At 48.5% G+C, this 143153-nt stretch overlaps 4 protein-coding genes across 6 annotated transcripts; 2 read left to right on the top strand and 2 right to left on the bottom strand.

Annotated features, from left to right (window-relative positions):
* Positions 1-19081: 19081 nt before the first annotated feature.
* CCR9 (C-C motif chemokine receptor 9) lies at positions 19082-32194 on the top strand. The gene is made up of 2 exons (XM_033132673.1): positions 19082-19120; positions 27532-32194. Exons 1-2 carry the CDS (start codon positions 19100-19102, stop codon positions 28615-28617), a joined length of 1107 nt encoding a protein of 368 aa, XP_032988564.1. The 5' UTR covers positions 19082-19099; the 3' UTR covers positions 28618-32194.
* Positions 32195-41754: 9560 nt separating this feature from the next.
* On the bottom strand, positions 41755-115732 carry FYCO1 (FYVE and coiled-coil domain autophagy adaptor 1). Of its 2 annotated transcripts, XM_033131495.1 has the most exons (19): positions 115359-115732; positions 112947-113075; positions 104248-104420; positions 100882-100988; positions 98135-98260; positions 94283-94389; positions 92657-92800; positions 89474-89564; positions 86147-88534; positions 85028-85120; positions 84169-84287; positions 81707-81874; positions 78960-79109; positions 78080-78291; positions 75377-75521; positions 53043-53138; positions 49301-49511; positions 43825-43934; positions 41755-41924 (listed from the first exon to the last, which is right to left on the bottom strand). In XM_033131495.1, exons 3-19 carry the CDS (start codon positions 104300-104302, stop codon positions 41849-41851), a joined length of 4398 nt encoding a protein of 1465 aa, XP_032987386.1. In that variant the 5' UTR covers positions 104303-104420; positions 112947-113075; positions 115359-115732; the 3' UTR covers positions 41755-41848. The 2 variants fall into 2 exon arrangements, with proteins under 2 accessions (XP_032987386.1, XP_032987385.1); XM_033131494.1 differs by lacking the exons at positions 41755-41924; positions 43825-43934; positions 49301-49511; ... (1 more) ...; positions 112947-113075; positions 115359-115732 and adding an exon at positions 104910-105101 and having other exon boundaries at positions 75335-75521.
* Positions 63191-70094, top strand: CXCR6 (C-X-C motif chemokine receptor 6). 2 transcript variants are annotated; one of them, XM_033131496.1, is made up of 2 exons: positions 63191-64699; positions 67430-70094. In XM_033131496.1, exon 2 carries the CDS (start codon positions 67432-67434, stop codon positions 68476-68478), a length of 1047 nt encoding a protein of 348 aa, XP_032987387.1. In that variant the 5' UTR covers positions 63191-64699; positions 67430-67431; the 3' UTR covers positions 68479-70094. The 2 variants fall into 2 exon arrangements, with proteins under 2 accessions (XP_032987387.1, XP_032987388.1); XM_033131497.1 differs by having other exon boundaries at positions 63191-64723.
* A 5529-nt stretch (positions 115733-121261) lies between the features above and the next one.
* On the bottom strand, positions 121262-127518 carry XCR1 (X-C motif chemokine receptor 1). Its single transcript, XM_033131653.1, has 2 exons — positions 127393-127518; positions 121262-125672 (listed from the first exon to the last, which is right to left on the bottom strand). The coding sequence occupies exon 2, from the start codon at positions 125653-125655 to the stop codon at positions 124648-124650; it is 1008 nt and encodes a 335-aa protein (XP_032987544.1). The 5' UTR covers positions 125656-125672; positions 127393-127518; the 3' UTR covers positions 121262-124647.
* Between the last annotated feature and the right edge of the window lie 15635 nt (positions 127519-143153).

Raw genomic sequence — 143153 nt, 5'->3', positions numbered from 1 at the left:
ATTAAACTCACATATTTGCCTGTTTGCGGGGTGAAAATGTTGTTGTTGCTTTTCAATGTGCATTCCCAATTACTACTTAAGAGCGTCTTTTCAGATGTTTTTCTTCCCTCGTCTTGGAACTGCCTCTTCATACGTTCAGACGTTTTAAAATTGGGGTTGTTTTTCTCCTTTTGAGTTTGTAGGAGCAGAACGTCTTTTCTAAGAGAAATTGCAAGCAGCAAGTAGTAACAGTTTTCTTTATTTCAGAAAGTCATAAAAGCATCGGCTTGCATAGAAATGGAGAACAAAAAGCCTGTGATGTGTGTATTATGGGCATGTTTTTTTTTTCCATAGCGTGATTCTAACACCCACACACCTTTAGAAAACGGAGTGAAGCCCCTAAAAGTGCAACGGCAAAGATGAAAAACAAAGACAAGTTAGGTGGTTCTACCAGATGCCTAATAACAAGAAGGGCCATTTCCAGTCAACCGCTGAAATCTGGCTCTCACGTCTGCAGAAGTCTCGGTTTACAATCCCAGGGCCAACTCTTCCCCGTAGAAATCTTTTCTCCCCCAGGAGTTCAGGATTTAGGCTCGTGCTTGTCAGTTGCCCATCTAAGGAAGTGATGTATGTCTGTGGACCTCGTCTGGGGTTATCTTATGGGCTCATCGCTCCTGGTAGTGATAGAGACAGAGGAGCAAGCAGGTGGCAGGCTCAGGCTCATTACTCACCCCCAACCACAGGGCAACTTATCTGCACAGGGCATCTTCCTGGGTGAAACCTGAAGTCTGGGGGTCTTGAGAGAATGGGGCACTTATGGGGCACAGAGGGGCTGAGGAGGAAGGGGGCAGGAGATCCATCTTCTCTAGTTGGTTCCGACGTGTGTGGATGAGGTCATACCGTGTTTCCCCAAAAATAAGACCAGGCCTTATATTAAGTTTTGCTTCAAAAGACACATTAGGGCTTATGTTCAGGGGATGTCATCCTGAAAAATCATGCCAGGGCTTATTTTCTGGTTAGGTCTTATTTTGGGGGCACGGTACACATACCCAAGGATAAAATCCAAAGATGGGATGTGGTGTGGAGTAAGGAGCTGGATGTGTGTGACATAATCCCTTTCACCCTCTGTTTTAAAATATCATTTAAAAAGATTCAGTATGGAGAGGCTCCAGCCATTTTTAGAAAACAGGCTCGGAGAGGTTTTCATCCTTTGTAAAAGTGGTTAGGAAGCTGAAGCTCACTGAGGAAGGGGAGCCCAGGGGAGATTTGTGACAAACAAAACCAGCAACAGAACAGGGGGTGGTCTGGACCCCCGGGAGGGCTTGTTAAAGCAGATTGCTGGGCCCATCCCCAGGGTTTCTCATTCAGGGGGTGCTGAGGCGCCCCACACCTCTAACAAGTGTCCAGGAGCTGCTACTGGTCTGGGAAGCACACTTAGAACCAGTGGGCTACAGACACATTGTCAGAAAAACCTTTAACTGGGGAGAAAACAGATGCTGGGAGATTTCGTAGACGGTTTGTGGCTGCGGTCTCTTCTTAGGCTGCTGGGGAGGGGAGTGCAGAGAGTCAGAGAAAACTCAGAAATGCTTTTATGGCAAATTCTGCAGGCGAAGGCTCACGTCTGCCCCGGGAACTTCTAAGGCAAGTTCTGAGGTGCAGTCCTGGGTGGTACGAGACATGGGGCAGTGAGGTCTTAGAAACGTCGCCCTAGTCAAAGCTGAGGGTCAGGGCCAGGCTGAGATTAAACTGTGATGGAGAATAAATGCTAGTGAGAAAGGAACCAGATTCTACCCAGGTATTTTTCTTTTAACCATTAAAAACTTATACAATTAAATTAATTAATGACAAGCACATGTCTAAATAAAGGTCGTATATTACTTCAAAAGCTTAAGGCAAAAAACTCCTATTCCTTATTCTTTATTTGCCCCACTAGTCCTATTCCCCAAAACAACTTTTTTGGCACCTGTCAAACTATACTGAGCACTCGAATCCCCTGGGGACCTTGTTAAATGCAGATTTGGCTCAGTGAGTCTGGGGCAGGGCCCAGGTTCTAAATTTCTACCAAGCTCCCAGGTGATGCAATGCCGGGCTGTGGGTCACACTTTGTACTGGAAGGTTTTATTTAAATCATTTTTTTAGCTGTGTGCTTTGGTAATCACTTTTGGATGTTCTGCATTTACGTCCTGCTATTATAGATGCGGATTTCATTCCCACACCAGCTTCAGTTACCTTCCTATTTTTACAATATCATTTTATTTAGTATTTGTATCACTATTTAAAAACTGCCTTTATGTTATAGTGACCATGTAAAGTTGTTCACTGCAGAGCCGAGTAGTGACCTGTTATCACATTTCGTCTCTTATACAGCCTTTTGTTTTTCCTGGAGTTTTTTTTCCTTCTTCTTCTTCTTTTTTTTTTTTTGGGGTCCCCTCCGATATCCTGGAGTTTTGAACTGTCTTTGTTTCTTACCACGTCTTGCTCATCACAATCCTGTTTCTCTTCCAGAAGCTCACCATAAGATATATCTGACCCAATTCAAACAGAAACAAACGCGTCCTGCCTCTGAGCGGTCCCCAAGCCATTCCTTCCTCCTAGAATACCATCCCCTTCCCGCTACAGTTTCCTCCCCTCAGGCTAATAGGCAACTCGTTGAAGTATTACTCATTGCTCCAATCATAACACAACCTTCTGAAGCCATTTAGCTTCTCTGCTCCCCTAAGTGGAGAGGTCTCCCTCTGCTCCTTTTTACCTTCCTTATTCCTCCATCGTACATGTATGTATGTGTGCACGCACACGCCTAGGCATGGAATGTATGTATGCATATTCAGCTCATGATGTTTTCTTATCCTGTCTTACATTAATTATTTGATATTTGCTTTATCTCATGCAATAGATAGCGACCGTGTCCATCATGGATTCTACAAGTTTTATCAAGGGGTTACCACATACTAGAGATTTTTCTACCCTTCTCTTTCCCTTCCCTCCCTCTTTCTTGTTATCATTCTCTCCTGTCTTCATTCTTCATTATTCCTTTTGCTTCTTCCTCTCTCCTGTGTCTCTATTTTAGGAGGCACTTTTCTCTAAGGAACCAAAACTATTTCATGAAAATAACAGCCACTGAAGAAACCGTCAGGTTTTCAGCAGCCATTTTGGGATGGAGGGAGAAGAAGGGATGAGCATTTTGATGCCGTGTTTATGCTGTGTTGCCCTCCTATGTGCCTGCTGTTAAGTCCTTCATCCAATAGCTCTGTGTGCAGGATGTGGACATTTTGCTACAGGGATTGTTCCTTTTATAATACCTTCTTAGGGGAGGCTCTTTCCTGTGTCTTGAAATGGCTCTTCCTTTTCATATTTCAGCTCTGAGCATAAATGTCACCTCCTCAAAGAGGCCTTTCCTGTCCCTGCATCTGAAGTCAGCCTCACCTCTCCTTTTCCCACCACCTAGCCCCCCTCTATCCCATCACACTGTGTGGTACATTGATTTCACTGACGTCCTCCATCAATAGGGTTCTCTGCTCATACCCTTTGAAATCCAAGAGGTGGAGTCTATTTCCCTACCCTTTGATTCTGGGCTGTCACCTTGTCACTTGCATTGACCAATAGAATGTGACAGAAGTGATGGTGTGCCAGTTCTGAGCCCAGGCTTTTAGAGGCCTTGTGCTTCTTTACTTTCTCTCTCGGAGCCTTACCATGAGCATTTGTACAAGCCCAGGCTAGCCAGCTGGAGGATGGGAGAGCTCAGGCCATCCTAGACAGCCAGCCTCTTTGCTGACACAAACACATGAGCAGGCCCAGCTGAGGTCAGCTGAGGTCAGCTGAGGTTGGCTGAGACCAGAAACACTGCCCCGCTGAGCCCGGCTTAAAGTGCAATTTATAGAATCATGAGCTAAACAATAATCATTGTTTTAAACCAATAAATTGTGGACTGGTTTGTTACGCGGAAATAGCCACTTGATACACTTTGCTTATTCATTTAGCGTACTTCTCAGGAAATTCAGTTAGCTGCTCAAAGATTCATCTTCCTTATCTTTAAAAAGGACACACTCTATGTCTTATAAAATCATTATGACATTTAAATGAGGTGGTGTTTGTAAAGCTCCTGGCACAAACTAGGTGCTCAGGACATTTATTTATGTTCTCTTTCCCTGGAGAAGAGTGGGGATTACAGTCAAGAGGAAGCCCACACTGTTCTTTCCCAGGAACAGGAGAGAAAGCCCCGGAAAAGCTCTGAGAGGCTCTGGAAGCATTAAGAAGAAAGGCTGTTAGAAAGGGGATCCCAGAGTGTGATTGGAAAACAATCCTGTTAATTTGGTTGAATTTGAATGAAGTTTCTGCATTGGTCATGTATTGGATCTGTGTCATATTTAGAAATAAAATATAATTTAAAAAGGACCAGTATGGTTGCTTTGGCACCTCCTGAATGCCAAACTCTCAGACAGCAACCCTGACAGTGATCCTAGGGAATAGATATTGATGTCTTATTAATATAAGGGAAGAGGAAACTGAGGCTCTCAGGTAATGGCCCCCCTGTAAGTAAGCACAGAACTGGACAGATCCCAGGTATAACCATTACATCATGACGACACACTTCAATAGAAAGTACTGCTCATTGAGCATGTGCTAAGGGCCAGGCCTCGGCTTAGCTCTTCCCTGCATTAGCCATTTTGCCCGCACTGCAACCCTTTGAGGTAGGTGCATTTTTACAGGTAAGGAAATCTCTTGCCCAGGGTCACACAGTAAATGGCAGTCATCCCAGCCCTGTTCTGCTGAGTGTGGACCTTTCAACTCTCTTCCTTGACTTCCCAGCAGTGGGGTGGGATGCGGGAAAGTTGAAGAAATTGGGTAGATAGTAGGAGCCTTATAACAGAGAGAGAAATGAGCTAAAACTTTGAGGCCAACAGAAAGGAAGGACAGGTCATCTCAGAGGTGGCAGGAGGGAGGAGAGGAAAGGGGACTACTCCCCAGCCTCTGCTCAGAGCCCCCTGGATACAAGAGAGCCCAGGTGGAAGCCCAGACAGCAGTTGTCTCCCCCTTATGTAATCTCGACTATAGTGGGGGAAAAGGCGTCATCGATACATGTCAGAGAAAGGGAAAACATGGGAGCCCCAACTCCTACAGCCTGAGATATATTGACTCTCTCTGGGCCACAGGACTCAGTTTGGGAAGGCTGCTATATGTTGTTTTGGGGTGTTTTTTTCCAAATGTGGTTAATATTGAAAACTGAACAGTTATTTCTCAGATGGAACCCTGTTGAGTAATCTGAAGACTGCGACAGGGTCTGAATCTGTGTTTCCCCAGGTAGAAGCTCAAGAAGCCCCTGTGTACTCAGCAGGTATGTGACGATCAGGAGGAAACAGGAGCCTAGAGGCCTTAGGCCAGCTGTTCCCCACCAGAAAGCGCTTCTCTGAGCCTCCACTGTAGGGACCAGACCCTTTGATGTGGGTGTTCTGATGTGGCCATTTTGAAACTGAGGACATTTTGACACAGCTATTTTAATGCTGTGGAAAATTTCTGTTTCAAAACACCAGCCATTGAACTTTTAGCTTTTGAAAAAGTTATCAAGTATCAAAGCAGCATGGGGTCAGGGACAAAACTGGAAACAAGATAAGGCTCTGGGATGGGGGTCCATTTTTAATTTATATTCCTTATAGGAAGAGTTAAACGTTTAGTGGTCTGATTTTTAGGGTCACAAATAAACCCCAAGTTAAAAAATAAAAAGCCTGCCGGTAATCAAGACAGTATAGTATTGGTAAAAGAACATACAAATAGATCAATGGAACAGGCTGGAGAGCCCGGAAATAGATTCCCATCAATAAGGTCAACCGATATTTGACAAAAGAACAAAGGCAACACAATGGAGCTAAGACAGTCTCTTCAACAAATGGTGCTGGAACAAATGGACAGCCACATGCAACAAAATGATGTAGACACAGACCTCACAGCTTTTACAAAAATTAACTCAAAATGGATCACAGATCTAAATGTAAAATATAAAACTCCTAGAAGACAACATAGGAGAAAACCTAGATGACCTTAGGTATGGCGATGGCTTTTTCAATACATACCAAAGGTACAGTCCATGAAGGAAAGAATGGAAAAACTGGACTTCATTAAAATTAAAAACTTTTGCTCTGCAAAAAACAAGAGACTGAGAAGACAAGCCACAGACCGGGAGAAAATATTTGCAGAAGACACATTTGATAAAGGACTGTTATCCAATATATACAAAGAACTCTTAAAACTGCCAATAAGAAAACAAACAACCTGATTAAAAAATGGGCCAAAGGTCTTAAGAGATAACTCACCAAAAAAAGATATACAAATTGCAAATAATAATATGAAAATATGCTCCACATCATGTCATCAGGGAAACGCAAATTAAAACAACAATGAGATGCCACTACACACCTATCAGAATGGCCAAAACCCAGAACACTGCCAACACAAAATTCTGGAGAGGATGCAGAGCAACAGGAACTCTCATTCGTTGCTGGTGGCAATGTAAAACGGTGTAGACACCTTGGAAGGCAGTTTGGCAGTTTCTTACCATATGACCCAACAATCGCACTCCTTGGTATTTCCCCAAAGGAGTCAAAAACTTATGCCCACACAAAAACATGCTCATAGATGTTTTTTGCCACTTTATTCCTAATTGCCAAGACCTGGAAGCAACCTAGATGTCCTTCAGTAGGTGAATGGATAAACAATGGTACATCCAGACACTGGAATATTATTCAGCACTGAAAAGCAATGAGCTATTAAGCCATGACAAGACATGGAGGAACCTTAAATGTGTATTACTAAGTGAAAGAAGCCAATCTGAAAAGGCTGCATTCTGTATGATTCCAACTATGCAACATGCTGGAAGAGGCAAATCTATGAGGCTTGACGGTTAAGTTCTTGAACTTGCCACCACGCGCTTACTTGGCAGCATTGTAAAAACAGCTCGGTAAGGTTTCATAACCTCGGTATATCAGAGTCTCACAGCTGTGTTCATGTCAACGTGTGGCTGTGTCTTTCGGAGAGGCAAGACAACATTTTGGGCCATGTTATCACTGGTGATGAATCATGGGTGTACAAATACGACCCTGAAATAAAGCGTCAAAGTACACATTGGAAGTCAGCTAATTCTCCACGACCAAAAAATTTCCGTCAGTCCAAACCAAAAGTCAAAATGATGTTTTCAACCTTTTTTGATATGAGAGGGATTATTCATTATGAATTTCTACCAACTGGACAAACAGTTAACCAAGTTTACTATTTAGAAGTGCTGAAAAGGCTGCATGCAAAAGTTAGACAAAAATGACCTGAACTTTTTGCCAACAATTCGTGGCTCTTACAGCACAACAATGCAGCAGCTCACACAGCACTCTCTGTGAAGGAGTTTTCAGCCAGTAAACAAATAACTGTATTGGAACACCCTCCCTACTCACCTGATCTGGCCCCCAATGACTTCTTTCTTTACCCAAAGATCAAGGAAATATTGAAAGGAAGACATTTTGATGATATTCAGGACATCAAGGGTAATATGACGACAGTTCTGACGGCCATTCCAGAAGAAGAGTTCCCAAATTGCTTTGAAGGGTGGACTAGGCACTGGTGTCGGTGCATAGTTTCCCAAGGGGAGTATTTTCAAGGTGACCGTAGTGATACTCAGTAATGAGGGAGGCAGCACTTTTTCTAGGATGAGCTCACAAACTTCATTGTCAGCCCTTGTATGGCGACAGTAAAAAGATTAGTGGCTTCCAGGGGTTGGGGAGAAGAAGGAATGAATAGGAAGAGCACAGAGGACTTTTAGGGCGGTGAAGCTACTCTGTGTGATACCGTCACGGTGGACGCTCTTCATTACATATCTTTCCAAAGCCATGGACTGTACAATATAAAGAGAGAACCCTCACGTAAACTGTGGACTTGGGGTGATTATAATGTGTCCATGTGGTTTCATCATTTCTAACAAATGTGCCACTCTCGGGCTGGATGTTGATACTGGGGGAGGTTGCGTGTGTGTGGCAACAAAGGATACGTGGGAACTTTCTGTACTTTCTGCTCAAATTTGCTGTGAAGCTAACACTGCTCTGAGAAATAAAGTCTATTAAAAAAGAAAGAAAGAAAAACCCGTCAGCACATCTGGCTGTATAGCTGTCATCATCTGCAAAGGTTAAGTGCAGTTAGCATGGTGCCCTCCCTCAGTCGGGGGTGTCGGGACACGGGGAGGGATCTGAGCGCTGTGGATTCGCTCTGATGCCTCCTTAGAGGCAGAAGTGGGAGAAGGAACAGTGGCAGGCAGAGCACAGGGTCCTGGGTCCTGCGGTGGCCCAGCTAAAAGGAAGTTCTCATCCCATCAGCAGGTGCTGGCTGGCGGGCCTCCCGCTGAGAAACCATGAGCTTTTGCTGTTTGCCCTGAAGTTTCCGTACAGCGGCCCATGAGTTAATCAGGCATGCAAGTCAGCTCACGTCATTGCCTACGTAAATCTCTTCAGTGGCTTTCCATCACACCTGGCATCAGATCAAACCTATGGACCCTAGTCTCCAGCCCCCGCCCAGTCGGGCCCCCCTGGTTATCTGGCTGTCCCTCACACCTGTCTGTCTGCAGCACCGTGGTCTTCTCATCCTTGGACATATCAAGCTCTTCCTGCTACCTGTTCCCTCTGCTGGGAATGGTCTCCCCCGTCTTCACCTTTAAGGGGCCTTCTTGTGTTTCAGGTCCTAAATGTCACCTCTTTAGTGAGCCCTACCTTTCTCTCATGTCACCCCGTCATCTCTCTGCTTTAATTCTTTCATTTAATTTAATACTAGCTGTCTCCTTTACCGCCAGACCCTTACCTCTTAGATCAGTGCTGGCACATCCCAGGAACTGGACACATTTATGTTGAATGAAAGATGCAAGCGAGATCTTCCAATGAGATAAAGCGTGTCAAGGCAGAAGGGAGGTTTTCTGTCATTAAGACGTGAGGCAAATAAAATCACGAGTCCTGCAACTGCTCTCACGATTCACGTGCTGTGAGCACACAACCTCAGGAGGTGTGGATGACATTTACTTCCCTTACCAATAGCTCATGGCACGTTCTGCAAGAGCTTGGCGGCTGCACGGTGAACTCTTGACCTCCCTCTGAGGTTCAGAAACCTTCATTTCAGTATCTTCACATATCACATCCAATGCTAAATGCATCACTGTCTGCTAAAACCAACATTCCCTCCCACATCCCCTCTCTGTGAAAGGCACCCAAATCTTTCCAGAGCTTCCAAGTGGTCTTCTTCTCCCCCTCCTGCAACACCCCATCATTTGCCAGCTCCTGTGGGCCATGTGGCCATGTTTCTCCCACCCCTTTCATTCTTCCTGCTGCTGCAAGGTATAGACATTCATTCATTCATGCACGCATGCATGCATTCATTCACTCATATTCTCTCTCTCTCTGCCTCTGACAATGGCCTCCTAACTGGCCTCCTCACTTCCAGTGGCTCCACGGTAACTAAATTTAGCAAAAGGGAAGGGAGGAGCTCCCCTTCAAGCCCAGGAGAGTAGTTTGGCCATTGGCCACGGCCCTCGGCTTGCGTCATACACTGAGCCATCCTAAGGGTCCTACTGAAAGGTGGGTCAGTTCAGACCTGCACTGTCCACTATGGTGGCCACCAGCCATTATGTAGCTATTTACATTTCAATTGAAACCAATTGCAATTAAACAAAATTTAAGAAAAATCAGTTTCTCAGTCACCTAACCACCATTTAAGTGTACATTAAGTGTTCACATATGGTTGGTGGCTGCACATTTGAAAATGCAGACAGAGACCATTTCTACCATTGTAGAAAGCTCTATTGGGTGGCTCTACTCTAGATTCCCAGGACTTGTAAGAGCTTCATGCTAACGAGTAATATAATCAGAAGATGATTGCTATGCGGCTAGAATGTGCTGCTGGGCTGCAACCACAGCCAAGATCCCTGGCCCCTGTCCTCATGCAGCCAGTGGGCAAAGAAGAGGCTTTAGGAATTTTCTTCTTGGAAGTTTGCCCCTGGGAACCCTCGTTCCTGCACCGATCAGACCCTCACCACCAGACTACTGTTAACCCCTTCCAGACACTTTGGGCTTCCCAACTTAAGATAAGACCTTAGTCGACGAAGAGTAAAAATCTAGCATTGTCCTGTTCCAGAGAGCCCACTGTGCTTTTGGAATATGATGCTCCCAACATGTAGGGAAAGCTCAGGAAGGACGAGAACAAGATTACGGATTGAATGTTAAATATGGAGAACCTGGAAAGCAGAGGATTGGAGCAAAACTGTGTCAGACACTCTGAATGTGGGAATGAACGAGAGGGAACCCAGACCTGACACTCCCACTGGCCCTCCTACAAAGCTGACTTGAGTCTTCTCTCTGTTAAGAGAAAGAGGTTGTGAACTGCAGCCTCCATTACACAATTTTTCCCTACACACCTGTCAACTGCAGGCATTGCCCCTGGCCGCGGGGCTGAGGGGAGGCACACACCGCCCTGCCGTCTGGAGCTCACCTTCGGCAGGGTGAGAATACAAAGGGAGAAACACCCTCCACAAAAGGGAACCTGCGACCTCTTAGGACCACTCCTCTCTGAATTCTACCTGCAAAGAGAGAAACGCAGCAATGAAAACAAAAGAATGGGGCTTTCTTTCCAAGGAATGAACCTAAACTGGACGACAGCAAAAGGAATCACATTTGTCGCAGGCTCCTCTGAGAAATGAGAAGTTCTCTCTACCGCTTCCTGGCGTCTTCCTGCCACCCCAGCCTTGTGCCTCCTCTCTGTGTCCCAGTGGAGGGGACCAGGGAGTCCTGAAGCAGCTCTTCCAGGCCTGGAGGCTACCTGAGTGCTCCTGCCTCTCCTGGACCACAGGGATCACACAGGAGCGAATCTTCCCACAATGTCACATTTACTCCTTCTCTTTTTCCCTGACCTCCTCCTCCACTTCCCTTCCTCCCACTGCCTCACCCAAACATTCAGTGGGCAAGCAATGTCTGCTGGGGATGCCCTTACCTGGGGAAGAAACAGCCTGAACCAACAGGAGGTAGAAAGCACATCTTCCTTACCCACAGTGTGTGCGTGTCTCAGTCTCCTGAAAGCCGTCCCATGTCCCGGCCAAACACAGGGGAGAAGCAGATTCGTTGCTCACGACCAAAGACAACCAGAAAATCAGGAGCTTTTTCTTGCCTCTTTTGCCCCTCCCTTTTCTCTCAACAATTGCCAGTGTAGAGGGAGAAGTGAAAAGCCAGTGAGTCTGATTGATTCTGTCAGGCACTGTTTTAGACACGACGTGCAACAAATGTGGGACAAGGGACGGGAACGCACGGCTCCCTCACGGCTGCAGAATCAACCATCACTTTCATTCTTACTGCTCACAGTCTGTACCTGTCATAGGGGCTAATCATTGGCCTTTCCTATTTAGGTGATCAATCCAGCTTCACCTTACACGTCCTTTTGTCCAAACTGATGGTGACTGATGGGTCCCGTATCTGGGGAGGCCCACTCTGCCGGAGGTCACCCCTGAGTCCCCAGGATGAGAAAAATACCGGAAAGAGGAACTCAGTCTCCATGGGATTGTGATTGTTGATTTTCCCCCAGAACAAATATAAAAAAGGGGGTTATCTGTTACAATCACAACAAGGAATCAACTTGGATCTTTTCTCTGTGTTGTGATCCAAGGACCCACCATAGCTATAGCTGGGAAGACTTCATGTGTGAGCCTCATTAAAAGTATAACATTCTATGTGTTTAGCCTTTTGCAAAATTTCATCTAAACACCTGTAATTAACCAAATGAAACATATTATCAGTGTTAATATACCTGAAGAATAGTGGACATGTCAAAATAAAATCTTACCGTATTTGACCCCAATTTTAAGGTGTTTGTAGGCCTCCAACACTCCCTGTTCCTAGATAGGCGTCACATGCATGACTTTCTAAAGTAGTACCTTTCGATAGAACGTACAGAGATCAGAGGCAGGGTCTACATGTGCGCCGTCTCCTACGGTAGCCACGAGCCACATGTGGCTACCTCACACTTGAGATGTGGCCACTGTGACTAAGGAACAAGTTACATTTGAATGAATTTCCATTTAAATAGTCATACGTGGCTAACAGCTACTGTATTGGACGGCACAGCTCTATGGGTTTGGGTACATCTCTCAAGGCCAAACAGGGTTCCACGGTGACGGACAGCACTGAGGGTGACGATCCCACACGGGCCTGTTCAGACACCACCACCCAAACAAACCTCATAAATGTGCAGCTTTGGCAAGCCTGACAAGGCTGACCTCTCTCACTGGAACTCTCTACTTCCCCATTCCCTGTGAGTAGCTGTGCTGTCTAGCAAACGACATTGTTCTTAGATAATCAGCCTGTTTACGCGTCTTCAAAGAAGATGGTTTTCCCTTAGCCCAGCAGTTCTAGGCTTTTCATTTCTGGTTACAAATCATAGACTCTGCTGATTGCTGAAAGCTGCAGCTGGTGACTCCCCACTCCCCACCCTCCTGGGCCACCCCACCAGTGACAACACAGACAGGGGTGGCCTGGCTTCCTTTCTGGTGTGTATACCAGGTTGCTGCCTGCTCAGAGCTCATAGAAGACGTGGCCCTCATCCCAGGCAGAGAGCTGGTGGGGTCGCCTTCTCCTGGAGCCTGTGAGTATCGCCCTGCTTCCTCCTCTGTCCCAGTGTCACCTGTGTCTTCAGCTGGGCACTGCTACGGTGACTCCTAGAACCCAGGCTTTCACTCATATGTTCAGTAGACATGGCACCAGAAACTTAGCTAGTAGTTGCCAGGGAGGCAAAGATGAAGCAGGTGGTGCCTGCCCAGGCTTCTAGGGTGAGTAATAAGACACCCTGCCACCCACACACATGAAGTACAGGTTCAGGGCAGTCTGTTCTGTGATTGGTACCTTAAAGGAGGGAGAAGCAGGTGCTGGGGACAAGTGACAAGAAGGTGGCCGAGGGCTGGGGAAGTGAAGCCCACATGAGGTCCTTGGGTCTGAGAGACTGACCCATTTGAAGGATGTTGGGTAGCAGTCTCTGTGGCAGTGAACAATTGGAAACAAATAAAGTATGCACTGACAGGTGATGGGTTAAATCAATTGTAACCTATCCGGGCCATGGAATACTCAGCAGTCATCCAATCGGATGACAGGGCTTCACATGGACTTGGTGTTAAAAGCCGTCCCGGAGTGACTGTTAACTAAAAAGCAAGATAGAACATTATGTAGTCTGGTTTTCTTACCCCTGAATGTGCGTGTGTATGTGTGTGTGTGTGTTTGTGTGTGTGTGTGTGTGTGTTACAGACAAAAATCTAGAAGGAGGTATCTCAGAAAGTTAACAATGGCTGAACTAGGAAAGAGATGTTTAGAAATTTTTATTAGGTTGGCGCAAAAGTAATTGCAGTTTTTGCAATTATTTTTAACCTTTTAAACTGCAATATTTTCTTCGTAATATTTTCTGCATTATGTATGTCTGCTTTGGGGGGATTTTCTTTGTACATTGTGAAAATACTCCTTTAGAATCAGAAAAAAAGCCAAGCTACTTTGTTTTAAATGACCCACCAGTGAATGCCGATTTGTCCTTTCAAACAAGCAGCCCTGGCTCATCCAGGTGACACGGCAGGCAGGTGAGCTGTACTGAGAGCGTCCTGGGATATGAAGCAGCAGACAGCCTGTGAGAGCCCCTCTCCGCCCTCCCTCGGCTGAACAGACAAAAGCCAATCTGCCATTTCAGAGTCTGACAGCCTTTCTTCCAATATCTCTCTGCTCTGAAGCCCCCTCAAGTGCACCCCACTCATAGGCTGGCACTGGGAGCCCCGGGGCCCAGGGCAGTGCCTATGAGGGTGGGGCTGGGTGGGCACCTGACCCTGTAGCAAACTGGACAGAGGTCAAAGTGAGACCTGCATTCCTGACTCACATTAGTGTCCAGTTCACTGGGCTACTATGAGCGGCCGAGCCTATGGATGTGGGGAGTTGCTGCGTCCACAGCAGCTCCCTGCTGATTTTCATGTTGCTTAATTCAGGACAGTAGAGGATAGAAAAATAATGGTAGGATAGTAACGGATTCCAGGGTAACGTTTCTAATAGACACTTTCCACTTCTGCAGAATGAGCAGCTCTGTTCCTTTACCTCCAAGACCCCTGCGGACACCTCCCGCTTTCTGGCTTTCATGCCTTTGTTGATATGTTTCCCGACCCTGGAGCAATGTTCTCTCCCCTCATTGCATGTCCCCATGCTCTCCAGCCTTCAAGGGCCAGCAAAAACATCACCTCCTCAATGCAGCCCTCCTGGGTTTTCCCCAGCCCTGGAGAACATGACTTCCTTCTCCCAATTCCCAAAGCGTCTCCTAGCATTTACCATCGTAGTATTTGCAGCCATGACGTATCCTTTTCATTTGAATCTGAACTTCTGAGGACACAGATCGCGTCTTATACACTGTTTAAGCTAAGCAAGTAGCTCAGGTGTCAAGTCACATGAAATAAGTGAGCTGTGGGACGAAGAACATTCCCTTATTCTCACAGCTTTCTGCGTTCCGCAGAGAGCATTCATGCACAGCACAGCTCTTGATTCTCCCTACAAGCCCTTGGAGGAGCCTGGGCTACCATCTCCATCTGGGGGCATGTTACTCGGTGCCAAATTCCCACAGGCAGAAAGGGACAGGCCAAAGGGCAGATGGGGCCTTCACGTCTGGTCCATTGTGCTTTCCCCCACCTCACTCATCCGTGCTGCAAAACAGGAGGGTGCAGCCCTGTAATGAGGCCACACTGAGCAGCGAGGGAGAGGTTGGGGGCAGCGCTGAGTCAAACGCCAGTGCTCTCCCAAAAGACCGTTGAGAGGTTCCTCGCTTTCAGTATGTTTTGTCATCTTTGGGTTTTTCCCACCCTGTTGTTCCATCCATCTCAGGGGCAAGAAGAAAATGAAAGCAAGCTTTGAGACTGCAGTCTGTGGAATGAAATATTCAAAAAAGTATTCTGACAAGGAGTGGAGAGGAATAGATAGAAAGGCCACGGGCAGGTGTCTTTAGATGGTGGGTTTAGGTTCGTTTGTACTCTTTGGCTCACTCCAAATTTTCTATGAGCCAGAAACACATTTATCATGGAAGGAAGACAAACCTTTATAAAACCTTTATAACAAGGTAGTGTAGGATTTCAAAGTCAGAAAGAGTAGCCTCGTGGAGTTTAATTACTAGACTTGCTTTTTCATGCTAGCTGCTCTCCCGGCCAGCTGGATTGGTTTACCGGTTCCTTCTTTGGACGAGTTTTGCAAACAGGTGTATGGAACGGAAGATCGCTGGGCTTCTTCTTCTTTTTTTAAAAAAAAGCTGACAAGTTATTTTTATGATAGCTCTTAAAATAAAATTTCACGGGCAAAGTAAAACATTTAAATAGCTTACAAAACCTACAAAAAAATGAAAGTCTCACTTTCCACTGGCCCTCATCGTGCAATCTCCTTCCAGAATATGTTTCAGTACTAATCAGCAGGGAGGTGCACAACCTTTGATATATTTTAGAAAAGATCATGCAACATAGTTTTCTACACCTTGCATTGTTACCCAATAACCTTGGTGACCTCCTTGCATCAGTGTGAAGTCTATTTTATTCTATTTATTGGCTACAGGTGGTTTATTGAATAGATGTACCAGAATATTATTAATTCCCGGATATTTAGGTTGTTTCTAGTTTTTTGTTCTGGGAAAGAAAAAAAAAAAAAGCTGTAACATATATCCCTGTATCTGTATCTTTATGTTCTTTTGTGAGAATATCAGTAGGGTGTGTTCCCAGCAGATGAAGTGCTTGCTGAGTCAGAGCTGTTGTGCTTTGTAAATTTTGACAGATATGGCTTAACCCTCCAAAAAGACCACACAGATTTACACTGTCCACAGCAGCGTGGAGGTCTTTCCCCCAAACTCTTTTACCAACTTATTATCATCAATCCCTAGACTTAACCTAAAACTATGCATTTCTAACCATAAGCAAAGGCATTCCTTCTTCTTTATGCAGCTTCTTTCTTTGGCAATTTCTTTTCTCAGATATGATCTGATTAATATTCAGTCACTTCATGCAAATACAGAAGAGGTGACAAGCCACGGGTACCAGACATATATGCAGTGTTTTCTAACAAATGTTCCCCAAACCAATCTCCCTGTTCCCCAAACTGTAATAAAGTTAAATTAGCTGAGTTGGGAATCTTCCAAACTTAACTGGGCATTTAAAAAAAGATTTTATTTTTTTAGAGCATGATTCAGGAAAAAAATAGAGAGAACGATAAAGTCAATGGGCAACATGTATATAATTTTCTCTGAGACCCTTTGAGATGAGGTAAATATCCTATTCCTCATGAAATGTTCCGCCACTAATTTGAACATCCATTTTTTGGGGGAAGGGGAACAGGACTTTATTGGGGAACAGTGTGTACTTCCAGGACTTTTTTCCAAGTCAAGTTGTTGTCCTTTCAATTTTTGTTGTGGAGGGTGCCGTTCAGCTTGAAGTTGTTGTCCTTTCAGTCTTAGTTGTGGAGGGCGCAGCTCAGCTCCAGGGCCAGTTGCCGTTGCTAGTTGCAGGGGGCGCAGCCCACCATCCCTTGCGGGAGTCGAACCGGCAACCTCGTGGTTGAGAGGACACGCTCCAACCAACTGAGCCATCCGGGAGCTCAGTGGCAGCTCAGCTCAAGGTGCCCTGTTCAATCTTTAGTTTCAGGGGGCAGAGCCCACCATCCCTTGCGGGACTCAAGGAATTGAACTGGCAACCTTGTGGTTGAGAACCCACTAGCCCATGTGGGAATCGAACCGGCAGCCTTCGGAGTTAGGAGCATGGAGCTCTAACCGCCTGAGCCACCCAGCCGGCCCCCATTGATGCTTTTCTAATTCCACAATTCTTTCTATGTTTATTAGTTGGCATCATAAGAACTTTCTCTTATTTATTTTCATCGGTTTGGATTCATGGATCCTCATTTAATTGAATATGTTCTAGTTATTGCTATCATTAATTAATTAGATGCTCAAATTATCTCAGACTTGGCTAGTGGGGTCCCAATCAAATTGGCTCCTATGTCCCTTTGACAACTCCTCAAGGCCCTTTGAACACTTCTTTGCTTTCTGGTGCAAAAAGCAGTTCCAGGTTTATCTTGTAGTTTTCCTGCCCTAGCTCTGGAATCACACATTTCTCCAAGGAGTCCTGGTTCCTTTTGGTGTAGAAAGGTAATTAGAAACCAAGATCTGGGCACTGCGTGCTCATTCCACTGTGTGTCATTGTTTTCAGGTCCTTTCAGCAAAAAGAGACAGGAAATATGTAGGTGAAACACAAATACATACATACTCAAATTATCTAACATCTAATCTTAAAATCATGAGTTCATACTGAGCCCTCAATACCCATAGAACAGCACACGGCACCGCAAGGTACTTGCGGAGACGCTGCTGGGAGGAAGGTTGCAAGAGAAAGTTCTGGCTGCTTTTCTCCTTGCCGGCTAATGGCCACATATGACTGAGGAGTGAAGAAAACTGAAAAGTTTTCATCAGATCTTGCTTTTTTCCCTTTCTTCAGTTTAACCACTCCATTGCAGTCCAACTACAGTCAACTGCAAGTATTTAGAGGACAGAATATAAGTTTCGACATATGTATACACTTGTGAAACCATCACACAGTCAATAGAGGGAACATACTTATCACCTCCGAGGCTTCCTTAGACGCCTTTGCACCCCTCCTGCCCTTTCCTCCTTCTCTCTCTCACCAGGAAATCACCGATTGGCTTTCTGTCACTACAGGTTAGTCTGCATTTTCTAGAATTTTATAGAAGTGGAATCACATTGTATGTACCTTTTGTGGTCTACTTAGCGTAATCATTGTGAGATCCATCCATGCTGCTGTGCATATCAGTCACTCATTCCGACTCCAGTGTATGGATCGTTCACGTTTTCCTGATCCTATCACTATACTCGATGGACATTTGGGCTGCTCCAATTGTTGGCTATTATAAATAAAGCTGCTATTCGTAGGTCAATCTTTGTGTGGACACCTGCTTGCATTTTTCTTAGGTAAATACTCAGGAGTGGGACGGTTAGATCGCATGGTGAACTTTTCAATAAACTGACAAGTGGTTTCCAAAGTGGTTGTATCACACATTATGTGTTGAAAACCACTGGACTTTCAGAAAAGCAGAGTGAGTCAGGATGTCGTGTTATGGAAAGGAAACCAACAGGTTAGGGTTGGATTTATGAAGGAGAATGTTTTTTTCTAGAACCTGGGGGTGAAGCGCTGGACATGTTTCTTTGATATATACTCACTAAAAGTATAAACGGAAACACCCAGCTCAGGCACAGACTCCTTCTTTGAAGGGAGTTGAACTGTTGTTCCCCTGGTCCTTTCAGGGGTGTGGGTTTTACAGAGATTCAAAACACATGAAAACAACAGCCGAGATTGATTTTAGTCAGCTCGGAGGCCCTGTACATTAAGGAACTCCATTTTCCTTGGTAAACAAACCTAGGACTTCCTTTTTCTGCTAGAGCCAGCGAAAACAAGGCCTATTATCCTTCCGTGAGCTTGTAAACGGAGCATGCAGGTAGGTGCTGGGGCTCCTGGCCCCTCTGGGACAGGGACCTGGAAACTAACAGATATCAGCCCACCTTTGTGTTCTTGCCACCTCGTTACCCAGAGGCCCTTCCCCTGTGGAGTCTGGACCAGAACATCCCCAAGTCACACACTGTCCTGTCATCTTTAAGAGTCTCTTGGTTGATAAAAAAGTGCGTGTGTGTGTGTGCGTGTGTGTGTGTGTGTGTGTGTGTGTTGGGAGGTGGCATTTCAGCATTTCAGCAAAACAGACCCTGACAGAGAAGTTGAGTCAAGAGAAAACAAGCTAATGGATAAAGGACATGCTGAGAAAATGTTAAAACCCCAAAAGGCCCTCAGAGGAGAGGTTTCTCTCGTTTCTATGTGAACAACCAAGATGAGTTTGCAAGCTAGAGCACTTGACTTCCGCATAACATGGACTCCAACTCTTGGTGGCAATTTTTCTCCCCACGAGAACAGACAGATTGAACATGTAATCTCCGCCTTGAGGTGTTTCTTACTGTTCATTTACAAGTCCTCTTTTTGATTTTGCTGTCTTTCTAGGAGGAAGTTTGCGTCAGACCCACCATGACACCCACGGAATTCACAGTGAGTAGCCACGCACCTCATGCTCCTCAAAATGCTCTCATCTTCCCTTTTTTGGGGTGTAGGAGGGAATCCGTTGAGGGGGGGGGAAGGATTTCTCTGAGAGATTTCCAGGGGTGAGCTCTCTGCTGAGCAGCGCCCCGTACAGGAGGTCGATGTCTAGCAGAGGGCTTTGCAAACACGAAGAGCCAGAAGCGCTTTGGGGTACGTTGTGAAGACAGAGGAAAATGCTATTTTAGATTTTATTAATAGGTAAGGGGTTTTCTGATCTTTAACTAGGATGAGCTTTCCTGGGCTGAGGAAGCCACAGGCGACCTGTGGTGCTCCACACTGTGTCGAGGAGGTGGAGGTGGGGGACCTGACAGCCACACTGCCTGGGCCCCCTGACTATGGGACTCGTTTGTCTTGGTCAGGTGGACAACATCAGAACGTGGAGGGCAAGGCTTTGGGTCATGAGGGATTAAAAGGGCCCCCGCTTGGGGAGAAGGGAAAGGGATTAGAAAGTACAAATTAGTAGCCACAATATTGCCACGGGGATATGAAAGACAGTTTGGGGAATACAATCAATGTTGTAAAGATTCGGTAGGGTGTCAGATAGGCACTTATCTCATTAGGGAGACCACTTCATGGACGGTGTAGATGCCTGACCACTGCAGTGTACACCTGAAGCTGAAGCTGAATAATATTGAATGTTAACTATAACTAAATATATATGTATAGTCACGGGATGTAAAGTACAGCATAGGGAATAGAGTCAATGGAATTGTAACAGCTATATATGATGTCAGAGGGGTAGCAGATTGGGGGCGGGGGGTTATCAATTTGCGAGGGCTGTGAATATCTAACTATTACATTGTTTCGTACACCTGAAACTGAAAAAAAGAAAAAGTGTCCCAGCTTGGGACTGAGGGGGGTGGAGGGCTGTCTCTGGCCTTGACCCTCCCCCAGTGGCCGAGGGCTTTGGGTAGTACACGCCAATCCCCAGGTCTGTCTCCTCCTCTCTAAGATGAAGACGTTGAACCCAGCGGTCTCTAAGATCATAAAATCATTCTAAAACCTGCTGAGGTTTCAAAAACAGAATAGAAACAAAAACCTACGTGACAAGAAGGCAGCCCACATTGCTGAATTCTGGGCTGGCCACTGGCCATACTGTTACATTTTCTCATTTACTTAGATGCATGATGATAATTCACTTTTTTCTTGATCAAAATGCTAAAAATCATCCAAAATAAATGATATAAATGCCTAAATTAAGCAGCCCCTTGGGAGTGACACAGCTCTCCCACAATGCCACCCTGGAAAGGACATCTCTGAGCTGTGAAGCTGCCATCAGGGCCCTCTGTGCACACAGGCAAACCACATGCCCACTCATGTCACCCTGTCCAATCGGCTGGCCTGACTTAGGAGCTGTGGACCTTTCTAATGTCTTGCTCCATTTCTATTTCCATTAGTGACTTAAATGGTGTCCTTTGGAAATGGTTTACTTGCCTGGCATGTAGACGGTGCTCAGGACATATTTATTGAATGAATGAACAAATTATATTGTTTATTGCCCAGAAGAGACATAAAGAGCTAATGGTTCTCAGGCGTGGGATGAGCATGCCCCTCTCTCAGTGTGGGCACGGCATGAGGTGGCCGTATTTTCACAAAAGCACCATCCATGTCTGGGCCCCTCCCCACCCTCACAAATCACCACCCCTCACAGCGGAAGAAGAATTGAGAACTAGCTCAGACTCCAGCTAGTCAGGAGGACAGTTTGCAAACAGTGGTCTAGATTTGGTAAATACCTAATTTTTTTCCAAGGGGGTCTGAGAACAACATAGTTTGCTAAGAAATACAGGAAGAGAAACCTTTGGTAAGAGTATTTCTAGACATTTTAATAAGACAGGAAAGAGAACTGGTCAGCTCCTTCAGACAGCAGGGCTTGGGCATATTCTGTCAACAGTGGCGCCCTTTCAATCTCTGCCAGCCTCACATTCCATAACATACTGGAAACACTTTACGAAGATATAAACAACAGACTAGGAGGAAAAAGAACACAAATTAAAACAAGGTTAGAGGAAGTAGAATAGGTAGAAAATATCAAGAGGAGTTAGAACTTGGGTTTTAAGCCTAAAGCGGTGCTGACCACGAGCTGTGCGAAGCTGTTGAGCACTTGAAATGTGGCTGATTCAACTGAGATGTCCTGTGAGTGCAAAACACACTCAGTCTGAAAACAGTACTTACTCCAAAGCAGGATGCACAATATCTCAATATTATACTGCTTACATAATGAAATAACAATATTTTAGATATATCAGGTTTACATAAAATACCTTAGTAAATGAATTCCACCTGTTTCTTTTTCCTTCTTTAATGTGGCTGTTAGAAAATACAGGCTTCACCTGTGGTTTGCCTTATATTTTTATTGGATAGTGCTAGTCTAAAGGGTCTTGTTTGGTTACTAAAATTGGGCTACGAGTTTGGCTGAGTCTCCCAATTAAAAAGGGAATCTTGAGAAAGAGAGAGATCCAAGATGGCAAAGAGATCCACAGATGGTAAACACTGTGCCTGCTTCCTTCCATGAACACATTAAAATTACAACTAAATTATAGACCATGCAACTTGGAGAACCATCTGAAGTGTCATGCAAGGTGTCATGTGGGGTCTCAGCTCCCGCTCCCCACATAAGAACGCAGGACATGGTGAGGCCAAAAAGGAACACCCACAGAGCCATAGATAGGGGAGTCATACCACCATATTCTCGCTAGCAGCTGGGTTAGAGACACAGGAAGCAGGAGCCACATGATCCGCAACCTGCCGTCCACTTCTCTGCCAACCAACCAACCCCACTTGCTGGCTGCAACCCGCCGTGCTAACTGCAATCTGCTCTTGCTATCTCATCCACCATCTTCTTGCTAGCCCCCATTTTCTGCTAGCCTAGCCACAGCAGTTATATTAGTGGCCAATGGCTCACTGGTTACAGCTGACGGCCAACTAGCCACAGCTGATGGCCATCCAATCACAGTTGATGGCCATTTACTACCTGAGCCAGCACCTTTCCACGTGAGGCCGAGAGCCTGGAAACTGCACTCCTGGCTCTGTCCCCACAGAAGACTAGCGGAACAAAGTTTTATAACTAACAATATAAAGAAGAAGCCACATCAAGACTGGTAGGAGGGGTGGACACGCAAAACAGGCTGGGCCCAAACCTTCATGTGGTGGTTGAGAATTAGGAGAGATATCTCGGCCAAGGAGGTTCCCCCCAGAGGAGGGAGGGGTCCTAGCCCCAGATTGGCCTCCCCAGCCTGGAGTACTGGTGCCGGGAAGAGGAGTCCCCACAATCTCTGGCTGTGAAAAACAGTGGGGATTCCGACCATCCGGGTGGGACAGAAGGCGGCGGGAAACCCAGGCGTCCTCTTACACAGCCCTCGCACAGACTCTCTCATTCCCAGGCACTCACCTTGAGCTCCAGCGAAGGGATGGTAACGCGGGGGGTGTGGGAGACAAATGGGGGCAGACTGAGTTGTGTTGCTATGGGTTGAGGGCTGGAGGACAGTGGTCATTTTCCCTGTGAGGAGGTCCTTCTCCCCTGCAGCCAGCAGGTGGGCGCCATCTTTCCTGTGTTGAGCCCGCCCCCACATGGCCAAATCTGAATCTGATTGGCCTGGTGAGCTCCGCCATGTTGACTCCCTGGGACCCTGCCCCACCCAACTTCCCCAATGCCAGAGGCACTTTGTGAGCAGACAGCCCCGCCCACCTTGCACTCTAGGAAAACTGTCAGAGTCTGACAGACCCCAGGCAGGTGGCGACTGGCCTCAGTGTGCTCTGAGACTTTTGCTGAGTAGCTCCAGGCTCAGCACTGGCACCAAACCAGAGTCTACATTAACCTGCTGACCACAACTCTTCCCACTCTGGTGACTCCCTGAGACCTTGCCTCACCCAACTTGCATGAGACTTTATCAATGGCTGAAACTCAAGGGAGCTGGCAGGTGGCAGTAGGCCTCGGGGCATCCTGGTTTTTTGTTCTGGCAGCTACCCCAGACCCAGTACTGGTGGCAGACGTCCTCGGTTCGCAGCATCTCCCAGGTGCCTACAACTTTAGCACAGGCAGTGAACAACTACAGATCGCTTTGTAGCTCCTACCAGGTAGTACCTGGCTGGTCAGAGGCAGTGGGTGACCTGGGCCTGTAGCAAAGCCCCTCCTAAAAGGCCCCAGAACCAACATACTTGGAGGTTGGCTCTGGACCACAGCAGAACACTGCCCAATTAGCCACTCGGTGGGGTAAGCCCCCCACACAGCAGCCTATAAGCTGTGGATGTGGCCAAACCCCATAGCCAACCAGCCTGAGGATTAATCCTACCCACTGATGTGACAATAGCAATTAAGGCTCAAATATAACAGGAGGGCACATGCAACCCCCACAAGGGACACTCCAGGAGCACCCTGAGCAGGTGACTAGGTAGATTGTGCCAGGGCCCCACAGGGCACCTACTCCATAAAGCCTCCCAGCCAAGACTGGGAGACACAGCAGAACTACCTACTACATAGAAACAAACACAGAGAGGCAGCCAAAATGAGGAAACAAAGAAATGTGTCCCAAATAAAAGAACAGGAGAAAACTCCAGAAAAGGAACCGAAAACGAACTGGAGGCAAACAACCTACCAGAGACAGTGTTCAAAACACTGGTAATAAAGATGCTCAAGGAACTTAGAATTATATATGGAATCTGAAGAACAAAACAGTGAATCTTGATCAGTCATAAAATTCACGTTTCATGAGAATAAAACCCCGTAGTTATCCTTCAGAGATATGAAGCTTTTCTTCACATCTCTTTTGTATTTAAATACCAAAGAAATGTCTAGGGTAGATCTTAGTGAGGAGGACACAGCAGTATGAAGAAGGCCTTTGAGGACCTGCTCTCTACGTGGGAGACCATGGGCTTCCCCGGGGAGCTCCTCGGATCCCACCTCAATGCACATCCCGGGAATAAAGCCAGGGCAGCTGGTGGGAAGTCAATCTACAGCGTTCAAACCAGAAGGCTCCACTGTGTGCTCTTGGATGGAACATGGAGTAAAAATCTGTGGATTTCAGACTCTTCCACTAATCTTCTCTCAAGATCCTTTTCGGAGTGACCCAGCCTCTGTAAGTAACTTCTTCAGCACAAGCAGTGTCTCTGGGACACAGCTCAGAAGACGGAAGATGGAATAATGGCTTTGCAACCTCAGAACTCCTCATGGAAGCCTGGAGCCCCTCATCCGAAAGAGGGACCTGCCCCTATCTGGAAGCTCAGGGATTAAACCTATGCACGTACTGTGCTCAGTACTGGGTCTGACATGTACTAGGTACTCCAACAGTAGTGAATAAATATATTGGTGAATATTGACATGAGTTTTGCTGGGAGATTTTCAAAGAATCCTGTGTCTACGATCCAAAGGCTATTTACCCACCAGGCATGTACAAAGCTATAAGCATAGTCCTGACAGGGGCGGGACACCTTTGTCCAGGATTCCCCGGCCTGGGATGCTAACTCTTGCTCTGTTATGCTCATAAAGATGACCAAAGCTTTGAACTTGTAACGATGACATAGGCTTATATTGGTCTCCACATTGAATGTGGTCTTGACAAAATTTATACAAATCCAGGGTTTCTTGTGTGTGAATCGAATGGCTTTTAAAATGTGCCCGGGAAGTCTCTAACTAAATATAATTCTATGCTGAAGAGTCGGTCCCACCAACCCTCACCCCACAAGGAAACACACTTCCTGTGCTTCAAGCGGGACATGTGTCCTTGTTTTGGGACTCCTCTTGGGGAATGGCGGTCCTGAGCCCACTCACCAGGCAGTGGAGAAAGTGGGGTCCCCTGGGATACTGGGACTGCTTGGGGCCCCCTCTGTGAGACCCTCTGGGCTGCACCTGTGGATGGGGACGCTGTTTGCCTCCCTACCTCACAGCACTGGGCCCAGGTTCACGTGAGAGTCTGTTCAAGTTATTTGACCCAAAAATGTAAAAACCAAACAAACAAAATAAACCTCTATGAAAGCAGTTTCATGCTTACTCATTGGGTGGATTCACAGTCGACACCTGCTGGTCTGCATGGTTTTACTGACTTTCCTCCAAAATGTCACCCTTCCCAAATCTTCACTAAAATATGTCACCCGTGAGATCTGTCCTCCCAAGAGACTGGCTTTCCAGACAATGCCCAAAGCTAGGAGGGAAATCTGTAAATGTAAACTGAGAATGCATCAAGCAGGCCTAGGGATGAAGCACCTAAACAATGTCGCGAGTTTTCCTCAGCCCTTCCCGGCAGGAGGCCGTAACTAGCTGCCTGGTTCTGAAGAACCATCTCTTGGATCCCGTCCTCTGCAGTCCCGCTCTTTGCAATAGGACTTTCTCTTGGTCACACACTAGATAGAGCTGGAGTCAGGACTGGATTCCAGAGTTTTCTAGTCGTAGTCCAACTGACCTTGGGTGTCCTCCCTGGGGTCCTGCTGGTATTTTCTGCCAACGCAGGAGATGGATGCATCTCTTTAGCTCTTGGTGTGAGCTTCAGACTTCAGGAGATAATAGCCTCCTGACACCTACTGCCCTTCTTCAGCCAACTCACTGTGTCCTAGTATCTTACCAAGCACTCTGCAAACACATACAATGGGTTCCACGCTCAAATAAGTTTAGGAAACATTGCTGAACAAAATTCAACAGATTTGAAGGACTCAGCAGAAACTTTATTGTTCTCATGTGCAGTTAAAATAAAACCAGTTCTGCAGGACTTTCAGAGCCTTTAATATGACTCATGAGTAATGTGAATTTCAAAGAAGGTGATATAGTATGCAGAGATTCCAACTATTTTATCAGTAGAGTTCCACTCAAACATGGTTTGAGAAATGCTTGTTGAAGCTATTAGAAATAGACGGAAATTACAATGTGTATAGAGGGGGAGAACCCAGCTAACAGAAGTCTGGTAGAGGATGTTTTGTTATTTCAATAGGACTGGCTAAATATGTAAACTAAATATTTCCATGTAAATATTTACTATTTAAAACAAAATAAAAACCTATTGTGGATTTGAGATTACTTCTACTCCAAATGCATCCCAATGAATTGAACAACTGTTTCATTTACCTGAGGAGAAATAAAGGTAGACATGAGATTTGGCAAGGAATATGCCTCAGGGCAAGGGAGCAAGAACTGGTGGTCTCTGGTGGAATTTGGGAGCCCCGCTGGAAGCCCTGGGAGGGGACTGATGGGAAGTGAGAGTGTTTGAAGATATGTGAGTGGAGCCTTTGCAACGTGGCAGGTGTGGGACTACATCCCTCCTCCATCCCGGCAGCCCTCTCCTCCCTCCCTCCTGTCCCAGGTTTGACTCAAGGGCTCATGTCTCAGGGTTCTGATTGCCAGCCCTTATTTCTTCTTCCTCTAGAGGTTCTAGGATGGCTTCTGAGCTTCTGAGCCGGGAAGCCACCGAAACTTTAATGAGGGGTGTGTGTTTGGGGGGGGCACATGTGTGTGTGTAAATATGTGTGCATACATATGTGCACGTGAGCCTGAGTGTAGGCATGTTTGTGCATATGTGTGTGTGCAAATCTATGCATGAATTGTGTGCTTGTATGTGTGTGTGCTTGTGAGGGGCAGCTTCATAGGCGTGTTCCCCATACAGTTGCCCAAGGCCCTGTACTGAGAAGTGCTACTTGCTTGATTTAATGCTCTGCTATCTTGAAATTCTTAACAAATTTCGAACAAGGAATCCTGAAAATTATGTAGCCCATCCTGGGGCTTGTGCATGTGCTTGTATGTGAGAGTGTATGTATGTGTGTGTGCACGTGTGAGTGTTTGTGTGTGTTGGTGCTTCTGGAGCAGAGGACCCATAGCTTCCAGAAAGCTCAGAGGGATCTGTACCCAGAAACGTTTTAGAACCGCTGAGGACCTTTCTGGGAGGGTAAAACAGAGAGAAGGGATGGTCAGAATCATTCAGAGTCTGATAAAAGTTTGTGCCCATCCGAGATCCTGCCCTACCTGCCATGTGTCCTGTAACTATTCACTCCCTTGTATGTATCCTCCATGGATGTGCCCTCCATGTATGTGTCCTTCCATGTATGTGCCCTCCATGGATGTGCCCTCCATGTATGTGCCCTCCATGGATGTGCCCTCCATGTATAGGCAAGTTCCATGAGAGCAGGAACCATGTCTGACTTATTCACCACTGCGCACAGTACCTGACATGAATTGTAGATGTTCAATAAGCTTTTGCTGGATAAATAAATGTATTATGATCCAAGCAGATACTCTCAGAATTCCTACTTTCCACACATACATTTCTTTTGTTTTATCATAGATTTGGGAAATTGGAAGGGTCCAGTGGTCTACGCCTCTGCCATCAGACAGGACCCTCCAAAAGATTGTCCTTGACTTAATGCTGTGTCGTGTCTCCTTGCAGAGTTTTGTCCCTAACCTGTCTGACGAGTACGGCTACGACTCCTCATCTTCCATAGACGACTACGTGAACTTCAACTTCACGGACTTCTTCTGCAAGAAAAGCAACGTCAGGCAGTTTGCGAGCCACTTCCTCCCGCCGCTGTACTGGCTGGTGTTCATTGTGGGCACCGTGGGCAACAGCCTGGTCGTCCTCGTCTACTGGTACTGCACTCGAGTGAAGACCATGACCGACACGTTCCTGCTGAACCTGGCGATCGCTGACCTCCTCTTCCTCTTCACTCTTCCCTTCTGGGCCATCGCCTCTGCTGACCAGTGGAAATTCCAGACCTTCATGTGCAAGGTGGTGAACAGCATGTACAAGATGAACTTCTACAGCTGTGTGCTGCTAATCATGTGTATCAGCGTGGACAGGTACATCGCCGTCGCCCAGGCCATGAAGGCGCAGACCTGGAGGCAGAAAAGGCTTCTGTACAGCAAAATGGTTTGTGTGACTGTCTGGCTCGTGGCGGCCATGCTCTGCATCCCGGAAATCCTGTACAGCCAAACCAAGGAGGAATCTGATGTTACCGTCTGCACCATGGTTTACCCTCATGACGAGAGCACCAAACTGAAGTCGACTGTCTTGACCCTGAAGGTGATCCTGGGCTTCTTCCTTCCCTTTGTGGTCATGGCTTGCTGCTACACCATCATCATTCACACTCTCACCCAAGCCAAGAAGTCGTCCAAGCACAAGGCCCTCAGGGTGACCATCACTGTCCTTACTGTCTTCGTCCTGTCTCAGTTCCCCTACAACTGCGTTCTGTTGGTGCAGACCGTCGATGCCTATGTCACGTTCGTCTCCAACTGTGCCATTTCCACCAACATTGACATCTGCCTCCAGGTCACTCAAACCATTGCCTTTTTCCACAGTTGCCTGAACCCTGTTCTCTACGTCTTTGTGGGGGAGCGATTCCGCCGGGATCTGGTGAAAACCCTGAAGAACCTGGGTTGCATCAGCCAGGCTCAGTGGGTCTCCTTCACAAGGAGAGAGGGGAGCTTGAAGCTGTCATCTATGCTGGAGACAACCTCGGGAGCTCTCTCCCTCTGAGGGATCTTCTCTCTGAGATGGATGGTCCTTTCGGAAGTAACAAGAAAGACAGACAGAGTTTCCCAACCAATGGGACCGAAGGGAAAACAAAGAAAGAAAAGGAAGAGAGGAAGAGAAAAAGAAAAACTCAGAAAGGAATGAATTTAAACATCACTTTGAGTCAGAATTTGCCAAGCCAGAGTTTTCAAACTGACGGGCTAAGCCAGGAGGTTGTTGGCTGGCCCTGCAATGCCTGGAATTTTCAGAGGACTAATGGCAGACCACCCTAGTGCCACCTGCCCGGGCATCAATGCAGCTGACCTCTGGAGGAGGAGTCTCAGCTTCTCAGTGCATTGCGAATTGCTGTGGTTTCAGTTCTGTGCCACCCCTTCCAAAAGGAAATACAGAAGCATTAGCCACTCTATATAGTCCACAAAAGGACAAGGTTTCATGAAAACTTCCATCTCTGGGGGATTTCTATCCTGGTTTGGAGGCGGATACGCATGCCAGGTCTTATAGGTTCTTGACCTAGAATCTTTCCAAACAACCTCAGATCTAATTCCCCTTTGGTCTCCTTGATACTTTCTGGGCCAGGAAGGATCCTTGTTCCTGTTTTGAGACTCTCTGCAGGACTTAGTCAGTGAGCCCCTGCACAAGAGACCATATCAGCAGTCATCCGGATCCTGGTGGTTTCCAACCCGTTTTGGTGTCCTGTGACTCCACGTTTGGCTGCCGGGTTGCCCTGGGCAAGGATTCAGATTGTCTGCTGGTGTCGTGGAGGTGATCCTCTCAGCCGGCGCAGGGACACCGAGAACCCAACCTGGAGGAACCAGCCCTGGAGCCCTGACACTGGGGTGGGCTCCCTCTGCCGAGCGGCTTTTGTGATGATCCATTTTGCTACCTATAAAATGGGTTGGTCCTATTGACCCTCTTATTTCTGGGGCTGCTGGAAGGATACTTGCCTCCATGCTTCTCCTTTCTTACTGTACAGTGTTAGCATGTTTAAAAGCTTTCAACGTAGAGATTAGGCTGAAAAGAAGTAATAGAATTCTTTTGTTTTGTTTTGTGTCTTTCTTTTAGCTACTTGGCAAATTCATCACATTTGAAAATACTTCTTATTAGAAAAGTGCTTTTTAATGTACATTTAAAAATATCTATTACCGGCCACTTTCTTCCCCCTCTCTATTTTAAATATGTATACAATTACAGATCAAATAGCCATATGAAGAGTAAGAGACTGGGAGAAGGAAATAAACTTGCCAAAATACCTTGAAAGCATCTTGGCTGACCAGTTTTTACCTCTCCTTTGGTCAAAGTGACTTCCAAGTTTTCCCAGTTAGCCCAGTGGAATTTCCACGGAGGACTATTAGAGCAGCACCGTAAACCAGCAGCTCTAGAGAAAGCATCTGCTTTTCCCAGTGTGCTGTGAATGACTATATTTTCACATCCCAGGCTTTCCCTTCCAAAGGAGACACAAAAGCATTGGACTACGCCACATTCTCCTCCTTCTGCCGCCCACTTCCGAACTATGTGTTAGTGAGACAGGGAGCAGAAAATGGGCAGCATGACAGAGAGCAAGAGGATGATGCAAAGGCCTCACTACCCCATCCCGGGACTGGGCAGTTGGTGGCAAATAAGCATCAGCCTGGGACCAGCATGTCAACATGGGCTCCAGTACCACAAGCACCGCCTACTACAGTCAAGGGGAGCATGTCTTCGTCAAGGTCAGAAAATGGACAGAGCCGTCCGTATGGCCACCAGAAGACACAGATAGCGTTTGGGGAACTTGGAAGGATGAGTAATAGGCATGAGCCAAACCTACAAACACTGTACAGTTAGGTGGAAAAACCACCACTGACTTTGGCTTTTCCATTCTATGCCCTCTTGATACTGTGGTTCTAGTACCATGTGTCATGGGGGGCCCAGTGGAGATGAGGCTGGGGGGAGGGATGGAAAGAGGAAGCTGAGCCATGATTGTGTCTGTAGCGTCTACTCGCAGTCTAGAGTTACTTAAGTAACACGATGATGGAATCTTAGTGGGAATTTAGAGGTAAATACGACTTAGGCCAATGTACGTTAGTTGGAAAAAAGGGCCAGGAGCTCCACCTTTCCCCCTCTGATTTTTAAGAAAGGAGACGTGGGACCATCACAAGAACTACCGACCATGCATTGCACCCTGATGCACGTGACCATGTGTAGTTTCAAGGGCTTCCTTTAGACCCGACTGTCAGTGTTGGCCTGTCCCAGCCCCAACACGGTTTCGATGCCGGGTGAAAGGCATGCTGTAACTGTATCATATTTTAAAGATTTTAGGCATCCTTTGTTGGCAAATTGTCTTCGGTTTTAAGTGAGTGCATAAATAGGACCATTTTACATTCAAAGCAAAGTAGGTTTCAGTAACATATTGAGCTAAAAATGTTGGAAGAGTCAATATGGGGAAATCCATGAGGAAGTTGGGAGCCATTCAACATTTCTAGAGCAGATATACACTGTGTGAGTACTTTTTGAAATAAAGATAAAAGGGGATATTAAATATAATTACATTTTACTAGAACTCTATAAATCAGAAAAATGAAGAAACTGAATGAAATTCGATGTGTTTTCATTATCAAAAAGGAAACTGGCTTTTTTTTTTAACCAAAAAAATTTTCACTAATTTTAAGTCAACACATCACAACATGCATATTCAAGTGGGGATTGCTGTTTTCAAGTAGTCAGCTTGGATGGCTAGAAATTTGGTCTTTTGCAATTGCCTCTCAGGCCTACAGAATACTCATTCATTCATTCATTCATTCATTCATTCAGCAAACATTTGTACCATGAACGTTTCTATTCACCGAGGTTACAATTGTCCTTTCTGTCAAGGTGCTTACATTCTAGCAAAGAGGAAAAGCCAAGTGCCACGTGGACCCAGACATCGGCGGGAGAGATGCAAGGTTCTGTCAGGCGATCCCCCTTGGCTGAGAATCATGAGGCTGGTGTCCTTGTGGCTTATCAAGTGGTTTGTAGACTGTTCCAAGGACAAGCCACTCACGTGGCAGCCTCTTTGGGGAAGCTCTTGGACAAGTAGCTTTGCGTGTGTTCCTGATCTGGTGTACGTGCCAAACACACTCACCCCCCACACAATGCCTTGTATATGGTAGACACAATATGTTGAACTAATAAATTTGTTAAAATCTAAAGTTAGTCATTTCTCAAGTTTGTACTTCGCGTATCAGAAGTCAGCTGCAAGAAAACTTTGAAAAATGAAGACTGACAATCTTAAGCAGTGGGACATCATGTCCTTCGGGTAGTAATGCCACCCTGTTACCTATAGGCAGCCTGAGAGGAGCTGGTTGTCCAGCAGAACTGGACATCAGTGTCTTCCGTGGCCTGGTGAGTGGCTCAGACTGCTGCCTGCCGACTCTGGAGAGAGGTTTGTGGTTATAATTTCTCCCACTTGCCCATAGTAGTTGTTACAAATAGTCCTGCACGAGGAAGCCACCAGCCCCAGTGAGCGCCTTCCATGGTGATCTGGTCGCCCTTCCCTGGAGGCCGTTGCCATCACAGTGTGGTGGTTACACATGGTGTTTCCATGATGGGCTGACAGCGAAGGCTTCCATGAAGGATGAGACCTTTGCACGCGTCCGCTGACTCTCCGCTTCAATAAACGGAAAGCTGTCACATGTACTTTGTGTCTGTCATCTTTGAGCGGGTGTGCTTGGTTTTTCAGTTCTGAGTTGGCCTCATAAGCTGGAGGTTCGCATGGTGTCTAGGTCAGAGCTCCGGCTAAGACATCCCCCTGCCCTGTCCCACCCTGGCCCTCGCGTCCGAGGACCTCTGGCTCCCGATGGATTGGGCCTCTCTCCACTGCAGCTGCACGTCTCCCTCCTACACCCTGGCCAGCTCCTCTCAAAGAAAGGTCTGCTCAAGGGGCTCTAAGTAACTTTACAAAGGGGAACTAATCAGGGCCGCCAGCACCCACCCACACCTTACACATTTTAGACGCTCAAAAGAAATCTCTCTTCATTCAACAAGTTGTTTGCTATGTGTGATTAATAGATACCATGGCTTTAGAATTGTCATCATACCCAAGATGCTACAGTGCTGTACAATCTCTTTCTCCTCATCCCACATGCCCCTCCTGTTACAGTTGAGGTCTGCACCCAGAATGCTCTTGGGACAAGTGTCCCTCTAATCATTTCTATATTATTGGTACAGACAACCCAAATAGCTAATGTCCCTTTCAATGTCTTTCTTTGACTTTTATATGATAAAAACCCATGAAAGATATGCAAATGTGTGTCTCCAACATGGGTCTCTTTAGGAGTTCCTCTCCACTCTTGATACACTTATTTGTCACAGTCAATTTGGGTACCACAGGCTAAGTAAAAAATGTCTGTGGTAAAATGGAGATGCAACCACCAGATTTCCATTCATGAAGTAAGTTGTCGGGAATGTGGTCGGCATATATCTCTAGCTGCCAGTTCCTTCGGGGTCGGCCTATGCTGCAGAGAGCCGCCCTGGCCAGAGCCATGTCCCCCAATGCCACCTGCATCCAGTGCCTGAGAAGCAGGGGACAGAGCATGCCCACCTGACGGGGGCGCTTTGATGGGCAGCGTCTGCTCCAGTTTCCTGCCGGCTGAGGTCTGTTGGGCCTGCATCTCAGTTTGACTTCTCCTGTTGCCCAATCCTGCTGCCTCCCACTTCCCTTCATAGGTGCTGATCTCTGGTGAACATCTGATACCCCAAACTCCAGCTCTGAGTCAGCTTCTAGAGAAGCAAGCCTGCAACCATCTTTTCACCAGGGGCCACCAATTGCAAAAGCCCATGAAGACTCAACATAAAGAGCACAGGTGTCCAGGAGCTGTGCAGGGCGCTGAGCACCAGCCACAGAACTCATCTCTGAAGGCTGTGAGCACAGCCCCTTTGATCTTACTTCAACCACCAGGGATCTTCCTGCACACCAAGGGCAGGGCCCGGGGTGTACAGGACAGAGTCCCCTTAGGACCTTTCAGACGTCCTCCTCTGCTTGTTTACTTGGTGCCAGGTAGATACTGTAATTAACCCCGTTTTATAGCTGAAGGTGCCGAGCCTCAGAGATGGTAAGGAACTCACCCAAAGTTGTGCAGTTAGCAATTGGAGAGGCGAGGACAGGAACCTGGGGTGTGTTTGGCCCTCAAGCCGCGGCTTTTACCCACAGTGCCACCTTGCCTTTCCTGACACAGACAGACAAACCAGCCATTGCTCTGGAGGGTCCAACAACAACCTGCCAAGTACCAGGCTGAGTCCCAGAGGGTGAGAAATGGATGGGCACAGCCTTGTCCAGCAGCCTTTCAGATACCGCTGCATGGGAACTCTAAACAATGACATGTGACAGCCGAGGCCCTGCTGACCCCTCCTTCAAAAGTGGGCCGTGAGGAGGACCAGCAAGGGACGATGGCATCATCCTCACCATAACAAGGTTCCTACCTGCTCCCTCTCCTGGGCTCCTCCCCAAACACACACAGGTGTGTGCGTGCAGGTCCAAGGACACTGCACCCAAGCCTAGGCAATCTTCTGGCCACAGGACACCGGGTGGTGGCTTTCCTCCTCACCCCACCCTTGTCCAGAGGAGGCCAGACAAGGTGACAAACAGTTCACCCTGCAGTTCTCTAGGCAGCTCTGTCTGGATCTCCTCCAGCCCTTGCTTCCTCCCCACCTCTTGGGGTCTTTGCTGCAACAGCTGGCTGACGTATGGAAAGAGCCTATTGAATTATTTACGCTACTGTTGTTATTAGAAACAGAGCTGTAGTGGGCTGCTCTCTCTCTCGTCTTCTTTCCCATAAAAACCTGCCAGATCCAATGGTCCTTTTTGCCTCTTGCAGCCCTTAGGCAACCTGACAAAGCCTCCTTCTCAGGATGTTTTAAAATGAATAAAATATGTAAGATTCAAAAGGAAACCAATTATATTGAAATATAATTCTCTCGATATTAAAACAGATTTATGGACTAGTATACATGTGTCTGTTTGTTAAGGCATTAAATAAATAAAATCTACCAGCGGGTCTACGGACAGTCTTCATGTCAGAGTGGAGATGAGCATAAGTGATATTTATTTTGAGTCTGCAAGAGCCGTCACGTAATAAGAAAACATCTGCCATTCCCACTAGTGACAAAGCCACAGGTCTTGCGAATACACACTAGTGTGGTATATTGTCTATATTCTTAACTGAGGGAGGACCGAAATTTTAGTTGGAAGTTAGAAGAAAGAGGCTATTTCACCCCCATCCAAGGTCATTCTCCTGATTTCTGTGTACGGACCAACCTAGGAAGTCATGTTTAACCTGAGCTCCCCCAACCCACATCCACTGGTACCAAACTCAGATTTCTCTAATTCTTACATTTTGGACATGCACGGAACTGCTTTGTATTCGGAAAAGGGGATGTCTTCCCACTTATAAATGACTTGCCAGGTAACAACATGCCCCTTGAATACAAATACAAGCCATTAAAAAACTGTGGTTGTAAGAAGACTTTACCTCTAGAATAGTTTTATACTGGGGGATCGTTTAGAAATGTCTTCCTCTCGGAGAATGAAATTTCCATCATTGCATCCCAGGGGTTGGGCCGACGGATTGAGGGAGAAGTCCACGTTCCAAGACCTAAGGGTCGCTGGTAGAGTTAAATTAGGAGAAAGATCCATTAGCACGTTTTACCCTATCCTCAAGTTGTAACCAATGTGGGGGGCACAGCAGCCAGCATCAATGACCTCGGCAGGGTCCACAGACCCCCTCCACCAGAACCATCTGGCAGGCTTGTGAATGAACCGGATCTGATCAACCGGAGCTGACACGGGTGGTGCCCATGTATCTGCCTTTTACTAGGCCACCAGGTAACCGAAATAAGAGTTTATTCTAAGAAACTCTTTGGGACTTGCCGTATGTGAACTGACACTTAATGCCTCTGACTTAATGAGTTTGTCTCTGGGGCAAAACCGAGCCTGGGGTCAGTCTTTGGATTTTCCGGTCTTGGGATTCAGCCTGATGTCTGAAGCCTTGGTAACTGATGAGGCTCTAGGACTGGCTCCGTCCCTCTTCCCCTGGTCATCTCAGGGCATAGACATGGGGTCCTCTTTCTGAAAACACCCAACCATGCCATGGGGGTCCTTGCTGGTGGAGAAGGGCTGTTTTTACGAAGACTTTTGGGTCCACACACGGGCCCCCCCGTCTTGTGCAAAGGTGTCTTGGGAGGACTGATGGTGCCGGCACTGCCCAGGCCCTGTGGGTGAAAGCACGCAGGCCTTGAGTCAGGAAGGAACGGGATCATCTTTTCTATGTCTGCAGTCACTGCTTTGGTGTGTTTAGTGCACAGGCCCCATGTTGCTTCCCCTATAATGTTGCCTCCGCTGGATGTGGTAACTGGCGTTGGCCACTAACGCTGCCTTGTCCCCCTGCTCCTTTCTTCCAATGAGAAAGGTGACCTCTGCTGACCTGGCCTCCAGCCCAGTCCTCCTCGAACCCTCTGAGAAGGCCCTTCCTGCTTCCCCTCTTTTCTCACCCCTTCTTTGCTCTCCCATCCTTACACTCCCTCACTCGCTTTCCTTTCTAATGCCAGGGAGAAGACAGCACCTGTCCCACTGACCTGGCAGGCAGGGGTCTGGGCCTCCCAGGAATGTTTTCCTTCCCTTTCAGAGGCTCCTTGGGAGCAGAAAGCTGGGGAGGCCCTCCTGAAATCCCTTTCTCTTTAATGATTCCATGAAGCCACCAGCCCAAAGCGAAACCTGGCCAGGAAGTGAGGTCTTCTCTTCTGTAAGGACACTCACGCGTCTCAGGTCTCGTGAGGCCTGTCTCACTCTGTTCACTTTTGAGCTGAGAAGACTTCATTCATTCCGGGCGTCAGATGGGGCTGCCAACGCTGAGATAAGCTCAGTACATTCAGGCCAGAGGTGTGAGGAAACCACACAGAGCTGGGGGAGGGAAGAGACACACATCAAAGGTGCGAGTCGGCCATCACGCATCTGCTCAGCTTCACCATTTTTTTTTCAGAACCCAGCGGGTGTGGGAAAAGTAAAAGACTGACCTTTCTTTCAACCCTAACCCACTTTGAATGGTTTTCATAATAGCTATGTGTTCCCCCTGGCTTCTCATGGCTTCAGCTTCACTTGCTCCCTCAAAAAAAGTCCGTTTTCTCATCTCGGGTGACAGTTTTCACCCTCTATTTGCTTTTCAGATGTCTGTGGGCGGTAGGCTCCTCTCACCAGATTTTTCCCACGCATCTTCAAACCGAAAGGGCTGACCTTTGCTCAGAGTGTCCTTTTGAGTCACCTGGGGGGGGGGGGAGGTCACAAGATGCTCCAGCACCACGGGGCACCATGTCCGGAAGAGACGTGGCCCCTCCAAGGGCCAGGGTGCCTGCAGCACTGAGTTGGGCCAGGGTGCTGGGATTGAGGGTGGGGCTTAGGAGAACCTGGAGCAGGCTTCGGGCATCTTGGGCCGCGTGGAGGTTTAGCACGTGGGGGGCGGTGCGGTGGGGACCTGACACAGAGGACCCCAGATCCCCACCCCGGATGCACATCTACGTGTCTTTGTAGGTTCTCTCTCATTCCAGCCCCAGTCCAAGGGACACCAAGCCTCTGAGGGGCTGTTCTGTGAACAAAGAAATCCTTCTGCTGTGCTGTTTTGGGCACTTGGATGAACCAACCTCCCGTTACTTCACGCTGGTCACTGGACAGAATGAGACTTGGCTTGAGGGCACCATTAATACAAGAGGGGGTGCAGGAGGAAGGATCGAGTGACTGCTCCGCTCACCTCCATCCTCCCCCAACCTCCCCTTGTAGGCTTGCCCTTGGCCCTCCTCTACCATGGAGGTCCGGGAGCTTCTGTCCCTGGCCGAGTTGGCCAGCGGGACTGTTGATGGCAGTTCCTTACGGATTCAGTAACTGTTGGTCACGCTCTTGTCTAGCAGAGGGCTCAGTGCTGTGGGGGTAAAGGATGGAGATGAACGAAGCCCGGTCCTTGCATTCCAGGGAGAACATGGATGCAGAAAAGGTAACTTATTCCTGAATGACCGATGAAAGGAGAGACCACACGAGGATCTGGGGACAGGAGAGGAATGAAGGGAACGGGGTTGGGAGGCGTTCTGTGAGGTGCAGGGCACTAGACAAGAAGCTCAGTCACCCCCGGATGTGGGCTGAGGTGAGCGCGGATGGACTGCTCAGCCTGAGCTCAATCCGACCGGTGCAGGAGTGATTGGGACATGCCCCTCCAGACCTGACCCAGCAACAACCGTGTCAGCTGCCGTGGGAACGTGGATTCCTCCCTCTGCCCACTGCCTTGGCCGGGTAGCCTTACCCAGCTTTGTACCACAGATTGGACTAACTGTGCTTTCAGGCCATCCATGACCTTCTCCCCCACCCCACTATTCTGGTCAACCAGAAGTTTGCTCTTGGCTCACAGTGCTGAGTGCCAGGAAAAGTCTGGGGACGTGTGAGCTGAGGGCAGAGGGCTTGGCAGCCTCAGAGGACACTGGCAAGCATCCAGGTGTCAGGTGGTGTGGTGACCTCCCAGAACATCTGCCTTTTTGAAAAGCCTCAGTCCAAGATGATGGTCTATCTCCCGGCAGGGCAGCTCCACTCCGACCCTGGTCCGGTAACTTCATCATGCACCTGATGTCCTAATGAATGACAGATGCCAGTACTCTCAATGTCAGTGTTTATTTAAATCCTGAGGTGAAAAGTATTTCCAAATGGTGCAGCAGACGCTATAAAGGGATATGTTGTGGGATACAAAAATTTCTCACCTCCACTGTGCAGGTGGGGCGTTGGCATTTGATGTGCTTCTGGGTAATTCTTTGGCAGGTAAGAATGAACTTGGTTCCCAGACCCACTGCATCGTAAGGCCGCGAGAATTGAGGATTAGTCAGCTAACGCGCAATTCCGATCGGGAGCCGTCCCACCTGAGGCCTGGGTGTTCTGCAGCCACCAGAGGCACAGCGTCTCTGGATAACACTCATCATAGGTTCTATGGAAGCCTTTTTAGCAGAAATGCCTCCCGAAACTTAAAGATATACTTCATTATTTTTAAAAAGTGTTCAAGAGGGAAAAATTATTAATTCAGTCTTTCCCGTTTCCTTGGAAGAATCACAATGAAATGAGAAAAACTTAGCCAAGTTTCCACCAGGAAGTGTCTTTTGGGTGTTTTGCCAACATGGGCGGCTGGCTGCCTCGTCTCTGTAGGGCGACCCCTGGCGCTAAGCACATGTCTTCTCTGTGCTTTAATTCTCAACACCTCTGAGCCAAGGGTGGCCTCCCCACATGGAGTTACCCATGCGAACTTTTACAAATGAGACTCCTGTAAAACTCTATTAGTGGACATCTAACCAGTACCAAAAGACAGACTAAGATTTTGTCCCCAAGTGGGGATGTCCTTTCATGTGATCTGGAATGGCTTTGCCACTTCGGGTGGTGACAACTGAAAAAGTTCAGAAAAACTATCCCGATTTTCGAGTTATGGTACAGGCTTTTCACTTCTACTTTCCAAACCCTGTGGGCTTTTTCGGTTCTAGATTCCTCTTGTGGATTTCTTTGCCTGCTCTTAGTCCAGTGGGCTCCAGCCTGTGCTCCGTAGAGGCCACTTTACCCCAAATGTGCTTCCTGCTGTGGGTGTGTCCCTGACACAGCTGCCTGCTCGGTGAGGTTGATGAGTGGCTCCCGAGGCCAGTGCGAACTAGGTAGCTGGTATCAGGACTAAAAAATAAGTGTTATTCACAGAGCTAGGCCATCAAGAGGCTGCTGACTTTTTGGTTTTTGGTTTTTAAATGATGATCTGTATCCCAAGGCTGTTTCCTTCTTGATTTCTGGGGTAATTCTGTCTATTGGCTGGGCTGCCACCTTCAATAGTCGTACTTCATTGTCATTTGCCTTTTTTTCAAAGTACACCAACCCCCAAACCTCAGTAAAGCTGGGAACCTTTTAAAATAATAAAGCTGTTTATACCAGCCACACTTACATAGGCCAAGATATTCTCTAGCTGCAGAGTACACGGTACACTCAAGCCTGCACAGCAAAGTAACAAAGGAGAGGAGTCCATCCAGCACAAATAATAAATACACTAGAGGCAAGATGTGACCGCCGGGGAGCAGGTGGCCTTCTGAACACAGCGAAGGGTTTTTTTTTGCACAACTGTAGTCAGCGTGCGAGGGGTACACACCACAAGGGGCCCCTGCTTCCTTGGAGGAGTGGCTCTGGGTTGAAGAGCCAAGTGGTTTTTAGAGCTGCAGCAGGTCCCCTACTGGGCTGAGTGACAGAGGTTCAGAACCGGTCTCAGATGGAATGTCCCAGGCCTTTCGCTGGAAACATATCAGCTGCTCACTAGATTTTGGTTCTAGCTGCAGATGGTGGTGATGACACCGGCAGGCTACAGCTAGGCCAGTCTCCACAGTAACCTGGGAAAGCTAAGCACTCCAAACAAGAATCCAGACTGCTCTGGGTTCTCTTTTAACTGTTAGTTTCTTTCACGTGGTGAACCAGCTACTTCTGATCTTTTCCTAGGGGGCGGGTATCAAAGGCAGGGTAGTTGGCTCAGGACCAATCCTCAGGCTGTGGCACGCCTGTGAGGACACGCAGGGGCTAGGAAGTCTCTGGGGGCTTGGCCGTCTTCTGCTTTGGCGCTGAGCACCATCAAAGCCTTGGCCAGGAGGAGATGCTAGAGACCCTGATGGCTTTCTGCCAGAGGAGGCTGCTCCAAGGAAAGAGAGCAAAAGAGGCCCAACTTTTCTCTGGAAGGTTCCGTTCGCCAATCCCCATACCCCACTTAAACTGACTGGGCGTGCCCAAGTCTCCTGTTTAAATGTCAAAAGTCATTTCCTCTTATCCCTGCCCCACTAGCGTCCTCTGCTGGTGAAGGTGAAGTTGGGGTCTGCACTGGACTTAGCCTGGGATCCCTGACCCATTCTGCAGCTCTCAAAACCAGTCAGAACAGGCTGGTGGATGACCAAATGAAGCCTGAGGTGGTGTGACTTGACTGGGTCAGCAGGCCAGCTGGAGGACGACACCCTGCCCAGGGCTCTCCTCCTTATCCCTGGTCAAAGTGGGCCACTTCGCCGGATGCTCTGCTCACCTGTGCAAGTACAGGGGCCCTGGCTACAGGCGGCTGGCCTCTGTGAACAAGGCACAGAGAGGCCACCAAAGGTGATCTCTCTGTGGTGGCAGAAGAAAGGGCTACAGAGAACAGGACCGTTATCTCCTTGTCCAGGAAAAGGAAACAGGATCCATCTGCCTTCAGGGGGATGGCTCCTGGGTGTCAAGTACAGGCTGAGCAGCAGGAAGTGGGCAAATGGGGTGCCGGGAAACGTGGCAGGTGCGGAGTAGGGACCAGAAAGTGAACAAAGAGCAGATTCACGAATTATGTCTGTTTGCACTTGTTACCAAAGACTTGTTAAGAAGTCCTCAATGTCTGAAAGTGGTTCTTATGCTATGACCATTAGTGAGCGTATCTGCAGGTGAGGCAGGAGCTCTTACCTATGCAAACAGACGGGCCAGCAGATGAGGGGTGGGACCTAAGGCCAGTGCACAATCCCCTTAGGGTGATGTTCTGAGTAGGTGGGAGGCCTGGCTGCAAAGGGCTCTGCTTGAGGACAGAGCTGCCCAGACAGAAGGGCCAGGAGGAGAGTGCAGTTAGAGGCCCCCCTGCAAGTGCCGAGTTCTGGAGCAGCCCCCCCAACTCGGGCAGCAACATGACGAGAAGAGGCTGGTCGAGACCTCGGGGGTCCCGCCCTGACCCTCATGATGGCCCTGAGGCCCCCTTTTCCTGGGAGGACCCAAGGGCCTCAGGGTCTGGCAGGGGATCCCGGCCCATGGTCACTTGGGATGCCTGGGTCCGGGCTGGGCAGAACAGGGCGACTCTCTCGATGGGCAGCACTTGGCATCACCTCCGGCCTGTGAAACTTCACAGGAGGTTTGGAACCAACTGTGCCCTCGGGAGAGGCCGATGATCTGAGAGTTCAGCCCTTTGGATGTGGAGGCAGCTGGGCCCCTAAGCACTGGAAACGCTGCCTGAGCCCTTAGAAGCCTCGGGGGCCAAGAGTGCCCGTGCACGGTGCTCCCGAACAACGCAGCTCTGAGGGGCAGCCGAGGGCCCGGCGCCCAGACTTGCATAGTTATAGTTAGTTGATCAGCTTCAGAGCGGCTGCCTTTTTTTGGTTTTGTTTTGTTTTTAGTGTTTTATGTGACAGGTGAGGGAGAGTAGTGTTTCCTGTGGATAAAGTGAAACTAGGCAAGTCCAGGTGCTTGAGGCTACGGGAAATCACTTCCATCGTAGATCACAGGCCGGTCAACTGTCAAGTGATAAAATACTTTCTTGGAGACAAACCTGAGGAAACAGAAATGGGAAAGGAGGGTGTTACTCCAAGAGCCGCAAGGAGGTCAGAGGCTGCTGTTGGGGCCTCTGCGGTGGCTGCAGTGACCTTGTGGGTGTGGCGGCTGGCACGGGGGACAGTGGGGAGAGCTCTGCTCGCAGGCCAGGACCTCTGAGTGCGTGGACTCTTCCAGGCCCATCCCCCCATTTCCTGTCTGCCCAGCAGAGTTCCCTCCCCGCAAAGAATCGGGGGATCCTGGGACATCACCACGGACTTTCCTGGGGCTTGGGTGCAGAAACGCCCACTCGGTCCGATGCTGTAAACCGCTCCCTTTCTTTGCTGCTCTGAAAAGGCCTGGGGGTCTCAGGGGCCTGGGTGGTCTGTCCTGCACGGGGATAAGTGGACAGAGCAGGCGTTGAGAGGCCATAGCTGGTGGAGGTGAGTATGGATTTCATTCTGACTGGACACCTAAACCTGCTTTGCCATCCACCTTTGGACTAGGGCCTCAAAGGGCTAAGGCCTCAATGGGCTAAGGCCAGAGTTTATCACAGCACCATGGCCACCTCTAGTGACAACTGGGACCCGGCTTGGGACTACGATCTGTCCTCAACATGACTCTCCTGAGCCTCTTTGTCAAGCCGCAGTGAGGCTCAGTGAGTAATGACAATGATCGCTGCCACTCAGAGGGAACTGGGGCTTAAACAGGACCCACAGAGAGAGGAGCGGAGCCTGAGCCTGGCTGCCCCACGCATCCTAGGGAGGTCTCTGAGGCAGCTCTCGGGACATGCTGGGCCTGCGCCCACGAGTCCTGCTAATTCAAGGGGTGTCATATTCGTGGGGTGTGTAGGGCAGGGGCAGGAGAGGGCCAAGGTGGGAAGCTCCTTCTCAGCCCTCTCTGGGAGATGCCTTTGGCCATAAGCCCTGGGAGTTCAAGGCCTGGAGCTGGTGAGGGGTTGGCACCGTCTTCCCCGAGAGTGTTCTGTGAAGTTATTCTGCTAAAAGCCAAGTGAATTGGGAAAGCTGCCCATATATGGGGACGTGGCCATTAGCTTGGGGCCCCTACTCAGAGAGGATGCGTCTCGTAAAAAGCCTGATCAGGCAGCCCCAAGTGAGGTCTTATGCTGCAGGGACAGGTGCCAGCAACCTTAAGCTCCCCTGTCTCTTGTCTCCACGAGCCCCGGCTCAGGGTAGATGCTCAACCAACGTTGGTCCTCTCCCACTTGCTCCCCTGGCAGCCCCTCCAGCCTGACCTCCCTGTAGCTCAGCCTCCCCCCACCCCCAGCTCTGCATCCTGGACCTGTGTCAGGTGCTTTGACACAGTGCTTCCCAGAGATGCCACACAATGCTCCTGCCCCCACGACAAGAAGGCCCAGGGCCTCTGCCTCACAGTTCCAGTCCTGTTCATCTCATGTCATCCATCCATCCGTCCAACCTTCCCACTGTATTTCCTGAGCCTTCTTTGGGCTGGGCAGTGGGAACCTGAACATCAGAGAGAGGCAGGAGAGCATGCCCGTTGAGTCCAAAGTCTGGAACTGGGCCACTCTGTTCAAATCTGGCTCCATCACTAGCGGTGTGACTTGGGAGTGTCACTCTTTTACCCCTCTGGTCCTCAGTCCCTCAGCAGTAACATGAGGACAAAGATGGCCCCTACCACTTGAGGACTGGTGGGGCTTCAGTGAGTCAGGAAGAGTAGAGGGCCGAAAACACGCCCGACGTGGGGTCAGACTGTAAGGATCAGCTTGTGTGTTATACAATCGGTCACACACATCAGAACACTGTAGTACAGGGGTCTAACATCAAAGAACGATTAGTAATAAATTACTGACAGTTAGATCGTCTACTTTCACTGTCCACGTCTTTCTTGAGGTCAGGTGGCAGGTAGTAGATTTGGCTGCTGATGGATCAGGGCCCTACCTGGAGAAGGTGTTGTCGAAGATGAGCATGTAGATGCCTGGTGTGCGGGCCTTGAGCTGGCCCTGGATGTTCTCCTTGTGGGAATTGCACCGGGTGGTGGGAATGAGTACCTGGGAGGAAAGCGGATATGAAAGTGCATCAGAGGCTGAAAGGGCCCCAGGGATCCTCTGGGCAGACCCTTTATTTTGGGGGAGGAAAACGAGGCCCAGGGAGGCTGGATGTCCTGTCTGAAGTTCAAGTTGCGCTGGGTTGGGGGCTGGGATCAGCCCCTGGGAGTGGTGGAACGCCTTCCACATGCCCTGGGATTTGCTGATACTCGTGGTAGGGGACAAGCTGTAGGTGTGAATCCCATCCAGAATTCACAGGAACTGGTGAGCAGCCCAAAGGAACACGGCCCCAGCCTCCTATGACCATGGCCAGTGCCAGAACGCCCACCATCTGGAGAAGCAGTCCCTTTCCGGCTTCAGGTGAAATCCATCTGTCTGGCCGTCTCCCGTTGGCCCTAGTTTTATACAAAACAACAGTTTTCAAGACACTGGACATCAGGCCGTGAAGGACAGTGATTGCTGAGAAAACAGGTGAGCCTTACAACTGCCCTAGCTCACTGCTTTGAGAGGAAAAGGGAACCACCACCAGATGGGACAAATAAAAACCAAATAGTGAGATGATATACTCAAACTTAACCTTATTAATAGTCACATTAAATGTAAATGGTCTAAGCATCCCAATTAAAAGGCAGAGATTATCAGGTTGGATAAAAGCAAGACCCAGCCCCATCATGCCTACAAGAAATGCAACTGAACTATACAGATACAAATAGGTTAAAAGTACAAGGAGGTAAAGAGACATACCATGAAACACTAGTCAAAACAAAGCTGGATTGACTATATGAATGTCAAAGTAGATTTTATATCAGAGAAAATAACCACGGATAATTTTCATAATGATAAAGATGACATAATAATCCTACACATTTATGCTCTTGATGACAGAGTTTCAAAACACATGAAGCAAAAAAGTACTAGAATTACAGGAGGAACAGAATAAATTCAATTATTATAGTTGGATATTTCGATGTCTCTCAATAATTGAGGGAATAAGTAGACAGGAACTCAATAAGGAAACAGAAGACTTGAACAACACTAGCGACTAACTTGATCTAATTGATATTTACAGAACATTTAACCCAATGGCAGCAGAACACACGTTCTTTTCAAGTGCACTTGGAACATTCATCAGGTACGTCATACTCTAAGCTGTTAAAAAAAACAAAACAAAACTACTACTTACATTTAATAGGATTCATGTCATACAAAGTGTGTTTTCTGACAATGGAATTAAGTTAGAATAAATAGCAGATCTCTGGAAAACCCCCCAATGTTTGGAAATAAAATCACTTCTAAATAACACATGGGTCTAAGAGAAATCAAAAGGGAGATACCAACGGCATGGGAGGAAAGGCGCACACACTGTGTTCCAGACACTGCAGTACATTTGCTCTGGCTGGAAGCTGGTGGTGGGGAGGGAGTAGGACGGGCCCAAGGTAAGCCTGGAGGGGACAAAGATGCATAAGACCCTTCTGTGTGGGGGCTCTGTGGCAGCCACTCTGCACGTTATCTCATTAAGTTGCATTACTGATCTATAATATTCTAATTCCACCAGGGACTGAGGATAGGGGGAGGCCGAATGGTTGGGTCTGTTTCTGTGGTCCATGACCTAAAACTTGTGAGCCCGGCCTAACACTCTCCAGCAAGCACAGGCAGGAAGCGCTGCTGGGAGGAAGGCTTGCTGTTTACACACAGACACCTGTGCGCCCTGCACCTCCTACCTTCACAGTCACTGCCTTGATTACAAAGCAACAACCAAGAGCTCATTAAGGCAGGTCCTTGGAAGAGGCTACATTTAAAACAATACTCTTCATTTCTTTCAAACATCCTACTCTAGTTTTCATGCATTCCAACTGCTGTTTTTCTACCATGGTCAAAATCTGTAAAATTCTCTCGTTATTTTTAAATAAATAAACGAATCTCTAGTGGAGATTAATACAGGCTCTGGTGTGAAAGCTCACGCAGCTGACGTGATAGGAAGATGACTGGCATAAACCGAGAGACAGGACTCCACTGTATGAACTCTGGGGACGTCTCCCATTGGCCTCCAGTGACCACGCCCTCCCTGATTTACAAGATGTCTCTGCAAAAAGGCCAAGCTTGTTTAAGTGCTCTCTCTCTTCGGGCTCTAGTGGCTTCAGGCCCTGGTATTATACTAAACAAGGGCTCTATGCTAAGTGGAAGAAGCCCGTGACAAAGGCCACATATTGTATGATTCCATGGACATGAAATGTGCAGAATAGGTAAGTCCATAAACACAGAAAGCAGGTTGGTGGTTGCTGGGCTGCAGGTTGGGGAGTAACTGCTAATGGGTCCAGAGTTCTCTTTGGGATGATACAAGTGATCTAAAAGTAGATAATGGTGACAGTTGCACAACTTTGTGGATATACTAAAAAAAAAAAAAAAAAAAAAAAAAATCCAATGAATTGTACATTTTAAATGCGTGAATTATATGGTATGTGAATTGTATCTCAATAAAGCGGTTTAAAAAATAAAAAGTCAAAGGTCCTTGCTCCCAGCCCTGGCTCCTCCTTATGCCCTCTGTGGCCGCGAGTTTCTCTGGCCAAACGTGGGTCCTCTGCCCAGACAGAGAGCAGGGTCCGTGTCCCGTTCTGATTGTCCCCAGCAGTTTGCACACAGGTAGCTCAAGTCGTTGATTTACTGTCTCTCTTATCAAGTGCCTTCCCAAATTCACAATCTCTCACGTCAGTGTCAAGGCATGTCCTTCATGGAAGACGTCACTCTGGAGACGGTGGGGGGCCCAGGGTGGGGGGGCCCAGGGTGGGGGGTGTCTACCAAGTGCCACCAGAGATGGGGCTGGCCTTCTGCCATGCTGCTCCTTCTGCCTAGATGCTGCTCGAACCCAGGTCTCCCCCCACCCACCCAGGACTCTCCTGGTTTGGCCCAGGGACCACCTGCCCTGATCGCTGGTCCCAGGCTGGGTTAGCTGCCCTTCTTGGTACCCGACAGTGCCCACCCACCGATCACGACACTCACCACCAGAAATCCCAGCAGTCTATTTCCTAGGGGCTCGCTCTGATCACACCGCGAGCTCCTCAAGGACAGATTCCCTCTCTCTCTACCCCTCTGTGGGCCCCACAGAGCCCAGTTTACACTACAGCACAAGCTCAGTGAGTGGCCGCGAGCAGACGGCGAGTGCCCAGCACAGCCCCACCTTTGCACCTCCAGCCTCACGAAGCTTAAGTGCCACAAAGTGCACTGCATCCCGGTGTTTCCTGTAAGACTCAGGCTGCTCAGGGGTCCCCTGGGGCGTCTCCGGGACAGATGCTGGGGACGTGTGCCTGCAAACAGGTGCCCTGTTTGGAGGACCTCACGCAGAAACAACCACCACTGCTCACAGTGGGCTGGTGACAGAGGAACACCTGGGCACCAGGCTGGCTCGCCCTACAGATGGGCTGCTCCTGCCCCCTGGCGTCCACTGTGGGAAAGACAACGGGAGTCAGAGCCCCCAGAAAGCTACCTGGAAGCCAGACATGAGGACTGCTGCTCCAGGAACCACACGGTCTCCCGAGCCATACGGATTTGGCGGGTGAGTGACCGAGGTGGGGAGAGGCCCACAGCCCAGCCTCGTGTGGGCAGGTGGAATGGCAAAGGCCTGGATGCCTGGCTTCGTCACCTCCCTCCTTCCTGCCAAACGCCACTAATCTGGGCAGACGCAGCGCTAGGCGCCTGGTAGGCCTTGGGAACATGAGGGCAAACAGCAAAGGGGCTGGTGGGCGTCCTTGGCCGCGCAGCGGTTTGTCAGCGCAGAGCTGACAAGCACACAGGCACGTCACTCTGCATCTGTTTTCTCACCCGTAACGGGGACAGAGACCTGCCCCCAAGTGAGATGCCACCCTCCCCACTCTCCTGCCATCCCTGAGGCCACTCTCAGGCCTGCCAGGACCCCCAGGCTGGAGGTTGGCAACCTCTCAGGGAGAAAGGGCTCCAGAGCTACGCAGGGGGTGCAGCTGTCAGCTCCTGAGAGGAGAGGGCAGAGGCTTGTTCAAAGGAGAACGAACATGAGACTCAGGCCACCTCAGGGGGATAGACTGACATTTAAGGAGCGAATCTGAAGAGGACGGAAATAGCAAAGCAATCCCTACGATGAGCAGGTCCCCATAGGGCAGGGAAGGCCGGAGAGCAAACCGCAGTGGACAGACAGACGTGCCTCCGCGGGGACGCGGCAGCAGGAGCAGCAGACTGTCCCACCGGGCCCAGCCTGGCTCTCCTGCAGCTCTGGGTCGTCCCACCCCGAGCCCCTCAGGGCACCCAGTGGGCCACATGCATGAGGGACGAATGGGAATTATCACAAAGACGCCACAGAAGTCTTGTTATACGTGGCTTCAAATTGCTCTTCTCCGTCGCGATTCTTGTCATTCTTGAAAAGTGGCGACTGTCGCAACTGTATTTACAGCGTAGGACCCACCCTAAGCTCCTGTCCAGCATGTCTGTCCTCACCATTCCTTCCACCACTCAGAGGGATCGAATGGAACGCGTGTTTCCACCCCGACCAGCTCTCCCTCCGCTGCCCCTGCAGCCTCTCCCTGCGATGCAGGAATAGGGCCCCGCCCCCACCCCCTCGCCCCACACTCATCAGCCTCCTCGGCCTGCGCACCATCCTGGCTCCGGATTCCACCCACCCTCTCCTCTGACTTTCCACCCTCAATCTAGCCCCGTCGTCCTCAGCCTCAGCTGCTCACGGGCACCTTATTATGTGCCTGGCATGAATCCTAGAGATTCTGATTTAGTGTCTGGGACCTGGCCTTGGGAGTGGGGGGAGGGGGTCCAACAAACTCCCCAGGTGTTTCTGATGTGCAGCCCAGGCTGAGAACTATGATCAACATTTCAAATTCACAATGTCTTAGGGGTTTATGAATTGGTATCTGCCACCAAGATTTCAAGCCCAATAACCCAAGTGACACAACAGCTATGTGTCTCTTTTTGACGTTTTTGAGGTGAGAGCCTGAACATCTGAAGCAAATAGCCAGAAGCAGAGATCTCGGTCACCACCTCCCACAGTGACCCATTCTTGCTCTGCACAGCTCTGTTAAAAATGACCCTTACACTGAGTTATACTTCTGTGTTCCTCTAACTTTCAGCCACTGATCTATCCCAAGGTCAGACTACAGCTGCCTGACAAAGGAGCGACCTTCAGACATTTACAGACAGCTCTCCTGGACTTCCGGTCTCGCCTTCCCCAAGCTGGACAAGGCCAGGTGCTCTACCTGCTCTGTGACACACAGCCCAGAGGCTCTCCCACCCTGGCTTCTCTCCGCGCCCCTCACAGCTGGGGCCTAGAACATTCCTGGGAAGGCCTGCCCAGGCCTGACGTGGAGGCAGGGCCCGCTGGCAGGGCCCAGCCTTACCTTACACTGCTCCAGCGGTGTGTCCTCCGCCTCCTGGAAGACCACACTGAAGGAGATACTCTTGGGGTCAGAGGAGAAGGCCCAGCTGATGGTGAGGCCGGCCTCGGCCACGGTGATGGTGATGAGGCTGTAGGTGCCGGACCTCACGAACAGCTCCCTGCCGCCCTCTCCGAAGTTGGTGATCTCTTCCACTGTGAGGGGTAATCTGATCCTGAAAACCAAGTGCAGAGACGACCTGATCAAAGTGGGCTAAGTGTTGGCAGTTTGCTGGTCACATTGTGTGTGGCTTAGAGGTGGCCAGAGACCCCGGAGGCTCTCGGGATGATAAGACCTGGGTAACCTCGCCCAACACGCTTCATTATGGGAAAAAACCTGATGTGCAGCTCACGTCAACAGACGTTTCCTGAGCACCTTACTACGGCCTGGCATGGTTCTAGGGACATGGGTGAAAGATACAGACGACAGTCCTTGCCTGCATGGAGCTGCTGTGGTAGCTGCAAGTCCGCTGGAACTGGGAGAACATCCAGAGTAGGGTTTCCGGGCGAGAATTCCCGCCCATTCTCGGGAATTTTTTCCAATTTTCTGTTCCCAAATCCTGAGAAAAGTTGGTCGGAAAATTGGGAAAATCAGCTCCTTGAACCCAGGTAGTTGTTAGTATCGGCCTTCACTTTGTAGAAACGATTCATCGTGGATAGCAGAAAACAGTTTGTATCTCGGGATTCGGGAACGGGAAAGCGAAAAAACTTCCTGAGAACGTGCGGGAATTCCCGCCTGGAAACCCTAATCCTGAGCTGCTCCATGCCCTTCAGGGCCAGGGAGCGAGTGCAGAGGCCACAGCTGTCTGTAGCTCTCCCTGCCCGAGGCTCAGTTGACCCTTCTCGTTCTAATTCCCTGCCCCTCACCCAGCAGAATTATGTAATTAGCACCAGCAGAAAGCATAACCATTATTAGAAACCTCCTGCCTTTTTGGTGGTCCCTCTTCTCAGTAAAATCTGGGGGCCTGTTGCAAGATTCCAAGTGGGCACCCTGACTTTTCCTAAATGCAACACACCAGATTCTTTTTAAGGCAGGGCTGGTACGATGGCCTCGGGGAGAAAGGCTTCTGGGGGCTGTGTCCCTGGTTCTAACTCTCACTAAGTATGTCAGAGCTTCTCCCATCAGGTCAAAGGGGTTAGTGATTCCTCTGCTGCGGGGCCTTCTGTAGGACCCAGATGTGGAGCATGAGATGTGGAGCCACAGGGACCTGGGTTCTGGTACCTGCCTCCCTGCTTACCTGCCGCAGGGCTTCCCTTCTCTTAGGCCTCACTCTCCTCATCTGCAAACAGGGCCAGCCATGCCTGCCTCCTGACTGGTGTGAATATTACATGAGAGGATGAACTTGACCCGAACAGGGAAGTCTCCCTGACACTGCCCTTCTCGCCCGAGTGGCACTCCCTCCGGCACGTGCAACTACACAGGCAGCATGATAGCTCGGGGCTACAACGTAGCAGTGCTGTGGCCTTGGGCCAGTCTCATCTCCCCAGCTATGAAACGGGACAGTGGCGGCCACCATGTGCCAAGCCCCTCTGCTCACCGGCGTCATGTGTTATCACAACAGCTACATGAGGAAACATCATGCTTGCATTTTGTGCGGGAAGAAGTTCACGTGGAAAAGATTAAGAAACTTGATCCATGTCCACACAGATCTGATCCAAAGCCATTCATTACCTTTCTACTACACCAAACTGCCTTTCATGGAGAAAACATATTACTGTCCGCTTTAACACAGGGGTGGAAACCAAAGCTCAGAGAGGTTAGCTAACTTGTCCAAGACAGCACAGCAAGTAAGTGGTGGTGCTGTGCATTCTGTCTGCCTCCAAAGCTGTGGGGAGGGATGGAAATACTACCCAAAGCTATGGTAACGAGACTAATCCATGATGAAAAGATCCAAATGCTCTGAAGAAGGACTCTAAGTCATCCACCTTGGGGAAAATTTAATTCCATGCAACATTATTCTGTGTGTTGTGCTTTATTTCTAATATGGTACAAAAGGTCTTGTCCAGTATTTACAGTTTTTAAGACTCTGCGAGTAGACGGAGGGGTTTGCTGAGGAAAAGAGGTGTTTGTTGTAACATGAAATGTTACCACATACGCAGTCACTCACTCTGGCAGAACGGCCCGTCACTGCTGGGTCATGTTATAATTTTATGTTCCAGAATCCTCCCCTTGCATCATTATTTGGGTTGTGTCTTTACTCTTTTTACCATTTCCTGACACTATCTGGTCAGTCAGAGGACACACTCAGTCTCCTTGGAGGAGATACTAATAAAAACAAATCAAGGGTTTGCCCTCTCTGCTCAAATATAATCTTAAATGAAAGAAGCCTACAGTCTACAAGACTCACACCGTACGTGTGAATTCTACTGGCCTTCCTGCTTCTGCCCTTGTCCCTCCATAGACACTCTCCACAGGCAACCAGAGCAATCAGGTGTAAATTAAAGTCACTCTTCTATTCCAAACCTCGTTTTGGGGCTCCCATTTCCCTTAGATTAAAAACCAAAGTCCTCACAATGGCCAGCGAGGTCTGGTGCGACGTGGACCCCATTCCCTCTCTGACAAGGTCTCCCTTGCTCTCTCTGCTTCAGCCACCCTGGCCCTTTCCTGGTTCCTTGGACATGCCAGGCACCATCCTGCCCCAGGGACTTTGCACTGACTGTTCCCTCGGCCTAAATGCTGTTCCCTTATATATCTACATGGCAACTACTTCAAGCCTTACCTTCTTAGTGTCACTATTTAAAATTGCGAATTCCCCTCCCTTCTTATTCTTATTCTTTGTTTCTTTTCCATAGCAAGTACCACCTTGTAAAATACGATATAATTTACTGATTTATTCATGTTTATTGTTTGTCAGCCCCTACTGGACTATAAACTGAACATGAGGGCAGGGACCTTTTTCCATTTTCTTCACCGATGTACTCAAAGAACTTAGAACAGTACCTGTGCTGAGTAAGTACCTGTGATGAGTGATGGAATCTATTCAATGACTATAATGCAGCCGCTGGACAGAACACTGGAGAAAAAGGATGTATGGGAAAACACCCGTGCACTATGAAGTTTAAAAAGACTGCACAATAAGATGTTTATGTTAAAAAATTAGGTATATATGTATTAAAAGACCGGAAGGCTATATACCAATGAGATTTGCTTCTCTCTACTTTCCTCATTTTCTACAATGAAAATGTATTGTTTTTACGGTACATTTTCGTAATAAAACGGAGTTATTTTCAAAAAAGAAAATCAGGTATAGGGCTGAGAGCAGGATGACTATAAAGGGGCACGGGGAACTTTTGGGGGTGATGGAACTGGTCTGTATCGGCAGCATGAATGGTCACATGGGAGCAAATCATTTTTCTTTTCTGGGCCTACGTTTCCCCTGCGGCAGAACTGGGGGTGCTAGTTGGGCTTTGAGGTCCTTGAGACTGTATATGCTGCTGGCTGAGCTGGGTGTGGGGCCCAGCAGGACGACTAGTGCTTACACTGTATTATTTGTCAAAGTCCAAGCATTATACACTAAAAAGGGGGAATTTTACTGTATATAAGTTATATCTAAAAAAAAAAAAAAAAAGCCCCTACCGGTGCCAAGTCTGAGCCACCCCTGGGGTGCTTTCCGGCTCTGGCACTGGGCAGGCCAGGCCCCGCTCCTCCTTGGCTCCTGCGCCCCAAATCCACCCTGGGAAGTCCCACTCAGGGACCTGGCACTTACATCAGTTCTCCGGACTTCAGCAAGCAGATTTCAGCATCCTGCCCCAGGGGCATATCTTCAGTGTCCTCAGGGGTTAGCGAGTTTGACGTGGAGTCCCTGAAATGTCACAGACAAGAGAACATCCATTTAGCTATCAGCACATAGGGTCCCGTGTACTGAAGTCATGTAACCTCAGAACGCATGGGAAATCCTGCAATCCCAGCAGCCATGACCGAGGCCTGGCAGCTCTCTGGGCAGCGGGACATAGGACGGGGAGAAGACAACAGGGCTGCAGTGATTTCCCTGCCGTCTTCCCAGGGGTGGGGAGGGGTGACCATGACGCCAATGCACCACCCCACACCCCCCACCAGCAGAGGGCTACAGCCACAGGGCAAGCTGGCGGCCCCACGGAGCCCGCCTTCTCAGTGCCAGTCCACGACCAAAGGAGCCCGCTGTGGACCATCTCTGGGGAACAAGAACAGGCCCCCGGAGCTGATGGGGCAGACTACAGTGTAGGCCGCGAGGGAAGCCATGGGACAGAGCCATGGGCAGAGGGGGCCGATCTGGGCCACCTCTCCTCTTTCTCTCACGACCCACTGTCAGCTGTGCAGAGAATCAGCAATGAGAGCTACCTGGCAGCACAGACGTACTATGGTTCCCAAAATGTGATCTGTGGGACACCAATGCTGGGGTGGGGGAGGGAGTTTGATGTGGGAGTATCACATAATCTCAGAAAGTCACAGCAGACGTAAGCAGTAAATTCAAGGCTCTGAGAAGCCCTGCAGCAAAGACATCTAATAAATTTTAACTCCAGCACTCCTACATTTATTTGACCATGGAACATTTTTAGCTCCTACTGAACACATTGCTAGACTGCAGTCCCCCCACTTCACTGATGGGGACACAGAGGCCCAGGAAGTTCCTGAGAGGCAGGGCGAGAATCAGACACCTTGACTCGAGATCAGGGCTCATACTGCTGGGCCCCACACCCAGCTGGGCCAATGGCGTATATGAACTCAAGGACCTCAAGCCCAACCAGCTCTGCTCCTCAATTCTGCCAGGGGAAACCTAGGTCCAGAAAATAAAAATGATTCCTCCCCCCCTCTCCACAGAAGGTGTTCATGATGCTCCCACCCAGCAGGGCTTCTTCCCAGAAATGGTGCAGGAACCACCCCCTTCTCAGAGAGCTCTCCCCAAATGTCTCTGGGGTGAGGCCAATATGCCCCAAACTGCCCCCACGCACCCCAGGGCACACTCACCCGCCCTGCCCTCTGAGGCGCTGCGGGGACTCAGTCCTGCCCTCCCCGCACTCTGCCTACTGTTGAATGTGTCCCGAGGTCAGCCCAGGCCCAGGCCGGTTAGGCTGCACAGGACACAGGAAGCGGACATCGGCCCCACCCCACCAACTCTCCATCTGAGGCAAGAACACACAGCTGGGGTCTTGCTGGTGTCAACCTCAAAAACAAGCTAGTCACTTATTTTATAACCGGCAAAAGGAGTTTATTCGGGAAGAGCAGAGAATTGCCATCTGGGACAAAGCAAGCTATGGTGAACAAGAGGCCAGTCCGAAGAGACAAAAGCAAGGACAGCTCTTATTAGGTTCTAGGAGGAAATTGCGGAGGGTTGTGTTGAACAAAAGCTCACTGGCGGAGAACAAGAGGTGGAGGTTGTGGTGGGTTCTCTGGTTGTGATCGGTGGTTACCACATTGTTGCTGGAGCAGGGAGCGATCTTCCTTCCTTTTTAAAAAGCAGATGGAATTGTTATACGAAAAATGCCCTCCCTTGTCGAAATATTCTCGTCTTCCTTCTTCCTGCAATGAGTGCTTCATGTGAGAGCGCCCCCTTCAGGGCTTCCAGAGTCCATTTTAAGTGAGGCTTCCTTTATTTTCACATTTCCCCCTTTTGATCAAGGTCATTCCTCGAAAGCATCACTGATGAAGAGTCAGGCTTTTCCGCTTTGAGTGGTTTTGTCCTTTGATGGCAGGGAGACCTTTCCAGATTGCATGCCCCACGTCGGAGGGAAAGTGCACAGCAACCGACCCCGGTTGAGTAACACAGAGGGTAGGAGGGAGAACTCTCAGGCATTTCCCAACGTATCAAGGTCACACGCGTTGGAGCTTGTATCACCCTGTTTGGTATACTGTTTCTACAAAGCTTTGACAGGCAACAGGTACAGAGCTTAAAAATAATTATGCAAAGCAGAGTTAAAAGTGTTTTGACAAGTCCTGTTTGTATGATGGTTCTAAACCAGGAGCCCAAACCTGAAGGTAGCCAGCGAAATAGATCAAAAGACCATGGAGTGTCAAGAGAAATTTGTTACTACCAGTGTACTTGTCCATGTTGTAACCGGTGTGTAACTGAACTTCTACCTCTCTCGAGGTATTTATCAATGTACAACAGGTAGTATCTGCACCTCTCTGTTCAGCAAGAAGATAAATCAAGGGCCGTGTGATTGTCTAAAACTACTTTAGCCAATAAGTCAATGGATCGTTCTTGGACTGCTATTACTTTGCCTGTGGAATCGGCTCGCTCTCCCATGTTAGGAAGAGGTTTCTGATCGTGCATTTATTGGCACTTACTTTGACCCAAGGGAGAAAAGCTCTCCCTGTGGAAGGAAACCACGAGTCATGTATGCCATTTACGTTTCAGGTGGTACAGAAACCTAATGCAGCGGACCAATGGGAGGCCTCTGATTGTTTATGGATGTTAACAGGGATACTTAAATGTCCCAATAAACAATGACCCCCAAGTTGCCAGACATCTAAAGTATTCATATGTCTACGGGAAATGCTGTCCACCACAAACAAAAATGAAACCAGGTGGAGTACAGAGGACTCCAGCTAAGGCCTGGTTATTAATAGATTCATTCGCTGGAAATTCCTGATTGACCCTTTCAAGCTATGGGTTGGAGGAATCAACATGACATTCTTTGAGAGGCCATCGCTTCCTAAAGGGGATTTTTATAAAAACCTTGCAGAGGTATAAACCAGTTTGAAAACCCTTGGGTGACACAAACTCCTTTGGGTGGTCTCCTAGGGAGACACATCACACCGAGATAAGAAAAAGAACGTATGGGAGTGAAGACTATACAATTGGCAAAGATGGAGGATTTACCTGAGCTAGAATGGTGACACCAGGGAAAGGCTGAAACAAGGTATGGAACAGCTGGTCATCACGGCCTACCCTGATAGGTAACATCCACAGGCTGCTGGGTGTAATGGCAGTAGCATTTGGGACTAGAGAGAAACTGCTTACAGATAAGACCAAGGGGTCTCCAGCATCGTGAAGAGATCAGAACTTCTGGTGACAGATCCAAGTCAGAAAGGTTTCCCCCTTTTTTAAGGGATTGAGAAACACAGATAAGGGCACTGACTTCCCAAGAAACAGAGGACAAAGGAAACATGAGAACGAGCAAGGGAAAGACGGTACACAGGCCTGGTCTAGTCATCTTTGGGAACCTGTCTCCTTCAGCTGTCATCTGCTTCAGTTCCTGGAAATCTTTATTTTCGTAACACCAGTTAGTGTACAGGTCAGTCAGGGTTTGGCACTTTCTTTAGACGTGACTCATGAAGCCAAGAATCTACCCCAGGAGTCCGCGGCATGAGGGTTAGTTAATAGTACCCGAAAGGGGCCTTTCCAACAAGGTTGAAGAGTCTTTTGGGGATGTCTTCTCCGACAGACGGAATCTCTGGGTTACAAGGAGTGATGCTGGAGGTCTTCAGCTCCTGACAGTGCGTTGTGAAAAGATTGTTCTACTGAAGCACGGTTACTTTCAACAGAATCAAGAAGGCCTTTACAATATTGAAGTATATCTCCTTTTTTGGGGGGTGTGGATCAAAAGAGGCAGGAGCTAGGGGCTGTGGGCATCCTGTGACTATCTCAAAGCGTGAGAGTTTACGAGTTCCAAAAGGGGCAGACCTGAGACTGAAAAGGACTAACGGCAGTGCTTTTGGCCAGGGTATTTGAAGGGTCTCGACAAATTGTGCCAATAGTCTTACTAAAGCCATTAATGCGTTCAACTAGCCCTCAGGGTGGAGGGTGCCAAACACAGTGAAAGTGTTGTTAAACCCTCCAAATAGCAGAGACCTGTCGAATCACCTGACGGATGAAATGAATTATCTGCTCACTATGAAGTTCAAGGTGGGTTCCCCAGGTGGGATAATCTTTTCTCACAGAATTTAGCCCCTAAAGAAGAGGCAGTACCCTGCTTACAAGGGAAAGCTTCAATCCAGTGAGAAAACATACAAACTATGACTAAAACATATTTCTATCCATGAGATGGGGTTAGCTGATGAAATCCATTTCCCAAATCTCGATCCACTGGGTAATTTAAAGTATTTGGGGGCAGTGCAGACAGGTTTCCCACGACTGTATTTTGGGCAGGTGGGGCAAGGAAAGCAGACACTGTCTGTGGCCTTTTTAATATTTGCTTACCAGTACTGATTCATAAAAGTTATCCTTTTATCAGCAGACCAATGATTCAATGCATGTATAGTAGTCAGCAACGGGAATTTTAGGTTCTCTGGCAGGACTGGGTTTTTATTTGGCCCAAACCAGAGTTCTCTCTTTGTATCAGACCAACAGTTACTACATTTCCAGTTTTGTCTTTCCTTTTCTGGGGCCAATTGTTACACATCTCTAGCCAACTTTTCTAGATCATAATTTGGGGAAACATCCCTTTGGACCATGACACAGGTTTGGTCACTGGTTCCTCTCTGAGAGCAGTTCTTGGCAGAAACGTCAGTGAGGTGGTTTCCTTTAGCCTCCGGGGAGTCAAGTCTGGCATGTGGACATAGAGCATGCAGTAAGTCATGGACCTAAAAGACATTGCTAATTTACCCTCATTAGAGGTAAGGAAGCCTCGCTGTTCCCACAGCACTGCAAAGTCACGAGTCACTCCACAGGCGCACCTGCTGGCAGTATAGATATTTGCAGTCTTGCCCTTGGCGAAAATGAAGGACTGAGAAAGAGTGTACAATTCAGCCCGCTGGGCTGAGGTGGCCAAAGGCCAAAGTGCAGCCCCCTGACTTCTAAATGAGTTCCAAGTGCATATCCCTCCAGCACATTTACCATCTCCACCCTTTATATAAGAACCATCAGTGAACCGTGAGAAGTCAGCGTTTCCAAAGGAGTTCCTTAGCAGTCATCACGGGGTGGGTGAGGTGGGGGTCAGGAAGTGATCTGTCCGTCCAACAGTCATGAGGAGTCTCCTCCTTGGAGGAGGGAAGAAGCATGGCCGGGTGAAGGTTATTACGGTGAGAGAATTACATGGGGAGCAATTAGTAAGAGGATTTCATAAGTAAGGGGTAGGACGACCGGCCGAAAGGTGTTAAGTGGGACAGGAATTCAGGAGGGCTCCTACGGTTTGGGACTCCATGACTGTTTCTCCAGGGGCTTTACCCCAAAGGACAGTAGCAGGAACGGCTCTGAGGCAAGGGAGGCAGCCTTGCGCCACAGGGGCTAGCCGTTGGGCATAATAATCTACGGCTCGATGGTGGTCCCCATGTTTATGGGGTGCGTACCCCATGGGCATCCTCTTGCTTTTTATACACAGGAAGGCAGAAAGGAAGGAGGTGTCCTTTCTTTATTTTCACACCGGAAGGCGGTCTCAGCATACACCCTGGCAGTGTGAGCTCAGCGGGCTGACAGGAGGCATCCAGACCAGGTGATCAGACGGCCCTCCTCGCTACCTCCACACCCACGAGGGCACCAAGTTCCTGGATCCGCCTGGAGTGGAGCCATGACTTGTGCTGAAAAACTGGTGGAACGCCCACGGCCATGCTGGCGAGCGCTCTGCAGCTTTCCCGGCCAATTAACAGATCCTGAATCCCAGAGCTCAGGTGAGCACAGGACCTACTATTTCCGGGACATCGGAAATACAAAAGCGGAGGTTCCGGTTCAAGAAGGCGTCGTAAGAAGATGCGTAACTCACCTCTCCCCCACGGACATGCCAAACCTACAGCTATACATGGAACAATCTCCCCTGAAAACCCCCTAACAACTGGCAGAGTGACCCCTTCACACCGGGCAATCGAGAGGGAAACCACCATAAGTGGGTGGGAAGCACTGAGACACAATCTCACCATAACCCTACCCCTGGCATGGCGACCCACAACCAGGAGGGAACGCAAAACCCAGCTGAGCTTTCCCTGCCATACTGGACCAGCGCCACAGCCGTCAGCCGCTGCCATCTGCAGGAACCAAAGAGACTTAAGGCTACTTGCTAAGAAATGTGCATGGGAAGAAGGAAGAAGACCTTGAGTCGCACATGGAGAGGCAGTCGCTGGGTTCACAGATCCATACCTGAGGACAGACTGCAGCCACCTTCGCCTCTAACAGGATTTTCTCAGACACAAAAGCAAACTATTTGCTGCCAATTTACAAAGCCTCTCTGAGCTGGACGACAGAGAGCGCACAGGGAGAGGCCTCTGTCCTCTTGGGAATTCTCCAAGCTCGAGGTCTGGCTTCATTCGGGCTGCCTGGAGGTGACGCCTGCTCACCACCAGGCTTGACGTCAGCTGCCCTCTCCACCGTGCAGCTCCCTCTCCTCGGCCTTGTTGCCTGTCTACTGCTGGAGTGCTGAGGCCACTGGATGCGGGTCTGCTCTCGGGGCACTGCTGCGGGGGTCAGGGGAGTGGCGGGGGGCTGCTACTAGGAGCCTCCAGGGCTGCCTAGGTCATCAGACACTCACTAGCGCCCAGCTGCCCGGCCAGGGCTGCCTGTGTGCGGTCCACAGCAGCCCGTGACAAGTGGGACAGCCTGTCTTCACAAACACCCTGCCCTTCGGGGGCTGAGCACCACTAGCCCTGAGCACGGGGCTCCTTCTAGCTGGAGCTCACTATGGCTCCAGAGGGCAGAGAGCTGGCATAGCTCTTTTGTCACTCCAAGGTAGTCCCAGTCTTGGCTTTAGGACTGTGTGACCCTGGGTAAGCCCTTTCCTCCTCTGAGACTTCACTTTTCTCTTCTTCAAATGGGGGGAGATGGAACCATATGGATTCCAGGTTCTACCGGCTTGAAAAGGCTGTGAGTTTCAAAGGACTTGGAGAAGGCATCCTACAGAGCGCACCAGCGTGGTAAGAGGTGGGCTGGGTCTGGGCAGCTCCCTGCCCGTGGCCTTCTCACTGTTGTTCCTCTTCCTCCCCGGCCCAGCCCCAACCGCTGAGCTGCTCCCTGCTCACCTCCTTCTTGTTACTCTTCTAACCACTGGCTTCCAGACTCCACCCCTCACGCCGGGACTAACAGAATCACAGCACATTAGTGCGAGAAGCAGCTCAAGAGACCTATTAGTCCAAACCCCACTTGACAGCTGGAGAGGCAGGGGTCTAGGGGACCGGAGACGGGCCCAAGGCCACTCAGGCCTACCTCATTTCATTTGCTCTTATCTTTATCCAAAGTACAAATACCATAAACAAAAAAGAGAAATACGTATGAAGGAACGAGCTCTGAAAACTGTAGTTGGTTCTCTCAGTCCTCATGCATGTCGGATACAAGATGCCCTCATCTATTTTTCCCTCTCTTCCTGCATCTCCCCCTTCTCTGACCATCATGACAGACAACCCCTGATCACCTGCAAGTAGATGGTTCCCAGGGGAGGTCCCCCAAAGCCTTGCCAGTCCTGGCTGAGGCCCTCCCTGCAGGGGGAGCTGAGTGAGGTGGGCAGGGGAGGTCAGAGTGTGCGTGGGTGCGTGATGCCGTCTCGAAGACAATGATTAGGGGCAGTTTTCTTTTAAGTGGATTTTCAAACTGTGGGTCACGACCCATTTAGGTTGTGAATCAATTTAGTAATTTATGGCCAACACTGAAAAACCACAATAGAAACCATCAGTGCAATAGCACACTGCACGTTGGGAGGGTTAAGTACTGTTTCATGACGTGCCTGTTCTGACTTGACGTCGACACACGTAGACACCTGGGCAGTCATGTAAAACCTATTTCTTATTGCGCGAGGCAGGAGAAAACGTCCAAGCAACTGTGCTAGAAGATGTCAAAGGGTTTTAAAAAGTTTGAGAATGACAGGGAAAAGCAAGGCCACAAGGGGGCGGCCTATCTCCTACCAGAGCCATTTCCTTCTGTTGCCAGAGGTGTTTTTCTCAGAAAAGTGAGACGAACACACTGTTCACAAGTGACCTTCCTCGTCCTCTTGCTCTGGCAACAGGAGCTTACTGCTAGCTATGGTGGCCTCCTATGGCTGATGGCAAGTCACCCATTCCTGCTGAGATTCTGTCCCTGGGACTGTGGCCAGTACAGCCAAAGCTATCTTGATGCTCGCACACCTGTCAACTTGCTCCACCCTCTGGGGGGTGGTCATCTTGGCATCCCGGGGCACTGGCCCTGCACACAGCCTGTGCTCAATAAACAGCTGGATTCTATGCCACAGGCTACGGTGGTTTCTGTCCCAAATATCCCTACAGAGGACATGACCAAGGCTCCACTTTAGAATCAGGTACGAATAAAGTAGGGACCATGGACAAGGCAAATAATGAGGACGTCCCCAGCACGCAGTCCAGGGGTCCATGTCTGCCTGGATGAGGGGTCACGGGTGGGGTCCCCGCAGCTCAGAAATCTCTGCAGCTGGAATCCGTAGTACTCCCTTCTCACAAATCAAAATGCTTTTGCCTCTTTTTCATTTAATTACTATCCAATTTTTCCATTTAATTACTAAAGACTGGCAAGGAAGCAGACTCTGCTTGTGTAGAATGGCCAGGAAGGAACAGGTGCCCGAACCCCAGTGGCCAAGTGTCTGGCTGACAACCTTCCCCAGAGGGCTCCAGCTACGCTCTGCCTTGCTATACCCAGCAGAGCTATGAATGGTGCTTTGCCTCAATGCCCAGGTCCTGCTGCCCCCAGGTCAGCCTCCACCTGTGGACAGGCTGTGAATGCAGACGTCTTTAGTTTACAACGGCACAGCCCAACCCAGTAGCCACCCGCCGCATGTGGCTATTGGAACTCAAATTCATCAAAATTTACAATAGCTCAAAATCTGGCTCCTTGGTCTTGCACTATTCCCACTTCTAGTGCTCAACGGCCACGTGAGCTAGTGGCCGCTGGGTCGGACAGCAGTGACACAGGACGTACCCATCACTGCAGAAGGCTCTATTGAACGGCACGGTTTAGAAGGTTCAGGGGCACCTTTTTAGTTTACTGTTACATTCCTAGTTTTTCTTTTAGTCATTGGCTTCCTTTTCGTCTAAAAACCAAGTGAAGAAGAGCACTTCTGGGAATCTAATTTGATTACTGGGTAACTCTGGTCTGACACAACACAAACCTGCAGGCCCATCCTCGCAACCGTCAACTGGGGGCGCCGCTGAGCAAGCCACACCCAACTCACTGTTTTCCGTTAGGCTACTTTTCTGAGGATCTTTTAACTCGTCCTCCACAGGCCTTCGCCCACCGATGCCCTGCACTTAGCCTCTTCTGGCAGCAGCAGCGACTGCTGCATCCCTGGGTGCCATCGTATCTCAGGCTCAGGCTCAAGGATGTCAGGTGCTTGGGAAAGGTGAGGTCAACAGTCTGACTTCCGAGATAAACCTGCAGCTGGCATGGCTGCCACTTTCCTTTTCTTCTTCCCCCAGTTCTAGTTGGGAAACATTTAAGTATTCCAGGGGAAATCCAAGACGTATGACAGCATACTTGCCCTTAAGAAGTTTACTGTTTTGTTTCAAAGAAAAACAATGCCCTTGAAACAATGAACACGACAAACTGGCAGATAACAAAAGGCACTTTGTGAAGCAGCTGAAATAAAATTCTGGCCCCCAATTGGCTCCGTTCCTCCAATCTAACTGCAAGTCTTTCATTGGAGAACTTTCCACTGGAGAACAGTTATGACAAATGTGGTCATGCTCCCACATACACATCACCCCGACCCCCCACGCACCCACATGCATGCACACAGTTGTACAGGGCAGCCCGCAAGGCCTGGTTTTCCCCACGGAATACAAGTGATTGCTAAGAGAGAGCATGGCCGAGCACGTGTCTGACAAGGGTGAGGCCGGGCAGACTCTGCCTTACGAACCAGTCCCAGATGACATGGTTGGCTTGCCCCTGGGTAAAGCTCATCTCCCAAAGCTTAAAAGATTGTCAAATGTCACTCTAAAGGGATGTCTTGCCCCCAGAGGTCTCTTTCACAAGGATGGATGCTTTGGCCCATCTCCTCTCCAGTACTGGTTTAGCCCACTCATTTGTTCATTCATCCATCAACCCCTGCACCTACCCACCCACGCCCCCATCAGTCCAGAGGTACATATTCTACAGAGCCTCATTCGTTTGTATCAGTTCGGTGGAGAGGAGAGTTTGAGTTAGTTCATTCAAAGACTTGAAAATCCTGTAGAGGTCTTCAGATTTTTACCAGGGCCCCCGGGATAGCTCCACACTCAAGAGTATTACAGGGAACAGATCCTGGGTGACTCCTGGGGACATGTGTTCTTGGACAAGTGAGCTAATGTCACCAATTTGCTTATTCGCCTATAAATGCCTAGGATTAGACGACTATACACAGAAGCATCCAGCCCAGGGCCCGAATCCTAATAGAACTAAGTATCATCGTCTCTAGTTTTCTGGGGCTGCTTCTGGTCCCCACTCCCGATGCCTGATACCCTGACCTCAGGAACAACCACAGGAGAGGACTTGCCTAACAAGGGGGGCAGAGCACCAGCCTCGGGGAGAAGCAGGTTGGATAGGGGTGCACAATCAGGGAAGGGAAGCCTGGTGCCTTGGAAGGAGGGTAGCTGCTTCTGGGAAAGCAGAAATGGAGTCCATACCTCTACCTAGTACGCTTTCCACAGAGCAGGCAGTGGGGAAATCTGACCCAGGCAGACATTCCTCCAATTCTTGCCTCCCAAGTGTTATTTTGCAGAAGTGCCTGCATGTTAGGAGTGTGGAGACCAACAGCTAGAGCTGCAGTCTGATCGAGGTGCTCATTACCTGGGGAGATCCAGAAGTGAGAAGGACTGCACAGGATGAGCAGGGTGGGGGAGCACGGCCTGCGAGGGGCCCGGTGCTGAGGCTGTAGGGGGCAGGGCGGCACCAGGCCCCAGGGCACACCCATCACCTAGAAGCCATCTAGAGCCCACTGGTCTCGCAATGACAGAGACCTGGGTTTGTATCCTGGAAGGGCCACTTACTAGCTGTGTGCACATGGGGCTGTTATTTTGTCTTCAGTGTTCTCGTCTATACAATTGGGGTGCCTCCTCTGCAGGGCTATGAGCACCAGTGGCCACTATGTATGTGGAGGCTGCGTGCAGACACAGAACCCCGGCCACAGCTGGGACTCTGCATGGTCTAGACCCAGATTGTTTGAAGCAGACATATGGCTAGTAAATCAGATAACTTTAAGGTACAAATGCCATCTTCAGTGGACTGCCAGAGCCAGACCGACTTAGTGGTCCCCTTTGGTTTACAAGTAAAAACCGTCTTGGGACCTGGCAGAAGAGTAAGTCCCCAGCCAGGTGGCAGCAGGTACGCAGCCTCAGAGCCACCGCTTCCTATCTTTGACCCCCAAATTACATGGGTGCAGGCTGGTCATGTGGATTCTGATCTGCAAGATGGGTTGGGTCTCCATCATCACCCAGCACGAGTTCTTAAAAACTTCAGCGGAAACACAGACCACATCACAGAATAGTAGAGGTAGAACCTGCTGCTGAACAACGCTCGTCTCTGGAACTGACAAATCATCTCTGCTGGTGAGTCATTTGTCTTCTTTATAGGTAAGACAGAATTCCAGGTTGTCAGAGCTCAGGCGCCTGCCTGCAGCACAGTCTGATGTCAAATGCCCAGGATTTAGCGCTCAATTGCTCTTGGTTCGGATTCCATCTCTGCTGTTGCTGCCGTGAGGGTTAGAGGATTGCGGTCCTGGGCACAGAGTAAGTGCTTGTACGTTCATGGTACTGGCGGTGATGGCCTAATCAGACCCTCCCAAGGAGACAGGGAGAGGCTAGTCTGTTTTTGTTTCTTTTCTATTTTATAAGACACGCTGCTATCTCAGATTAGATTTACGTTCTTGTCTCAATGTGCCACTGTAGACATTTTGGAAAACATAAAAAAACATAAAGGAGGAAGGGAAATACATCACCCCTAATTCCACCAGCCACAAGCAAACGGATTAAATCTGGTCACTTTTCTGTTTTAAAAAATACAGTCAAAATCCTATAGAGGAACATGGATCCTTAAACAAGGGGTGCATAGAGTTATGTGGCAGAGGGAGTCAGGGTTCACAAATCCCCAGAATTGCAGGGGTGTGTGTACATATTTCTGAGGTAAAGGTCTGTGGCTTTTATGACTTTAAGGGGTTTATGATCAAAGGCTGACTTAACAATCATGATCAATTTTACATCCTTTTCGTCATCAATTCATTTTAATTGTAACAGCCAATACTAATTCTGCATATTTACTTTGTGCTTATACTCTTCTCAGCAATTGAAATGCATTGCATTTTTCACACTATTAAAAGCACGTTCCAAATGTTACTTATATTCTATTTATATCTGAATTATAATTTGCTCATTTATTGTATATATTACTTTTAATTTTCAGAAATCAACATAGAACTTTGGTTATAGAAGATAAATGATTGTAACATTTCTAGAAGGAAAAGGAATTTTTCATACTCTATCTGCATAGAGCTGTGCCGTGCCAATCTGCTCACACATTATTAAAGACAGGCTGCTATCACAGAGGAATTTATCACAAAGGAATTTGCACGGGCCTTTGAGGAAACATGTAATGTCAGGATGAGAATTCAGCAACAGCCATGATAGGATATTTTTTTTTAAAAAGGGCAAGAATGAGTCAAGTGATAATGGAGAGTTGACATTACTCTTAAGAAAGGATAGCCACCTACTTCACATTCTAAATGATGAAAAAAAAGTTTTTGTCTCCGTGTGAAGCAGTAAGACATACACGCGTCATATGACCTACTTACGCCAGCAGTCCAGAGAGCTGGCGGGGCACGATGCCTACCGGCTGGCCTACCACTCATAGAGAGCTGACATTTTGTGGTCTAGGAGCAGGGACTTTTTACTGAGTAGTCACATCCCAAAGGCAAGGTCCTTCGTGGGCGGGAAAGGGTGCTCTGCCCCCAGGAAAAACTGAGGCGGCACCTCCAGGGCTGACAGCGTTTCCAGTCAGGAAGAAAACAATCTCTGGGTAGATAAGGATGGAGATGTCTCCTCTTATATGCCCTCGTCTGGCCAGGTGATATTCTGACGTTGCTAAACTAAATGCCCGCTCTTCTTAAAACATCTTCTTGAGGTACTAGCAGGACACGGCACTGGGTCACTGGAAACAAGCCACCGTGTGCTGCGACCTGCAGGGCAGTGGCCTGGCACTCCCAGGCCACGGGTTACATCACCTCTGTGCCCTGTCTGTGGTCCTCAGCAGGGTCACAGGGCAGAGAGAAGGGTCAAAGGGAAGTGACACCTTAAAGGCCAGGAGCCCCGGGCAAGAAAGGCAGGGGTTTGGGCTTCGCTACAAGTTCCCTGCAAGGCCGGCCACCGGCCTTGCTGCAGGAGCCCACCCACTGGCGTCTTCCACTTGGTAAAGGAGACCCCTTGGCCCTAAACTGCGAGTCATGAAAGCTAAGGCAACGTTCCCGTCTGGGGAAACCTACCTGTGAAGAGGTTCCAGAAGGTCAAGAAGCCTTCAGGAACCGGAGCTCTGACGGTGGGCTGTAGTAACTGTGGCAGCTAATAAGGGGGAAGGTTGGGGTTGGGACTGGGGAGGGAGAACTCCCCATTCCCTGGTCAAGTGCTGTCAGCCATGAGCTTTTCTGCACCTTGTATTCCCCATAAGCCGTCTTTTAAAATCTATGCATTCAAGGGCAAGAAAAGGCAGGATGCACGACCCAGGCAAGCACGAGTCCTGGCCGTCCCTATACACCTCCTGGTCTCGAGGAGCCTCCTTGATGGTGGACCCTTCCCCTCGGCCCCCCGCCTCCCAGAAGGGGAATATGTGCCTTAGCTTTCAGAATAAGCAGTGCCGGGGGCTAATTTAACAGAAATGGGGCACAGGGTGGGCAGGCACCGGCTGTGAGGCACAGGCAGATGAAGACAGGCCCTCCCCATTAGGCAGCAGTGCTGCTCTTCCAAAGGGAACTGTCCCCATTTCACTACATGGTGCCCTGTGATTTCAAAGTCAGCACAGGATTTTATGCAACATGTGTGAGGTCAGGCATCTTCTCCCAGATGCGTGAGATCCTGAGAATTTGAGGGCCAACGAAGAACTCCTTGCCCAGTCTGAGCCACTTCCCGGTACAGCAGGCTATCTCCAGTACACCAGAGTGTGCTGGCAGGGAGCAGAACGGTGGGTGGGTTTAGGAGACGACTATTTGCCCCCTAAATGTGGGCAGCGGGGCAGTGGGAAGGTCAGGGGTGTGACCCCTCAGCCTTAAGTGTAATTCCTGTGTTTTGACTCAGAGATGTCCAACAGTACAGACACCATGGCTGACGACGATTATCAAGACCCCGGGTACTTCGACACTCCCCAAAACAGCAGCCAGGCGCACCAACACTTCCTGCAGTTCCGCCATTTCTTTCTGCCCTGCGTGTACGTGGTGGTGTTCATCTGCGGCCTGGTGGGGAACTCGCTGGTGCTGGTCATACACATCTTCTACCAGAAGCTGAAGAGCCTGACGGACGTGCTGCTGATGAACCTGCCCCTGGCTGACCTGGTGTTCGTCTGCACTCTGCCCTTCTGGGCCTACGCGGGCATCCACGAATGGGTCTTCGGCAAGATCGTGTGCAAAACCCTGCTGGGCGTCTACACTCTGAACTTCTACACGTCCATGCTCATCCTCACCTGCATCACCATGGACCGCTTCATGGCAGTGGTTCAGGCCACCAAGGCCTACAACCAGCAGGCCAAGCGGATGAGCTGGGGCAAGGCCATCTGCGTGTCCACCTGGGTGTTCTCCCTGCTGATGTCCTTGCCGCAAATCATCTACGGCGATGTCAGGCGCCACGACAAGTCTATCTGTGGTTACCATGACGACGAGATTTCCACGGTGGTGCTTGCCATCCAGATGAGCTTTGGGTTCTTCCTGCCACTGCTCGCCATGATTGTCTGCTACTCGGTTATAATCAAGACCCTGCTCCACGCCCGAGGCTTTCAGAGGCACAAGTCTCTCAAGATCATCTTTCTGGTGGTGGCCGTGTTCGTGCTGACCCAGACGCCCTTCAACCTCGTGAAGCTCGTCCGCAGCACGAGCTGGGAGTACTACACCATGATCAGCTTCCACTACGCTGTCACAGTGACGGAGGCCATTGCCTACCTGCGGGCCTGCCTCAACCCCGTGCTCTATGCCTTTGTTGGCCTGAAGTTCCGTAGGAACTTCTGGAAACTAGTGAAAGACATTGGCTGCCTCCCCTACCTGGGGTCCTCAGGACAATGGAAGTCTTCAGAGGACACTTCCAAGACGTGTTCTGCCTCCCAAAACGTGGAGGCCACCAGTATGTTCCAGCTGTAGGGCTCGTGAAGAAGCTGCAGAGACGGCTGCGTCCTCTGGATGTGACGAGGACAGCTTTGTGTATAGCTTATGCACTCCATGGAGAAGTACCCAAACGCTGCAGCTGCTGCAGAATGCTTCGTCTCAGGCAGGAACACGTCTGTTCTCCTCATGAACACACAGGCCTAAAGCTCAAAGGGGAGTCTGAAAACTGTAAGAGCTCTTCTGCTGCCATCCCTGAGAATCCTGACACAGAGGGAAATGACGTGTGTCTCTAAAGACCTCCAGTTCTCCTTCACTGAGACTGGCACTGGAACTGAAGGTTGAAGAGGGGACGATGGCCAACAAGGCTGCTGATGGCAAGTGACATTCCGGGCTCCCAAGTGCAGAAGATTCTTTTGGTCTCTGGGAGGCAGGGGAAGTGAGAGCAGCCATGAATACAAGCGCGGGCCCATTCGGCTCAGACCTCAATCACCAGGCTCCTGATGGAAATGAGATCACGTTTTGCCTCACCTTGGGGTTTGGCTTTTACGTAGATAGATGCTTATGTTCTTTCTCTTTCATTAATCCTGGAAGGACTTAGCACCAGGGAATATGAATGGGCTAAAACAAACGAATTGGCTGAGAATTCCAGTGGTCCACGGAATGCTAGAAAAGTGTGCGCAGCAGAGTTTAAGACTGTCATGAATCTAAGAGGTGTTTCTGACACGTGGGGTCTGCTTGTTTAAAAAATGAATTACCCTGTGCCACACACACACACACACACACACACCCTATTATGTGTGTATACGTAATCCACACACACATCAAACAGCATATGATTTTCATGACTAAGAAAGAAACTTTTTAAAAAAGTCTCCAAACTACTTTTATCCTTCTACTTTAATGTGGTATGCCTGGAATGGATCAAAAGTGCACTGGTGGGCCCAGAACCCAAGAAATAAGTTAAAATTGTGAATGTTCTAGGTACTGCTTGCTCTATCAAGGAAGTCGAATGTTCTAGTGAAAACAACCCAGTTCCTTCACTATGGCTTCCAGCTGCCTGCCCAGAAGATGAGGTGCATTTGTTTAACCTCCACAACGTGGCCCCAGGACGAAGCAGCTGTCATGTCAGACACCCGTGCATGTTTATAGACCCTAGCAGTCTGCTCAACGAGCTTAACGCCGCCGTTTTGGCTCATGCATCACAAACCACTCACTGAAATATGGAGAACCAGCGGACAACGGGCGAGGAGAGTGCACGAGGCAGCCAGAACTGGCTCAGGTTTGGACAGACCGCAGCTGAATCCCAGCTCTGTCCCTCGCCAGTTGGTAAGACCAGTTGGGAATCTCTTAACCTCTTTCATTTTGGTGAAACATGGACCATAACAGCACCCAGCGCTCAGGGCTGGCGTGGCGAGGACCTGAGATAATGTGCACAAAACGCTTAGTGTAGTCTGCATTCTGGGGCAGAAGGGCTCCAAAATGCCAGTTTTGTTCTCACGAGAATTAACAATACTACTCAGCTGTAAGACAAGATGAAACACTGCCATGGCGACAACATGGGTGATTCTTGAGAGTATCATGCTAAGCGAAGTAAGTCAGATAGAAAAGGTCAAGAATCACGTGATTTCACTTACATGTGAAATATAAAACAGAAAGCAACAAATGAATTAACATAACAAATAAAAAACCTCATCGACACAGACAAGGGTACGATGATTACCAGAGGGGAAGGTGGATAAAAGGAGGCAGAAGAGGGTAAAAGGAAGCAAAATATATGGTGACGGAAAGAGACTAGACGCTGGGTGGGGAGCACACAATGCAATAGATAGATGATGTATTACAGAACTGTACACTTGAAACTTTTATAATCTTAACCAATAAATTTAACCCCAATAAAAAAAAAAAAAAAGAACCAGCAACACAAAATGGAAGCTGCCGATGGCTCCCAGTGTGCTGGCGAGGCTGGCAGGCTTTGCTGCGTGCCTTCCAGGGGTGCCTGGCATGCCACACACGCCCTGGTCCAGTGAGCACAGGCTGAGCCTTGCAGGACCCTCGGGAGTCGCCTACTATTTCATAAACACGCCTACACGCACCCATGACGAGTTACTTTACTGCATTCAGGCTGCAAGGGCCTCCGGGCACATCCTCAAACTACAAAATCTGCCCTTGTCCTGGCGACAAGGCTTTTATCACTTTAAAACTGGCTACAAAGGGGATCTTCTGTCATCCCCCTTTGAGCGTTGACCCTAATATTCAGCCCTTCGGACAGAGGGGCCACTGGCCCCTGACTTCCCTGACAGTGACCCAGCCCGAGGCAGAGGCCCTAACTGGGAAAAAGGTGAAGAGTCGGGGAGCCAGGGAGCCAGGGCTGCAACCACATGTTCCCAGAGGGAAGCAGTGTGGTGTGATGGGGAAAACGGCACAGCACGTGTTGGTCACGGAGGGCTTTTGTGTCTTGACTTCATTCTGTCCACACAACAGCCCACGAAGTACAAGTTCCCAAACTCAGACCTTCTCTTCTCCCCGCCTTGGAGCTCCCCTCTGCTCACACATACCAGCACGTGATGTAAGGGTCTGAGCTACCTGGGGGGCTGGGGGAGGGGCCAGGCTGGGTGTGCACCCTGGCTCGGTTCAGTCCAGTCCAGTCTGCTCGGGTGTGGCCTTGGGGTCTGAGGTAAAGAGTGGGCTCCTCCCTGACCCCGACATATCCCTAGTGCTTGGTGGTGGGGTGGTTAGAGACCACGGATGGCCACACTGTCCGATGTGAACACAAGGTGACCCTGATTCCAGGGCTACCTGGGAGAAGCCCAGGTGATCTCCGAGAGCCTTCTGCACCGAGGAAATGGTTCTGTGGGAGAGAAAAACTGGAGCAGCCACGACTGGAGGGGTGGAGGCAGAGCAGAAAGCACGGGGCCCAGGAGCGGTCACGGCTCTCGTTCCAGCCTTCCCCTCCAAGGGGTGGTCAAGGCAGCACCCCCTTTCCTGTGCCCGTCCTCCTGGTTCCTAACTGCCAACGCCACTGTGCAGGAGGCTTGGCACTACCATCCCCGTTTTCAGATGAGGAAACTGGTTCAGAGGGACTAACACCTGCCGAAGCTCACAAAGCAGCAGCTCACAAAGCTCACAGCAGAGCGGGGGCTAAGACCTTAGTGAAGAGCCTCTTTCTCTGCCCAGAAATGCTGGGTAAGAGGGGCCCCAGGTACCTGCTGGCTCTGTCTTCATCTGTAGGCGTAGATGTCAGCCCAAACGCAGGGTGGCTTTCTAACCTTAACCTTTATCACCATATCCTGTTCACGTTTCGTTTGAGATACAAGGCATCAAATCTCATTGGTGAGAAACCCACCACCGCTTCCCCAAAGCATTCTGACCACAAGTTCCAGTTCTAAAGCAATTCCCGGTAGAGATGCGCGTGGGTCGGGGGCAGGCTGTGCCTGTGTGTGTCAGCTCGGCAGCATCCGCACATCGGGAGTGATTTTTCCTTGGAGACCAGTGGGCTTCTGGGGACAAGGTACTGAGCACACAGCAGCAGACAAGCACGGCTCAGCCCTACACATCATGCAGATAAAACGCCACGAAAACAACGCACATCCACAGAAGGCCTCGCGACGCAGGCACCAGGCTCGTGCTTGGTACACATCACTCTCTTCTAATCCTCCCAAGAACCCCAGGGGGTGGGTGCTGCCTGCCTCTTTGGTACAGGGAAGGGAACTGAGTTCAGGGGGCGTAGGGCCCAAAGCGATGGAACCAAGTGGGTTTGATTCTGGAGCTCTAACTCTTCACCACCATAGTCTGTCGTCTGTCTAGTAATCAGAAGGGGGGGCCCGGCCTCAAGGGTATGACTGGGTGGAAATTGAGCAGACGTCAAGGGATCCCAGGCCCAGTCCTGCTACTTGCTGACATTTTTCTCTCCTTCTCTGCCTGCCACCTCAGTCCTGAGAACAGTCAGACACCTGGTCAGGGGAGATGGCTGAGATGGGCCTGGATGACTATGAGGGGGGGAGGGTGGCGGGTACACAGTCATGTCTAGAAGGTTCTGAAGAGTGTCATCTTTTCATCTGAGGAGCTGTGTTCCTGCCTCACACTGCTACTCTAGCCCTGAGCCACATTGGGGGGTGGGGGAGGCACGGGGCCAACTGGGCGGTTGCTCAGGGAGTCTGCCAGGTCTCCCTGAAAGCCTGGACTTGGGGATCTCTTCCTGTGCCATCACCGCTGGGAGAGGCAAGGCAGACCACTCCGTTAGCCCTACGTATATGAGAACGTACATGAGGCCGGGGAAGTGGGCAGGTCTCTGCTGTGCAGACGGGGAGGTGGGGACCTGGAGAAGAGAGCTGTCCTCTTCAAAGCGAGTCTCCAGGCTGGGGCCTAGAGGGATGCACTCCGGGCTCAAAGCCTCGTTCCGACACATACAGCCACACGACTTGGAGCAAGTTATCTGGCCTCCTGAGGCTTCAGCGCCTTCACCTAAAGTAAAATGGGGACCATAAGCCCTAGTCTTAAAGGGTTGGGCAGGGACCAAGTGAGGCCACGTGTATGAGCTGCTGGCACAGGGACAGTGGCCTTCAACACCACCACTCCAAGCTGCCTTCCTTCCCCATGGATCTGGACTCAGTGTTTAATCCGTCCTGGACCACTTCCGACTTTGGACTAGCTGACTTCCTTCTCGAAGTTTCCTGTCAGGGTCGCTTACATGTCCTGGTGTGTTTGACTGGTCTTAAACTTAGGAAGAAAAAGAATATAAGAAAAAGCTTCCAGATCTGCTTGGGTCTCCCTCTAGCTACTGCACAACGAAGGTGTGTGACGAGGCAGGCCCTTCACTGACGCGAGGGCTGGCTCTTCCTCAGAAAAGACCCAGTGCAGGTCTCCGTCTGTCAGTCGCAGATCCACCTTGCAGGCCGTGGGCCAGCATGCCGGCCATTTCCTTCCTCTGGAACACTTCCTGATTTCCCAAGATTGAAAACACCTATATTTGTCAGCAGTCAGAACACCTTCTGTTTTGGTTCCCACTGGGAAAGGGGTGAGGGAAAGAGGGGGCTTCAGGGGGCCGTTTTCTCACATAGGCTGCAGCCAGAGGCTGTCCTCCAGGCCCCGAGGCTTGGTCCTGCTCACCTTACCACGGACCCACCTGCCCGGGAGTGAAGGCGTGTCAGTGAAGAGATGCCAGGTGATGGGGGCAGAGAGTGACTCAGTGCTAATGGAAGGAACATGCCCTGGCGACCACCGGGCTTCGGGGGTCGGGGACAGTGCTGCAGACTGCGGCAGTCAGGGGCGGCTTCTGAGGTAAGGGTTCCAGAAGAAAAGGCCCCGTCACAGTAGCGACAGTGAGCAGGGGCTTTCTTGGGTTGGGTGACAGCTTGGCTGCTCCGTGAGGCCACAGCAGGGCAGGTTCAGTGACTGGCCAGTAAGAGCGCACGGGAGGGAGGAGGTAGGTGCACTGAGGCCGGACAGCTCCTGTGCTGAGGGCCTTGCAGAGACGAAGTGCATCTCCTCTCGTGCAGCAGAAACCCCGGGTGATAATCTGACAGGTCAATCCTAGCCTTCCTCTGAATTCTGGGCAGGAAGGGAGTAGCAGAGATTTCAATACAAGTCAGCAAGAGCATCACAAAACCCCCTGAATGGGACAGAAAGTGTGTCAAGAAACGTCTGGACCTGGCAGTCGTGTCAATTCTTTCTCGAGTTTCTGAACAGCCAGTCCTTTGCTGTAGAAACTGGATTCAGGTCAAATTCCAGGAGCTGACAAACACCGGCAAGGCTGCCACAGAGGGGAACCTGACCTTTTCCTGTGGGTTCCATGGCAAACGCGTGTCATTTAATATGGTGACACTTTGTGCAGTACTGCATATATTTAAAAATTGGCAAAACTCTCCTCACAAACCTTGTTGAAAAACAGCGAGCCCAGAAAACTGAGAGGGCCATGCAGAAGAAGCACTTGTAGGGCACCCTGTGGCGTCGTCAGCATGAGGAAGGGTTGATGGGCTGGGGTGCACAGGACGCTGGCGACGGGCAGGGCACAGGCTGGGCATGTAGAAGGGTGACAGGCCTGCCTAGGACTCGGGGACTCTGGGAGGGCTTCTCAGGAGCTAAAGGGACTTCGGAGAGAACACATCTCCCCGAGTCAAGTGAAATCCGAGCTTCCTTCCTCAGGGCGTCATTACCCAGCCTGATTAGTGTGGTTCCAAAAGAGGCACGGGATTTTTAAAGGGCAACTCGCTGCTCTGAGCTCGGCTCAGGGCAGCACAGCAAGGGCTGCTCTCCTGGGCTGAGCTGCAGCCCCTTCAAATTCCTGTGTTGCAGTCCTAACCCCTAGTAGCTCAGAATGTGACTAAATTTGGAGATACGGGCTATAAAGAAGTAACTTAGTGAAAATGAGACCGACCATTAGGGTGACCCTGATCCAATCTGAGTGGTGTCCTCCTAAGAAGACATTAGGACACAGAGACACCAGGCGTGCACACGCTTAGAGAGACGCCCCCGTGAAGAGGCAGCGACACAGTGGTCATCTGTCTACAAGCCAAGGAGAGAGGCCTCAGAGGAAACCAAACTGCTGACACCTTCATGTGGGACTTGCAGTCTCCAGAGCTGTGAAAACTAAATTTCTGGTTTAAGCTGCCTGGTCTGTGGTCTTTTGTTATGGTGGCCTAAGCAGATTAATCCAGTTGCCCAAACCAAGAAAGGCCTTAATGGAGATGCTGAAATCAGGGGACCACTCCCGTGCCCAGGAACCCTCTGACAAGGCGCAACACTGACCACTCGTCAGGACCGAGCCCTCGTGCCCCTCGAGCGCCATCCTATGCCATCCTGAGCTCTGTTCTGAGGCACCTTCCCTTTGAGCAAAGACAGCCAGTTCTGCTTCTGCATTTCCCCGGTCCTTTGGTAAGAAAGTACAACGGCCAGGCATTTAATGAGCACTCAGGAAATGGAGGTGGCGTCTACTCACTGTTCGGCCACGTTTGGGTCAAGGGAATCAGATTCAGTGGGTGTTTCGGGCAAGGAGGAGCCGGACTCCTGTATCTGGCACAGCTCCTCATCTGTGATGATGTCAAACACGGCGTCGTCAGGCAGCCTGTAGTCTGTGTTTGCACCTGGGCCGCAGAGGCAGATCAGGAGAGAAGAGAAGCACAACGGTTACACACAGGATGGGGAGGGAGCCTCAGAGAACAGACGGAGTGCAGCTACGCAGGACAAGCCAGGACACACTGCGAGTGCCCACTCCAGATGGGAGAGATGGCTGCTGGGACACTCTGGAAAAGCAGAGGTGGGACTCCAGGTGAAACTCAATGCACAACTTAAGAGATTTCTGTGAAGCTCTAGTTAGGGGCTTAGAGAGGTCTCAAGCTCTTACATAGTCCCTGAGACGCTTTATTTAGAAGGAGAAAAACTCACCCAAACCTTATCAGGAAAGAACGTACCAGAAAAGTAAACATTTTGCACTGCTGAATCCTTGACCCATAAGACACAGACACTACCTCTTGGCGCCTCTTTGAAAGCAGGATTCCGTCTGGGCTGCACTTCCATCCCAATCCACTGGAGGGGGTGGGGGTGGGGGTGGGAGAGACCCTCCCTCGGCTCAGGGAGTTGCAGCAACCATTGTGCTCTAACCGGGGACTTGTGTCTGACTTTGCCGGCCACTCGTGCCCTATGCCTGCTCCTGTGCCAGTCACCCACCCAAAAGCACTCTCTGCACATGTCACAGAAAATGTGATGGCAGGTCTGAGGCGAAATAAAAAAGAAAAGAAAGAAGACAGAAAGACAGATGGAGAGGGAAGGAGGAAAGAAGGCAGACAGACAAGGAGACAGAAAATGTCAGAAATCAAAACAGGTAACGTCAGCACTCTGACACTCTGTTGTCACTGGAACACCCACCAGTGAGTCGGGCAAGGGGAAGACAGATTCCTGGGCTGTTCAGCAAGAAGACCAATTCCTATGAGCTGGCCCTGCCACACGGCAACTGGGACAGGCTGTGCTTTAGAAGAAACGCTCTTCGTCTTGTCTGAAGTCTGTATAATGCAGGGCTCAAGGCACAGAGTGGAAAGGGGGACTAGGAATTGGTTTCTTTCCATAGACTCAGCCACACTTCTGAACCTGCCCTCTGAGACTGGCAGAAGGAAGGAAGAAGGACAAGGGAAGGGAAAATGAGCATGAGGGACTCAAAATGATGTCCACTGGGAGATACCGAAAAAGCTCTAAACAAATGGAGCGCTATACTAGGTTCATGGAGTAGAAGGCTCAATTGTGTTAAGATGCCAATTCTCCTCAGATTCATAAAGAGATTCAATGCAATCCTCACCAAAATGTCACCAGAATATTTTGTAGAAATTGACAAACTGATTCTAAAATTTATGTGGAAAAGCAAAGAAGCTAGAAGAGCCAACACTTTGGTAAAGAACAAAACTGGAGGACCCACTCTACCTGATTTGAAGACTCATTATAAAGCTACAACAACTGTCACAGTGTGGTGTTGGTGCAGGAAAGGGCACATAGCTAAATGGAAAGGAGGAGAAAGTCCAGATGTAGACCCACCTATGCAAGGACAATTGATTTTTGACACAGATGCAAAGGCAATTCTATAAGAAAAGAATACGCTTTTCAACCAGTGCTATTAAAACAATTACAACTGCAAAAAAACCATCTGCAAAAAAAAATGAATCTCTACGAATAACTTGCACCACATACAAAAATCAATGCAAAATGGATCAGACCTAAACATGCAACCAAAAACTGTAAAACTTCTAGGAAACAAACAAGACCTTTCAGTCCTTGGGTTAAACAAAGACACATGACACCAAGAGAAAAGAAAAACATTGCTCTATGAGAAAGAAAAAAAATGGATTAGACTTCATCAAAATTATAAACTTCTGCTTTTTGAAAACCATTTCTGCTCTTTGAAAGAAAATGAAACTACAGGCTATAGAATGGGAGAAAATATTTGTAAAACACATATCTATAAATAACTTGCATCTAGAATATATAAAGGACTCTCAAAATTCAATAATTAAAGAAAGAGTTTTAAATAAGCAGAAGATTGGAAGACGATGCTGGGCAAAGACAAAACTCAAGTCTGCCCTGCCACCTCAGCTCTGGCTCCCTGGCACATCCAAAGTGCAGCCCCTGAGACGGCAGCCTGGGCGGCTCTGCTAGGCCGGGCCTGGAGCAAAAGCGGCAGGAACCACATCCCACTTCCTTTTACTGAACTGAGAGAAAGCCCATGGAGGAGAATGCCTCCTGCTTGGCCACGGGGAGGGAACGTGAGCCACAGGAAGGGAGCGAAGGACGTGGTCATTTCCAGCCACAAGTCTCGGTTACTCTGGGAGAGAGGGTGGAATACTGGGGCTGAGGCTGTGGGAGACAGCGTCCTCCGAAGTGTGGAGAACATAGCATGTGAGCTAAGAGCCACACAGGCCTTATGTTACACAACACTAAATCCTATCAGAGAAAGTTAGTCCCTTTTCAATTCTCTTTCAACCCTAATTACATCAAAAAGAAAGTCTCAGATTGGTGGTACTACATTTTTAACACCTTTTGAATGCTTAGGTTTGGAAAACATTGACTCGAGGTCTTAGAGCTAACTAGCCACGAGGGGGGAGCGATGCGGGTGGGGGGGCCACCTCAAGAACACCGAGGGCAGCAGCGGGGGACTGACCTTGGCCTCTGGTGGCCTGGGCCTCGGCTTGGGCTGGCGACAGTGTGGGGCTGGGCTCTCCCTGGCTGGTGCCCGAGCTGTTGCTATCAGGGGAGCTGGGGCCTTCACTGAACTTCTGGAAGCAGGCTCGGCAGCAGCGCTCCTTCCTGCCACCGTGCTTTGTCACGACATAGTTGTTGCAGCAGTAGTAACAGAAGATGCGGCCACATATCCTGGGGACCAAACAAGCACAGGCTGTGAGGACGCCGCGTTGTGGGCCTCGCGCACTGGAACGGGGGTCTCTGTTGGGTTCTGGACGCCACACGGCTCCCGTCAAATCTGGCTCTGCCCCCACTTTACAGTGAGACCTTCTGGCCCATTTGGTAAGATTCCAATAAAGCCATGCTGGTAAGCTCAGTGGGAGAAGGTTTTACTTCCCGAGGTTGTGGGCGGCGGGGCTGGGGTAAAGCATACGGGGAACTCCCCTTCCCTGACACGCGATGCGAGCGTGCATGCCGTTCCTCGGCCCCGGGGAACGGGCTCCCCGTGCCCTGGCCCCAGCCCAAGATCCCCTTCCGCCTGCCCTTCTTTGGGCCCCAGGAGCGTCTCAGCTCTCCGCTGCTCCAGTGAAGCCTCAGCCCCCACTCTCCTGGGGTTCCAGTAATGCCCTTTCCCCTGCGGTCCCTGCAGGCGGAGGGAGGGCCCAAGGCTGCTGGTGTCTGGACGCTCCACATCCCTGCGGGTCCCCTTATCAACCCTGCACCTCTGTATTAAACTCTCTGCCCTTTCAGGGTCCCTGAGTGCCCTCAGCCACCCTCCTCGCCCTGTTCCCTCACACCCAGAAAGCACTGTGCCTTTCCTAGTCAGCCACGATGCCAAGGCCTGCCCGCTGCCCGCTGACCTGCAGTGGTGTCGCCGCACCATCCAGCTGAACTCGCGCTTGCAGTCGGAGCAGTGGGTGGCCTCCGAGTCCCCGAGCCCCCTCTCCTCAGCACTGAGCTTCTGCTGGAATTCCAGGGCATCCGACTTCTGCCACAGAGCATCCTTGTCCCTGCGTCAAAGCCGCATCAGGAAAAGAAAATCCGTGAAAACAAGAGAATTATCCCTGATTCATTTCCAAAGACTGACTCCAAATGTACCAAGACACAGAAGACACAGAAAATTCACTTTTACTTTGGAAACACACCCCACTCTCGGGCTTCTCTGTCACCCCACATCAGTCCCAGACGCAGCGGGACCCTCTGAAAATGCGAACCCTTAACTGACACCGCACGTACGCAGATAGAGGAGGTCCCGGCTGTACACAGAAGGCTCTGGCAACTGCAGGGCTGCCAGCGTGCACAAGGGCCATACACTGCTCAGGCGGCTACACGACAATGCCTAAAGCCCCTGGGAGTATAAGCTGCAACGTGCTGTCATGATTACACGACAGTCTGTGCGCTGTGAGCCCGAGGACCACGAATGCTCTGCCCACTCAAATCTTAAATGTACTCGGGGCCCTTTATGTTTTTATGGTTTACGGTTCAAATAACAACTAATCACTGCAGAAGACCAAAGATTTCCCAGCCTGAAAATCTGATGGGATGTTACATTCCCTTCCCCTCCAAGAGAAGGTGCAGTCACTCCAGGAAGGCTGAAAGAAGAGGGAGGCTTTTCGGGAAGGTCTGGCATTGCCCACCTACGCCTGCTAGGCCAGGGAAGATCTCTTGCTGCTAAATGGCCATTTTCAGGGCTTACGGCGTCTGACACGGGAAGGTTTCACACGGAGCCCCTGCCACCATCCTGAGAGTTCATGTGGCCCAGCAGCACCCTGATGGTCAACATCAGAGCCACTCAGGTCCCGAGAAACTGGCTCCATCACCAGCCAGGGACGCCACACAAACCCCAGACCACTACCCCTAAACCCAAAAGCCACAACATGAATTGACTGGCTTTTTAAGAACACTTGAGATTGTCAGGAAGCAGGAAGAGCTGTTCTCCAGACCACATTTCTCGCAGGCGGGCCACAGCTTGTCTGTTTTGTCCCCGAGTGCCAGGCCCCACAGCCTGGGAACGTGGGCATGCTGCCAGGATCTGGGTTTCTCCGTCACACACCTCGGCAAGATGTCTGCGCTCAGAGGTCTCAAAGGGCCTGAGTCCCCAGTCTGCACACTGGTGACAGGAGGGCCAAGTTTTTAAACTTCCAGGTTAGTTATAATAGCATCATTCTGTAACCCCAAATGAATTAACAGATCTGGGCATTGCTTCTCCATGGCTGCTAACATTCAATGAAAAGGAGAATCAGGTCTTCGGTGACTGCTGAAGGGGAGACCCAGAACTACAAGCCGATTCTATGAAGCGCTCTGGGCAGACGTTTGAACCTGAGTCTGAGCAAGCCTCCAGCAGAGCAGTGCTTTCACCTCTGGCGCACTGACGGCTTGGACCCCACTCCCAGAAATCCCAATTTGACTGGTCTGGGTGGGGCCTGGAAAGAAGTGCTTTTTTTTTTTAATAGCTCCCCTCGTGATTCTAAGGTGCAGTCACGGTTGAGAACCACTGCCCTAGTTCCAACTATCAATTTACAGGAAATACAAAGGTTGGAAGAGCGCGTTAGGTGATGTGACGGAGGTGCAGCTGGTAAAATGCAGGCTACGGGGAAACTCTACCAGATGAATGACCTTGCTTTTTCAAAAGTAAATTGCAAAGGAAAAAAAAAAGAGAGATGGTGGGGAAACCCATAGACTAAAAGATCTAAGAAACATATCACCATGCAACGTATGGATCTAATTTAGATCCTGATTAGAAAAAATTATAAGGCAATTGGAAACACTTTGAAACTGACTAGATACTTGATGATATCAGAAATACAGCCAATTTTTAAGTGTGGTAATAATATTGTGGTCGTTTAAAATGCAGAGTCCCTGTCTTGGAGAGATACATGCTAAAACGTTTGAGGATGAAATGATTATCTGGGATTTGCTTCAGAATAATCTGGGGAAATAAGTGGGGGAATAAGTGGGGAAATGGGTGGGACTCTGGATGAAACAAGATCGCCTATGAACTGAACAATGTTGAGCTGGGTAACACGTTCATGGGGTGCATTCCGTTATTCTATTTTTGCATATTTGACAATTTCCGTAAGAAAAAGGTAAAAAGAAGTAGGGTGATCTGGGCACCCTGGGCATTGATGCCTGTGTGGCAACAACTGCAGGGGGAACGTGCTGCGTCCTCCGGTTTCCCAAGTGCCCTCTTGGCCAAGTTCATGCGTTATACATTAGCTGTCTGCTCCTTGCACTGGAGTTTGGGAACCCTGGTACTGGGGAAAGCGGGGCAAGGGAAGGGAGAAATTCCCTAAGATACTAACCATCATTGATTGTCCACTGACTGTGTGGTTCTGCGCACATAGAGATTTGGAAAATAATTACATGGCAATATGAAAACACAAACCCAGAGGAGCACTAGTGGTTAACAGTGAAATCCCCTTAGAACGCTGCTAAGGGGCTGAGCAGACCTTGTACGTGGGGGCAAGGGGGGGCGGGGCTTAGCAACAGAATGCACACCAAGGTGGAGGGCATTTCCCTTGAAGAGTCCTTCTAAGAAGAGCTGCATTTCCTTACAGAAAAACCAAGCTTGGAGGAAACCCCAGCCACCTGTTTGTCTCTCATTCACCTGAGCAGCTCTATCAGCCGTTCCTCCAGGTACTTCTTGGTTCTATTCAGGTCATCCAGGTCAGCGAGCATCTTCTGGTCATTCTTCTCCCTGTTTGTCACCTCCTGGCAGAGCTTGCTGCAATACTCTTGGATTGTTGTCGTGGCTTTTTCAAGTTCCTTCTGGGTCCTGGTAGAGGAGCAGTCAGTTTTCCCGATTATCCACTACGTCCAGCTTCCCGTACCTCTGGGCTGACCCAGGCCTCTCATGAGGGGTTCCGCTGCCCTCCCAGCCGTACCCTCATCACGGGGAAGGAGCCCCTGGGCAGCACCTGCTCTGCTCACACGTGGTGCATTCCCCTAGGCTTGAAGACTCCTCTCACACACCCAAACTCTTCGTCCCCCGCTACACACACACACACACACACACACACACACACACTCCCCACCCCCCCAAACACAAGGGCGTCCTGGGAGAGCAGGTCGACCTCAGGTCACTGGGACCACCTCAGGTTGAGCTCAAGTCTGCACCGCTTGGTTCTTAGGCAGGGCCTGAGGTTATGAGAGGAGCCCGATGGGCAAGGCTCGTGGGCTGGTGGTGGGGGCTTTGCAAGGGGAAAAAGGAGTCGGGACAGAAAGAACAGAGGCACAGCTCCCTGGAGGTCACACAGAGGACCAGTCCTCCGTGACTCTTTGGGACTCTACCCAGGGGGCTCGGTGCTGGGCATACAACAGGCTCTCGGTCTGCACTGCGGGCCTGACAGTCCGAGGACTAAGGAAGTCTGTCTGGGGCACTGCAGCCTTGGCCTACAGCAGCGGCGGCTGGCGGAGCCAGGCTGTCTCCCCATCTTGCCCACCCCACTTTCAACTCGGCTACCCCATAAGGCAGTGGTTTTCCAAGGATGCCCTACAAACTCCCAAGGCCCAGGAAGATGTTCATAAAAGCGTCAGTAAACAGAGGGCTCCGCAGAGACAAATTAATTTGTATCTAAGCCAGCCTTTTCACGTCCACTGTAACATTGTCAGGCGGTTGTTTCCTAGACACTGTCCACCAAAATGACCTCATGGGTGTACACACACGCCCCCACGGCTTCACACAATGAGTAACAGAAAACCCAATCCTGAGCAGATGGATTATGAAACTTCGAGCAGCTAAAACATTGGCTCTGAGATCTCACAAACCACCACAGCACTTAAAAAAGTAAAATAAACACACACACCACCAACTTGGGAAGTTCGATTTAAACTGTCCTGTGAACGTGACCTGGCTAAAGGCAGCCAGGTATGAGAAGAACTGCACATCCGGGTCACGGAACATCGAACATGCTCTGGATCTCCCGTGGGGCCTGGGCCCAGGCCGGGAAGGAGGGTGAGGGGCAGGGATGACGGGACAGGTGGGGAAGTACAAGCCGGCCTTCGTGGGGGCCACACGCCACGTGGGCCCCGCACCCCATGCTCCTGACAAACCTGCCTTAATCAGGCCTCGGCAGGACCAGCTTGGCCCCATCAGCAGATGGGGGCTCATGCTCACAACTCCAGGTGGCCCCCAAGCCTGACGACGGGGTGGCTCGGGGAGGCCTGAGGGCCGGCCACACGGAGGGCCATACTGTGAAGTTAAAAAAAATCACGACAGAAGGGTGACGACAGCATGATGTGCCCTCCATGGGCACGGCACCAGAGAGGCTGCAGGACGCAAGCCCATCCTGGTCCCTCACTCGCTCACTCTCAGGGGAACCCACACCTCACCCTGCGCCTCTCATTTCACAGCAAAAATGATGAAGAGCTCCAGTCAAATCCATAGCGGGGAAACCACACACACACACCCACACACACACGCAACACACACACACACACGCACGCACAGCCAGTACCCTACAGTAAAACAGAACACAAAACTATCTGTCTATGTATTTTTTAGGTAGTTGGTGAGAAAAACGACTCGGGAGCCAAATGATCTGGGTTCTAACCCTACTGCTAACACTTACGTCCTGTCTGACCCTGAGACGGCGACTCAACTCTTCTGAGCCTCGTCCTCCTCATCTCTAAAATGGGGATAAACAATTCCATCCTCACAGGACTGTTGGGAGGATGAAAGGGGCAAACAGATGCAAAACATTTACAAACAGTGCTGCTCCATTTCAGGCATAATATTCAAGTGTCTGTCTGCTGTCATGATTACCATCATTGTATCCCACTATGATTGCCTGTTGGTTTTTCCAAAGCATGACGTTACTGAACTGAAATGTGGCCTGCCAGAGATAAGACAGGAACTAAGAGGAAGGTCTGCCATCCATAGGGCCACGCTAAGCAGAATGCCAGGGTCTCTGGGGCACGTTTCGGGTACTTGGTGAGTCTGTGGCTTTTCTTGCAAAAGGCTTTCTTTAACCTCACATCAGCGGCTGACTTTCTAAATGACTACGTCCAACAGCCCCTCCTTCCCTGAAGTCACTACCACTGGCTGCGTGGGAGGACTGTGTCACCAACCTGTCCAAGCTTTCCCGGAGGGCAGCTGCCTCCTCGTCCTTCTTCAGCATGGCGGCCCGGTACTCCGAGAGGTGGCTGCCGCTGCGGCTCAGCTTCTCTTCCCCATCTGCCCGGGCGGCCTGGCATGGGACACCAGGGAGAAGACACTCAGCTTGCAAAAGCATGTGCCAGATGCCACAGGGTCACTAGCGAGCTCTCCGCCCCACCTGGCTGGGTCACTTCTAACTGGAGGGGCTTTTGTTTCTTTGTTTTTAAGTGCAAGAGGCTAAGAACCTTTGTTCTTATTTGTGGAGTGTGACACACTCCTGTTGTAATTATGTCCCCTAAGCATCAATTGCAACTGGTTGTGGTGGCTGGAGGGATGGCAGGTATCAGAATCTCCAGGGTGAGGGTGGAGGTGGGGTGACAGGAACAGGGTTCACCTAAAAAAAGTCACGGCCCTGAAGACAGGTTTCAGCACCACCGCTGCTCCCCACTCCGTTCCGAGTCACTGACTTAGAGAAGGCCTGTGGAGAGGACTAAGGACAACTTATTTCTGTCCCATAGGGCTGGGTGAAAACCACACTTGGCAGCTTCAGCCAGGTGCCCGGGGAGTGGAAAGGGACTGTGACACAAACTCTGGGTGTCTACAACGGTGAACTGATGACGGCTTCAGCTTGGGAACTGCAAGTCCTGTAGGGGGCCCTTCAATGGTCCAGTGAAAACCAAACCAGCTCCCCTTGCCCTAACGGGTCCACACTAGGCGTGGGAATGAGCAGGCAGAAGTCGCCACACGACTCCCGCGCCCAGGCGGCCCGGTGGGCCAGCCACTGCACAGGCTCCCGGAGCGCACCCCCCTGGGCCGCACAGGCCGGCCTACCTCCAGCTTCCCCACCGCCTCCTGGGCGGCCTGCAGCTGCCGGCCTTGGTCTTCAAGCTGGCCCCTGAGGTTCCTGCATTCTTCACTGGCGGTCTGGAGAGACAGAGATTGTAGAAGTGGGGTTCTTGTCCAAAGGGGTAAAAACAAGCTACCTCTCCCTTTTCTCCCCCAAACTCAATAAGCTTCAGGCTTCCTTTGGTAACAAAATCCTTCAAGCTTCCTAAGAGACTTAGCTTGGTCCCCAAGTTTAGAATTTCATTTCTGCAACAGAAAAAGTGGCCTATGAGCCGCATGGAACTGCACAGGATGGGGACCCAGGGTGGGAGGCACGTCTGTGGGGACAACACAGTAACTGCCTCAGAGCAGAGGGTCAGGAGTGACCCAAGTGCACAGACCTGGTACAGACAGACCAGTGGTGAGCACTGGAACCAGAGCCCCATGGCCGTGCTGCCTGTACCCTCGCTCTTCAGCCTTTTTCTCTGTGCAGTATCAAAGGCACATGGGAACCGCTGTTCTCATAACTCGTCTATCCCCAGGGCCTTGGGAAACCTCATTGTCATGCACCTGCTATCAGGACGGCACCTGAAGGGACAGAGAACCCAGAGACAGGACTCGAGGCAGCCAGGAACTGCTGCCATTCTGCAGTAGACTCTAGAGGCTCCGGCAAGGGTCTCAAACTCACACGCCCAAAGGGGATGGGCAAGTACAGAAAGGAGTGTAAGCGAAGAGCAGACGATGCATGCCTCCTTGAAAGCGGGCAGCCCCACTCAGCTCTGCTGACTCCTGCCACGGGGGCATGCAGACGCAGGCTCTATGGTCTCCCATGATTTCAAAAGCCTCCAAACTGGATTTGTAAACATCCTGCTCTTTACAAGCTGGCTACTAATTTAAAAACAAAGTTGTCTGCAATGGCCTTGAGTTTAGAGTTCTGGGCTAAGGCATCACTCCCCAGAGCTGCGTCCCTAACGTTCCTGCAGGGAGGAGGAGCTGGGATACAACAGCAGGACAGGACCTTGTCTGCCTGGGTGCCATGGGCCACATGCCTCCTCTCCTCTCGTGAAGTCACCAGGCATGGCCACAAAACACAGGTGACGCCCGGGTGGTCCAGGCCACGGTTACCTTAAGTTTGCTCTGGTAGTCCATGATCTCAGTGCTCAGCTGGAACTTGAGGGTGTCGAGCTCCTGGTGTGCAGTCTCCTGGAGGCTCTGGGCCCGCTGCTCAGCCTGGGCCAGCTGGGCCCGCAGGCCAGGCAGGGAGCTGGCCGCCTCCTCGGCCGCCTTCAGCTTCTCCTGCAAGCTCTCCTTCTCTCGCTGCAGCTCTGCCACTTGGTGTTCCAGGCCCTCTCGCTCCCTTGAGGCTGCCTCTTTAGCATCCTGGAGCTCCCGGGCGGTGCAGGCCAAGGCCCCCTCCATCCGTTCTTTCTCTGCGGTCAGCGCACAGACCTGGATGCCCAGCTCAGCTGTGTCCGTGTTCGCCCGGTGCAACTCCTCCTGCAGCTCGGCCTGTTCCAGGTGGGCTTCCTGGGAGGTGCATTTCGCGTGGGACAGCTCGTCCTGCAGGGCCTGGAGCTCCTCCCCCCTCAGATGAGTCTCGTGGGCCCTCTCGTCCTGCAGCACCCCCTCCTGCTCCGAGCACTGCAGCAGCTCCTGCACATGCGCCCTGTTGAGGGCTTCATTCTGTTCCTTGAGTTGCTGCACCAGGGCCTTGTGTTCCTGAAGAGCTGCCTCAGCCACACTCAGCTGGCTCTGCACTTTCTCCTGGTCACCCAGGGCTGCCTGGAGTGTGGCCCGGAGGTCCACCACCTCAGCCTGCAGTCGCTGGGCCTCCCCCTGATGGCCCTCCTGGGCAGCTAGCTCATGGGATGCGTTTTCTGGAGGTGGACCGAGCCCCTGGAGACCCTTTTCTGCTGTGAGGGTCTCAATCAGCTGGGTCTGCTGTTGGCACTGGCTCTCCAGAGCCCTGCGCTCCCCTTCCCGGGCCTCTGCCAGCTGCTGGCTCTGCTCTAGCTGCTCCCGCAGCTGCTGGCACTCGGCCTCCTTGCTCTGCAGGGCAGCCTCCTTCTCTGCCACGTGGGCCCTCATGGTCTCCTTGGCCTTCTTCACAGCCAGGAGGCTTGCTTCCATCTGGTCACCCATGTGCCGGATGCTGGCCTGCTCGGACTCCAGGGAGGCCAGGGAGCCCTGGATGGCCGCCTCCCGCTGCTGGAGCACCTGGTAGTCAGCTTGCAGGGCCTGCAGCTTGTTCTCCAGGAGCTGGTTGAGTGCACGCACACTCTGTAGCTCCTTCTCCAGCTCCCTGTTGGCCTGTTGGAGCACCTCCTCCTGGCCGCTCACTGGCATTTCGGTATTGTCCGTGGTTCCCTCCTGTTCCTCTGGCTTCTCGAGGGTCTGTGGCTGGGTGGAGTCTGGGGGGCCCAGAGCCGCACTCTGGTCCCCGGCCACAAGCAGATCTGGACCTGGCTGCCCAGCAAGCCGCTCCAGCATCCCCACCTTCTGGCTGAGGTGGTCTTTGTCCTGGATGAGTTGCTTCTTCTGCTCCTCCAGGTCACTCACATGCTGGCTCACCTGTGCCAGCTGGGTCTCGAGGAGCTGCAGCTGCCGTGTCAGGGACCTGGCCTCCTGCTCCAGCAGCTTCCTCTCCTCTCGCTGACGCTGCTCCCCCTGTCTTGCCTCGGCTAGCTCTTCCTCCAGGGAGCTCAAGTGGGCCAGCGACTCCTGCAGCCGTCTCCGGAGCTGGGATGTCTCCTGTCCCTTCTTGGACAGCTCCTCCTGGAGCGGAGCCATCTCCCTCAGCAGGCGCTCCAGGCCGGCCCGGGCCTCGTCCTTCAGCTGCAGCTCCCTGGCCAGCTGCTCCAGCTGGGCACTCTGCTGCCTGTTGAGCTCCTGGACCTTGGTGCTCTCCCCTTCTAGAGCTCGAAGCTTCTCCCCCAGCTGCTGGATCTCCAGGGCCAAGTCACCGGGGGTGGGCTCCTGCTGCCCCTTTGTGCCCAGTGCCGCATGTGCCTTCTGCTCAGCTGCGCCCAGCGGGTTCCGGACATCGGCTAGAAGCTGGTTCTTTCTGCCCAGTGAGTCCCGTGTGGCCTCGAGCTCCTGCACCAGAGGCTGCAGTATGGATTCCAGCTGTTGCACAGCTGAGTGGGAACCCTCCTCCTTCACCACTGCAGCCAGCTCCAAGACGTGCAGGCACTTCTGCAGCTCCTTCACTGTGTCCTGGGAGGATTGGGTGATTTCCCACTGCTTCTGGAGCTCGGCCACCATGCAAGTGAGGCGAGCATTGTCCTCAGCGGCAGCACGACCCCTCTCCTTCTCCATCTGCAGCTGCTCTCCCTGCAAGCTGATGGTCGCCTTCAGCTCCTGGTTCTCCCTGTCCAGCTGCTGCATCCGCTCCTGCAGCTGCTTCTCCCGCACCTCCAGCTGGTCCAGCTCCACCCGCATCTCGTCAAAGCCCTCCAGGGCCTCGTTGTTCAAGGGGCTGTTCAGGTCAAAGCTGGAGCCCATTTCCTGAGTCTGGGGAGGAAAAACCAAAAAACAGGTGGCTTTGGGCTGAAGCTACTTGGAAAAGCTTTACCATTTAATGAGAACAGAAGTAAAAATACAGCAACTCCGTGACCTAAGGTGAGTCTACCGAGCTATTCAAAGGACTAGAACCCCTTTGCTCACAGCACCTGCCAAAGGAGGTCAGCAGCACATCCCAAGGACACATCAGCACACAGGTGAGCTCAACTGAGACGCAGAAGGCATTTCCCATCTAGCCTCCTGTAGCTTTGGTAATATAGTGGATGTCGGCTCTTAGATAAATTAAGTTACATTTAAACTACTGTTCACCACTGCACCACACCCACAGCTGTTGTGATTGAACCACAAAATAGGGTAAAAGGTTAATCTACTCCTAATGCTGCTTACGTTGATTATTTTTATTTTGCTTGTTGATTAATTTCAGTGTTCTTTCCCATAAAACTATAAATAGCTATGATTCACATTCACATTTCTAACAAAATTAACAAAACCAACCCTACCCACTAGTTTACCGAGCACTTGCCGTGTCGAGCGTTCATGCACGCGTGCTCCCTCATTCAATCCCCACAACCCCCGATCAGCGAGAGTGCTTTTTATAATCCCTGATTTACGGATGAGCAAGCTGGAGCTCTGAGAGGGTAAGTCATCTTCCCAGGGTCACACAGCTGGGAGGTGACAGTCGGGATCTGACTCTGCCGCTTTTAACCACAGTGTTGAACTGCTTCTAAAAGCACTTAATTTTTCAAAGGCCTAATGAGTTCTTTCCGGTTATAAACACCTGGACTCTGGGAAACATGGGGCATAGCTGAGGGTTTATGTGGCTCTGGCTGGAACCACAGGTGTCTAAGAATGCCACCCTGAGCCGCGAGGGTCAGCGATGTGCCCTGGCTGACACTGTAGCCAGGCAATCAGCAGCCTTTCCAACATTACCTGCAGGTAGCTGCTCACCAGACTGCTCATGCTGGAGCTTCGGCTGGGGGGTTTCCACATGTAAGCCGAGGAGCCAGGGGCAAGTGTCCTCCTGCGGGGCCACAGAACAGACATACCTGGATCAGAGCCAGGAACACACACACACTTGCATGTGTGAAGGCCTTGGTTGTCACTAGGCAACCAGGTAGTGACAGGGAGCAATGTCCTCCCAGACAGTATAAGAAGGCAAAACCCAGCAGTTCCCACCAAAGAGCACATTTCCGTTGGGTCTGTAGCAAACAGGCTCCATTGCTAAAGTGGAAACATGACGGCTTTCCCCTCAGTGCCAAAAAAGAACTAAGTAAACGTAATATTTTGTAATTTTTGGTTTAAATTTTTCTTAAGTTTTGGTGCCTGCCATAGTCGGTCTGTTATTGAGGAACGAGTAGCAGTCAACCTGGTAAATACAGGTCACATTGGGCTTAGGGGCCCAGGGTCGCTGCTTTATAACTACACATATGCAATGTGGCTGGCTGAACTGCTGCCAAGTAGTTCTGGTAACTGCACCGGATGGTGTAGACAGAACACTTCCCTCATTGCAGAAAGTTCTATTTGACAGCCTGGAAACACGAAGCCTTGTATAATTCTTGTTTGGTAGGAACAGTGCAAACTAAACATTTTTATTTAATAAGAAGCTTTTCCTTAAGCTACAATGATTGCATTTCTAAAAACTTATTGGTGTCCACAACCCAGCAACTCCACTTGTCAGAATCTACCCTAAAGACAGTCACCTATGCACATAAGGAGACATATGGGGGCACTGTTGGCAGCACTGTAATGGTGGAGAAAGTGGAACCAGTCTAGCTCTGTGCTGCTAGGGAAACAGATAAAATGTGGCTTATTTGCACAACAGAATACTCCACACCAATCTTTTTTTGTAAAGGGCCGGGTGTAAATATTATGGGCTTGCAAGCCTTATGGTCTCTGTCACAACTCCACTCTGCCACTGTAGCATGAAAGCAGCAGAGACAACATGCAAACGACGGGCGAAGCTGTGTTACACACAGCCCTGTGGGCCCTGGTTGCCGACCACTACACTACATCTATAGAATTCTGTGGGCAAATACAAACAAAATCTCAAAAACAATGTGGAGTGAAAAAAAGCAAGGTGCAAATGATTAGCTACTTCATGATTCCATGTATGCAAAATAAAACTATATATACAAATAAAACATTTATGGATACACACATAGTAAAAAAATTCTTGCCTACATTATCAATGGATGCTAAAACTAACAGATGAGAGATGTATTAAAAGAAACAGGATAATAAACTAATCTCAAAGTATCTTACTACAAGATACATATTAATTACAATAGGAAAAACAGTCACTTTAATAGAAACCTGGCAGACCCCACTTTAACCAAATTATCATGGTTAACCGTGCTCATAATGAAACAAATGAGCATCTGGTGTCTCCGGATATAATGAATGGAGAAGGACACAACATTTGAAGTATTCCTTCCAAAAATGCTTAACCCTAAATTTAATAACGTGGTGTGGGAACAGAGCCAGGAGTGCAGTTTCCAAGCTCTTGCCCTCACGTTGAAAGGTGCTGGCTCAAGTAGTAAATGGCCATCAGCTGTGATTGGATGGCCATCAGCTGTGGCTAGTTGGCCATCAGCTGTAACCAGTGAGCCACTGGCCACTAATATAACTGCCGTGGCTACGCTAGCAGGAAATGGGGGCTAGCAAGAAGATGGTGGCAGAGTGTGGACTGCGGATCGTGTGGCTCCTGCCTCCTGTGTCTCCAACCCAGCTGCCAGCGAGACTATACGGGTATGACTCCCCTATCTATGGCTCTGTGGGTGTTCCTTTTTGGCCTCACCATGTCCTGTGTTCTTATGTGGGGAGCGGAACCAGAGACCCTGCATGACACCCTGTGTGACACGTGGAAACGTTAGACAAACTCCCATAAGGAACGTTTTACAAAATAACTGACTTGTACTTTTCAAAAATATCTATGCTATGAAAAACAAAGACTGAGACACTGTTCCAAGTTAGACTGTTCTGAAACAGAGACATAACAATTACCTGTAACATGTGACCCTAGATTATAGAAGACATTATTGGGATAATTCTCAATATTTAAACAAGGTCTGTAAATTAAATCGTGGTATCATTATTGATGTTAGTTTCCTGATTTTAATAACTGTACTGAGGTTAATAAGAGGATATCCTTGATTTTAGGAAATACACAATGAAGTGTATTGAAGGAAAGGGGAATCGAGTCTATAACTTACTCTCCAATGACTTAGGAAAAAAACAACATGTATACATAAAGAATGATAAAACACCTGTGGTAAAATATTGATAGCTGGGGAATAGAGGTGAAGGATAGATGAGTACTCTGTACTACTTTTGTAGCTGTTCTGTAATTCTGAAATAATTAGAAAATTAGAAAGTTTTAAAAAGGACACATGAAGTAAATATGGCAAAATGTTAGCTATTAAATCCTGGTACATGGATATCGTTATATTCAGTACTATTCTCTACATTGAAAATATTTCCTAATACAAAATATGAAAAATTTTAGAAACCTCATTCACAGAAAGTAAACAAAACAAAGAATGCCGGTCTTGAGTTTAACTCGAGTCCGTGCCCTGGCCCTGCCGTCCACCAGCTGGGTGACTCTGGGCAAGTCCCTGCACTCTGAGCCTGTGTCCTCCCTCCCGGAGTGGTCGTGAGGATTCAGTCGGATGGCGTGTTGAGTGCCATCCTGGTGTAAGGAATAAAAACACAGCAACCTTTCCAGCAACCCTTCTGTGAAGGGCTGTAGCTTTCACTCCCTCTCTTACTGCCTGGAAGGCCTCCAGGATAACTCCCTAAGAGCACAAATGGGAAAAACCCACCTGCTCCTTCCAGGCTGTCATGACAAGTCCCTTAACACATTTAAAAACCTCAGGTTTAGTATATGAATCTCCACTGACGTATACCACCTGGCCAATTAGGTTAGCTTAAGGTTAGGGCCCAAATGTTATTCTGAGTCACCATTCAACGAAGTCTCATGTCTGCAAAATGAGCAGGCATATGAGTTGCAAACCTTTATGTAATTTACTAAGCAAACAATAGTGCTTTGAGTAGACTAGAGGTGATCTTCAAACATCTCTTTTCCCTTTTAAACCAAGCAATTCGTCAACATACCTGGCAAACGTCGGCCAGGCAGCATCCAGGTCATAGCCCCGTGATGCCAGGTCAAACTGAATGTCCGTCAGCTCATAGAGCTGGCCCACAATGTCGGAGCTCAGCCTTGGCTTCAGAAAGGGGCTTCTTGCATAGTACCAGTCACTGCAGAGAAACATAACAAGGTACCGCTCACAAGACTGATACAGACAAGAAAAGAGTGAATGTATCAGTCCTGTCAGTAGGGCTCTGCCTCATCCAGTCCTAACTCAGGTTACTGAATTACAGACAGACACATGCAACCCCCGCCCCAATTTGCTTTTTACTGCAGGAACACAGAAGTCTCAAATAAGCTTACTCTTGAAAGAAATTGCTGAAATGAACTAGATACTTATTCATTTATTATTTCCATCATATCTAGGTCCCAAAAAGGATCTGAGAAACTTTAAATCTCAATTACCTGCCCAGAAAGGGTAATTGCGGGGGAAAGAACACTTCCTTTCTGAGAGGTAACCTCATCTTCTATTCCTTCTGGAGAACTCGGTACAGGACACCAAACTCACCACTAATTTCTGTCCCGACACCAGTTTAAAGGGGAAGGAACAGACAATGAACTGTGAGGTACCGGCTGTTTCACTTCCCGTGAGGTGACGGGAATTTAAAATGACAACGTTGGTGAGATTACAGAGCTGCATGGCTGTTGTCTGTGGACTCTGATACACTGGAGCCAAGCTTTTTAGCACGGTTTTCACCAAACACCCAGAACAAAATAACCTTCACATCAAACACGTGAAGGTTCTCGACTCACGTGAACGCACAACGCCCGTCACACGTGCGAGGAACAAGTCTTTATGCAAATCAATCTTAAAGGTAACAAAATGAAACCAAGTATTTTTCTCCAACAGGTCTTTCTTTTAGAATTCAGAAGTGATTTCTTTCTTTGAGGAACTGGAAGAATGCTCCCGGGGGGAGGGGAGGCAGAGCTGGCAGAGGGGCGCTGGGCAGCCCGAGATGCCGCCCGTCAGCGCCTTGGTAGGACCTTCTCCCAGCTTTACACCCTCAGTCCGGCCTCCGCCTTCCCTCCTCCCAGGCTTCATCACTAGCAGCACCAAGGGTCCCAAACTGGTCACCCATCACAATCTCCGGGGAGCCCAGACACACCCAGCAGGCGTTGACTCCCTGTCTCGGGTGGGGCTCCAGGCTCCACGGTGTTAAAACCCCACAGCTGATGCTGCTGAGAGCCAAGGCTGCAATCCACGGGGCCCAGGGGGACAAGTGGGTGTGTCTGTCCATTCATTAGCGCCAGCACCACAGTCATGCTCTCCACCACGAAAAACTACCTGGCACTAGGAGTTAGGAGACCTGGACCCAAGCTCCTGCTTTACAACTCAGCAACGCTGGGGCCTAGAGAAGGGCTTTAGGCTCTCTGAGCCTCTGTTTTCTCATCAGTAAACACTCAGTGCTACCTGCCCCATGTGTGCCAAGGACCGTGGTAGGGACAGGTAAGAGAGGATGACAGATGTGGAAGGGCTTTGCTTGTGCCAAGGTGCCACACAAACAGGCATGCAGTTGTCCTTACTATTAATGAGAGGACTTCGATTCATTTCTGAATGGTATGGGGGCCATCCCAGCACCTGACGTACTTACCTGGTCACTTTGACGTTCATGAAGCACTGCTGTAAGGTGTCTGCCAACCTCTGGTGCACCAAGGAGTAGCGAATAAATGCTCTTCCTTTTCCCAGAGACGTTCGCAGCTGGAAAAAGTAGATCACACAGAAATGAAGAGCTGTTGGCCTAACTAGAGACCTGGCCTCATAGATGGCTTGAATGAAACAGAAACAGGGCAGAAAATGTCACATTGGCTTCACTCATGTCCCTCAAACGACACGAAATGTTTGATAATGTCATCGCACAGCCTGAAGTGGGTGGACTTCTTGCAGGCCTCCACCCAGAATCATCTGCAGACCCCAGCAAACATGTCCAGGAAGCTATGTTTGTGGGAGGCTCTCCAACCTCTGTGGACTCCACGAATGGGATCCTCCCTCGTCTGCTCCATCAGAATCTCTGGGTTTGGAGTCAGAGATGAAACTGTATGATTTTTAACTTGAAGTATTTAGAATATACCTTGGAGGTAAAGGAAGGGCTTCTCATACCAGAAGTGAGCTTGAGTGAGAGATGGTCTCAGTTTGGCTAATGAGGGTGGGGGGGAGGGGAGGGCAAAGGGCAGACCTTGATGGATGTATAACTGCCTCCTGAGTCCTCAGGAAACCTTCAGTAAAACCCACATATCTATTAATGCTTTCCTGGTTGGGTTTCTTTTCAGCTGAATTTAGTCAAAGATGCCCAGGGAGTGAGAGCAAAGGGTGTCTCTAAGTGGCCGGTCACATTGGGGTAACAAAAACATGGGCATGCTTCCTTTTCAGGAAGTCTGAGGTGGACGGTGCAGGCCTGTCTTCGGAACCTCTCCCCACCATACCAAAACATGGTTTCTAAAGAAGTTTCTGGAAGCTTATTGTGATGGAGGTGGGGTATGCTGGTCAGAGACTCTACCAGCTGTAGACACACAGTCACCAAGATGGATGGGATCAAGGGGACAGCCACAGAAGACACTTGAGACCAGTCTGCAAATGAGGACTCATACTCTTGATGTTTTAGCCCCAGAAGCTCAAGGTAAGTAAGGCAGGAATTCAAAAGCTCTCAACCTACCACAGGTGCCTGTTCTGTCAGGCTCTGGCTCTGAGTGGGGTAAGCAGAGACCCACACCCTCCTTACCCTTCAAGGGCAGAGATGTTTCACTTGCTGGCAGAGGAAGAGGCAGCAGTGGTTTCACCAAGATGGCATAACCCTCCACACTATTAAGAAACCAACTACAACATTGCATTGAGACAGGAAGTAAGTGGTACAGCCTTGCGCCTTGGAAAGTTAATGATGGGGTAAACATCCAAGTATAAAACACCTTTTAACTCAGAGCTATTGCTGACTCAGGAAATGACACAAGGTGAAATAGTTCTAAAAAACAAAAAGGTGTGAAACCTCATGAACTACAGAGGTGGTAAGGCATTTTTCCCTGTGAGCTTTGTGGGTATGAGGTAAAGTCAGGATGTCTGGAAACGAAGGTGGGAGGCAGCCTGACCCCAGCTTTGTAATAACCCCAATGGCATGGCTGCAGACAGCTGATCATGACAGATGATGCCCAGGGAAGAATCTTGATGGCATCCCCATATACAAATACTTTTTTCACTGAGGAGTGAGGTGAGAACAAAGTGTTCAGTGGTGATATTAGAAACTCAGGCAGCGAGAACAGCTGAGCAAGGCATTGTGAAGCGAAGCATGTCAGTCATACACACACACCCCCCCAGGCCCATGGAACCAAGTAAGAACCTCGTATGACTGCCCATGTCTGCAAGTTCCCAAGAGAGGGGTGTGTCCATATTAGCAAAACGGCCATTGTAACAGCATTTGGAACATCGGATTTTTTAATGGAAAACAAGTGAGTCCATATTTTTAATCAGGCCTATTAACTGAATTTATTACATATATATAAAAAGGAGCTATTTATTTTATGAGGTCTTTTTAAACTTCTCTTGGGGAAGAGAACAATAGTTCCTATGTACTCCAAATGGAAATACTGCACAGCCTTTTTATTTTTTTGAGATCATGGATCTGCTTTCGTTACCTAATTCCTTAAAATTTTCAGCATTTAATCAGAACTCACATGTACTATATCAGGAAGCGATACAACAGCAGCAAAGGACAGGGAAGTCTGCAAGCTATGCCAGAGCCGATTCTGCTTTAAGCCAGGCCACTGTGCCAGGAGCCGGACGCCACGCTGCACCCTGGTTCTGATCTTGCCCGTTGTGGAGAGACGGGCGCAGTCCGGGCTGAGCCCAATCTGTTCTGAACCTTTAGAAGTGGCTGATTAGAGCCTTGGGCTGTTTCAGCCCAAATGTCTGCCTCCGGCCCCAAGGGGCCTGAGGGGCCCAGAGATATATCTCATCCAGAAGTTAGCCCAGGTATCCAGCAGCCCCTCCTGCCTGCAGGGCGGTGACTACTGGATACTTGGTTAACTGTAAACAGTGTTCAGGAAGCCCAGGGACAGCCCGAGCCATTCCTCACAATGGTGCCCCACAGAGCAGAGCCGGCAACAGAGATGACATGACTGGACCCTAGAGGAGGCGGAGCCTATGCCAGCCACACCCACCACACACCCACCAAGGAGCGCGCAGGTTTTGCTTTTAGAAGTCAGTTTTTCTGGCCTTGATTGTCTGAAGGTTTGGCTGCATTATGAGAAAAGAAGAGGAAACTAGCTAAAAAGCAGATGTAAGCATTTCATAACCCTGGACAATGAGTATTAAACTAAATTTATTTCTAGACTTCAGCTGTTTGAAGTCATAAAGATGAAGGCTTCAGTTGCTCTAAAGACTGGAAGAAAAAATGACGAGAACTCCTAGGCTTCTGGGGAGAAGGGCAACAGTGAGAAGCCTCTCCAGATTTATGACGCATTCAAACAATGCTCCACACCATGGACCCGAGGGTCCCCCAGGCAGGATCTCACAAGATGCTACATGGACATTAAAGAAATGTGCAGAACAAACTCTTCCAAGCCAGGGTCTCTCCTCATTTTCTCCGGTGTCAGAGGGTGCAGCTGGTGGAAAATACCCAGCCCTCAATGTCAGCGCATGTGTCATTCTCTGTAAGAAGAAACCCATCCGGCTCCAGTCCCCCCAGAACACCTGACTCCGTGGCCTTTGCATTTGCAGGAGGCCAGCCAAGCAGCACATCTGCTGGCTTTCAAGTGACTTTCAACTTAATGACAAGATACTGAAAAGATGAACGGTATAAACCTTTAAGCCTCCTGCCCTAAATCTAGGGGGTTAGCACTCCCTAACGTGCAAAGTTCTTTACTCGCAGATGGACTAGGTTTATGAGAAAGAGAGAAAGAGATTCATATGGAGTGGCAGGTGGGAGACAGGCAGAAAGGAGAGTGAGAGGATGAATGTTGCTGCTTTGGAGTTTTGCAAAACAGCAAAGCCATGACATTCTGCTCTTGAGGGGCTCAGCACTCACTGCTTAGCATGTCAGCATTTTAAGAAATGACTCATTTCAAATCCAAGTTCCCTAGGCAAACCGTAGGGAAAGCAACCTAGCAAATGTTAAGAATTTTCTCTAAGAAACTGATTTTTATAGAAAGGTGAAGGTGTCCTGTGCTGTACACGTCTGAGGGGCACCAAGAGCCAACCAGTGTGAACAGCCCACCCTGACAGGCAACGCGTGGGTTGTGATGTAACAACAGAGCCAGCACCCGGCTATTCCTCAGTCAAAAATGCTCACATCGGGGCTCCCTGAGCTCCGCGGGCACTGAGCATGCCTGGACTGGACTTCTTCACTTCTTTACCACCATACACCCCACTTCCTCACTCGACTGCCTGCAGCAAAGGCCTCTCTGCAAGAGACGCGTCAGGTAGGCAGGAGGAAGACTTGAGGTCCTTGGCTGCTCACCTCTGAAATAGACTTGACGAATCGGATGCCATCATTGGCTCCTTTCACCTTGGCCAGGCAGGCACAGAAGTAATCCCAATAGTCCTTCTTGTTGCCCAAGAGGGTCGCCTTCTCTTTCTGATCGAACTGGGGAGGGAAAAGGACAGAGAAAGGAGGTTCAAACCCGCTGCTATTCATCCCACCATTTAAATGATAAATAATGATAACTTCTGGGGCGGCCGGATGGCTCAGTTGGTTAGAGGGCGAGTTCTCAACAACAAGGTTGCCGGTTCAATTCCCACATGGGACGGTGGGCTGCTCCCCCTGCAACTAAAGATTGAAAACGGCGACCAGACTTGTTGCTGAGCTACGCCCTCCACAACTGGATTGAAGTACAATGACCTGGAGCTGATGGGCCCTGGAGAAACACACTATTCTCCAATATTCCCCAGTAAAACTTAAAAGAGTTTAAAATAAATAAATAATAATAATAGCTTCTTAGTTGCCTGGCACTGGGCAAAGAACTTTCCTGGCATTATTTTCATTTATTAGCAAATGAAGGTGTTTTAACTCCCAATTTACAGATGAAGAAACTGAGGCTAGGAGAGGTTAACTATCTCAAGGTCATACAACTAGTAAGATTCAGGAATAATAGCACCCCCAAAAATATTTATCCCTTAAGAGACCTCTGTGCACAGAGTTGGGTGGAAGACCAGCAAAGTTGTGATTAACAACTTTGATAAAGATATATAACAACTTACAACAAAGAAATACACATGTAAAGTCTTAAGGGCAACGTGAAGAGTGTTAACTACATCTCAACTTAAGGAAATGAGTAAGTGGCATTTTATCCCAGTTACTCAAGTGTCAATAATGTTTTAATATACATACAATAAATTCAAATGTCAGCTATGAGTCATTTCAAATCCAAAACCAAAATGAGCTGGTTGGAAAAAAAAGGTCCATAAACACGTTCACAATGTAAGACAGAGCGAGTTGAAAAGGCACAGGAAGGGTGAGTCCTTCAGCACGCTGGAGGCATCTCCTCCAGTGGGCTTTCCTCCTGTATACTTCGGTGGGACGTGGCGTTGCAAACTAAGGCTGTTCAAAATGTATAGGTATATCTTTCTCTAACATAACATTTTAGAGAATTTTTTTTCTGATTACATGCATATACAGTTAGGAAATGTGGATTAAAACAAATAGAAAAAATTAGAAACTATAATGCCTAACACCACCACCCCAAGGTAACTTCTGTTAACAATTTGATCCATTTCCTTCCTGCAGTTGCCTGTATTTTTCCACACCTACAGCGTTCTATAGATCTGTGCTTCTTGAACCAAGCAGACACACGCATTAGGCTGTGGGCGTGTTAAAAGAAAACTTCCCCGGCTGACCTCAAAGATCCTGATTTGGGGGGTCAGGGTGGGAACCAAGAATACATTCCTAACGTGCTCCCAGGTTATGCCTATGTGGCTGATCCTGGGCTGCTTGTCTTGTGGGCCGTGATGACAGCCGCAATAATTAATGTTTAATCCCACCTTGCTTAGCTCTACCTTCAACACCTCAGCCACCTGAGGAGGACAGAATATGATGAAAACATAGTCCACTCTGCACTGCAGACTCCGAGCACACTTTATTGACTGCAGGAGAGATACAGGTATCACGAGCAGAACGAGAGGGACTTCTCAGGCTCGGCACACAGGAGCGAACTTTAGCTTATTTAGGGTACAGCACACCCTCTTACCCCCACCAGTCACATCCAGCTCAAAGCCCTCTCAACACAGTAGAACAAATTTTGACAGTAGTTACAATACTCAGGGGATACACAAATCCCTCCTGGGTCCAGCCCACAGTAGGCTGTGGAGGATAAGTCAGGAGAGCATCAAGGACCCAGCCTGCATATTTGTTAACTTCGTCAGTAGCCCAATCTGACAGTGACTTCTTGACATTGAACATCTTCTCTTTCTCCTGTGGGTCTCCGGCACCTGGTAGTATGCAACACCAGTCAATTCCAGGGCAGCTCGAAGGCCAGGAGACCCACCCAGGGCCTAAATGCCTTTCTTTTCCAGCAACAAAGACAATTCAAAAATGCAGAGCAATTACAGAAGAGCCAAGAATTGCATTTTGAGCTCTACTCTAATCAAAGAACAAACCACAAACACAATCCGCAGATAAAAACAAATGCCAGCTGCCCCAGGGTAGCCCTAGTGGCCCTAAGCAATCTCAGTGATAACGGAAAAACACAAAACAAAGTCTCCCTCTACCACGGATCCAGCTGTGAAAGCTCTAACCTTGCTGGAGTCAGGATTCTTACAGGACTGGGGACTAATACTTTGAGCAGCAAGGCTCTAAAAATAGGGGCCTCTGGATAATTTTCAGAGGGCCCACACACTCCTGGAAAATGAGCGAATGGTTGTATACACACACATATATGCATGTTTCTTTGGGAGATATTCCATAGCTTTCACCAGACTCTCAAAGGGAGACGTGACTGCCCCAAAGTTAGATCTCTGCTATACAGTGACCTTGCGACCTCTGCCTTACACTGACCTAAATCTCTAAAGAATGTTCTGGATTCTCAAATCATCCTAAGGGGCAACATTCCGATTCCCCAGTGGACGGAACTTGGTGGCCTGACCTTTAGTCTGACAGGACGGCTTAATGCTCCATTGAGCTTTCAGGACCACATCCTGAATGCTGATGAGTCACCCAAGAGGGAAACGAGACAGCAGAGCAGAAATCAACACATGACAGGAGTCACTTACTTGAAGGAGATACTCAAGTTTGTAAGAAAACTTATGCAAGCTGGTGCTGTCATCTGTGATGGGTTCCCCTGCTTCTTTAAATTCTTTGCTTAGTTCTGTCACAGCATCTTAAAGACAACAAACAGGAACATGTTATCAAATGGCGATCGACCTCAGAGAAGTGAGAGAAGCAGAGTAACTCCAGGAAGCATGAGGAGTAAGTGGTCAGCGATGGCAAAGCAGCTCAGAAATATGAAGGACGTCAACATCCATGGGACGCTGGCTAAGCTCCCACAGTGGTGACAGCCCACCGGTCCTTCACCACAGCTCGCTGGCTGGGCACAGTTCTGGGCCATCCCTGTAGGGCCACCACGTAGGCCTTGTAATTTGCATGCAGTATTTGGTCAACACATGTTGGCTGCGTGGATGAATCACACAGAAGTCCCCCGATACTGACCCAGAAAGCTTTATCCTTTACTGCGGCCATGTTTCTTGTCGTCCTTCACTATCATTCTACTGCTCAGTACAGGTGAGTCCAGACTTCAGAAGACCAGAATGTGCAAATACTAGACTAGCAATGACAATCCCAAGAAGGACAACAGTAGCTGTTAACTGACTGCCTGTTAGGGGCCCAGCTTTTGCATGTCTTTCTCACTTAATACAGCACTGCGAGGCAGGGAGTGCTTCATTTCAACAAACCTGAGCTGCAACTGATTTTAAGATGATCCCAACTTCAGAGTTATCAAAATATGACAAAAAATAAGTACAACTTAGAATTCTGCAGACGAGGCACTCACGGAGGTGAGAGCGCTTGGCCAAAGATCACGGATGGCAAACAACACAGCTAGAATGAGAACCTTGGTTTTCTCAAGGGCTTGGACTCCAGAGCCCCCCACCACCCCCCGGCCCCGTTCACTTCGGAGATAATTTACCTCCCTGTGCAGAAAAGGGGAAAAACCACCTTTGACCCTCACTGCCAGGCTCTGCTGTGGGACTGTTAGAAGCTGGGTTTCGATTAGAACTTGGAAAAATGTCTCTAGCTGAGATGGTTGGAAAATGCTGGTCAAAACCGTCTTGTTAAAAAACAAATATTTAAAAAAGAACCAAAGAAAAAACTAAAACAAATAAACAAAAATCTATCTTCTTCTCTGATAACTCTTAACAGAAAAGGAGCCCGAGCCCCTGACCTCAAGCACCGTGGCTACAGAGCAGGTCTGCCCAGGACACAAACTGAGCCTGAGCTGCTCAAGTTTAATTAACACTGACCCCGCAGGCCAAGGTCAGCTAACAGCAGAGACAGGTTCTCAGGACTGATGCTTACAAGTGACCGTTGCCCAGCTGTGCCCTATTAGAGGTGTCTGCTGTGGCTGGCACAGAGAGTTGGGGACCCAGGGGTCGGAGAAGACACGCGCCCTTCCTCCTCCACCCTCAGGCTGGCTTAGCGCTCAAAATCTCATCTGGGAACTCCTGAGATTTTGAAAGAGGGAGCCTTGGATATGAAATACCAAGTTTCCAGCTCTAATCTCTGATAAAGCAACTGCATTCCTTAGGAATAATCTTAGCTTCCCATGAATTATTATTTGCTTCTGCCAACGACCTTGAGCAGTGGGTGTTATCATCAAAGCTAACACTGTGCCTCGGAAGGCGAAGGGACTTGTTCAACATCCACCAGGGTTACAATGCGGAGCCAGGAGCTGCCCCCGAGCCTGCCTGACACCAAAGCCCTGGTAACGGCGGTCACCAGGACAAGAGGCTGCCCTGCAGAGGGCGAAGGCTGTGCGCTGCACAAGGGCAGCTCAGGGAGGATAAGCTGGAGGCTTATCCAGAAGCTGTGTGCTTATCCAGACAGCTACCAACAGGTAAAAAGAAAGGGTCTGGAGAACGCGGTGCCTTTTAAGAATTCCCACCAAAGTGCACTGGAAGTTCTCTTCCTCTCTTCCTCCCACTGAGGACCTCTGGGTCCCAGTCTTGCCGGAGAACCAGGAACTGAAACATAGAGACCACTGCCTATGCTGTGGAGAAACTCTCAAGGACAGTGGCAAATGCAGATTTGCAGGGATTGTCATTTTACTTTCATTGTGTGTGTGTGTATGTATAGATACATATGTTTTTAAAGCATAACATTTTAGCCGGAAGCAGACTGGAATGGTCAAGAGCACAAATTCTGGCACCCTGTGAGTGCACACCCAGGCCCTGCCCGACTGGACGTGTGACCTTAAGCAAGTCACTGAACCTCTCTGTGCCCGTTTCCGTATCTGCAAAATGGGAATAACGATGGTTCCTACCTCACGGAACCAAACATGAGGGCTCAGTGAGTTATTATCTGTGAGACGTGTAGGACAGTGCCTGACACATGTGAAATGTCATGTGACTATTAGCTAGTAGAGGCCCAAAGTGCTATGTAAATAGGAGATAAGCCTGAGAAGCTGATTTTTTTATCTCATCAACTGTGGCCTTCAGGATGAGGACTGTGGCCACCACTAGCCCGATGGCCCTGGGCAGGAGAGGCTACTGTTGGTCATCACGGTGTCTGAGCAGGAGGACCCTGGGCCTCGGTGTGTCAGAAGACTGTCACTGTGGTCTCTGCGACGAGGAGGAAGTGGTGAGTGTCAGATGATGTTGCAGCAAGTGCAGGAGCTCCAGAGGCTTACAGACCAGCCCTGGGGTCTGCGGGGTCTGGGAAACTTGCCAAAATTCTGACCTATGGACCTATGGACCACCCCCTGAAAGGCAGGACTCGGGTCCGAGACTCTGCAGCCGGCAGAGAAAGCAGCCCCTCCTCCTGACTTTGCTCCTGTTTACGCGCCCCCCCACTCCTGGCCCGTCTCCAGCGAGAGGCCTACAGGCAGTGTCTCTCCTGGGCACGGCCACACTCAGGGAGGTCCGGCAGGCAGCAGGCCCAGAACTGGAGTGTGTCCCAGGCAACGGGCCGTCCGCCCACCACGACCAGGTGGGACAGCAAAACCAGAAAGACGGGTATCTGGTCTTCCTGCTCAGAGGGAAGGAGAACACTGTTCCCCAATTGGGCCACCTCCATCAGAGCCCAGAGGCTCGTGATTAAGCTAAGAAAATACACAGCTGCGATAAAGCCAAGAACGAATGAAAACACACACACACACACACACCCCACCCCCGCCCGAGAAAGGAGTAATCGATTTTGTTCACAAAGTGGCTGTACAGTGCCCTGGAATGAGGGCCAAGCAAGCTTTCCCAGCCTTACACAGGACGGACATCTGAGCCCCGAATATTTCAATATGATGTGTCCTGAGGGCTCCAATTACTCTCGTGTGAACACAGCTGACAGGGCTCAATTTCAACTGGCAACAGCGGGAGCACAGTTACAGCTGCCTCCAACCCCAACCCGCGTGCCAAGCGGCCTAACCGTACCGTGCAAATCGCGGATGATTCTCTGGAGCTGGCCCTCCGCCCCGGTGGAAGCCATGGCCGCTGGCTGCAGGCCGCCTGGCCTGGCCAAGCACCTTCAGCCTTCGGCCTGCCTCCTGCGTCCTGGGTCCTGGGTCCTGGGTCTGGTCAGCAGAAGTCAGACTCCATGGCGGCACCTGCAGCGGGAAGAGGCCGTCTCAGACGTAATGTAAGGACAGGAGAGGGACGCTGCTCTGGCACAAAGTCGCCTGTCTGGGCGTCTAATCATAATGGGAACGGCTTGACCTTTCTGCGTGGGCCTTGCTCTGTGGGCATTCCCTGCCTGGCTTCTGACACACTCATATTCAGACACAATGACCTGGTTTGGGCCTTAAAAAGAAACAAGATCAACCAGAGTGGCCTATTCTTTGTGAGTCCCCGACCTTTCCGCCCTGAGACAGCATTGCCTCACTTTCCACCTTTCCAGATGCCCCCCCGTGGCTTCCCAGACCCCCAGGACCAAGGCCAGAATGAGTCCAGCCCCAGTCCCTGGCCTGCTAAGGCTCGGGTGCCGGCTACCACCAACCCCCTGCCTCCCCCGCCCGGCCCCACATCCTCCCCATGGCTGCTGTCTCGGAGGGCTAGTCAGTAACCTGTGGCCAGGAGCGTGGGCTGAGGACACGTACCCTCAGGCCTTCTGCACCAAGGAAAGCCCGGCTCGCCTCACGGGGGAAGGGCTGCAGCTCCCGCTGCCCAGAGTCCGGCTCTGCCTGGGTGGGCCGACCCCGCCGGGCCTGCCATCAGGGCCCCGCACGGCCCTCGGGACCAGTCAAGGGACACTTCTATTTTAAGCTCAGTTACTGTCCTCTCATGGCTGGTGAGTCCAGAGTTACCAGCCCTACTCGGGCAGCTGCTGAAGTGATTTAAGGACACAGTAGTGGCTGCAGTCCAATAAAGATGAGGAGATACAAGCGGCATCGGAAAGAGGCCTGGACGTGCACTTGGACCCTGCTGGGTCCTCCCGTCAGAAGCTCTACCTCCTTCCTCAGATGCCCACTGCAAAGTCATAGTGTTTGCTGGCAAAGCAGCTGGCAAGACTGGAGGCGGCCATAGTAGCAGCCACCACTACATGAGGGCCTACTGTGTGCTGGATCCTGTTAGGTGCTTTACACACATGATCTTTTTAATTCTCACAGTCGCCCTAGTGGGGTAGGTAACATACAGAAGAGGAACTGGCATTCAGAGAAGCCGGGAAACTTGTCTAAGGCCACCGGCCAGCAAGGAGTAGAATCGTGGTGTGAACCCTGCTCAGTGTGATTTCAAACTCTGTGGATTTACAGTTGAGCCACTGTCACTACAGCAAATGACCAACCACTTCCACGGGCTTCTAGGAAACACCCTGAATGCCAGTGTCTCCCACATAACATGCCACCACCCTGAGTGTTTCTAACACGTGCTGGCCCTCACTCTCCCGCTGCCATCTTCCCCTTACTGCTCCAGGGGCGAGGCTAGCAGATCCCGGAATAGAACTGATCCCAACCTCATGCTCCTCCAAATATTTACATAAGCATTCCGGCGTCAGCCTGCGGGAGGAGGGCCTGTCAGAGGGCAGATATGCCCAGGCCTATTTTTAACTAACAAGCCAAGCAGCTGTGACTCAGTGAAAACAAGGACCAAAGAGGGCTTCTCTCGCCCGGGGGGAACGAGACAGACACACACCTGTACCACAGAGACACGGAGCCCCCGAGTCAGGGGATCCCGAGAACCCTCCAAAGCCCCCCAGCAAGTGCTGGCACCCCGCCCATCAGACACCAAACGCAGGTGGGAGTGGTTTACAAGAAGCCAGCCTGCCTGTCCTGGGCGTCTCTCCAGGTCGCCTGAGTAACACAGAGCCTGAGCAGGGACCAGCCAGGGCCCTAGAGAGGCGGGGCCTGGGCTCGGCCAGATTTCTGCAGGGGCTCTGCTGCCCAAACACACACTTTGCCCCACCTGGCTCATGACGGTCAGTGCACAGCTGCCCTGGCACCACACTCTGCCAAGCACCTACTATGTGTGGGCTGGGCACAGAGAGACATGCAAGGCACAGGCCAGCTCTGGAGGAGCTTGGCTGGGCACCAAGGAGGGAGACAGAAAAACATCCTGATATCAGGATCCGGCAGAAGAGGTCCACGCAGAGATATGGATAAAAAGTTAGAGGCATTCGGCAACGAAGAGGAACGAACTATAGATACACACAGCAAATGCTTTGTGCTGAGTCAAAGAAGCCCAACTGAAAAGGCTACGCACTTCACGACCCCATTTTGCATGATCTTCTTGCTAAGGCAAAGCACTGGGAAGAAATCACATCAGGGGTTGTCAGGGTCTGAGGGTGAAGGGAGGCTCTGACTACAAGGGAGTATGCAGAAATTGTGGGGGGCAAATCTGTTCTATGTTGATTATGGTGGGGGCTACATGACTATATATATCTGACAAACATATTTATCAAAACTCACATCTTGTAAAATACAACTCAGCAAAAACAGCGGCATGGTGATGAATTTAGAAAGATGCAGTGGGACTGAGGAAGGGACAACTAATTCTACTCGGGGAAGGGAGAGGGTGGTGGCACTCGGCGATGGCAACTGAGTGGGGCTGGTCTGAGAAATGAACAGCAGGTCTTCAGAGAGACCCAAGGAGGAAAGGGCGCCAGGGTGGAGAGTGTGTACAAAGCCCGTTTCTCTACCTGTGTTCCTTTCCTGAATGTTGTCAACACAAAGAGAGCCTTGTAGTTTCTGGAAGAACTAATCTTGGGGGAAGATGACTAATACCCCATGCGTCTTCTAACAAGCCTGCTGGGTCTGTGTTTACTTCAACCAGAGGAAAGACTGGCACAAGTGGGAGAGGGCGGAGCTTGAAAGGACGTGATAACAACAGATTCATAGTTAACTTACCCAGGCTCTGGCCAGGACCATGCATGAACTAGACAACCAGCTGGATTTTCTAGAAACCAGCCCTCTTTGGATTCTGCCAACAACATTTGTTATTGTTGTTTGCAAACAACATTTGCAAACCAAACGAGCATCCTGGTAGGTCAAGCCTGGGCGGACAGAAACCTGCTCGTTTGGACGTCCTGGCCCTCAGGTAGGCCTGCGCCCAGGAGGCCTTCTCCACCTGACCCTAGGAGTACACCCAGCTGAGGCCAAGTTCCTGGGTCACGGGCTGCGCTGTGCCAGCGGCTGACTATACAGGCTGCTTTTCCAAAGGGGCTGCGTCACCACCAAGGTAACGAGCCCTAAGAAACTGGCTGATGGGCATGGAGGTCACAGTGGGCTTCCTACCGCGCCTGTGGGTCACCATCTCACAGGGTTTCCGGAAGTAAATGCGAGCTTCCTTGGAAGAGCACCGTCTCCACAGGGATGCTGTTTTCATGGACGTGGAAAGGACAACTCCTGGCACTCTGTCCTGCCCTTCCTTGGTCTGAGGTCATTACTAACCATCGACGACAAACACGGGGCACTGTCTCTCGCCACACCATGGTTAACTTCCTGGTGTCTCTAGATAACTTTGCCCTTTGGTGGAGGGATGAAGCTTTTTTTTTTTTTTTTTTAATTTTTATTCACATAAAAAATAAAAATTTTTATTCACCCTTCTGACACCAAATGTGTGGCTTTTCCCCAGACCGGTAACCAGTTCTGACACCACCTGGATGTGCTGCAATTGACTTCGAGTCTGACACTAACCACCGCGCGTCAGTGCCGACCCCGGGTTTAGGGCTCGGTCCTCGGGACTGTCCGCTCCAGGCAGTAGCAGGGTCCCCGGTTGCTACCTGTCCTTCTGACCAACCAACTATAACCCGGGGGGTCCCACGATCCCCTCCTTGGGTTCAATAATTTGCTAGAACGCCTCAAAAACCTTGGGAAACACTTTACTATTACTGGTTTATTTTATTTTATCTTAACAGTTTTATTACTATTTATTTTAAAGAATACAATTCAGGAACAGACAAATGGAGGAGATGCACAGTTGGGGGGATAAATGAAAGGATCCCCCGTGGCCTGGGGCTCCCCACCCTCCTTACAAAGGCGCGACTGATTAAATCACTGGCCACTGTGACTAACTCCACCTTCCGTCCCTGTCCCTCTCCCCTTCCCCAGAAGTCTGGGGGTGGCACTGATGAAAGTTCTAACCCTCTAATCTCGCGTTGGTTCCTCCGGAAACCAGCTACCACCCTGAAGCTACGGGGACCTCCGCCAGAGCCACTCATTAGCATAAACTCAGGTATGGCAGGAAGGGGTTTGTCATGAAGAACAAAAGACGCTCCTGTCAGGAAATTCCAAGGGGTTTAGCTCTGTGCCAGGAACAAAGGACAATGACTGAAAGTGCATTTCTTATGGTCTCACAGACTTCTGGCAGAGCCAGCTCAAAGCTGACCTCCACCCCCACCAGCAAACTGCTCTCCTAACTCGGGAGACACTCAGAGGCAGCTTCTGTCCACATCACCGTGGCTGCCGCAGTACTGGGGGAAGGACTCCAGGACCCCCACCCCTTACAAGACCCCAAAGTACAAGTTACCTCCATGAACCCAGGGTCCTTGTTGCGTGACAAGTGAAAACCTCTATCACTGTCTCTGGCAAGCTCTTTCAAATAACAGAGAAATATATTTTATAAAATTTGGGAGAACATTGGGTTCTCTAGTCAACAATTCAAAATTATGTTTAAACTTACCCAGAATGTCTGAAAATATCCAATCTTCTGAAAGGGAAAAGGACTAAATGCATGTTTTAAAATTCTTATTTATTACCTGGGACTACCGCCTGAATGCCTAGTCATGGCCTAGGTATTATTTTAGAGGTAAAGAATCTTCTCCACCTCCAAATTCCTCCTACACTTGCCCGGAAGCCCTAAATGCCTTAAACAACAGACACAGCAGTTTAGTCCCAAATTAAAACGCAAAGACTGACTCTTGTAAACTTATTTACACTATGGTGCAAATGACTAACCTTCATAATGTTGCCCAGAAACTGGCTCTGACAGGAGCAACACAGCGTCTGAGTAGCTACAGAAGGAAAGAAGGAACAGAAGGGGAGGAAGAGGAGGTTTGGGCGTGGAAGACAAGCTTGCCGGGCCTTCAGCAAAATGTGTCCTATTTGCTCCCAACACTAGAGCTAAGAACCAGAGAGGGTACCTTACCTACCGTTGGACTCCTCGCACTCACACAGGGTGGAGCAGACCAGCTGGAAGTTCCATCCAGACCAAGACAGGAAGTTAACGAGGACAGTTCAGATCAGTCCAAAGCAGAAAGCCTTTCTGGAAGAGTTCACTGCCTTGGTCTCGTTCAACACACCCAACAGCATATGTCCAGTTACCACCTATGGAAAGGGGGGTACTAGGCTGGTACCTGCAGCTCTGAAGGCCCGAGGTCCCACTGGCTCAGCGCTGAACAGGTTGGTGGGCAGACAGGCTGCCCTCCCCAGAGCTCCAAGAAGGTACCTAGGGAAGGGAGTGCTCAGGAGTTGCTCAGAGGTCAGCTCAGAGGTCAGCTCAGAGGCGGACATTTCAGCACACGTGAGCAAAAGCTCATTGGGCAACTGAATCCCTTAGACCTACAATTAATGTGTTGACCAAATGCAGGCCTGCGTCACGTTTCCCAAACACTCCTCCTTGCCTTGCAATCTTCTTTCTTAAAGAGAATGAAGACCTGCGACTTTGCCATCACTTCTTGAAACTTCTCTGGGTCCCCCCTCTTTCTCACCAATAATTTCAGGTTTCTCGGTCACTCGCCCTGGAACACACGTGAAACCGGCCCCAATTTCAGCCCACTGACCTAGGAGAGCAGAGTCAAGAGGGACCTGTGGATGTGAAGTGTTGCTTCCGGGTCTGGGGGAAGCAGACTGTCTTTTTTCTTAGGAAGACGGGCAGCTGCTCCTGGGAGGGGCTACACATCTGTACTTGGGGCAGCAGTGCCACTGGAAAGCCCAGAGAAAACATCCAGGAAGTGATGACGGCTCGTGTAAAAATCTAGGCCATTTCTGGATCAGCTGCACAAATGAGTGAGACCTCATTTGGTGCATCAACTGGTGCATCTACTCCTGCGCCCCAAACAGCACAAAGCCCGCACCGGTGGAGACAACTGCAGCGCTCCCAAATCACAAGCTCCAGGAACTCTCCTGGGCGGAGCATCAAGGCGTCAGTCCAGCTAATGATGAATTAAGAACTGATAGGATGTACTATCGCTCTCTCTGATAGAATGTGCTGCTCCACTAAACACGGCCCTCAGGGAGACAACACGTAACCTCTACGTGTTAACAAACCGCCTGCCAGCCAAGAGCTGTTGTTGTTGGCACCACTGTTAAGAGGCAGGCCGGACCCAGAAGCTGGAGCTACAGCTGTGGACCAGGCCGGTGGAGCCCTGGCCTTCAAGGAACTCACGCTCCAGCGGGGAGGGGCAGACCACGTACACCCCAGTGAGCTTACAGGCAAATACGAGAGATCACCTGAAGCCTGTGAGAAGCTCCTAGACGAAGGCAGACGCACATGAGGCACCAAACTCTAGTTTGCTCAAGATTCTAAGCCCCAGTGCAGGGAGCTCTCCTTTCTTCCACTCTTGTGACCATCTACCTCTACAGTCATTTCTTGTTCAATCTGTCTTTCCCACTTGTCTGTAAGCTCCACTGCTATTCATTATTTATTCATTTTTTCCCCAGCACCTAGCACAGATCTGACACACGGAGGGCCCTCAATGAATTACTTGTTCAATGAATGAATCAGACAAAACCAAACACATTGACTGGCTCTCGCTCCACAAACCAAACGAAACTTTAGGCGTAGAAATGTACTAGAAATGTACCAACATGTAAATAATGATAATTATCCTTCAATGGTGGGAAACATGGGTAAATTTTCAAAAAATTCTATTTCTCTGATTTTTCAATTTTCCTTTACGGAGCACTAATTACTTTCATGTTGACAAAAATAATGCATTTAAAAAATCAAGTCTGCAATCAAGTAATTGCAGACATTATACCATCATTATTGTGGAAATATTATAGTTACTATTCCAAGAATGAATGGAATAAATTAATTTAGCAATCGGGTGGATTAAGTGTGTCTACCGGAGAGTGTGCACCTCAGCTGTGATCCTGAAGTCACCTTGCCCAGGTGCCTCCTTTACCCTACCCAGGACGATGCTAACCACAGCCATTACCACCACGTCCCCACTCACCCACCCTCCCCGAGGCCCTTTCTTTCCTCCATTCCTAGAAGTTTGGCTCTGGAACCATCCAACAGGAACACCGCAAGGGTTGGGGAAGTTTTGATGGATGTGATTTCTGCTGTGCTCCTTGGGGACAAGAGCAACAGCCTGGGTATAGACGGGCCGGGGGTGGGGGGGTACGGGCTAGGGTGCCTATATTCTGGCATTTAGGAGGGGCCAGCAAGACCCAGGATGGCTCTGAAGCATTTGTGGCAACGGGCAAGAAAATGGTCTTCTCTTTTACCAATTGTTGCTGAGTCTTGCCAATTTGGACCCAATTCAGATTTGGAGATTTGGAGTCAGACTAGTCATGTGAAATTTATCATTACCGATAAGATCGTGCCATGACTGGGTGAGACTCACGGTAAGGTTAGCTCACCCAATTATTTTCAGACAATTTTAGCAAATTGATCTATTCTGGGGATGTTACTTGATCTTTTTCTACCTTGCGTGGTTTTTTGGTTTGTTTCTTGTCTTTGTTTTCATACAGGGTGGGGGTTACTCTTTATCTTCCCTCACAGAGGAGGTGGAGAAGGAGAAGAACAGACACGCTCAGCAGCTATCTTTGGCTGAGGCTCCCAGGTGCCCCCTCCCTGTTCCTGACCAAGGCTGCAGATGCCCTGGAAAAAGCCCCTGGGGCTACAGGGTCAGCGTGAAGATATCCCTTCTAGCTCCATGTTAAAGGGCCACCTCTGGTCCAGTTGTCCAGGCCAACTGATTCCCTTGGCCTAGCCCTCTGCATGCTAAGGGCCTGCTGGAAATGCTTTTTCCGCTTCAGGTTGTATTTCTAAATTGCAAGGGTTTTCCTAACAGTTTTCTGCTCCACGTCAAGAGTGAGGTACCCCAGGCTCCCGAGGCGGTTGGTCAGACCTGCCCTTGGGCCCCTGTACCGGCCACAGGGCCATAGTACTATAACCAGACCACAGCTCTCTGGAGTCTGTCTTCAGAACCACACTGATGTACATATCCTCATCCCTGAAAACAGGATCTTTCAAATGCCACAGACCTGCATGAACAGGAACAACCAGTGGCAATCGCTAAAAGCACCAGGCTGACTGGTTTCCCTGTGAGGAAGAGGGGAAAAACACCTGCACACCTGAGCACAGCCCTGCCATCCTCCTCTTCTAAAAGCTGTGGAGCCCGCGGGCTCTGAAGCTGAAGCTCTTACTATGGGGACCTACAGTGACACATCTGAAAACTGCAAGAAGATAAACACAGACCCCTGGACACATTTCAATACCCACCCTACTGGTTTATTTAGTTGTTCGAACAGAGGCTCTTCTCCCAATCAAGAGCTTTAAAACAAAACAAACAAACAAAAAAGCTAAACAAAACTGGCCTGAGATTACAAACAAAAACTGCTGTTTATCTTTGGAGCAAGACAAAGACATCTGGCCACAAGATGAGCAGATGTTTGACAAGGCCCCACTCCACTCATCCCTGATCACAGGCGCTTCCAGCTCCTTACAAGACACCACGTAATGAACCTTACCTGCCCGGCCGCTGGGGCTGCTCCAGTGAATGTGGCTCCACACTGAGTTCCTACCAGTGATTTTCACAGCTCAACAACACGCTTCCTCAAGTTTAAAGGCATTCCAGTCTTGAGTCACCAAAGTTGTCCCTGGAATCAGCAGAAAACACAGTGTGCCCATGAGCCAAACCTCTCCCCTAAAGGGAAGACGAGGACTGCCATTTCAGTGCTGACAGTTCTGGAGAAGCAGCCCACGGCCTCGGTGACCAACACGGCCAAAGTCACCCGCTGTTCTGGTCTTGCTCTTGAAGGGGAGCAGAGTTTGCCACTCCAAAATACGCCCCTTTGGGATTACTGGTTACCTTAGGCTAGTTCATTTTAAGAAAAAGCAGTGAGAGAAGCTCTGAAAAGCTAGACCTTACGGTCCTGTAAAAGGACATTTACATTTGTAAGGGAAATATCCATCTGTAAGGGTGTTTCTCTCTCACTGTACCAGGCCTGCACTTACATGCAAGGGAGAAGGCAGGGACTTAAATCTGCATAACCACCTTCCCCTGGTTTACTGTGCTTCTCCCGGTCACCTCCTATTACCTCCTATTATGGACCTTCTACCCCAATATCCTCTTTAGCCTTTAGCTGAAAGTGTTATTTAAGGTGATGGCTTCCACCATTTGGGCGAGTTACTCAGTGTTCCTGGGTCTCTCTCAAGTATACAGGAGGTACACATATTATTAAACTTTAATTTGTTTTTCTCCTGCTAATCTGTCTCGTTTTAACTTGATTATTAGTCCAGCCAGAAGAACCTTGAAGAGTCAAGGATAATTCTTCCTCCCAGACACCCGTTTTAAGTGGTTCCTCTCATCACAGACATCTGTGGGAGCCATCGCTGCCCCAAAAGGACCAGGCTAAACGCGTAGTTCCTGAACCCATGCTGGTGCCCCAAAACCAGACACAAGGAGCAAAGACCACCCAAAGAGCAGTTACAAGATCGACTCTAAAGCCACAAAAATCACCGAAGTAAAACATTAATTGTAGAACCTCACAGGTGGTACAATTCTTTCAACGATTCTGTATGTTTAACCATCTTCCTAATCAAATACTGAAAACAATTTAAAAACTAAATGAAGTAGAAGACCCATTTCCTAAAGCAAGAGCCTTTTCAGATCCTTTTAATCAAAGAAGGCCACAGCCCATCACTGAGACAATTGACTCTGCTTTCCAGAGTGACATTAATAATGGCCCACAACTGGCACAGGGCATTCAATGATGTGTGAACAGTGCTTGTCACAGAAAGTGCGAGTCAAGTGCAGCCCAGCGACCTGGGCCCACTTCAGGAGGTGGAAGCCACTGAAAGCAGAAAATCTCAGCATGACAACTCCTCCCCAGCTGCAACACCCAGAAGTCGCATTAGGCAGATGGCAGGGAAGTTGAGCTTGCTAGAGACCACAAGGCTCCCGGTGGCACGAGGACAGTGAGCAAATTAGGGCCTGATCCTCTGCCCTCACAGCCGCTGACCCATTTCTCTGCGGGGAAAGGAAACTGCTGTGGTAAGACAAGCAGAGGGGCAGAGAGGCTGTGGCCAAGACAGGCGGTTTCACCAAGGGCTCTATTTTTCCAGAGAGGGCAGCCAATGAAAGCTGTGAAGAGTGGCAAGGGGTATCAGAGGACCTATGTGCATTAACGGGGAGCCACGTGGTTAATGTGTCAACCACACGTGCCTTTCTTGCAACAATAATAAAATCCAGCCCTCCCCCTACATCTCCCAGCCTAGGTTCTGAATAGCATAGACTCCAGTCCAAGTGGGAGCAGCCACATCAGAGGCAATCCACAAACCCACAGGTGTTTCAGGAACGATCAGCGGAGGCCGAGCTCCAGACCCTGTATCTGGGCACAAGGGGCAGTGAGTAAAGAGAATGGGCCGTGACCTGAGGATGTCCCGGGATGAACAAACCGTCTTCTTGTGGGAAGGGAGGAACCAGGGCATCAGTGGAGCCTCGCAAAGTGAAGGTCTGGGCTGCCCCGGCCCAGCTAAGCCAGGATCTACGCTTCTTAGGTCAGCGGCCTCTTGGACAATGCAAGCAGAAACTCTTGTGCCTAAAACATCGCAGGGCTTGTTCTGAGACCCCCACAAGGTGGGTTCCTTTGCGGCCCCTGGGCCGTCAGAGGGATTGCAACTGGTGTTTGGCGGGTCTGTCTTTCTAACTGAAAACCTGAGGCAGGCTGGGCTCCAGGGTCAGTTTTACAGGCCCGACGTACTTCCCAGGCCCACTGGACAAGGGCAGGAGCTCAGGCGAGGTCTGTGGGTAACCCGGGATGGGCGGGGACGGAAAGGGCAACAGGTGACAAGCCGCGCACGGAGGGAAGTTCTCCGCTCCGGGGCCAAGAGCAGCCTGGACGCCCCTAAAGTCTGGCCGGTACCCCGGTGGCACTTACGCGCTCGTGTGTCCACCGCGGGGCAGAACCGAAACTTTCTGGGGCCAAGCGGAAGAGCGCGGGAGCACGGCGTGGTCGGCCATGATACGCAGACCGCAACACAGGCGGGTGAGGACTACAACTCCCGGCATGCTGCACAGGGCCAAGGCCTACAACATCCATCGGACGTCACGTGCAGATGGACGCGGACTACAACTCCCGACATGCTCCGCAGAGCAGAGGTTTACATTTCCTACTGGTTCTTCCTGGCAGCTGGCCGTGGGTTAACCCTTGCAATCCCAGCGTGTGCCCACAAACCATGGGTCTGGAATCTTGAAAGCAGCGCTGTCCATGTTTAACTTGAGAATTTGAAATGCGGCTAGTTTGAGTTGAATTGTGCGTGTGTTGTAAGTGCAAAATACACCTGGATTCCAACGACTCAATACGAAAAAAACGAATGTAAAATACTTAACATTACATGTTGAAATGATAATATTTTTGATATGTTGGGTTAAATAAAAAACATTATATATTGATCTCCCTTACTTCTTAATACACTGATCTACTTAAAATGAGTGCTCAAAAACTATGTGTTAATGAGCACTTTAGGGGTTAACTTCCACCCCTAACTTCTGCCCCACTCTCTGCTCAATTTCTATTTATTAGTTATATTTTCTATTTATAAGTTGCAAAGTACTCTGAGAGTGGACTTAATAGAACAAATGCATTCGTTAATAATATCTATATGCAATAATATCTACTACTACAGCGTGTTTGTGGGAGGTAATGACAAAATCATCACTTCCTTTCATTTTCTTGTTGATTCAGATCACAGTCTGGCATACCTGGGTGTGCTTAGCTGGGTGGTCTTTGCCATCAGATAGACTGGGGGAGGGGGTTTCAACTTGGCCACCTCCCAGCAATGTAACCCCGGCCAGGTCACTTTTCCTCTCGGTGTCTTTTTCCTTATCAGGTAATGAGGAAGAGTGTTCTGAGGACTGAATGAGATAATGTATATGAAGTGCTTACCAAATTCCTGGCACACTGTATGCACTTAATAATAACAATAACAATGATTATTATATAATTCTATTAACTCACACCAGGATATAATCAGCAAGGCAGCCAAACAATGATTTTTAGATTTTGCCCTATTTTGTTTTTCACAAAAGGTGAGAAGTTCAAAGTGCAGGGTACTACAGCAAGGGTCTATGCCTCACGCCTGACTAAAGTAGCCTTAGGCCAGGGCGGTCAGGGCAGCACTGGGAGTCTCTGAGATGGAGGTAGGACAGCAGCATTTCCCAGGATGATTTACTATGGGAACCATTGGTCATGAGGCATGTTAAGGAATTAGTGTTCCAGGAAACACACTTTGGCACGTGCAGATGGAAAACCAGAGGAGATGGAAGGAAACTCAGACGGTATGTTGGTTCATGGGTTCTCACCTGTGGGCATGGGAATCACGTGGGAAAGTCCTTATACATACAGAGGCCTGGGCCCCATCCAGACCTACTGAATCAGTACCTCTGATAAGGGGGAGGTTCTGGTGTGTATATTTTAAAGTACCTTCCCAGGTGATTCTGTCAGGCATTCCTAGTTAAAATCCTCCGATCTAATTCATTGCATTACAGATGAAGAAACGAAGGCCTAGAAAATGTTAATAGGCTTGTAGAAGGAGACACAATGTGTGGCCCGAAGGCTTAGGTTTCAATCCTCCCTGTGTGACTTCTTGTAATTTGCTTACCTCCTTCATGCTTCACTTTCTTCGGCGTATAAAGGGGGCATACAGCAATTGCAAATGACATTTGTGACTACTAAATGAGCTAAGGCAAGACAACACTCTAGCGTGGTGCCTCACATAGAGTCAGTGCTGACTAATTTCTGGCGTTTTTGTCATCGTTACCATCACCATCATCTCTGTTGCCATCGTCACCATTATCATCATTGTTATCCTCATCACCACGATCATCACTATTTCCACCACTACCACCAGTATCACCATCACCACCACCACCACCACCATCAGTGTCACCATCACCACCAGCACCACCACCATCATCATCACCATCATTATCATCGCTATTTGCAGCACCATACCCAACCAGCTGGCGGCACACCTGGGATGAAAATCCTGATCTTCAGACTCATAATTCAGTGCCTTTTCCACTATTAAGCCTCCAAATTCTCAAGGCAAACTAAGGAGGCTTTAAGTATTTCATTGCCCAAGATTGTGCAACGAAATCTTTTTTCCTGATTAGAAAAACAAAATTCTTTTTTCCCTAAACTGGCTCTTGACACTCAGAATAAAGGAAATCAACTACACATGAGATATGAGAAGAAACTAAAAAGGGCCCCCTAGAAAAAGTCTTGTCTTTGCTACCAAGGGATAACCTTTAAGTGAATGGCTGGCAGGAAGGAAATTCTCAATAATACTATTCTACAATAATCGAGCTTGCCATTCTCTAAGAGTGTCACTTCCTCGTTGAATAGTTCTGGTGTCCTGAGCAGGGGGCAGTACTGAAAGGAGCAGTTTGGGATGGGGTCCGATTGTATTGCTTGTCAGAGTCTTCTTCCTAAGATATTTTTGGCCGGGCGCAGTGATGCCACACCTCTGGTGTCCCATATTGTTGACTTAGATTGCAACAAGGCTGGGCAGTAGTGAAACCTCAGTAACCTCATCCCCACAGGTGGCAGCTATTTGTAGATTTGGTGGCGGAGCTCCTTCCCTAGTTGGGAGGATCCCCCACCACATGAGTTTTGGTGGGAGATAGAGCCCACTTCTCCTACAGGAAGCCCATGTGTGCTGTCCTAGCTCCCATGGGACCAGAGTATGGGCGTGTGGCCTTAGCTCCATCCAAGCACTGCGTGTACATGCCATGTGCAGGACAGTGGCAGTTCCTTCTGGAGCTGCTGCTACCTCTGGCTTCTGGAGTGGTTGTGCCAGAGATAGGCTTCTTTTGTCTTACCTGTTTCTTCTGCCTTCCCGTCAGTTTTGTGAGCTGTACAGCATCTTTTCTCTTTCTCTGAGTATAAACTCTTCCGTGTTTTACTTCCCTCCATTTTGTGTATAATTATATTCATTTCTTTCTTTTTTCATTTTCCTGCATCACTTGTGATGTTGTTGTAGATATCATGACATACATATCTCTGACACAATCACGATGCAATCTTGCCCAATATTGTTTCATACATTTTTCTTCTGCATGGCAGCTGGAATGTGATTTCTGTTGATTATAACTAAGAGTCCTGTTGGACACATTTCTTGTTTGGGGAAGCAGAATGATGTGGTGGAAAAGTAGGTATCTGGGGACAAGATAGGCCTGAGTTGAAAATCCCTGATCTGGATCCCATGAGCTTGAGCAAGTCATTTATCTCTCCAAGCCTCCCTTTTCTCATCTGGGTAAAAAAGACAATGGCTACCTTACAAAGTTGTTGTGAACATGTGGCATAATGTGTGCAAGGCACATAGCACAGTGCCTGGCACATAGTAGGCGTTCAATGAATATTTATTGTGTGAGTGTTCAAATGAATAAATACACTAGATCAGTGCTTCTCAAACTTGGCTCTACATTATAACCAGCCGGGGAACTTTTAAAAATCTTGGTGCCAGGTCACACCCCAGACCAATTGCATCAGAAACTCTGGGGGTAGGACCCAGGCATCAGTATTTTTTGAAGCTCTCCTCATGATCTAGCATACTGCCCAGATTGAGAACCAAGGGACAAGATAAGCCTGAGTTGAAAATGTGGAAAGGTATGGACCCAGCACAGAGTAGGTTTCAGAAAAAGTCAGTTTCCAATCTCCTGTATGTGTCTTTAGTTGGGTGCAATGCTCTGTGTGGGCTGGGTAAACGAAGAAGACTTATTGGGGTGGGTTCTGAGATGCACTGGAATTTCCGCATCCCTACTGAAATTTGTGCCCTGTATTATTCTGCTCAGCCTGCCATAAAAAAAAAAAAATCCCACAGACGAGGTAGCTTAAACAACAGAAGTTTATTTTCCCACAGTTCTGGAGGCTGGAAGTCTAACATGAAGGTGTCTGCAGAGTTGGTTCCTTCTGAGGCTGAGGGAGAATCTGCTCCATACCGTTCTCCTAGTTTTGGGTGGTTGCTGGCAATCTTCGGTGTTCCTTGGCTTGTGGGAGTATAACTCTAGTCTACACATGGCTTTCTCCCTTTGTCCCTGTCTGTGTCCAAACTTTTCCTTTTTTTAAGGACACCAGTCATTGGGTTAGGGGTCTGCCCTAGTGCAATATGACCTCATCTCAACGAATTGCATATGTAACTAACCTACTTCCAGATGAGGTCACACGCAGAGGTATGGGGGGTTAGGGTTGGAACATAGGAATTTGGTGGGGGACACAATTCAGCCCAGAACATGCCCTACGCTATAGATTTGTATCCCCTGAAGAATCTCATGGAAATGCAACCCATGAAATTATAGGCCCATAGACTTTATTTTTTAATCATGGGAAGGGATCTTACAGATCACTGAGTTCAAACCGCTCCAGTTAAGTTGAAAAAATAAACTCCAAAGGAGGGGAAGTGGCTTTCTAGAGGCCCAGCCAGAAAAGTGAGTGACTTCCTCATGAAACCAACATTTGTGAGTCCTCTAACGTTGAAATAAACAGAAGATACTTTGAAGAAATAACAATGTTCAGTATTATTGTTTTTTAAAAACTCATATTTTCCTTACCATTAGACAAGATCAGAGGCAGAAGTTTGAACCAATTGTAACCAAAGTGGGAAGAGCAGATACAGGTGGGTACGTTCTCTTCTAAACTCCTATAATTCATGGCAAAGTGCCTTGGAATCGTTTCAATGACATGCGTAAGGTATGCATTCCCAGTTGTGTGAAAAACCAAGTGAGGTCATTTTCTGTTGGTGCAGAGGGTTCACCCAGGTCATCTGGAAAAAGGGCCAGGAATTTCCTGGGACGAGTAATCCAATGGAAACCTTTCCCCAACTGTGAATGACTAGAGGCTGGCCAGCTTGAAAATGGAACAAATTCATCTCTGCTGTCTCATTTCCCCCTACACAGGCTTTGCACTGGCTTCACCCTGACCTCACACAGAGCAGGCCCTCTATAAATGAGGCCAGGGACCTCCTGGAGGTCTACACATCTCTGCTCATGCCCCCCTTTTCCCTGCAACCACCCGATTTCCCGTGCCCGTCTGTTGGCCGTTTCTTCTAACCATGAGTGATGTTCAAGGCTGATTTTCTGAAATGGTCAAAGTCAAGGAACTGGGCTGCCTTTGTCCTCCTTTGGTCCCTCTGGTCACACTTCCTTTTGTGGAAGGGCGGGGGGTTTGTGCGGGAGGGGACTACAACAACCTCACACCTAAAATCTGAGCTGGTTCCACGGTGGAGAGGGGAGATCTATACAGAACAACTTGGTGAGGAGTTAGGATAACCCCAGCTCCTCTTCACAAACTACCCCTCAAACCTGCGAAGTAGCTCTCATCAAATTTTCCGGCTGCCTGAAGTTCCCAGCAGGAAGCAATGTCATTCCTTCTGACTGGAGGGCAGATCTCTGAAAGGTTCTTGTTCAGACACAAACAGATCATGACATAGAAAAAAGCCTTGGACTTGGAGACAGAAGACGTGGGTTACCAGACCAGAGTGGGATAGGGGACCGAAAACTGAGCCACAGAGCACTCCAGACAGACGTGGCCTTGGACAAATTTGCCTAAGGCCTAAATGGAGCCAATTTCCCACCAGCTGACCCACACAGAGCTTGTTCCACATTTTAGCTCCAATCCTTCTTCTGTATCCCTCCCTTTACCCCAGACCCTCACCCAGTTTCCCCATAAGCAGACAGCTTGGAGGAATCTTGTGTAATGACCCTGGGCACAAACGAGGAGGACACAACTAGCCAGAGGTAAGCCAATTCATGCTAATCTTTTATTTGAGCACATGATACAATGATGCTTTCTGTTTTTATGGGATGATTGCAATAGTAATTCGTATTAGTCTGGGCTAAATGATTTGCCAAGCAAGTACTTTTACACACATGATTTCATGGGTACCTCCACCACGTGGGCAGAGTCTATCTTTGTGTTGTCAACATTTCTACAGTTTTACAGACGACGGCACTGAGGCTCTGGGAGGCCCAAAGTCACAGTGGGTAAGAAAAAGAGCTTGGTATTGGGGTTTGGGGTCAGGGCTCAAATTCCGAGAGCTGTCTCAGCCAGTTTACTTTGGAAATCTGTCCTACTGGGCTTTCCATACTTGTGGGTCTCTTTGTCCTGTCACAGGCAGCTTTCACAAATGAAAGCCATTAGGAGTTCAACAAACCAAGTGATGTCTGGGCTGGTGGGTTCTGGAGAATAATTCATGGGAAGCCCATGGATGATACCTGGAGCTGACTAGAAGATATAATATAAACAAGTGTCAGAAGAGGAAACAGAAGTAGAAAAAAGGCAAAAATATGATCTCCTATCCACTTAACCAACAACAAATATTACTGGGCACCAAGGAAAATTCTAGACATGCAACACAGGTTGTATCCTCGAGGAAGTGCCACTCTGGCTGAGGTCATCTGAGATCTGGAGCTGTCCTGGGCTTGGAGACGCATTCCTTTCAGGAATCGGCAAGGTTCTTCTCTTCTTGATTTTGTCTGAGAGTGGAAATGGAAATGCTGGGAAGAGGATCTTCCCCAGAAACTGCTGTGGATTTTTTTATGTTCCAGGAGTGGCAGGTCTGCAGCCTTGTGTCCAGGGCACCGTTCTTCAACTGGAGAGGGAGGGGTAGGCCTATAGGAATCCATCTGAGGTTTCGCAGTGGTTTCAGTGGATGGAGGGAGGGGAGAGCTGGAGGTTGTGGCCAATGAACAGTGTGGTCAGAGAATATAGAGTGTGGTCACGGGTCTCACCCACACTCCTTTCTGATAGGATGCCCCTCTATCTTCCCGTTTATACCTTTCTGTCTCTGTGCCTCTTCCCCTGGATTTCCAAGGGGCTGGATTAGGAGAAGACTCTTGATTAAAGATTCCCCGGGAAGCTAGTCTATTGGGAATGCCGAAACATCACTAGAGATGTAAAGAGATGGGCACGATTGTATTTAATGAAGTGCTCCAAGTGATATGACTGTGTTTTGTTGAAAAAAATACTTGGATGAGCATCTCAGTACGTGACGGAATGGGATGGAGTGGGGACAGTGAAGCAAGCTTCTCCAAGGACATGCTCTGTGTCCTTGAACCTGTCCTTGAACCTGTCCCCCGGAACCTGCCTTCTAAGAAAAGTGGGTTCAAAACCCATGGTGGTTTGGTTTGGCCAAGTGGGTGTGTGAGCTGGAATCCTCTGCCCTTCTGCTCCCTGGGCTGAGCCTACCATCTAAATAAAAGTTGAACAAAAGTTTAATCCTATCAATTTGAGGGGGCGCCAAATGATTAGCCTGACAGAAGCTCATAGGCTTATCTCTGACCCTATAACCATCTCATGGTCTCCTTCCTTTTCCTATTTCTTCCATTCATGGTGAGTAATGGCCCCACCTATTGGTTAGTTAGTCCCCTACAGCTTTGTCCCTTCACTGGTACATCACCCAGCCCTCTCCAGCAGGTGTTACTGACCTAATTCTTGAAATTAGACCCTCACTTTTCCCCAGCCAGGTCAAATTCCTCCAAGGCTGGCCACCTAATGGCAAATAGATCATTGAAATTGTAGCTGGAACTGAAGGGAAAAATACATCTCTAGGCTCCAGCTGAGGGCTGTATTAGTAGCTACTTTATTCAACAAGCATGTATTAGGTGCCACAGTAACTCTGTGCAAAGTCCTGCTCAAGGAACTGAGCAAGACTCTGGTATTCCCATTTTCGAGGACTTGCAGCCAAATGTTTCTAAGGTGCATGTCGGAACCTCCTGGGGAGCTTTCCAAAGGCCCCATTCCAGAGCTGAATCAGGTTCACAGATTGGAACTAGGTCTGTGTGGTTAAGTTTAGAGGGTGGCTTTTTATCTACGGTTTTGGATGTGAAGCTATGAGACTGTGTAAGAAGGAGGCATGTGTACCACTAACTAAAAGGTCAAGCATAGTCATCGCCATGGAGAAGATTAAACAATGTGCTCTGAATGTAGACTAGGGAAGAAAGGTTAGTATCTATAAAGAAGCAGCCTGGGGCAAGGAAGGTCGAAAGCGCCCCATGGCGTATTTCCCCTGAAAGCATAAATTAGAAGAATAACGACAGCTGTCATTCTTTGCTCCTCAGTACACAGCGATAGAGCACCAGGGTCCATGCTTAGCAGGGTGTAGGAACAGGTAAGTTTGCAGTCTGAAAGGGCAGGGAGATAAGACATGCAAGTGTGTAACTACGACGTGTGGTGGAAAGTGACAAATAATATTTTCGAGGGGACAAGCAGAGTGCCACGGCAAAACAGAGAGGGCACTCCTGATTTAAAGATTGAGGAGGGCTTCCGGAAGGAGGTGGCCTTTCAGCTGAGGCTTGCTTGTAGGTTAGGGAGTAGAAGGGCACATGTTCCAGGCCCAGGTGACAGCATGACAAGGGCCCAGAGGTAAGTGGGAGAAGGATCTCTGGAAAGGGGCCAGTGGTCTTTTGTGGTTGGATCCCAAGCTGGTTGGAGGTGGGAGCTTAGGGTGGAATAAGAATGGAAAAGTCAGTTGGCACTAGATTGAAGGGGTCTTGGAAGACTTGCTAAGGTGTCTGGGCTTTATTTCTATGTAACTAGGAGCCAGTAAGGCTTTCGAAGCACCCTGATTTCAATGCAGAGGACACTTGGTGGGGAAAGAGATGAGCAGCAGGAAACTGCTAAGGAAGCGAGGTCATTGTGGGGGATGAATCCGTGGGCTTATAATGGCAAGAACATCTCTGAGAGACACTGGGCAGGCAGAGGCAATAAATCTGGCAGTGGGAGTGGAGGGAAAGGAAACGCAGGGCTCGAAGATGACTCAGGTTTGGAGTGTGAGCGACTGGGGCACAAATATCACACACAGTGAATTTCAGCCCCTCATCAAGTCTTGACGGATGCTCCTTTCTGGGACATCTTCCTTGTTTTAGAACCTTCTGAGCTAAGCAATAAGAAATCCATGTCTAAATGAAGGAATGAATGATGAACTCAGAATCCAAGAAATGTTTTTTCTTGATAGCAATACACAATTTGCAGGTGGGGATCCACTTTTCTGCAAAAGAGGGGGCATGGACCTGGTGTAATGTATTTCTTTCAGCACCCCCCTCCCTGCCACCAGGATGCTGTAGCTTCCCCAGTGTTGCACCTTCTGCAGGGCTCCTTCCTGTACCACTTCTCCTTGTTCCCACTCCAGCTCCTTTGTCTATTGCTACCTGCAGCATCAAGCTCTCTTTCAGTAGAAGGAGGCACCCTCATAGTGGAAGGCACCTGGGGAGTGAGGTAACGGGGAAGGGCTGGACCCCTGTGACCTGCAGTAGTGCCGGAGCAGACTTTTGAGGTGTCTGCGGAACTTGACCCCGACGAAGACGTAAAGCACTGGGTTGAAGCAGCAATGGGAGAAGGCAAAATTGCGGCAGATGAGCAAGACGTAATCCAGCTGCTGGCTGATCTCACAGCTCCGGATGACCTCCAGTTTCAACAGTGTCTGCAGAAACAGGGTCAGGTTGTAGGGAGCCCAGCTGATGAAGTGTGCCAGCACAATGGTGAGGATGAGCCTGACAGTCCGGTGGTGCCTTCTGGACCGTGACCGAAACAGGGTCCTGAGAATCTCCACGTAGCAGAACAGGATAATCCCCATGGAGAGCAGGAAGAAGACGATGTGCTGGTAGACTGAGGCCAGGAACCATTTGAGTTCTGAATAATCACAACGGGAAGGTTCTGGATTCTGAAACACTTTGTGGAAGATGGCATCAGGGATGGAGGACAGGATGCTGGTGACCCACACAGCTATGGTCACGAGCACTCGGCATTGGAGGGTGTGGACTCGCAGGGATGAGAGGGGGTTCACCACAGACAGGTAGCGGTGGATGGTCATGATAGTCAGGAAGAAGATGCTGCTGGAGAGGCTGATGGAAAAGACCATGTTGAGGAGCTTGCAGGGGAAGTCTCCCAGCACCCAGCCCCAGTGGTATTCCAAGGTCCACAGAGGCAACAAGGAGGAGAACACCAGGTCCGAGAGGCATAGGTTGAGGATGAAGACATTGGTGAGGGACTCCAGGCTCTCATACTTCACCAGGACCCACAACACCAGGCTGTTGCCCACCAGGCTGAGGAAGAACACCAGGCTATACAGGATGGTGGTGCTGAAGGCAGCAAAGGTGAAGGTCCGTTTCTCACACAGAAAGCTGTCAGGATCGTAATCGTAATGGGTGGTGGACTCTGGGATGCCTGAGGGCTCCATCTAGACATTGAGAGCGTCTGAAGTGATAGAGACATGGAGTTGAAAGGCACATGGTTAGGCTATAGTTCCAGAGAATTCATATTACAGAAATGTGTGGTCCATGGACTTGCTACCGTGTTTCCCCAAAAATAAGACCTAGACGGACCATCGGTTCTAATGAGTCTTTTGGAGCAAAAATTAATATAAGACTCAGTCTTATTTTAAAATCATATAAGACCGGGTCTTTATAACATAATATAATAATATAATGTAATGTAATATAATATAATACTGGGTCTTACATTAATTTTTGCTCCAAAAGATGCATTAGAGCTGATGGTCTGGCTAGGTCTTATTTTTGGGGAAACACGGTACTAGTTGGTGCACTATTTGTAACAAGATTAGGATCTTTCACCAGAACATGGAGTCATTAAGTATACGCTAGTTTGGTTAGTATTCTTTCTTGATGAAGGTCTCTAGCAAGGTTTTCTTGATGAAGGAAGCAGTGCAGTAATTTACATTCTGTCATAAGCCCATTTTCTCCTTGAAGATTGGCATTTGAGTAGCACGAAGTTAGACCAGTCTCCTCCTAGTAGGTATAGGAGAAAACAGTGGAACTGGATTCAAAGACCTGGAACTGGATTCAAAGATGAAATTTGGGCCCTATTACTGTGCTCCTGGGCAAGCCATTTAAGCTTTTTGAAACTTTGGTCCTCATCTACGGAATAGGGCTAATGATCCCCGAGTCATTCCCTCATTTACTCAACAAATGTCTAGTGAGCATTTACTATGTCTGCTTGATTTCCTCCCCTCTTCTCTCCCTCCATCTCGCCCTTCCTTTCTTCCTCCTTTCCTTCCTCTCATAAAATGTAGAAGTCATGATGGCAGGATTGTTTCAGGAAACTTGCTGTCTCTTGAAACAAGTCCAGAAAGATACGACACAAACGGAGCAAACGTCTCTCATACGAAAGAGCTAGAGAACAAGAGCCCCAAAGTCTATGTATACTCGTATTTCAAAAGTATAATGCATTCTGACCAAGCGGTACTTATCCAATCACTAAGAGATTGGTTTAATATTTGAGAAAGCAGTCAATTTAAATCACCATATTAACAGAATAATGACAAAACTATACGATCCTTTTTGATAAATGCAGAAAAGCATTTGACAAAACTCAACATCCATTCATGACGTAAACTTTCAGCAAATGAGAAGTATCAGACATCTACAAAAATCATTGCACTTTTTGTTGGTTATTCATTCACTTACTCAAAATTTCAGAGGCACTCATGGCCTGGGCCTGGGAGGTCTTGGGGATACAAAGGAGAATGTTGCCAAACCTCAAACTCCTCCAAGTTACATTCTAGTTTGGTTCCCTTTTGCCTGTCCTCCCCATCTCCGTGGCCCACTCAACTCTAAGAGACTAAATTTATCTGTGGTCCACAATATAACTTGAACTGAGAAACACAGCTCTAAATTATCCAATTACCAATAATAACAACACCTACATAACGACTTGAAACAAAATAAATGCCTCTACTTTCTTGAGCACAAGGAAAAGAAAAGTGTTATATATGACAGTTCTATTCAAAGTACCATCCATTGACCAGATTTTGGGGGATCCCCAGACCTATGGAATCAGAGCCTTGAGAATCTGCATATTTATGAGCAACCCAGGTGGTTCTGAGGCACATTAAAGTCTAAGAACTCCTGGCATAGCTTATTAAAATTAGACAAAAACATGTTTAAATGGTACTCACCTATATCTACACCTCTTGACGTGTGTCTTGAAGGAGAAATGGTGCTTCTCTGTTTCTTATTTTTGTTCAAAGAAACCGAAACACCTGCCCTGCCCAGAAGGCTCGAGGGAGGTGGGAGAAGACTCCTGTGTGAAGTTTCAGAGGGAGTCTTTACTAATCCCTCTTCTCCCCAACTCAAGGCTTCCTGGTTTGATCCGCCTCCAGTGCCCCTGCTCCCACCCGAAACCTCATGTTAGAACTTGGCTACAGCACTGGTCACACAGAAAAGAGCTGGATACCCAACCTGTCTTCACAGGCAAGTGGGGTTGACAATTTAGGGGTCTTCTGAGCCCTTAGGTTCCACCAAGGGTAGATGCAGGTAATTTTGAAGTTAGAAGGGAACTTAAAGGATAATGCATTTTGTAAGCTGTACTTTTATTTTTATCAAAAATTGTATTTGATTAACGTACCAGTTATGTATGATTATGATTATTTTAAATTGAGATAAAATTCAGGTAACATGAAATTTACTATTTTAAACTGCAGAATTCAGAAGTTTTTAGCATATTCACAATGTTGTACAATCGTCATTACTATCCAACCCCAGAACTTTTCCATCACCCCCAAAAGAAATCATGTTGTACCATGTATCAGTACTTCATTTCTTTTTATGGTTGCATGACTGAATAATATGGTTGAATAATTCCATTGTATGGATAAACCACATTTCATTATTCCATGCATCAGTTGAAGGACATTTGGGTTTTTTCCACTTTTTGGCTATTACGAATAATACTGCTCTGAACACTCATGTACATGTTTTATGTGGACCTATATTTTTAATTCCCTTGGGTATACACCCAGGAGTAAAATTTCTGGGTTGTATGGTAACTCTATGTTTAATTTTTTGAGGAACTGCCAAACTGCTTTCCATAGAACTTCACCATTTTACTTTCCTACCAGTATTGTATGAGAGTTTCAATTTCTCCACATCTTTACCAACACTTGTTCGTTTCCTTTAAAAAAAATTACAAGGTATGAAATGGTGACTTGTTATGATTGAGATTTACATTTCCTTAATGAATAACAATGTTGAGTATCTCTACATATGCTTATTGGTCATTTGGGTATTTCTTTTGGAGAAGTATATATTCAGAACCTTTGACTCTTAAAAATTTGGATTTTTGGCATCTTATTATTAAATCATAAGAGTAATTTATATATTCTGGATACTGAACTCTTACCAGAGGTGTGATTTGCAAAGAACTCCCATTTTGTGGGTTTCTTTTTTTAATTTCTTGATAGTGTCCTTTTACACACCCAAGTGTTTAATTTTGATGAAGATAAATTTATAATATTTTTGTTTGTTTCTTGTGATTTTGGTGTCACATTTAAGAAACCATTGTCTAACCCAAGGTCACAGAGATTTGTACCTATGTTTCCTTCCCAGAGATTTTTAAGTTTTAGTGCTGAACTCTAAATTATATTCCATGATTCTCTAGATCTATTCTTAGACCCGCACTACCTTGTTTTGATTACTGTAACTTTGCAGAAAGTTTTGAAATTAGGAAGTAAGCATCCTCCAATTTTGTTCTTTCTTCTATTTAAGATTGTAAATATGGATCAATTGAATATGATTGAGAGTGGTTTCAACAAGTATGCCAAGACCACTGAGTGGGGAAAGAACAGCCTTTTCAGCAAATGGTGCTGGCATAACTAGATATCTACATCCAAAAGAATAAATTTGCACTCCTACCTCATGTGAGTTACAAAAATTAACTCAAAACGGATTAAAGTCCCAACTTGAAGAGCTAACACTATAAAACTGTTGTGTGTCAAAGGACACTACCAAGAAATGAAAAAGGAATTCTGTTAAGGATCGCACTGAACCTATGAATCGATTGCCATTTTAACAACATTGAGTTTTTCAATCCATGAACACTGGATTCCATGTACTTAGATTTTCTTTTATATTTTTCCATCGTGTTTTGTGGGTTTTGGTGTACAGATTTCACATTTTCTTGCTTAAATTTATTCCTATGCATTTTAATTTTATGCCATTGTATATGAAATTATTTCCTTCCTTTCATTTTCAGATTGTTCATTGATAGTATATAAAAATACAACTGATTTTTATATATTGATCTTGTATTCTGCATCTTTGCTGAACTCATCTATTAGCTTTAATAGTTTTTGTGGTTTTGTTTGTTGCCAATCTAGGGTTTTCTATAAAATCATGTCATCTTCTTATAGAGATAGTTTTAATTCTTTTTTTCAAGTCTGGGTGCTTTTTTTCCCTCTTCTTCCTTTCCTTGCCTAATTGCCCTGGCTGAACACTCCAGTTCAATGTTGAACAGTAATTGTGAGAGTGGACATTCTTATCTTGTTTCTGATCATAAGGGAAAAACTTCTAGTCTTTCACTACTAAGTAGGATGTTAGCTGTGGGTGTTTAATACATGCCTTTTATCAGATTGAATAAGATGCCATCTATTCCTAGTTTGAGTGTTTTTCTTTTTTTAAATCATGAAAGTGTGTTGGATTTTGTCAAATGCTTTTTCTGTATCTATTGAGTTCCATTGTATGGCTGTACCACAGATTTTTTTGATCCCTTCACCTGTTGAATGACATCTTGGTTGCTTGCATTTCTTGGAAATTACCAAAAATACTTTGTGCACTATAGACACTGTCTATAATGTATACATTTTTAAACAGAAAGTTCTAAAACATTGGTCAGATTGGACAAAAGTGGGGCTGAGTTCCAGCTTCATACAGACTCAACATGCACAAGGGAAGTCCAGGCCCGGGTATAGCACAATGTGGACAGGGATCCACAGGGACAGAGAGAAACATGGGTTTAGGGAGCCGCCATCATTCTGCCAACCATTGACTTGATCAGATCTCATAGCGACACTGTGAAGAAAGCACTATCAATATTTGAATGTCATGGATGAGCCAGCAGAGGTGCCCAGAGGTTATGTCACTTGGCCACAGTCAAACAGCAAGAAAATAGGGGCCAAGTGGGATTGCCCCCAGCAGGTCTGGCTCCAAGGTCGCAGGTTCCTGGGGGATGGCTTGGTTCAGGGTGAGCCACCCTGCTTTCCAAGATTGGACATGGGTTTGGGGTCGGGGATGTTAAACAGTATCTGACTCCTTAGGCTGGGGTAGACTGTCTCCTCCACTTGTGCTCTGACTGCTCTTGGAGATGCCTGGTGTAGGCGCAGCCCTCATTATAGATGTGTCGGACTAACATTTCAAGATTTCGTTTCAACACTAACTTCTTGTCACACAAAATTTTTGATCTACATAACAAATGAAGGGCTATTTGGTGATATCTTTAAAACTTGAAGGGATGGTATAACCATCCCAGAAAACAATTTGGCTGATTCTTAAAAAGCTAAACACACACCTCTGTGATCCAGCCATTCCATGCCTATGTATTTACTCAAGAGAACCAAAGACAATGGCCATACAAAAATTTGTTCATGGAAACGCTATGAATCATCATAGTAGTTTATTTGTAATAGTGCAAAACTTGAGGCAGTTCAGGTGTCCATCGATGGATAAGTAAACTGTGGAATACCCATACTAGCATCTCAGCAATAAAAAGGAACAGTCTATTAATACATCCTACAACATGAATGGATCTCAAAATGATGTGGAGTGAAAGAAGTGAGAAAGCGTACACACTGCGTTATTCCACTTATAGAAGTAAAAAGTGCAAACTAATCCATGGTGACAGAAATCAGATCAGTGGTTGCCTGGGATGGGAGTGGAAGGAGGTTTCGAATACAAAGGAGCGTGAGGAAACTTAGGGGGTGATAAAAGTGATAAAAATTTGTTACCTTGATGTGATGTGGTAATAGAGATATGTAAAACATCACTAAGTATACTCTTAATCCAATACAAAGGCAAGGTTCTGGGTGACCATGTATTTGATACATTAGGACACTTTAGTCAAACTAAGGTATATGATGACATTGGTTGGTTATTCTCTACTGTCCTAGTGAACATAGGCAAAGGAAAGGATTAGCTCAGGGCTTCTCATTGCCAGCTCAAGCTCTGCATAAATGACCTCAAAACTTCTGTCCTTAAAGAAATCTTATCTTCTGTAGCCATGGAGCTGAGATATCTGGAAACCAAACCACCTCTCAACCTTCAAGTGGCTTAATTATAATGCAAATCAAATGCACAACCTTGCAGGGTGTCTGTTAAAGTGAGGGCATTGACTGGGAAGGAATGGGATCCTGAAAATTGGGATGGGGACACATGGGAAGATCCCAAGGAAGCTGGGGGGCACAGAATCCCTAAACTGCCAGTAGAAGCAGTCCTTCCCCCTCTGTCTGACCCACCAAGTCATCGTCAAATGGAGGTGGTACATATGAGATTGGGACAAAGCAGGCTCTGAAAGCGCAAGTCAGTTCCATGAGGAAGTGGCCCAAATACCCAGGCCCCCTACTCTCTTGCTACATGGCTTGCTGGCTCGCAGACCACACACTTTCAACCTCATGAGGAATTCCCTTACATCCAGCTGAATGACGAAGAGGAAAACTCGTGTCTGGTTTACAGCTGGAGAAGCATTGCACCTTCTTTCTGGGACATCCCCGAAGGACAGTAGGGAAGGGAAATCCTCCCAATGGGTAGAACTTTGAGCATTGCACCTGCATGGTTGTTCATTTTGCTTGGAAAAAGAAATGGGTCCCCAAGTTCTCAGACATCGTATTTCTAGACAGCCTCTGGGTTCAGGCCCACAGATGTCAGCCTGTGCACATCAAATTTGCTAGCTGATTTCAAAAGGAAAATCTTAGTTCCCCGATTCCCAACCTGAGGGATAGGGAGGTGAAGGACTCTCACTTTTACTTCTGTGTAACATGCAGCTTACGTTTCCCACTTCTAGAAGAAAGAGGAAAGGGGGCCTGGTCACTTTTCGTTTCCACTTGACCAAGGTCCAAATACTCATGACCACTGTAGCCTCCAAGATTTTTTTTGTTTAGGTATGTGTAAGTCAGTGTTCTACCACAGAAACAGAACCAGTAGGATGGAGATGAGTATATATATATCTATATATCTATATATCTATATATCTATATCTATAGCTATATATATATGTATACACATATATATATAGCTATAGATATCGATATCTATATCTATATCTCTCTCTATATATGGTAATTAGATATATTTATAAATTATGTATTTATATAATATAAAACCATATATTTATACAATATACATATATATTTAGAGATACATTTATAACATATGGTATATACACACATTTACAATACCAAAGTCATACTTCTACCTAACATGGTACAACTCTGAGGATTTTGAGTACAACTGAAAATGGGCTAACCCTTTCAGATAGGCGGGATGGTATTCACTCTTTTCCTGGACATCCAGTAACTTAGATTCATAATGGAAAGTGAATTATTATCAACACATCTTATGTTACATGATAAGAAAGGGGAGACAAAATTATTTGCTTAATACATATGCAAACAAAACAAGGAAGAGATACTCATAAGGGTTATAGTCTTCATTTCTGCATCTGGTCACATGGTCATAACTGGTATTTATAGCTACCTTCTTCCACTGCTCATTCCACATTCCCGTTGCCCTCAGTAAGTACCTTAGCTGGTCATGGTTCTTTGATGGGTGATCCAAATCTTCATTCCGAAAACCTGGACTATTAGGATTTCCACGTGTAGTATTAAGAGACACCCTAAGGAATCTCCTGTATTCCAGACATATTCTTTCTTATTTCTGCTGTGTAGTGGAAGATCAATTTCCCTTTGGTAGTCAGGATCAATCACTCTAGTCACTATAGTAACTCCTTTCTTTCCTTGTTGATTCAGAGGCAAGAGAAGCCCAAGAGGGCAGGTGACAATCTAACCTTCTAGTTGGAAACATGGTGCCTCTTGGTGGAAGCATTCCTCCCTTTGGAACCAAGACCTCTAGACTAGCAGAGCATAAGATGATAGGAATAGAAAGTAAAATTCTTGCTAATGAATCACCAGGTGTAGTAGTGACTGGTGCTACTCTCATTCTACCCTTTGATTCCGGGACCTGTGAATCCTGGCCATGAGAGAAATAGCACCATATCTTGGATGCTGATTTACAGCCCATACAGTCTCCTGGAGGACATTGCCCCCGTTCTACAAATCATTGCCACCTCGCTGGCATTATAACTGCGACTTTAAAAGGCCTTTCCTCCGTTTCATCAAGACAACTGCTTTAGGATGGTGGGGAGCACGGGAAGACCAGTGAATGCCATGACCATGGGCCCATGGCTGCACTTCTTATGCTGTGGAGTGAGTTTCTTAATCAGAAGCAATGCTATATGGACTTCCATGACAGTGGATAAAGCATTCTATAAATCCATAGAGGGTAGTTTTGGCAGAAACACATTGTGCAAGGAAAGCAAATCTGCATTCAGAGAAATGTCTGTTCCAGTAAGAACAAAACATGGCTCCCTCCATGACAGAAGGAATCCAGTGTCGTCAGCCGACCACCAAATAAGCCGGCTGATCACTTGGGGGAATTGCCCCTGAGGGATCCTTCTTCCTTCCCCTCTCCTTTCATGGGTATCGGAAGTGTATCGTGGTCTAAGGGCTCTCCCTGATGACTCCTCTCTCTCTCCCTTTATCCTTTTAGGCATTTCCCTCAAAAACCTCGCTTGGTGTCTGCTTTTGAAATTCCAAGAGAACAGGAGCTCAAGAGCCATTCGAGGGTCTCAAGTCTAGTGTGAGGCCAATGCATTTTCCAGGAGGAACAGGGCCTTGGGAAAGGAGCAGGCTAGAGGGTGGCTGACAGCATCCAGAAGGCCCACCCACCTCTCTGATGGAACTTTCAGCCTGTCTTCTAGTGGTGGAAGAAACTAGAGCTAGTGTTTAGTCTGGGCAGAGGTATGCTGGAGCTGGCTCACACCAGCCTGCAATATATTTTTAGGAATTTTGCAAGCTGGTTGCTGCCACATTGGTAGCTTGAAGTCAGCCGTGGGGGAAGTATTTACAACTCAAAATTTGGCAAATGCTACAAATCAGGGCTTTTCCCTCTGGAGAGCTGGTTGTTAACATTTACCATCACTCCACTGGCTGGGAGGTTATCATTTTCTTAGACTCACACCTGAGATAAAGTCCCAAATTCCTATCCTAGCTGGGACAGCACTATCATTGAGGATCCCAGTAAGAGACAGATGGCCCTCTCAAAAGGATGATTGAGGACAATTTATGGAAGGGACTTCTACAAAGGTGTGGGCAGCGTGTAGGGATTGTGAAGAACCTTGGCGCAGTCTCCCCGGGCTAGCTATAGTGGCCAGCTGCTGTGAACCCCAGGCCTGTAGGCCCAGGAGCAACAGCCACTGAAGAAGCTGGTGAGGCCTATGGACCTAGCAGAGGGCTGCTTAACACGGGACTGGTTTTGGGAAGAGAAACTAGTCACTTTCCCCTAGCCCAGCAGGGAGGGACTCGGAGGAATAAATACTCCAACCTCCTTTTCCTTCTCACCCTCGTCCACCCAAACTCCTGTTGGTACCTTCCACTGGCACCAGAAGGAGGGAAGGGAGGTGAGGGAGCCTGTTGATGCAGCCCGTACAAGTGAGCACAGGGCAAGGTGGAGAAGGTGGACCTGGAGGGACGAATGTAAGACACCGGTGCAGAGCCTTGGGTGATCCATCCCTGTCCAGCTCCTTCAATGCACACTTCCCTTGCGCACTGCACACACCACACATGCTGTCTCCTCTGCATGAAAGCTCTCTGACTCCCCCTCCCCCTAATTCATTACTCCTCCTCCTTGGCTTAAACTTCACCCTCCAAAACACGTCAGGCTCTTTGTTGATTGTGTTGTTTTGTAGCCGGTCATTCTTTAAAGCATTGCTCTGCTTACGGCAAAATTTTTATCCAATAATGATTTGTTTAACATTCGTAACACCAGCGGCCAACATTTACTAAGCACTTACCACATGCCAGGCACTGTGTAACTATTTGTTAGGCTGTTGTCTAGACTATCGTCTCCATGTGGGCAGGGACCATTTTCTGTCTTATTTATCATTCTCTCTATCCAGTGCCTGGCACATACCAGGAGCTCAACAAACATGCGTGGAGTAAACTCCCCACAATGAGTCTAGCAAGCGTTTCCTCGCTCTCTTGTAAGTGTGGGAGAATACATATGGCTGTGAGTTGTTTACTGCTCCTTCTACTGAGAGGTGGAGTCTAATTCCTTGAATGCGGGCTGGTCTTAATGACTTACTTGACCAATAGAATGCAGTGCAAATGACATTCTGGAACTTCTAGGTCATAAGAAGCTCAGCAGCCTTTAGTTGGACCCCTTGGGACATTCTGGTTGGGAGCCTGAAACAGCCACTTATGAAGTCCACCCACATGAGGCCGCCATGGTGGTGAGAGCACATGTGGAGTGTCTGGGGGATCCCCATTCTGCTGAGGGCCACGCACGTGAAGGAGGCGGCTTCGGAGCAGCCCATCCACCGGCTCAGTAGCACCAAGTGACCTCCGTTGATATCACATGACAAAGAATTACCCCGCTGAGCCCTGCTCAAGTTCTTGAGTGACAAAATTATGGGATATAATACAATGCTTCTTATTTTAAGCCTCTATATATTTGGGTGCGCTATTACACAGAAGTAGTCACGTAAGCCAGAACACATAATATTGGTTAGGGGGAAATCCCCAGCCTATTTTCCAAGCTGCCTTCACTCCTCCCACTTAGGCTAACTCTCCAGCAACTTCCCTTTGATGTGGCTTTAAAAGGGGTGCCTTTGCTACTTAGCTTCCATTTGCTGGGAAATCCCCCAAGTGCTGACCTGCCTGCTTTATAGCGAAGCTGTGACCGCTGAGTTGTCCTGGGTCAAATCTTCATATGGCACCCCTTCAACCCTGGGTGACAGCAAACTCACTGACTCCCGGGTACAGGCCCTTTCCTTAGAAGCCTGTTCCGCCCACCCGACCATCCATGGATCTGGTTAGAGGGTTTTCACAAGACAGCTGGGGACACACAGGCAGCTGGCAGGGTTGCCCCTGGTGCCACCGCTGCCTTGCTTGCCAGGTTGCACGGGTCCCAGGGACAGCAAAGCACTCCTGGAATCACCAGGAGTTTCAGAGGGCAGCCACGGTTTGCAGTGAGAGGACTGAGCCCTAGTGAGTGTGCTCTGAAACCGCGGAGAGTTCTGGATGGAGACTTTTGGACATTTCTGGTAGTGCTAATGACTAAACAGACATTTGAGAAGCTTGAGGCCTCTTGGCCTACTCCAGGCCTTCTGGAAAGGACCACTTGGGGATGACCCTGGGGTGCGGAGCATTTGCCAGCTCATGCTGAGCAGGGAGGTCCCCCTCTTCTCACTCCCTTCATTGCTCCTCAGACACCCTTGGGTGGGTGAGGGGTGGGGAGTGGTGATAGCATTCCTGGTGATTCAATGAGACAGGCACATCAGCGCTGGGCCTTGTAGAGCCTGGGACATGCCTTATGCTCTTGGGACACAGCCAATATTTCTTAACGGGAAGTTGATGTGGACACTGTACTATGTGGGGCTCGTGATGAATGCAACTTCCCAGGCCCTACCCAAACCTACAGAAATAAGCTCTTCTGATGAGGCCCGAGCTTCTGCATTTGCAACAAGGGTCTAGGTGGTCCAGGAGAAGGAAGTCAGGCAGTGTAGAGGTTAACATCATGGGCTCTGGAATTAGGACGCAGGGGTTCAAAGTCAGACTCCAGGATTCAGTGCCCATGTAATTTTGGCACCCGAGTTTCCCTGTATGAATTGCAGATAATTACAGCATTTACTTCACTGACTATGTACGTTATGTTGGGCCTGGCATTATGCCAGGTGCTGGGGGATCAAAAAGGAATAAATCAAGTTCTTTGCCCTGAAGATGCCCAAGGCTCCCAGATGTGGAAATGGGTGATTAGGGTACAGTGTGGTAAGTAAGTGTGATGTGAGGGAGCAGCTCGGGGCACGCCAGCCTTGGACAGGCAAGGAAGGCTTCCTAGAGGAGGTGATGTCAAAGGAAGTTCTGAAAGATGAGTAGGAGTTATCCAGGGAAAAGGGGTTGAACACTTACGCCGTAATGCACATCTGTGTACAGATCAGGTGAGGTGTGTGGTGTAAGAGGCAGGACCGTCAGGGTTTGAGGCTGGAAAACATGAGCAGCGACAGCTGGTTGCGTTGAGCTAGGTTTTCCGATGCCTTCAGTTCCGATGCCTTCAGCTCATCTCACGCACTGCACGTCCTTACCACAAAGGTCACCTTGTGTGCCATTGAAACACACTCCTCTGGGATTAATTAGCACTCGGCCTTGGTGCTCAGAGTACGAGAAGCCACAAAGGCCCACATCCTACCTGAGGAAACACATGATCACTCTCAACAGGAGCAGTGTTAAATAATTTGGAGTCCATATTTCAAAACCAACACATGGAGATTCAGGGAAAACGTCCAGGGGGCCATGACATGGGCTAAGTCTTGAAAGGTGAGTAGGAGTAAACAGGAAGAGAAGAGAAGGAAAGACGTGGTATGGAGGGGACCAGCAAATGTAAAAATCAGGGCTGGTTTAAAGGACTCTAATTATGGCTCAAAAGGATGCGAGTGGTGAGAGATGAGGCAGGGAGAGATGCAAAGGTCCTTGGGTGCTCAGCTAAGGAGTTTGCAACTTATCCTGAATGGAGAACTAGTGAAGGGTTTCAAACAATTATTTAACACTGCTCCAATTGTGATCACGTGTTTCCTTACAGTAACCTCCCTCGACTCCAATGGCTTAAGTAGTGGGAGGTTAATTTCCCTTAGGAAGGAAATGCTAGGACTGGTGCAGCAACTCAGCAACATCGTAAAGACCAAAGCCCTTTCAATCTCTCCTGTCAGCCTCAGCATCTCTGTAGTATTACTCCTCATGATTGCAAGATGGCTGCTATGGCTCCAAGCATCACGGCTTTTACAGCATCCAGAGCCAGAAGTAAGGAGACATATGTCTATACAAGTGACTCTCATTGGGAGCAATTTTGCAATGGCTGGTGGAATTTTTGGTTATTACAAGAGGGGGGGAAGCTAATGACATCTAGCAGGTAGAGGCCGAGGATGTGGCCCAAATGGGACAAACTCTCATGACAGAAAATTACTGAAGTGGCAATTTTAGTGCCAAGGTTGAGAAGCCCTGGTCTAAATTGATTGGGTGCCCTTTGCTTAAAAGGGGGAGGTGAAGTTGCCTCCCTCACTCTACATTTGGAGCTTGGAGCCCAGAGATTCCGTATCATGGCTCAGCTGCTGAGAGACTCTAGGGGCTGTCAGATACATAATGTATTCTAAAGCCACAACCAAATGGTTTCAGTGTAAGAAATGGAACCATAAAACCTGGAAAACAGAAATAGTCAGATAAACAGGGAAGGACTTTATAAACATACTTCTATGTTCATATATATATATTGCATCTAAACATAAATACAATACGTCTTTGATCCTTAGCACATGCCATTTGAGAGGGCGTTATTGTGTATCAGACATTGAATTGCTCTGCAGGACATACTTTTCTTTCTTTTTGATACATCTTTAGTTCCTGGAATTTCCATTCCATTGTTGTATTAAATGTAGTGTCTTTTATTCTTTCAATTTTTCAAAGCAGAATGAGTTGGGTTGATCTTATTATGATGGGGGCCCTGATGGTAAGAAGTAGGGAGAACGTTGACTTAGACGCAAGTGTTGCCAACGTACGAGAAGTACAGCTTGTCATGTCCTATAACTCAGACCGAAATGTCTCTGATATTTCCGCTGGAGGTTTCTGGTTTGGCCTAATTCTTTTAGAGAGATGCAATGCAGACCCGATACATTTTTTTTCCTTTTCCTGTTTCTTGTTTACTGTGGTATCTGCCATCAGCCTTGTTTCTGAAAATGAGAATTTGAGCTCTGCTGGTTAGTTGTGGGTATACCTATGCCATGGGTATGTGTGTGTGTGTGTGTGTGTGTGTGTGTGTGTGTGTGTGTGTGTGTGTTTGTGTGTGCACGTGCGCACACATGCGTGCATGCATGTGTGTGTGGTTTCATACATGTTTCCATGTCAGCAAAGTTAGCTCATGAGGCTCCAGGCTCCTTCAGATGTGGTTCTCCTTCCAGCACATCCTCACTATGAAATCAATAGCTGGAAAAAATATACAGAGGGTGCCAAAAAAATGTATACACATTTTAAGAAAGGAAAAAACTGTATGAAAATTACGCTGATGGTAACCACTTTGAGCACCTCTTATAATTGCAGAAGTCAAATGTGACTTGTTTTCATCTTTTGTTATCAATATATATTATTACAATTATAATACAGATTTTTCCTTTCTTAAAATTTTTGGCACCCTCTGTATATAATAAAGTAGTAAACCAATTTACTATGCCTGACAATTTTCACCAAGTCCATTATTGGAAAATAGATAGCATACTTGGGGCGCAGCCCACCATCCCTTGCGGGACTCAGGGAATTGAACTGGCAACCTTGTGGTTGAGAGACCACTGGCCCATGTGGGAATCGAACCGGCAGCCTATGGAGTTAGGAGCATGGAGCTCTAACCGCCTGAGCCACCGGGCCGGCCCAATAGCATACTTTTTAAATAATCCAAGGATCAAAGAAGTCTCTAGGGGAGTAAAAATACATCAAATGGAATAAAAATGAAAATACAACACATCACACTTTGTGGGAAACAGTTAAAGCAGTGCTGAGAGGAAAATTTATAGCACTAAATGCTTACATTAGAAAAGAGAAAATGTCTCACATAAGACACATAAATATCTGAGCACCTACCTAAAGAACCTAGAAAAAAAAAAGCAAAATAAAACCAAAGTAAGTAGAAGGAAGGAAAAAAGAAAGATAAGAGCAGAAATAATAAAATTGAAAACAAAAGCAACAGAAAAACTAAAACAAAAAAGTTTGTTTTTTAAAAAGATCAATAAAAATGATGCACCCCTAGAAAGACTGACAAAAAAGACAATGGCACAAATTACTAATATCAGGAATGAAATAAATATCATTACTGACCCGGCAGCCATCAAAGGATGATAATTAAATCCTATGAACAACTCAACAACTTAAACAAAGTAGACTAATTCCTCAAAAACTGCAGACTATGAACAGTCACCAAATATAAAATAAATACCTTGAATATCCCTATAACTATTAAGGAAATAAAAGCCATAAGTTAAAATCTCGTGAGAAAGAAATTTCCAGGTCCAGATAATTTGACTAGAGAATTCTTCCAAATGTTTAATGAAGAATTAACACCCATTCTACATAATCCCTTCCAGAAAATAGAAGAGAGAACACTTCCCAACTCATGTTGTGAGACCAGTATTACCTGGACACCAAAACTAGACAAGACTGTACAAAATATAAATGTAACCACAGATCAATATCTCTCACAAATATACATGAAAAGTCCTTAACAAAATATTAGCAAATAGAATATGGGTTTTTTTTCCAAACATGCAAGGGTGATTCAATACTTGAAGTCAATCATATAATAAAAGGCTAAAAAAGAAAAATCACATGATCATATCAATTGATACAGAAAAAGCACTTGACAAAATTCCACACCCATTTATGATAAAACTATCAGAAACACTAGGAATGGGGAACTTCCTCAACTTGATAAAGAATATCTATTGAACAACTTGTAGTTAACATGTTAATGGTGAAAGATTGAAAGTTTACCCATATGAATGGGAACAAGGCAAGAATGTCTGCTCTCACCTCTCTTACTGGAAGTCCTAGACCGCACAATGAGACAAGAAAACAAAATAAATAACAGGCATACAGATTGGAAAGTAAGAAATAAAGCCGTCCCTGTTTGCAGATGACATGATGGTCTACAAAAAAATACAAAAGACTATAAAAAACCAAAACCAAAACTGAAACAATTCCTAGAATAACAAGTGAGTTTAGCAAAGCTGCAGGATACAAGGTCAACATACAAAAATAAATTGTATTTCTATATACTAGTAATAAAAACATGGAAAGCAACATTACTGTACAATATCATTTACAATCTTTCTCTGAAAAAAGAAAGTACATAAATCACCAAAACATGTACAAAACATGCAGGCTATGCTGAAAACTACAAAATGTTGATGAAATAAATCAAAGAACATCTACCTAACTGGAGAGATATTCCACATTCATGGGTTGGAAGCTTCATCATAGGAAAAACGTAATTCTCCCCCAGATGATATATAGTTATAATGCAATCCATATCAAAATCTCCCAAGGTTTTTTTTTTTTGTAGGTATAGAGAGGCTTATTCTAAAACTTATATAGAAAGACAAAGGAACTAGAATAGCCAAGACATTTTGAAAAAGAAGAAAGAAATGGGAGGAATCACCCTATCCTGTTCCAGGACTTACTGTGCAGATGTAGTAATCAGGCCTGTATGGTAATTAGAGACAGTGGAAATGTAACGTCTGTATGTGATATCAGAGGGGTAATAGATGGGGGGAGGGGGTTATCACGGTGTTAGGGGTATAAATGATAAATGTCTAACTATTACATGGTTTTGTACACCTGAAACTAAAAAAAAAAAAACAAAAAACAACAAAAAAAAGCCTGTATGGTATTGGTAGAGGGCTAGACACAAAGATTCATGGCAGAGAATGGAAACCCAGAAATAGCCCTAAGCATATATGGCTGACTGATTTTTGACAAAGGTGCAAAACCAATTCAATGGAAGAAGAATAGTCTTTTCAACAATTGGTGCTGGAATATTTGGGTGTTTGTTCATTAGGGAAAAAAAAAATAACTCCAACCTAAATCTTGGACCTTACACAAAAATCATCTGAAAGTGCATCATAGATATAAATGTATATGTAAAACTTTTAGAAGAAAATTTGGGGACCAAAAGCTTGGTGAAGAGTTCTTAAACATAACACTGGAAGCATAATACATAAAAGAAAAGACAGATAAATTGGACTTCAAACTGAAAAACTGTTGCTCTTCGAAAGACCCTGTTAAGATAAGCCACAGACTGGGATAAAATATATGTGCAAACCACATATCAGACAAAGGATCTGTATCTAGAATATATATATATATATATATATATATATATATATATATATATACACACATGATATAGTCCTCAAAATTCAACAGTAAAAAAAACAAACAATTCAGTTAAAAATGGGCAAAGGACTTGAGACACTTCATCAAAGAGGATATACAGATGGCAAATAAACCCATGAAAAGATACCCAACATTACTAGCCATGAGGGAAATATAATCTAAGACTATAGTGGATATCACTACATACCTATGAGAATAGAGAAAATTCAAAATAGTGGCAATACCAAATTCTGGGAAGGATGTAGAGAAATTAGATCGCTCATGTGTTGCTGGGAATATCAAATGGCGTATCCATTCTGGGAAAGAGTATGGCAGTCCCTTAGAAAACTGAACGCATACTTTATGATCCAGCAATCGTACTCACGGGCATTTATGACAAAGAAATAAAAACGTATGTTCTCACAAAAACCTACACCTGATGTTTATAGAAGATTTATTCTTAATAGCCCCAACCTGAAAACAACCAAATGGGTGAATTGCATACCATAGGCTACTAATTAGGGGCTTTATGATTGTTAAAAAAAAAAAAATGTGGTCTCAAAAGGTCACATACTGTGCAATTCCATTTACATAGCATTCTCGAAATGACAAAATGATAGCAATGGAAAGCAGATCAGTGGTTTCCAGCGGTTAGGGATGGTGGTGGAGGGTGGGCGGTCACTGACGATGCAGGATAGCAGGAGAGA

This window comes from Rhinolophus ferrumequinum, chromosome 17, assembly GCF_004115265.2.
Source record: "Rhinolophus ferrumequinum isolate MPI-CBG mRhiFer1 chromosome 17, mRhiFer1_v1.p, whole genome shotgun sequence".
NCBI classification, from domain to species: Eukaryota; Metazoa; Chordata; class Mammalia; order Chiroptera; family Rhinolophidae; genus Rhinolophus; species Rhinolophus ferrumequinum.
The sequence above is the reverse complement of the archived record's forward strand: the minus strand, read 5'-3'. Positions and strand labels throughout refer to the sequence as shown.

Coding starts and splice junctions, on each gene's coding strand:
- CCR9 (XM_033132673.1), top strand. CDS start 19,100: ATGACACCCACGGAATTCACA. Junction 19,121..27,531: donor TGACACCCACGGAATTCACA/GTGAGTAGCCAC, acceptor GTCTCCTTGCAG/AGTTTTGTCCCTAACCTGTC.
- CXCR6 (XM_033131496.1), top strand. CDS start 67,432: ATGTCCAACAGTACAGACACCATGGCTGACGACGATTATCAAGACCCC.
- FYCO1 (XM_033131495.1), bottom strand. CDS start 104,302: ATGGCTTCCACCGGGGCGGAGGGCCAGCTCCAGAGAATCATCCGCGAT. Junction 94,390..98,134: donor TCGTCAAGTCTATTTCAGAG/GTGAGCAGCCAA, acceptor TACTTTTTCCAG/CTGCGAACGTCTCTGGGAAA. Junction 49,512..53,042: donor CTGAAGTCCGGAGAACTGAT/GTAAGTGCCAGG, acceptor CTTGGTTTTCAG/GATCAGATTACCCCTCACAG.
- XCR1 (XM_033131653.1), bottom strand. CDS start 125,655: ATGGAGCCCTCAGGCATCCCAGAGTCCACCACCCATTACGATTACGAT.